The following is a 141,729-nucleotide window of genomic DNA, read 5'->3' on the forward strand; positions in this document are numbered from 1 at the left end:
GTTGTCTAAAGAGTTGAAGAAAAAGTTAGGAGAAGTGGATGCGGCTAAGATTTTGAGAGACGGAAGTCTGCTGATAATTTGTAAAACAGAAGAACAAAAAAACAAAGCGTTAAAAATTGACAATATGTGCAAGAAAATAGTGAATGAAAGAAAGATTTTGGGTGAGAGAAAAATGAAACCGGGATTCCAATCGAAGAAGATCTAGAAAAACTCAGTCGAAGTATTTCTGGAGGGGAAGTGAGTAGAATAAAAAGGTTGCACAAAACAATGAACGGGGAAAGGATTGATAGTTCGTCAGTTCTTTTGGAGTTTCAGGATTCAGTGCTTCCGGAAAGAGTTAAAATAGGATATATGAGTTTGGCAGTGAGGCCATATATTCCTTCCCTTATTCCGCTGTTCTAGATGTCAGAGATATGGACATATAGCAGCGGTGTGCAAAGGAAAACAACCATGTCCCGAGTGTGGAGGTGAGCATAGAATTGAAAACTGTGGAGAGGGTGTACAGGATAATTGCTGTAATTGTGGTGGGCAACACAGGGTAACATACAGTGGATGTGATGTAAAGAAAGAGAGCAGTGGAAACTGAAAAAGTGAAAGCGGTAAACAACATAAGTTACTCAGAGGCAGTGAAGAAGGTTCAAGAGCAAAGGAGAAGTGATGATACTGTTAAATATATCATGAGACATGAGGTTGGTCAAGAAGAGGAAAGCAGCACAGCACTGACAGTGGATACGTTGAGTTTGTTCATTGCTTATGTAATTAATTGTACAGATCAAGTTAAACAAAAAACTGAGAAAATGAAAATAAATGTGAAAGGAGCTGAAAGGTTTTTGGGTATAGATAATATATCTTGGGAAAATATAAAAAAAAGACTGGAAGATGGTGGAAAGACAGGAGGCGCAGGTGATAAGTCGACTTGAATATTGTAGAATGGAATGCAAGAAGTTTGTTAGCTAATGGTCAGGAGTTTAAAGGATTTATAAAAGGGCTTAGAAAGAAACCAGAAATCATATGTATCCAGGAAACCTGGCTTAAGCCAGTATTAGATTTTAGTATTAAAGGGTGTGATGTAGACGCAGAGATAGAGAGATAGAGAGGAGGATATTGGGGGAGGGTGTATAATATTTGTTAAAAATGGAATACAATATAGCGTTATTGAGAAAGGTAATGAGTGGGAATTTATAGTATTAGAAGTTTTGAGTAAAGAAGGAAATGTTAAAGTTATTAATTTTTATAATCCATGTAAAAGATTATGACTAGAGTTAATGGATGAACTTACTGTACATTTAGAAGGAAAAATGATATGCTGTGGAGATTTTAATGCCCATAGCACTTTATGGGATGATTGCAATGATGGGAATGGAGCCGTGTTTGAAGAGACCTAGAATGTTTAAATGATGGAAGGGGTACAATTCATGTCAGAACGGCCACAGAATCAGCTATTGATCTTACACTGGTATCAAATTCACTTGCGGGGGGATGATTATGGGATGTAAATAGAGAAATGACTATAGGAAGTTAATTTACGTACAGAAGAAGGTAATACAGGAGGAGTGGACAGATGGTTTTTAGGTATATTAGTGAGCAAGAAATGAAAAAACCTGATATTAAAGAAAGTGTTGTTAATGTTAATAATTCTATTTGTAATGCGATATTTTTAGCGGCAAGTCAGACAATACCGAAGAAAGGGGGAATAAAAAAGAAGAAGATTGTACCATGGTGGACAAATGAATGTGATAAAGCAATTAAATCTAGAAATAAAGCTTTTAAAATGCTAAAAAAGTTTTATTGAATATAAAAGGAGTCAAGCAAATGTAAGGAGAATCATAAAAAATACAAAGAAGGATTTTTGGAGGAAATTTTGTAACACAGTGGGAAGGGAAACAGAAACTGGTAAAGTATGGGGAAGGATACAAAGAATGAATGGGATAAGAAGAGAATTTGGGAATCCAATATTAAGGGATGGAGAAACAACAGCAATAAGAGATGAGGAGAAAGCAGAAATGCTGGTTAAAAATTTTGTTAAAATTCATAACTCAAACAATATTAGTGAAGAGGGAAAAAGAGGAAGGGAAAGTACATTGGAGGAGTATAAAAACTATTACAGAATGAGGAATACAATAATGACCAATTAAAATGTTATTTACAAAGACCGAATTAAATCGTGCTCTCAGAAAAACCAAGAAATCAGCTCCAGGCATGGATCAGATTTGCTTTATAATGATAAACCAGCTCAGGGAATCATCCAAAGATGTTTTATTAAAAATGTGCAATAAAATATGGGAGGAAGGAAAATTACCACAAAGTTGGAAGGAGGCGGTGATTGTTCCAATAAACAAACCAGGGAAAGATTGCACAAATCCAGAAAATTACAGACCAATAGCTTAGACATCTAATGTCTGTAAAATAATGGAAAAAATGATAAATGAAAGGTTAATGTATTATGTGGAAAATAGATATTTATCCAAATATCAGAGTGCTTTTAGGAGAGGGAGAAAGCTGTATGTTTAGAACATGAAATAAGAAAAGCACAAATAAATAGAGAGAGTTTTCTTTGTTCTAGAGAAAGCATTTGACATGATGTGGAGAGAAGGGCTGTTAATCAAATTAGGGAAGTTAGGTATTAAAGGTCAAATGTATTGATGCATTAAGGATTTTTTATTAGGGAGAGCATGTTTCCTATTCAAAAGTTAGAATAGGAAACAGTTATTCAGAGAAATTTAGGATAGAAAATGGAACTCCTCAAGGAAGTATAGTTAGTCCTTTATTATTTTCGATAATGATAAATGATGTGTTTGAGGATCTGGAAAATGGATTGGGGTTTTCGCTTTTCGCTGATGATGGGGCAATCTGGAAAAGGGGAAGGAACATTGATTTTATTGATAAAAAAGTACAGGAGGCCATTAAGTTGAAGAATGGTCATATAGGTGGGGTTTTACATTTTCAGTAGACAAGACAAAGATCATGTTTTTTACAAGGAAAAAAGTTGGAGGTGAGGTCAATCTAAAATTATGTAATCAAGTACTGGAAAGAGTGAAAAGTTTTACGTTTTTTTAGGGTTGTGGTTTGACGAAAGAGTTACATGGGCGATGCATATCCAGCAAATATTGGACAAATGTAAGAAAGTGTTAAATATAATGAGGTGTTTAGTAGGAAGTGAATGGGGGCTGATAGGAAGGCATTAAAGCCATATATAGTGGGCTGATTAGATCTGTATTTGATTATGGTTGTGTGGTGTATGGATCAGCAGCAGATACATCACTTAGAAAGTTAGACAGTCTTCAGCATCAGGTATTGAGATTATGTACAGGAACTATAAAAACTAATAGAAATACAGCAAACATTATACAAAAATACAAATGATGGGACTTACAGTGAATTTTTTATGGGTACCTGCACTCGAACTCACAACCTTTCGATTGGGAGTCCGACTCTCTAACCATTAGGCCACGACTTCCCCGGAAGTCGTGGCCTAATGGTTAGAGAGTCGGACTCCCAATCGAAAGGTTGTGAGTTTGAGTCCCGGGCCGGCAGGAATTGTGGGTGGGGGGAGTGCATGTACAGTTCTCTCTCCACCTTCAATACCACGACTTAGGTGCCCTTGAGCAAGGCATCGAACCCCCAACTGCTCCCCGGGCGCCGCAGCATAAATGGCTGCCCACTGCTCCGGGTGTGTGCTCACAGTGTGTGTGTGTGTTCACTGCTCTGTGTGTGTGCATTTCGGATGGGTTAAATGCAGAGCACAAATTCTGAGTATGGGTCACCATACTTGGCTGAATGTCACTTCACTTTCACATATTGGTATCCAAGGAAATGAAATGGCAGCAAAGGAAAGCCATTAAAAATAATGAAATTAACTTAAGTGTTAGTATAAGTAAGAATGAAATCAAGAGTATTATTAAGGAAGGTTGAAGGTAAGGTGGCAAAAACAATGGGATATGGAGAAGAAAGGTCGATGGTTTTACAGAATTCAAAGGAAAGTGGAGGAAAAAACAGGAGAGATGAGAAAGTAATATCAAGGATGAGATTTGGACATACAAGATTAAACGGTACACTTTATAAAATGGGTAAACATGATACGGGAAGGTGTACATTTTGTGGGCAAGAAGAAACTGTGGAACATGTTATGATATACTGTCAGAAATACGAGTTTGAAAGAAGGATTTTAATAGAAAAATTAAGAAAAATAAAAATGCGATTTATACTAGGGGATATTTTACAAAATAAATCTGGAAATGAATGTTATAGTTTTATTTTTCAGTATCTTAGAATAAATCATTTGTATGAGAGGATATAAAATGTCATTTTGATCCACACTCCATACCAGTTGGTGGCGGTAATACACCATTTTGTTGCTTGTCAACCGCCAAAAAAACCTGAAGAAGAAGACGCATGTTTAGCGGACGTGATGTTAGCGAGTGGGCGGGGTTTCCGCTCCCACCGGAAGTCAGTCGAGCGAAAATCCATATGTTTATCTTGTGGAGAAATGGAAGAAATACAGTGATTCATTTACTCGGGTATGAAGATATTACTGAGTTTACTTGAATCCAGACTGATAGATTCCTACTTTGCCTGACTGTTAAAAGTAACCACTGGAATGTGAAATATATTTGTTTTGTTATAAATACAAGAAAAGGAAGCCAAACAGTTAACCGTCGATCTGTTAGCATGACTGGAGACTGTATTAAAATATAATGTGTTTCGATGTGGAGGTGATACTGATCGTCCTGTGTTTGTTTACAGTGTGTACTGTCAGGAGGCTACATGCTAAAGCTGATCTGTCAGAAGAGTGTCCTCTAAACCTGACCGTGTGTCTCAGAGAGAGAGAGAGAGAGAGAGAGAGAGAGAGATGTCTCAGACTGAGAAGAGAGCAGGTCTCCTGAGGAGGACATCCTCCTCCAAGAAGCCTCTGAAGGAGAAGGTGGTGCTCATGTACGAGGACATCTTCGCAGTGAGTCATCTTCATCATCAGGGCTCACCGAGGATGTGACCCAAAGCACTGTGACATATTTTTACTATTTAAATAACTGCTTTTTGTTTGAATATATGTTAAAATGTCATTTATTTCTGTGATGTGCAGCTGTATTTTCAGCATCACTACTCCAGTCTTCAGTGTCACATGATCATCAGAAATCATTCTGATGTGATGATAATATGCTCAAGACACATTTCTGATTATTATCAAGCATTAAAACTTGTTTTTTTTTTTCAGGATTCTTTCATCAATAGAGCAGCATTTATAACATCTTTTATAACATCATGAATGTCTGCAAAATGTGAATGTTTTCACTTTTGATTAAAAGAAAAAAAACAAACACATTTCCTTAAATTTTGAAAGTTAATCTATTTTTACACTATTACTATCTTTTGTAATTTTGTGACAACTAAGTACATTTTACCCCATAATTATCATTATTGTAAAATACAATTATATATATATATATATACTTTTGGGTTGTAATTTAATTTCATATTAAACAATTTAAAAATAACATAATTTTAAGCAATGAAAATAATATTTTCAAGAAACATTTATTATTATTATGTTATTTTCTGGTTTCTTTGATGAACAGAAAGCTCAGAAGAACAGCATTCATCTGAAATGGATCTTTTGCAACATTATTTAGAAATGTCTTAATTGTCACTTTTGACCAATTTAAAAGCCTTCTTTCTAAATAAAAGTATGCATTTTTTTTTATAATTCCTGTAGTAGTGATGCTAAAAAAATTCAGCGTTGATATTTCACAAACATTACTGCTTCAGCTGTGTTTTGGATCTAATAAATGCAAGGCTTGCTGTGCAGAAGAGACTTCTTTAAAAACATTAAAGCTTTTAAATGATCAGATCACAGGTATTTCTTTATGGATTAAATGATTACATATTCTTCTAACAATGGCATTTAATTATTCATAATTTACTGATTCTCCCTAATTCCTCTGTATGATTGATAATTAATAGCAGAATGGAACCGTTTTTAAATGTAATGTCGGTGCAGATAAAGACTGTCTTTGCTGTTTCCCATCAGAAGGAGGAGCCCACGAAGAGCAATCCTCGCTTCTGGGACGAGCTGTTCCTGATGAAGGTCAGTGTCACACACACACACACACACTGGAGCTGTCGTCTGATGCCTGGACTGTGATGCTGATCCGTGTGCTCTGAGCAGGTCAATCTGGAGTATCTGGAGGGGAAGCTGGAGTCTCTGGACGGGGACGAAGTGCTCAAAGTCAAAGACAACATCAACAGTTTGTTCCAGCACTGTGTCCAAGCTCTGGCTGAAGAGCACCAGATCAAAGTAGTCAACGCTCTTCAGGTCAAGTCATGATGATCAAGACACGCTCCCAATAATCATCATCATAATCACTTCAGCGCACAAGATTCAATAGAAGAAAACAATCATTTATATTATTCTTAGGTCAAATACAAACATTTTTCTCATTAAAAAAAAAAGATCATTTACATCACTGCAATTTGAAAAGTGATGTACTTTTTTAATGGTTAAGTATTTCTACATGATGGTAGAACTACTAAAACGTACAATTTACATTTTTGAATCATTGTGTCCGTGTAGAAGTCAAAAAAGTCTCTAAAATCTCTAAACTTTTATTTTACAATGAGGTGTAATTTACTCACTGTCATAAAACTACAAAATATCATAATAGTGTAAAAGTAGATTTTAATGATAAAACATTTGAGGCCAGTAAGCTTTTTTTTATTATTGTTTTTTTTTTCTACTTTTATTTTTCAAGGACACATTAATGAATCCAAAGTGACATTTGAAAGACATTCATAATGTTACAAAAGATCAAATAAATGTTGATGAAAGAATCCTGAAAAAAACAAGTTTCAGTGTTTGATAAACAGAAATAATTGAGCAGCTAACCGTCACAATTCACAATAAAGATAATTCAGACTTGATTTCTGAAGATCATGTGACGCTGAAGACTGGAGGAACGATGCTGGAAACACAGATCTGATCACAGATCTAAACACATTAAAGTGTTAAATAGAATCAAATGGGAAAGAGTTATTTAAATAGTACGTCTAATATCTCACAATGTTACTGTTTTTACTGCATTTATGATCAAATAAATGCAGCCTTTGAGGTCAGAAGAGACAACTTCTTTCAAAAACATCTTACAGAGCCCAAACGTTTGCACAGTACTGGAAGTTACATCTTCTTTACACACTATATATATATATATGTGTGTGTGTGTAACTGAAGTAGTGAGGTCAGGTTTGTGTTTGCAGACACACCCTTCATTCAGTTTCTGGTTGGCATTCAGCTGTGAATGAACATGACCGAGACATGACAAGCTCCTCCCGTCTGTTTCTGCAGACTCTCTGTGCGCTGTTTCGAGGAGTTCACCAGAAGAACAAGTCTGCCACGGGCTTCGACATCATCAACATGCTGATGGGCTTCGACAAGGCTGAGCTCCGCATGAAGGTCGGTCGGTTGTCCTGCTAGCACACGATCGGGGTGTTTGACTGAACGCAGGTCTGACTTGTGATGTAATGGTGCACACAGGAGCTGATGGAGAGTCTGGACGCTCTGCTGTGTGGAGACGGATCTGAGAGTCTGAAGAGCTTGTGTCTGAAACTGCTGCTGTGTCTGGTCACTGTGAGACATTTCACTTCCACCTGCTGCTTAGCTTGTAAAAGCCAGCCAAAATCAGTCCATTTGCAATGGAAGTCAAGAACAGATGTTAAAATATGAGCGATTTCAAAAGTATAGCAACAGAACATGAAGGAATAGTTCACACATAAATAAAAATAGCTGAAAATTACTACACATCCTCAGGTCAGGAGATGAGGAAGAGTTTGTTTCTTCATCAGATTTGGAGAAACGTAGCATTGCATCAGTGTCTCACCGATGGATGCTCTGCAGTGAATGGGTGCCGTCAGAATGAGAGTCCACACAGCTGATAAAAACATCACAATAATCCACAGCACTCCAGTCCACCGGTTAACATCTGGAGAAGACAAACGCTGCGTGTTTGTGACAAATAAATACATAATTAAAACTCGTTTTTAGCTTTAAACCGTCACTTCTGGCTAAAAATATGAGTCCTCTGTCCATAATATTGCTTTCTCCAGTGAAAAAGTGTTCTGGTCTGAATCAGGAGAGAAATCTGCACAGATCAAGCAGCAAAACAGAAGTTTTTAACATTTTAATGTGAGAGACAACAGGAGATGGACTTAATATTATGGATTATAGACTCATATTTTAGTTAGAAGCCATGGTTTGAATGTAAAAACAGATTAGTTTCTTACAAACACGCAGCTTTTCTCTTCTTCAGCCAGCTACTGATGGACTGGAGTGCTGTGTATTACCTGTGGATTATTGTGATGTTTCTAACAGCTGAAACCAACTCATTGCAAAACGATTAATCGTGTTAAATCACTGTAAAATAATAATTTGTTTACACACTATATATATATATGTGTGTGTGTGCTGTTTGTATTTATTATGTATGCGTAAATACACACACGCTGTGTGTTTGTTTTCCATGCAGGTGACCGATAATATTAGTCAGAACACCATACTGGAGTATGTGATGATCAACAGTATATTTGAGGCCATTCTACAGGTAAAACTGGGATCGGCTGTACTATTTGTCTTCAGTTTTACCTGCGCATTATAATTTCATTCATTTCATTCGGCTCTTTTTTGTCCAGATTCTGTCTGACGTTTCCAGTCGAGCGCAGCACGGATATGATGCTGTGGTACTTTTAGCTCTGCTGGTCAACTACAGGAAGTACGAGGTACACGCACAGGGATGCTTGTGCTGATATAATGTATTGTTCTAGACATGATTTCTGTGAGATTCATTGTTTCCTCCTTTAACTGTAGTCCGTGAATCCTTATATTGTGAAACTGTCAATAGTGGACGACGAGCCGACCCTGGATGTGAGTAGTTGGAGGAAATCAAGATATTTTTGAGTCCTTGTCATGCGGTGGTCTGATAACATGGATGTTTTCGCAGGGCATGGGAAGGGTCATCCACCACGCACTCGCAGAGTACAACAGGTAACATGCAGTCTCTGTTGATTGTTTTCAACAAACCTGTGTGAAAGATTTAATGTGATCCATCTGGTTTCCACAGACAGTATAAAGAGAAAGAAGAAGAAAACCAGGGAGGCTTTTTCTCCACCCTCACCAGCATGGTATAAAACACTTTTATCATTTATTCGTGTCTAGGGCACTATGAAATTTGGCTATTCGCTATTGTTGTCATTGACATTTTTTTCCCAAATTGCATTAGATTTATTCCGTTTAAATATTTCTGGATTCCTTTTTTTTTCCCAATTTTATTTTTGCTAGATTCCACTTTAATGGTTAAATAAAATTTTGTTAATCAAAAAGCATGTTTAATTAATAGAAAACCCAAAATGTACAATATTAAACAGCAATTTAAATCAAGTTTCACAAAAACTTACATTAAGGCCCTATTTCTTTTCTAAATTTTCTACTTATTTATTTATTTTCTTTTTACCAATAAAATTCTTTTTTTCATACATTTTCTTGATTCCATTTAATGGTTTCATTCTATTAGCAGAGACAATTTATAAGAGACATGCCACTTCCTCAATACAACTATACAAGGAAAACCCATAACGGCAAAGATGGCGGTTGTGTGCACATGTCCCGCCCCTCCCGCTGGAAAGCCAATCATCTTCTTTAAACAGTCAAGCCGGGAAACATTTGAGCCTATCGTCTGGTTCCACTTATGTATGCACACAGTTGAGGAACCCTTGCGCATGTGTAGTAAAAGTATAACCTGTGGGAAAAAGGCGTTTTAAACCTTATTTTGGGGCAAAGTCATAAAAAAATTTCAGCGATTTTTTTATCATATTTTACTGCTGTTTCTATACATGCAGTTTTTATGTCCCGGTGACCAGTGAAATATATATATATATAATTTATTTTTAATGTTTTTTTTATCAGTTGTGGATTTACATATTTTTGCCAAAAGAAATCTGGTAAATAATTATGATAATTATTCCATTTAAAAATAATGTATTAATAATAATTTTATTAGATTACATTAAGTAATGTATTTCTGTCACAGTTTCTTCAAGTTAAACCGAACTTTTATTTTGACGGGTTGCTGTGAAGATCGTTTCTGTTTATATATGATATGATGATAGTGTTACCCAAAAGAAACGGTAAAATGCTCATGAAGTGCCTCTCAGAGCAGTTCTAAAGGTTATATTCATGTGGTCATGTTCTCATATATTGAAAACGCGAGCATTAAACTTCAGTATGTAAACAAAATCGCATATGCGCCATTCACTGATACAGAGACACTCAGAACATGCAGGATTCATGTTTAGGTATTGTTTTTGTGGCTTAATATTAAGAAACACTAGTGCATATAGTGTTTGATTGAAGTTTACTGACCTACTTTTCATGTATTCATCCAATATAGGTGCGAAATTTTGCGTTATGCAGAAAATTAAATTTTAGATTTCGCGATTCTGTTCGCATATTCTGCATCTCAGAAATCACAGGGCCCTACATTGTCTTTCCAAGCGGTTTCACTTTTTTGTTTCTGTGGAACACAAAAGAAGAAATTCAGCAAAATGTTCACGCTGCTCTTTTCCATACAATGGTAGTGATTTTGCAGCTACATATTTATCATAATCATGCTTTGGTCTACAGGTGGGCAGTATGTTTATTGCTGACGCAGATGAGAAGCTGTCAGTACAGTAAGTAAAATTTTAATAAAACATTTAATTGGAGATTGGACTTTTTTTCATATACAGTTCAAAAGAACAACATTTACTTGAAACAGAAATCCTTTTAACATACTAAAAGTTATTACTTCACTTTTTATCAGTTTAATGCAAACCTTTCTGAATAAAAGTAAACCTTTGGAGAGAAAGGTTATATATATATATATTTGAAGTTCAGTTCAGCCCCATGAGTCTCCAGTGTATAATAGCAGTCATGAAATCTTGAAATGTCCATCCTTGTATTATTAAATCAAATGCTCCACATGTCTGATGACTTTATTGTGCTTTAGGACTAATGAAGCCATCCTGCTCGCCCTCTATGAGGCCGTACATCTCAACAGAAACTTCATCACAGTTCTTGCACAGGTCAGCACTGCACTATGACTTATATTACTGACGTAGGCATATATCATTAGGCCTGTCCTATCTATGCTTATATTGATGGTTATGGTTTATCTTTGCATCTGTAACTGTCAATCACAGAGCCATCCGGAGATTGACATTGCAACAACCCCAGCTGTGCCCGTCCCAGCCTCTCCTTTGACCCCGCTGGGCACCACACCGCCCTCTCTGGACAGTGAGTAACTAGTGTTAAAACCTCATTCACTCACCCTCATGTCCTGCTTTCTTCTGCAGAACACTAACGTGGAAATACATGCACCGTATGAGAATCTTAATACTTTCAGTGGCTGTTTAAATGGTCAGTGCAGTACTCAGAAGTGAGGTTTGTTTGAATAATGAAACACTTTGAGATTTTTAAGCAGCTGTTGTTCAGCACATGACCCTTTGAATCGTACTTCCACTCTGTTATATTGTAGAGCTGGCATTTCACTTCCTTAAACTGACTCCACACTTGCCTCTAAAACCTTTGTAACTTTTATGCTGCTTTTTGCATTGCAACCTTTTAAAAACCTGATATCCATTAGCTGTATGAAATATTAAATCCACTCGGATCCGGCAGACTGAAGCTCCCGTGGTGGATGTGGCGTGTTCTCCTGCTTGAATGTGCCAGCAGAGCTCAATCATCTGTAATCAGGTTGACACGCGAAACATTCGCAATATACTTATAGCCTGTCCACAAAATGGACTATAACTGTAATGGTAATTATACAATTCTCATTGTAATATAATAGTAACTATAAAGTTTTAAGAAGCATTTCAATTTAACAAAAACAGCAACATTTTAATAATTGTTCAAATTTAACGATAACTGTAACATTTAAATAATCATTCTAATTTAATGAAAACTGTAACGTCTTAATAATTGTTCTAATTTAACGATAACTTTAACATTTTAATAATCCTTCTAATTTAATGATACATATAACGCTTTAATAATCGTTCTAATTTAACGTTAACTAACATATTTTAATAATCTTTCTAATTTAATGATAACTTTAACATTTTAATAATCGTTCTAATTTAAAGTTAACTGTAACATTTTAATAATCGTACTAATTTAATGATACATATAACGTTTTAATAATTGTTCTAATTTAACGTTAACTAACATATTTTAAAAATCATTCTAATTTAAAGTTAACTGTAACATTTTAATAATTGTTCTAATTTAACGATACCTATAACATTTTGATAATCGTTATAATTTAATGATACCTATAATATTTTGATAATCGTTTTAATTTGATACCTATAATATTTTGATAATCTTTTTTAATTTAATGAAACCTATAACGTTTCAATAATCGTTCTAATTTTATGTTAACTGTAACATTTTAATAATTGTTCTAATTTAACGATACCTATAACATTTTGATAATCGTTATAATTTAATGATACCTATAATATTTTGATAATCGTTTTAATTTGATACCTATAATATTTTGATAATCTTTTTTAATTTAATGAAACCTATAACGTTTCAATAATCGTTCTAATTTAATGTTAACTGTAACATTTTAATAATTGTTCTAATTTAACGATACCTATAACATTTTGATAATCGTTATAATTTAATGATACCTATAATATTTTGATAATCGTTTTAATTTGATACCTATAATATTTTGATAATCTTTTTTAATTTAATGAAACCTATAACGTTTCAATAATCGTTCTAATTTAATGTTAACTGTAACATTTTAATAATTGTTCTAATTTAACGATAACTATAACATTTTAATCATCGTTCTAATTTAATGATACATATAACGTTTTAATAATTGTTCTAATTTAACGTTAACTAACATATTTTAAAAATCATTCTAATTTAGTTAACTGTAACATTTTAATAATTGTTCTAATTTAACGATACCTATAACATTTTGATAATCGTTATAATTTAATGATACCTATAATATTTAGATAATCGTTTTAATTTGATACCTATAATATTTTGATAATCTTTTTTAATTTAATGAAACCTATAACGTTTCAATAATCGTTCTAATTTAATGTTAACTGTAACATTTTAATAATCCTTCTAATTTAATGATACATATAACGCTTTAATAATCGTTCAAATTTAACGTTAACTAACATATTTTAATAATCTTTCTAATTTAATGATAACTTTAACATTTTAATAATCGTTCTAATTTAAAGTTAACTGTAACATTTTAATAATCGTACTAGTTTAATGATACATATAACGTTTTAATAATTGTTCTAATTTAATGTTAACTAACATATTTTAAAAATCATTCTAATTTAGTTAACTGTAACATTTTAATAATTGTTCTAATTTAACGATACCTATAACATTTTGATAATCGTTATAATTTAATGATACCTATAATATTTAGATAATCGTTTTAATTTGATACCTATAATATTTTGATAATCTTTTTTAATTTAATGAAACCTATAACGTTTCAATAATCGTTCTAATTTAATGTTAACTGTAACATTTTAATAATCCTTCTAATTTAATGATACATATAACGCTTTAATAATCGTTCTAATTTAACGTTAACTAACATATTTTAATAATCTTTCTAATTTAATGATAACTTTAACATTTTAATAATCATTCTAATTTAAAGTTAACTGTAACATTTTAATAATCGTACTAATTTAATGATACATATAACGTTTTAATAATTGTTCTAATTTAATGTTAACTAACATATTTTAAAAATCATTCTAATTTAGTTAACTGTAACATTTTAATAATTGTTCTAATTTAACGATACCTATAACATTTTGATAATCGTTATAATTTAATGATACCTATAATATTTTGATAATCGTTTTAATTTGATACCTATAATATTTTGATAATCTTTTTTAATTTAATGATACATATAACGCTTTAATAATCGTTCTAATTTAACGTTAACTAACATATTTTAATAATCTTTCTAATTTAATGATAACTTTAACATTTTAATAATCGTTCTAATTTAAAATTAACTAACATTTTAATAATCGTACTAATTTAATGATACATATAACGTTTTAATAATTGTTCTAATTTAACGTTAACTAACATATTTTAAAAATCATTCTAATTTAAAGTTAACTGTAACATTTTAATAATTGTTCTAATTTAACGATAACTATAACATTTTAATCATCGTTCTAATTTAACGATATCTAAACATTTTTAGTAATCATTTTTTTTATGAATCGTTCTAATTTAACAATAACTAGAGTTTTAACAGTTGTTATAATTTAATAACTGTAATATTTTATTCATCATTCTAATTAAACAATAACTAACATTTTAACAGTTGTTATAATTTAATAATACCTATTATGTTTTAATAATTGTTCTAATTGAACAGTAACTGTAAGGTTTTAACAGTCGCTCTAATTTAACGGTAACAAACATTTTAATGATTGTTCTCATGTAACAATAACTATAACATTTTTAATAATCGTTCTAATTTAACAACTGTACCAAAAAAAAAATTTTTTTTTCCTTTTTTCTGCCTAATATTACTCAGTTTTTGCATAGTGGAAGTGATGGAACTCTGTTGAATCTTTCAGTTAAACAAAAAAAAAAACTTAATGTGACACTGAACTTATATGATGGACATGAATTCAGCTAAATGCTAATATGCTAACACCACATTAAAAGGGGGTCTGTGTTGTCAAGACGCTACATACTCTAAGGTGTGGACTTTCTCAAAATGATGTACTTTTAGTGTGTAGTATAGGTACACATATTGGGTCAGAAGTGATTCACCATGCTAACATTCTCTCTTTGCAGTGATGAATAATCCTGAGCTTCCTCTGGACCCAAACTTGCAGACGAGTAATCTTCTTATAACCTTCCTCAAATATTCCTCCATCGTAATGCAGGACACCAAAGGCAAGCTATCACTGTTTCACTCCTCTGTGCTGTCCAAAACCTAGTGAGCATCCAAAGTCAAACAGAACCTCGACTCGCTATTGTTGTCATTGAAGTTTGTTATTAGCATGTCGCTAAGCTAATAAAACTATACTCTTATAAGCATAAAAACACAAAGGATGCACATTTTAGCCAAAATAGTCCATTTTAAATTAAAATTAATGCTTTGTCCACCATTTTTTTTTCACTTGCTGCAATGCATTATGGGATTGTGTTCTTTGCAAAGGATGCATGCAGTTTTTAATTTTTACAAAATAAGGTAAGGAGGCATTACCTTATCTACATGTTGGAAAAGCGTCTATGCCAAAGTGCCTTAAAATGCTGCCTAAGTAGGGAGCTCACTAGAATTTGGAACGGAGCCATTTATTTATCTTTGTTTTAAGTCAGTTTTTTTGTGCACATCTTTACACTAGTTTTCCTCTGTGTATTTTCAGATGAGCACAGACTCAACAGTGCCAGGCTTTGCCTCATCATTCTGACCTGCATAGCCGAGGTAATGCATTGTGGGTAATTATATATATTTTCGCTGTGAGTTCATTCACTGTTTGACCGTTTGTCCTCTCGCTGTCCGTTTCAAAGGACCAGTACGCTGACGCCTTTCTCCACGATGATAACATGAACTTCAGGGTCAACTTGCACAGAATGGTAAGAGTCTCTGCTGAGGCTTCAGTTGTTTTTAAATGGCAGGATCCAAATAAAGACGATGTTTCTGGCATATAAAGCAGCAAACTGCCTGGCCCCATGTTACAGCCAATCCATTACGAAATGGGACGTCCCAGAGCCTCCCTGCTGATGCAGTAAATCCAGTTATCTAGACACATGAAAGCAGGATCATTTGTGCACTTCTGACTGAAATCAACCTTGGCCAGTCTTAAAGGGACCTTTCATCCATGCAATAAAAGTCCAGTGTGGTTTGAACATGTAGTACTGAGTGAAGTCATTTCTCTTCTGCATTTCAGCCCATGAGGCATCGAAAGAAAGCAGCGGATAAGAGCAACCCCTCCCGGCCTTTAGTTTGTGCGGTTCTGGGTGAGTTTTGCGATCAGATTGAGTGACATCTTCAAAGTTTTGTGAGCGTTTATGTGAGTATTGTTTGTCTTTGCAGATCTGATGGTCGAGTTCATTGTCACTCATATGATGAAGGAGTTTCCTATGGATCTCTATGTGTGAGTTTCCTTTTAATCTGCAGCTGTAAACGCTGCAATGCTTAGATGATGTATATGTGGATGTGGTGAGATTGAATTAAGTCATTTGTTTTAGACGCTGTGTTCAGATCATTCACAAACTGATCTGCTACCAGAAGAAGTGCAGAGTTAGGATGCACTACACGTGGAGAGAGCTCTGGTCAGGTACCATCTTCTCCATCTTTACGCTGTGTGTCTGAGCCGAATGCAGCCGTGCCCTCTGTGTGTTCTGGAGGGGTTCTTTGCTTTTAGTTTGTTTTTGTCTTTTATATCGTAAATATTTAATAAATATAGTAACATATTGTTTTAAACTTGCATATTGTTGCTCTTTTGTTGATTTTGATTGATTCTATTGTCCTCATTTTGTGTCTGTTAAATGAGGGAGTACATTGTTTAAATGTTATTTTTTATTTCTTCACTTTTGATTCATTATTTAAATAGTATATTTTAAAATTGTTCTTGTTTTTCATTTTATAAAAAAAAACATTTTTATCTTTTCGTTTATTGTATTTTGTGTATTTATTTTTCTTAACAAATTTTTTTTATATATACATTTTTTTGTTCTTCTGTTTTTTAATTATTTTTATTTACTTTTGTTTTTGATTTCATTTTTCCCCCATTTCTTTTGTTTATAATTTTTTTTCCTTTGCTTTTGTTTGTTTTTTGTTCTTTTGTTCATTCTTTTTTCCTTGCTTTTTTTATTTGTTCTCGTTTTTGTTTTTTTCTTTGCATTTTTTTTTACATTTAGTTATTTTTATTTACTTTTTCTTTCTTTTGCTGATTTTCTTTTTCTTTTGTTTTCTTATGTTTTCCTTTGCTTTTGTCTTAGATTTTTGTTTTCATTTTTTATTTTGCATGTGCTTTTTGTTTTTGTTTTTATTTGTTAAATTTTTTGCTTTTTCTTTGAAACCTTTTTTTAATTTTTTACTATTTTAAAAAAATTCTTTTTAGTTTTTTATTTCATTTTTCCCCATGTATTATTTTTGGTTTCTTGTTTTTCCTTTCCTTTTGTTTAATTTTTTTCTTTTATTCATTATTTTAGTTTTTTTATTTGTTCTTGTTTTTTTTTATTGTATTTTATTTTTTTTTAAAAATCCGTTTTTTTTATTATTATTTGTATTCACTTTTGTTTTTTCTTTGTTTTTTTTCCCTCAGTTCCCTTTGCTCTTGGTTTTGTTTTTTTTTATTTAAAATTTTTTTTCTTTGCTTTTTTCTTTAAATTGTTTGTTTTTTGTTCTTCTGTTTTGTATTGTTTTTTAATTCACTTATAACTTTCTTAAATAATATAAGATCCTTTATACAGATACTTTCTCTTAATGTATTTTAAACCTCCTGCGTCCCCTGATAATGCATCAGACGGTGCCTGTGTAAGTCTGCTCTAGCAGTTGTGTGGACTCACAGGTCCAGACAGTGATTAGTTCAGTGTGTCTCTCCAGACCGCTTCAGGTGGCTGTATGTACTGATTGTGTTTTCCAGCTCTCATTAACCTTCTGAAGTTCCTGCTGTCTAATGAGACCATCCTTCTGTCCAAGCACAATATCTTCCAGCTGGCTCTTCAGGTAAATCACACTCGCTGCGAGCGGCGTTTGGTCATGTTTTTAACTACAAATTGGGCATTTCTCACCTTCCTTGACTTGTTTTTGTCTGCTTTAGGTGGTGAACCTCTTTAACATGTTCATCACATATGGAGACACGTTTCTGCCCACCCCCAGCAGTTACGACGAGCTCTACTACGAGATCATACGCATGCATCAGGTGTTTGATAACCTCTACTGCATGGGTAAGTCTCCCGAGCCCCGTCCTGCTGTGTGCATGTGTTATTTCCCTCCATCATGACTAAAGCACTGCCCTGATCTCCCTGACGCCGCAGTGCTGCGAGTGTCCACCAACGCTGGCCCGTGGAAGGAGCCTGCTAGTAAAGTCACTCACGCTCTCGTCAACGTCAGGTCAGAGCGCACACTTTCACCTTCATCCTGATCGCTTTCACAGTGAACAGTGAGAGGAGTAAAACCACTCTTTCTTTACAATACAAGTATTCTAAAATAAGATATTTTATATAATATCAATCATAGCGTAATGTTAAATATATAGTTGATTTATATAATGTAATTCAGGTTACATGCAAATTATTTTATAAAGATGTTTTATATATATATATATATATATATATATATATATATATATATATATATATATATGTATGAAATTGTTGATTTAAATGTTAAAAATTGTGGAAGATGATAATAGTTGCTGATTCACTAATGTCTATGACTTTTTGTTTCATAGCTTTGGTTAAAAAAACCGTTTTCCCCTTTTTCTTTACCTTTTATTTATTTATTTTACTCTTTGATTTGATTTTGGTTTGTTCTTACGTTTCTTTTGTTGTTTTTTTTTTTGTTTTTTTCTGCTTCTTTTCTTCTTTTCGAGGTTTTTGTTATTTTATTTATTTAGTTTTGGTTTTGAATTTTGTTTTATATTTTATATTTTCTTATACATACATATATATTTATATATATACAGGTGCTGGTCATATAATTAGAATATCATCAAAACGTTGATTTATTTCACTAATTTCATTCAAAAAGTGAAACTTGTAAATTATATTCATTCATTACAAACAGTCTGATATATTTCAGATGTTTATTTCTTTTAATTTTGATGTTTATAACTGACAACTAAGGAAAATCCCAAATTCAGTATCTCAGAAAATTAGAATATTGTGAAAAGGTTCAATATTGAAGACACCTGGTGCCACACTCTAATCAGTTAATTAACTCAAAACACCTGCAAAGCCTTTAAATGGTCTCTCAGTCTAGTTCTGTAGGCTACACAATCATGGGGAAGACTGCTGACTTGACAGTTGTCCAAAAGACAACCATTGACTCCTTGCACAAGGAGGGCAAGACACAAAATGTCATTGCAAAAGAGGCTGGTTGTTCACAGAGCTCTGTGTCCAAGCACATTAATAGAGAGGCGAAGGGAAGGAAAAGATGTGGTAGAAAAAAGTGTACAAGCAATAGGGATAACTGCACCCTGGAGAGGATTGTGAAACAAAACCCATTAAAAAATGTGGGGGAGATTCACAAAGAGTGGACTGCAGCTGGAGTCATTGCTTCAAGAACCACTACACACAGACGTATGCAAGACATGGGTTTCAGCTGTCGCATTGCTTGTGTCAAGACACTCTTGAACAACAGACAGCATCAGAAGAGTCTCGCTTCAAAAAGGACTGGACTGCTGCTGAGTGGTCCAAAGTTATATGCTCTGATGAAAGTAAATGTAAAGTTTTCACAGTCAGTGATGGTTTGGGGTGCCATGTCGTCTGCTGGTGTTGGTCCACTGTGTTTTCTGAGGTCCAAAGTCAACACAGCCATATACCAGGAAGTTTTAGAGCACTTCATGCTTCCTGCTGCTGACCGACTTTCCAACAGGACTTGGCCCCAGCACACAGTGCCAAAGCTACCAGTACCTGGTTTAAGGACCATGGTATCCCTGTTCTTAACTGGCCAGCAAACTCGCCTGACCTTAACCCCATAGAAAATCTATGGGGTATTGTGAAGAGGAAGATGCGCTATGCCAGACCCAACACTGCAGAAGAGCTGAAGGCCACTGTCAGAGCAACCTGGGCTCTCATAACACCTGAGCATTTTTTTTTTTTGTGTGTCTTTGTTTTGTTTGTTTGTTTTTTGTATGCATGTTAGATTATAAAAAGCATTAAATGTATAAACAAGCACAAATTTATGATAAAATTTGTACTAAATACACAGTCTATTTACACAATGTACTTTCATTTACACACCGGTTATATTTTAAACATGGCTGAGCCCTTGAAAGATCATAATCATAGTTTGAGTGGTTTTAGTTGAAGTCTGTGACTTACACTGGATAGCTTCAGTAAAGCGGCTGTTTTTGTCTTTATTTTGGTTGGTGTGCGAAGGGCACGGTGGTGAATTAATTATTGATTTTAAAGGTCCGAGGTAATGTGCAAGCATTCTCCGGGCTTTCAGAGATGTCACCATGTGTTTGTGCCGCACAAAAGAAGTCGAGCGCTGTTTTTTTTTTTGCAGCATTCATAATGCAGAGCATTACTGCAGAATATTTAGAAGAGCCACACCTTTGAAAATCCTCTCTAACGTTACCTTTTATTCTCACATGGAAACTCACATCTTTAAAATATATCTCATTTTGCCCGTTTCTTTACTTCCAGAGCCATTATTAACCACTTCAACCCTAAGATTGAGTCATACGCCGCCGTGAACCACATCTCACAGCTCTCAGAAGATCAGGTAACGCTTTACACAGCCACGCAACGTTTGATCTCTTAAGTTCAAACAGGCCTTAATGAGATCTTAATGAATTAACTTTTAGCCTCATTGTAATATAGCATTATTTATATGTAATTTTCTTATTTATTAAAACACTGTCATACAAAGGTTTGGGGTCAGTAAGATTTTTACTTTTAAGAAATAAATACTTCTGTCCAGCAAGGATGTACTAAATTGACAATAAAGACATTTACAAAGTTATAAAAGAGTAAGATTTTCATTAAAAAAAAAAAACTTCTTTTGAACTTTTTATTCATTTTAATTCATTCACTCACATGGAAAACTGTTTAAATTCAAATAATGTTTGCTATATTACTGTTTTTACAGTATTTTTAACCAAAAAAAGCAAAAGACTTTACTTTATCTTACTGACCCCAAACATTTTAATGGTAAATGGTATTAAAAAAATGACATTTTTGGAGTAAGATGGCTATAGTTAGCTTATTATGCATCTACATGCATCCATACTTTTTGCATAAACACCTCACAGTCTTATCGCCCAACTTTAACTCCGTTCTGTCATATGAGACAGTTGGTTTTGAATCTGAATTAGCAAAACTCTAGCTGATTGGGACGGTCGCAGGTGTTGCTTAATTATCCTTTGATCTGTAGGGTAATGATGGCGTGTGCTGGAAGTGAGGTCAGTTTTACAGATGGTTACGCCAGCTGTCTCTCACAGCCCCAAACTCTGGTCTGTTTTATCTCGCTTGGCCAGATGCTCCCGCATGACCTCTAACAGACCTCTGTCCAGCCTCTCTGGCTCTCTTAGTTTAGTGTAAATGTCCAGCAGCCCGGCTCATGCCCTGGAGTGTCCCAGTCAAACTACAGACCCATCCGGTTTAAAATTACTGCGCACAATGTCTTTCTGTGATTGCCACAGAGAACTGTTTGGATTTGTCTTACATATTGTTAAAATAAACCATGCGTTACATTGTTACACACTTACAAAGAAAGACAATTGCAATTTGCAAGGGCTCTAGGAGTGTCCTAAGCCTTCCTGAGTTCTTTCAGAATCTACCTTGGGAGCCTCTTTTGAACGATCTACCAAAAGAATCAACCAGAAATTGCTACCAAAATAAATATATATATTCATGTATATTATTTTATTTTATTTTTTTCAAGGTAAAGTGACAAGATTTATTATGATTGTTTCAGAAACGTATTATTTAAAATATATGATTACATTTTATTAGAATGTCTAGTCAAATGTAATAAAAATACATTTAATTAGTGATTTTATTTTTATATAAAAAAAATATTACAATAAAAATAATAAATCATTCATAATAATTAATTCTAATTTAAATGTCCTAGGTAAAATGACAGAAAATATTCTTTTAATATTAATATTTTAGAAGAAATAATTACATTCTACTAAAATTCATCAAAGTTGTAATGTAGTAAAATGGCATTTCGTTTAATAAATTATTATTTTTTAAATATATAGATATTTTTAAACTGTTTCAAACGAAATATCTACCAAAACATTTTGTCTAAGGTAAAATGACACATAATATTATTTAAATATTACTATTTGAAAAAAAATATTTTTTAAGAAAATGTATTAAAATGTAGTAATATACCATACAATTTAATAAAACATAAAAAAATATAATAAAACAATTAATAAAAACATATAATAATCCACCAAAAATGTTAACAAATTATTAGGGTAAAATCACAGAAAACATTATTATTAAAACATGTATCATTAAGTTATAATAAAGTGCTTATTAAAATGTAATAAAATGCCATTAGATTTTTTTTAAATCCAGGAATTTAGAAAAATATTTTTTTTAATACAGGGACAAAATAAATGCAGTTTTTCATAACATTTGTAATGTAAACACAATTTTAATAGTTTGAAAAGTAAACATTTTGAAACTCTAAAATATAAATTATAAATCCACAAGTGTTAATGCAGAGACCAACAGTTTTTTGGTCCATTTCCTGTATTTGACCAACTACAAGTAAGCTAATATTATGTGTTAGATATCGAAAGATGTATGTGAAGTTTGCAAACTACTACTGATCCTGATCAACAGAGAGCTTGCGCCAGCTGTGGTGGTTCACATCTGTATCATCAGTAGTCATGTGATCACTCCACTGGCTTTTTAAATGTGTTCCTGTAGTTCAGTTCAGGACCATTGTTATAAACCGATAATATGCCAGAGTCTTTCACTGTACATGGATTTCTGTCAGTGCATTGTTGTCTTAAACCTGGAAGATTTCTAGTAGTTGTATCTGGGTTTGATGTCATTGTCTGATCTGTAGGTGCTGGAGGTGGTGCGTACAAACTACGACACGCTAACACTGAAGCTGCAGGACGGTCTGGATCAATTCGAGCGCTACTCTGAACAGCCCAGAGAGGCCGGCTTTTTCAAGGAGCTGGTAAGCTTTAGAGTTCGCTCGACAACTTACTTCCTTTGGCTACCTTAACTATGGGTTGAATGGTACAGAAGACGACAAAAAGTTGGACGAAATCGCAGAACGCCACAGAATTTGGTGGATTTCAGAGAAACTTAATCTCCAGAGATGCTCTGGGAGTTACTTCACCATTTGCTTTGGTAAAACTTTCATCAGATGCACACAAAACAGGTCTCCGCTACAACCCAGCGAAATAAAAGTTCAGTTTAACGCAAACCAAAAACGAGGACAGAAATATGCTACTATTGTAGAGTGGAACGTACTTCTCAAATTAATTATAATTATGATAATACAGTTTGTTAAACCATTATTTTTAAAAGGAGTATCTCACAATATCGCACACTTTTTAATCTATGTTTTAATTTCACCTGTAAATCTTTGTTGTACAGCATTTTTGCTAAAAAATTAAGATTTTCAAAATTGTTCACATTTTATTTAGCAAGATTTTTCTATTTTGTTTGTTTTTAATTATTGATTCCATTAACATTGATTTGGATAAATTTGTAAAAAATCATAAAACGCAAAATGCAGAAAAATAAGACTTTCTATAAAATGCAGCTACGAATAATGAATAGTAGTAACAATAATAATAAATAAATCATAGGGCATTTCATTTCATATTATTGTTATAATTGTAATAAATAAGTTGTTAAGGTTCTATGAATTCAATTGATTAAACGTCCTAATTAAAACGTTACTAAACCATTTAAATAACATCCAGAAAATTTGTAAAGAAAAATGCTGTATTCGCTGTTAAATAATTGAATTTATAGAGCCCTATTCATGCAGAGGAACATTTGGTGAGACTATTATTATTGTTATTTTTAATCATCATTATTATTGAATTTATTAATAAATATAGATCTTAATTTTATAACCTTGCACAAATATTTCTTGTATATATTTCAATTACTGGTTTAATAAACAAATCGGTTACATGATGTGCAAATCTATAACACGTATCCAACAGTCTAAATACTGTCTATTAAATTGTAAAGTCGAACATTTCCGTACGAGCCCAGTTCTTCTATTTCTGAGCCCAGTCCCTCTGCCCCGAGGAACTCGCTGCTGCATTAAATTTTAATGTGGAGTGAATTTACGAGCAGCTTCACACGCATCTCTGTCAGGGAGCGAGTTAGTTTTGATGCACAGATGCTTGTGTTTGTGTTTGCAGGTTCGCTCCATCAGTCTGAACGTGAGGAAGAACGTGTCTCTGAGTACCATGAGTCAGGACGTCCTGCTGAAGGAGTTCTCCTCCATATCCTGAGACGACGGGACCTTTGACCTTCATACTGACACATCTGAGGCTTCTCCACGTTACCCCGGACAGACCTGGATTTGATCTTCAGGCTGTATGACTGATGCAGTGTGTGTGTGAGTTTGCTCGCACTCAGAACAGAGTCGTATTGGATAAACAATGCAATCAGCCCAACTTCGCACAATGTGAATTTCGATTCTGACTACCTGGTATTTTTGGTTTTTGATTTGTATTTTTCTTTTCTTTATTGGTGGTCCAGTGCTGTTTCTTTTGATTCTATATACTTTATTGCCTTAGTAACAAAATGATGAAAGTCGATGTGCTTGCGCAGAAAAACCAGCAATTTTCAGTTCTTTTCTACATTCAGTGTGAATGTAAACAAAATATCCTATTTTTGTGAGCCTGGAAAAGGAATGTCTGGGTCAAGAAAGAAAGAAAATTATAATTTGCATTAATAAAATGAAGCCAGCCATTAAGATTTGCATTCTGACATGTTTTCATGACAAACACATTTTCTCCAAATTCTCAGTATTGTAATGCAAAAAAAGACAAGATTCTCATTACCGTAATGCACCAGAAATCTCTTTACCTTGACACTCTAATGATCATTTTTACATTCTTTTTCATTAAAAACTTCAGTTTAACACGTGCTACCATAATGCATATTTACAATTTTTTTAAATATTTTTTATATATTACGGTAATGAGAATTTGTGAAATTTGCTAATTGTCCTCTCATTACAATGTGCTACAATCTCATTCTCATTACTGGGATACAGTAATACTACATTTTCTGTCATTTTTTTCTGTCACGCGTTTACATACCATTATGTATTTTTGAATATGATATACATTTTTATAATGATAATTTGGGTGTAAAATTCTATTCTTAAACAGGTTTCATTTTAATGACATTTCAGCACATTTCCTCAATAATTATTTTCAGAATGTGTAAAAATCTCATACCATAATAGAATAAAAATGATTATCCTGTCCTTTTTTTTATTAAAAACATAATTTCAGTGTAACACATGACGCCATAATGCATGATTAAATCGTACTTTGGAATTTAAATGATATACTTTATTACGGTAATGAGCACTTGAGGAGAGAATTTAATTTTCTTAGATCGATAGGCTTCATTTTTAAGCAAAATATAATTTCTTATTCTTTCAGTCTTTTAAAGTTTCATGTCAGTTTTCATGAGATTCACCCTAGAGTATAAGTACATTCATTTTTAACAAATCTGACAGTCTCTTAATTCTCATGACTCTCAGTATATCCCAGTGTCGCAAGATGTTTCGGTATGGTTTCATGAAAAGATATGAAGTTGAAGTGTAAAAACAGCTGTATGTTGGGTTGTGTAACACTGGGTAAAGAAACAAATGTATTAACTTGACACTCCACTGAAAGCTAGTTCAACAGAATTCAGAACATTACAGAATTGAAAAGTGTTCTACTACTATCTAGTCCAGTTTAAACCAACACGTGGAGGATAACTGAATAAACAAACGCATAGAAATTCTTTGTAAATTCTTCCTGGGTTTGGTCCTAAATGAGTATTTGGCATCCTTTGCCTTAGTATTCTTATTTATGGGTGTTTGTTTCCTTATTAAATCTTATTTTTTACAACATATGTAACTGATGTCTTAGTTTGTGTTACGGACTTCAATGTTAACCGTATAACCCAATGCTCTGGCATATCGGTAGTGAGTCGTCTTCTCAAAAATGAGTTCAACTTTTTATCCTTGACTTTACTTCTAAAAGAAGCAGTTAATAAGTTAAACTCCTTTCCGAGGATTTATTCCCTATGGCTATAAAAGGAAGCTTTTACTTTCTCCTTCAGAAGGGCATATGCTGTATAAAGATAACATTATCTGCTTAAATGTAAGTTGTGGTGACTATAAGGACAAAAGTATTGGAACACTTATTATTTGAAAAAGTAATTCAGATATTTTAGTATAAGTTAAAAGGTAATGTATTACTTTACAAGTTACTTGAAAAAGTAATTTGATTACATAACACACGTTAACTGTAATGTGTTATACTAGTTATACTGTACAGTGGCCACGAATTAACATCAGGTCTTCACATTAATTAATGGCGTGGATTCTATTGAAACATATGGAAGTCAGTTTCGGCCAAGGAATTATAAAACAAACAAATGTTATAAATATTGATGACAAACTCTCCTCTTCATTACTTCATGTATGAGTCTGAAGAGACTGATTTCTTTGGGAGTTTTTGTTTGGACGGATTTCCTGAAAAGCTGCTTATATAGATACGTCTCCATTGTTAAAAGTGCTTTAGAAATAAAGCTGAAATGCTCAAAAACGATGCAGTTTTTTATTTATTTATGTTGTATTCCTTTGGGCTTATAGCGTTTAATGTTTATCACAGCTTTTTCGATATCTTGCCCAACCACATTTACACTCTTCAATCTCTTTATTTTAAGTCTCTGCTTTCATTGAGCCTTCATTTAGTTCGTTCTTTCTTCAACTATAACTTAGACCTATTCAGACAATATTTCTGCGACTAGTTTGCAGAGAGCACATTTTGTATAATGAGCTCTAATTGCTGAACTTAGGCAAACACTCAAAGATATGTTTTTGAAGGATATTTTGTGCTGACTACGGTCTCATTTCCAGCGCACAGACAGCGACCAGACAGATAAATGAAATTGCTGAATAAAAATAAGTAGCCTATATAAAAATACACAATATGCAAAACAGACAATAGCCCTTCGGTTCTCTTCTAAACTATATGGATGTAAGCAGCGCTCAGGAAGAGACCGGTGTCCGCTCTCAGTGACGTCACAGTGACCCTCGTTCTAAAGATTCGAAATTTCACGCATTTAATCTCCCGCGCTCAGACGGTCTTTCTGTAACTGCAGTCTAACGGAAAGGTAAATTTGAGTTATTAAAAGACCTTAAAAATGATCTTTTGGACGAAAAATGACTGAGCAGCTACATCTGTTTAAAGTCGAAGAAGTCAGCAGAGTCAGTTCTGAGAAACGTTTTCTGAAGGATCCAAAGCAAAACCACCCAGCACCATTGCATTGTTTCCTCCAATTCCTATCTTAATATTACTTACTTTATTAATAATCACATAGGCATTTTTTTATTTTATCGTTGTTATTAAATATAAGAACTGATGCAAAACAGCAACAACAATAGAACAAATATAAAAAGAGAAAAACAGTGCATTCCTTTTTTTATTTTACATGTAAAACAAAAGCATTCAAGTAAAAAAAAAAACTAATAATAAAATGTAAACATCACTTCAGTTTGTTCATTACAAATAAATAAATTATTAAAACTACAAAAGCATTTCAGTCAAGGGCAGCAATCTTTTCTTTTATTGTTAGATTAACATTGAGGTGTCATATAATGTTGCCAAAAAGAACATTATGTTGTGTATTTGATGTAATGCAATGTGTTTATGCAGTTTAAGGTTCAAAAAACATTATTTTCCACATAATGTACATTATTGTTTCTCCTCCTGCCTGCCCTGCCTTTCTGAAACATTGTACATTTTTACAAAGCTCATCATTCTGTAAAGCGAGGTATGCTCTAATTGGCCAGTTATCCAGTGCGTTGTGATTGGCCGAATACTTAAAGCGTGTGAAGGAAATGTTACGCCCCTTAACATACTGTGATGCCATCACCCTGCGCAATGAGACAAACCCAATAAAACCCATTACAACCGAAGCATTTGTTTCATCTAGTGGAGACTTTTTTTTTACCCGAGTGTAAACCTCATGCTCTCTCTTGTGAAGTCAACATGGAACTGACTAAAACTGCAATTCATTGACTGGCCACTAGATGCTGGCTCCAAAAGGGAGTCAATCCCATAGACTCCCCATGTTAAAATGGCCAACTTTACAGCAGAAAAAAAAGTGTCTACAGCCTGGTACAAAAAATTATTTTGGTCGCCGCCTACTTTGATCTTCAAAAATGCTCTACAAAGACCTAAGGGGGACGTCACAGACACTATGTCCATGTTTTCATACAGTCTATGGTTTTTACGATTTCCATTGTGATGACCCCGAGCTGGACTCCGCTTCGTCCACGGTGAAAGCCGATCCGGCGATCCACAGTGTGAAGTTGATGTATTTCCTCAGCGACCAGCACGCATGACGAAGTGAATATCGTCCTCTTTTGGAAGACCAAACAAAGTAGTTTCGCTTTTACAACGAAACACACAGCATCTCTACAACATGGCGGCAGCAGCAACAATACTACAATGAGAATAAAAGGTATACCTTCTTTCTTTGTGTGAACATTTGGGCGGTGTTATGCAAATCTTATCACACAGTGACGGAGACGTGTTGTGTTTGAACGAGACGTTTTAGTAGGCCGTGGTTGACTCTTAACTTTTATAAAGAATATCTCTTTGGGTTTGAGACTTTAGTCTTTGCAACTTTACAGATCTTCTTTATGCACCAAGAGCTTGTAACACTCCAAAGAGAAAGGAACATTTTAAATCGCATCATATGACCACTTTAAATCATGAATTAACTGCCAAACCTCGACTGAAATTCATGTCTGATACCTTTAATTTGACTTTTTAAAAACCTTGGCACAATCTAGCGTTACGTCCATGAAAAGTATCTAAAATAACGCTCAGTCTGAGTTCGATCACAGTGTGGCAGGACTTAAAATCGACACCTTTTTTGTTACAAAATGCGGGCTCTACAAAGTGTTGAACATTTTTTTCTGCACATGAAAAGATGGATTGACTTCTGTTTTATTATTCGAGCATCTAAAATGCTCAAATCTAAAAGCAGGTCTGTCAGCTCATGTCCTTTCCTTTGGTCTCCTGTTTTCAGACGGATAAATATAAACCTAATGTTATATCAGCAGATGCTTACAGATTCATACAGTCATCCTAACAGTTATATATACATCCTTACAGTATTGTGTCATTACCACAGCTTTCCGTAGAAGAGAATTCTTTTTTTGGAGAAGTGTGGTTTAAAAATAGTTCAAGACAAAAACTAAATATAAGTCTTTCATCCTTGCACTAGTGGCTCTGGTCTATAAAATATTAAATATGTGCAAAATTTTAAACCACAGGAAATGAATGATTTATTCACATTATTTAGGCATTTGGAAGACTCATTTGAAGAGAAAAGGTATTTTTGGGAGATTGAGCAAGCAATGAGAAAAAAAGGCATCTCCCATAATTGTATAACATTTTGGCAAATTGGTAGATTAAAATGGGGCCAAAGGCCAAAAATGATTTTATGAATGTGTAAAAATACTTTTGATTCGGAATCTGTTTACAAAAAAATAAAAAATAAAACTTTGATTTGGAATATTTAAAAATCTTTTTTTTATTCAGAATGTGTAAAAATGCCTTTGATTTGAAATATTTAGAAATGCTTTTGATTTGGAATGTTTCAAAATGCCTTTGGTTTGAACTGTGTAAAAAATGTCTTTTAGTTGGACTGTGTAAATATGCTCTTGATTCGGAATGTGTAAAAGTGGCTTTTGCTTTGGAATATGTAAAAATGCTTTTAATACGGAATGCCTTTGATTCAGAATTTGTAAAAATGACTTTGTTTTGGAATATGTAAAAATGCCTTTGATTCTGAATGTGTTTGGAATATGTAAATATGCTCTTGATTCAAAACGTGTTAGAAATGCTTTTGATTTGGAATGTTTATATTCAAATTGCAGAAAATGCTTTTGATCGGAATATGTAAAAATGCCTTTAACTTGGAATATGCAGAAAATCTTTTAATTGTATTTTTTTATTTGTATTTGCATTATAATTGTATTTGTAATGCACCAAAATGTATTATTGTAGCATGCCTAAAATGATTTGGAATTTGTTGGAATGAACAGAAATGTTTTTTAATTGGAATACTTAAAATGTTTGGAAAACAAAGTTATTGATTTAGATTTTTTCTTTTCCTTTTTTGTTAAAATCCAAAAAATGTTTTAGAATGTGTTTAAAAAAGCTACTGCTGATGTTTTAATGGGCCTCAAATTGACTTGAAGTTTGTAGTGATTTGGAGCGTGCCAGTGATGATGCCCGAGCGCGCTGTGACTCAGTCTTGGAGACACGAAGTCCTGCTTCACCGAGCAGTTAGTTCATTTATTTTGCAGCAGGGCAGAGCAGATGGCAGCAAGGCGGTGCGGAGACTCTTTTATAATAACAGAGAAGGACTGACTTTGATAGTACAGTCAAAACAGTCCACATGAATAAACCGGATACTGGAGCGAATATACGCCCGACCGAAGGGGAACTTCTAATGGAAATATAATAACATTATTCACTCTCTAAAAAGCCTTGCACTTACATTTGCTGGCAGACAGATCATTCAATATCACTTCTCACTCTCAAGGGATTAAAGGTATTTTTCTCTGACTGTATTTTTCGCGAAGGCAAAATGAGGGTGAAATCTAGAGACGAGAGTTTGAATACTTCTGGGGAATGTGACGGGTCCAATGACTTGCTGACAGGTTAGTGCACTTAAAACAACACACGGATCAATCATTACCGCGACATCGCGCAATTTATTAAAGTGTTACATGTTATTTATTTTTTTTGTAATGCTCTCTAGATAAAGTTAACTGCCCGTAGATTACAGACTACTGTATAATCGCTAAACTTTTGCTGATAGACTCCTAGTTGTTTAGTGTAGGTTTTCACATTTCAAAATTATAGTATACATATTTTACCATGTAACAATTATGTCCTTATTTAGGCTATTAAGCGGCTAACTATCGCTTCTCTAATCATGAAACGTACAATGTAGCTTCTCGAGGTTTAACACCTGCCATAATTTGGATTGATGTAATATCTTCGGAATGGATTGTTTATTCACACATGTCTTCTTTTTTATTTGGTATTGACTGTGACTACTGTACATAAACGGTTTAAATTGGTGTGCTTTCATTGCGCTTAATTTTCACATTTTATTTTTTACGGAAATTAAAAGCTAGGCTACAAGGCGGTGTAGACTACTGGGACATGTTAAACTCTACCTCAATATATTTTAAACAGCATTTTTCTATATAATTATTATGTCTGCAGTTTTTATGACCTCGGTTATTGAGACAATCATACTACAATCAATAATATGACTAATACCGCTAAAACAAATTTCTGACCTTGACGAAAATACCAACACAGCTAGTAGCCTACAAGTTCATATTTCAATTGCTTTGCTATGAAGTCTTCCTTACTAAGACAGCTTACTTGGTAACCTATATATCACGTTATTTAGCCGACTAACATATTTTTTAACTAGCTAATTTTCTGTGCAAGCTGCATAATGCTAAACAAACACACCTAGATTATATTTATATTTTCCATTTCAACCAATTTACTAAATGTATAGCAGTCTACCTGTCAGCCAAGTAATAATTCCCCAACAAGTGAACTAAATAGGTCTGAATAAATCACTTGACTCTTTCACCCGTTTCATGGTAGACATATCTCACATCTTGTCATAACAAGCGCTTTATAGCATTGCTTAAATAATTGATAAAGTTTCATTTTATAGCCAGGCTTCCTCTTTGTCAGTGTCACAGCTGTACCATTGCTTTAGGTCAGACTAGTTTACATTATAAAACATAATGACGTAATGGATGCTAATGAAGACATTACAAAAGGTACCATGGTGGTCCATAATATAGATGGTCACCTGGTTGAGCTGTAGCTCTGTTTCTGAATTATTTTATTTTTTATCATTATCTTTTTTCAGGATCTTAATCATCCCTCTGCCCTTGTTAAGGATTCAGATCAGCTAGCCAGTTTTGTTTTTGCCTCCATCTTGGTTTCGCCCTTCATGCCTGTCTGTCAAAAGCTCTCGGTAGCTCCAAAGAAGAGACTGAAGAACAAAAAAAACAAATGTCTTTCCAACTTTCATCCAATTGACAATCTGAGGGATATTAAAATCGATTACTATTGAAAAACACCTGGTCTGCCTGGATGAATGAGCCTAAATTATTCCTAAATTGTGAGAGAAGCTGAATTTAAAGCAGAAAAAGTGTCATTTTGGTGCCTCTAGTGTCACCAAATGGGACTGCAAAAATAATAAAATTCAGGTCTCTTTCACTATATGCCTGTGTAAACATTTTAACTGATAAATCATGATCAGCCTTCATAACATTTTATACATAGATATTTAGACATATTTTATGCATACTACGTTAAATGGGGAATGTTGTGAAAATGTTTTAACATGTAACCAAGTTTACTGGGATAGTGTGCATATGGTTGCCACAATCCAGAGTGCATAAATAATAATTTGGCAGTTCATTCCATATGTGTTGCTGTATGTTGTACGTGGGGCTGTGTGTGCTGCAGCAGATGTGCACCAGTATTTTCTAAGGGCTGTATGCACCTGTGCGCATGTGCTGTGCATTTAACGTAGTGTTGGTTTTGTTTGTTTTTCCATGCCAGTATAAATAAGCTATGGAGGAACAGGTGTTTGAAATAATTCACCAAAATGAAGTCTTGTGAAGTCGGCTGATGATAGCTATGCAAATAAAGCTCAGTAATAAACACACTTGATGAAACGGATTTAAGGTGTGTTCTGAATATAATTTCTGTCATTTTGGTTTTATCTCTGACTTCTAGTTTGATGTTTTATTTATGACTCATTGGCATTAAAGGGATAGTTCAAAATGAAAATTATGTAGTTAATTACTCTCCCTCAAGTCGCTTCAAAACCGCAAGACCTCTGATCATCTTCAGAACACAAATTAAAATATTTTTGATGAAATCCAAGAGCTCTCTGATCTTCCCATAAACAGCAAGGATATTACCACGATCAGTGCACAGAAACATAGCAAGGACATGGGTAAAACAGTCAAAGTGACCTCAGTGGTTCAACCGTACTTTTCTGAAGCTACAAGAATATTTTTGTACGCAAAGAAAACAAAAATAATGACTTTGTTCAACAATACAATATATGCATAAGAAACAGCATTCGTTGTTTGCGTATGTGATACTCTCCAACATGACACGAGAGTGTGACGTGGAGGAGACGAATTGTTGAATAAAGTCGTTATTTTTGTTCAGTCATGGTTCATTCATTCAAATGATTCATTCAAAATGCTGATCAGGAACGTGACTGGCTTTACAAGCAATTCGTTCAGGAATGCAATTGATTGTGTTTTTCGCTTGGAGATTGTTGGTGAGGTGAAAATTTGATACATAACTTATTGAAATTTAAGATTGTTGTAATAAAGCAATTCCTCACTCACAATCGTGTGCAGTGCAGTGAATTCAACCATTATAAGAGTTTTCTATTATAAAGCTGCTTATTTGGGAAATAACCTGTGAACAAGCGTTGCTTAATTCGTCACATAATCCTTTGCCTGCGAAAATTGCTCTAACATGAACGTGTGTCACAGTGTCTGGTTTGTGTTCCCTGGGTAACCACTAGATGTCCTCGTTCCCCACGGTGTCTGTCACTTCCTGAACCACATTCCCCACGATCTCTGTCTCCTCATTGCACTCAGCTGTCACTGGTCATTAATCATTGCAGTCAGCCAATTCCCCATTAGCATTGTAATTTCCCTGTGTATTTGTACCCTGTCTGTTTTAGTATGTGTCACGGAGTCCTTGTAGTTTTCACACCACTTCTAGCCCTGTTCTTGCCCGATTGTTTTGTGTCTATTTACGTTTGTATTGCTACTTTGGTTTTGACCCCTGCCTGGACTGGATTACGATTTGGATTACCTAATAAAGACTTACTGCATTTGGATCTACCTGTCTTCCGTTCTTGTGTGGATATCGTGACAGAAGGACTCCGTCACACACAGATCCAGCGGTATGTCTTTTGATGTTTCTTCCCCAGCCTCCGAGCGGGAAAGAAAGAGTCGGTTTGAGGGAACCCACTTGGTCGTGTTACGTGGGACCAGGGGAGGTCGCAGAGGAGTGAGTGGTCGAGAGGAGGTTCAGCATCGCTCTTCACCATGGCCTCCCTTCGACCCGGGGCTCGTGTGGGACGGATCGGAGCCGCCGTCTCACCATGGCGGACGGAGAAGGGTGAGGAAGCGCACGTCTGCCGAGCCAGCGCCACTTCCCAGGATGGCCACCAGCCCAGCACCACTACCCATGATGGCCACAGGCCCAGTGACACTGCACAAGATGGCCTCCAGCCCAGCGCCATGAGGGAAGATGAACGCCAGCCCAGCACCACTGCACAAGGTGGCCGCCAACCCAGAGCCACTGCACAAGGTGGCCACCAGCCCAGAGCTACTGCACAGGATGAAAGCCACAGCTGACCCTCCAGAGTCGAGTCAGGTTCCCGTTGACCCTCCAGAGTCGAGTCAGGTTCCCGTTGACCCTCCAGAGTCGCGTCAGGTTCCCGTTGACCCTCCAGAGTCGAGTCAGGTTCCTGTGAACCCTCCAGAGTCAGGGTTAGTCACCGATGACCTTCCAGAGTCAGGGCTTGTCACCGATGACCTTCCAGAGTCAGGGCTAGTCACCGATGACCTTCCAGAGTCAGGGCTAGTCACCGTTGACCCTCCAGAGTCAGGGCTAGTCACCGTTGACCTTCCAGAGTCAGGGTTAGTCACCGTTGACCTTCCAGAGTCCGGGCTAATCACCGTTGATCCTCCAGAGTCAGGGCTAGTCACCGGTGACACTCCGGAGTCAAGCCAAGTCACCAATGATCTTCCTGGGCAAGGTCCAGTCACCATTGAGCTTCATGAACAAATGCAAGTCACCAATGATCTTCATGAACAAAGGCAAGTCACCATTGATCTTCATTAACAAATGCAAGTCACCAATGATCTTCATGAACAAATGCAAGTCACCAATGATCTTAATGAGCGGAGTCAGGCCACCGACGATCTTCATGAGCAGAGTCAAGTCACCAATGATCTTAATGAGCGGAGTCAGGCCACCGACGATCTTCATGAGCAGAGTCAAGTCAGCATTGATCTTCTGGAATCCAGTCCAAACACCATGGGATTACCAGAGTCTCTCCATGTCTCTGTGGAACTACCAGAGCCTCCCCACGTCTCGGCTGAACTACAAGAGTCTCTCCTCGCATCTGCGGAACTTCCAGAGCCTCGTTACGTCTCAGCCGAACTCTCTGAGCGCTCGACTGATCCTGTCGTGGCCACGGAGGCTAGCCTTAACTTGTTCATGTTCTCTGTTTCAGACTTGCCTAACCAGACTTGCTCTCCTGTCAATTCGATCCCACTGTGGTGGTCTTCTGCTCCGCCCTGGGGGGCTTCTGTCTCGACCACACGGATGTGGTGGTATTCTGCGCCGCCCCGGTGGGCTTCTGTCTTGACCACACGGATGTGGTGGTCTTCTGCTCCGCCCTGGTGGGCTTCTGTCTCAACCACACGGATGTGGTGGTCTTCTGCTCCGCCCTGGGGGACTTCTGTCTCGACCACACGGATGTGGTGGTCCTCTGCGCCGCCCGGGTGGGCCTCTGTCTCGACCACATGGACATGGTGGTCTTCTGCTCCACCCTGGAATCCGGCCCGGTCGGCACTGTCCTGGGTCCCTGAACGCCCTGACCCACACTGGTCTCTTGTTGTGTTATGGTTGTTGTTGTTTTTTTCGTTCACTTCCTATCTCTGTTACCCTCTGTGAGCTTGGCCCTCCGTCCCTCCCCCTGATCCTCCGCCGGTCCACCTCCCTCCTGGGCTCCCTGTTTTTGTGTTTGCACTTCTGGTCTCTGTTTCCCCAATTTACATGTTCCTCTAGTCTCTGTTTTCCCCATTTTACCTGGCCCTCCGTCCCTCCCCCTGAGCCTCCACCTGTCCACCTCCCTCCTGGTCTCTTGTTTTGTCTGTCACGTCTTGGAGCGTCTAGTAGCCGCTCCGTAGAGAGGGGGTATTGTCACAGTGTCTGGTTTGTGTTCCCTGGGTAACCACTAGATGTCCTCCTTCCCTACGGTGTCTGTCACTTCCTGAACCACATTCCCCACGATCTCTGTCTCCTCATTGCACTCAGCTGTCACTGGTCATTAATCATTGCACTCAGACAGTTCCCCATTAGCATTGTCATTTCCCTGTGTATTTGTACCCTGTCTGTTTTAGTATGTGTCATGGGGTCCTTGTAGTTATCACGCCACTTCTAGCCCTGTTCTTGCCCGATTGTTTTGTGTCTATTTACGTTTGTATTGCTACTTTGGTTTTGACCCCTGCCTGGACTGGATTACGATTTGGATTACCTAATAAAGACTTACTGCATTTGGATCTACCTGTCTTCCGTTCTTGTGTGGATATCGTGACAACGTGCCTTTAACGTTTTTGGCAATTTGTTCCAACTGTATGGGTTTTCCATACTGATGTCAAATGCCATGTCCGCTATTCAACTCAAAAAGGTCAGAGAAAAGTATATTCTTTCATTTTATGATTGGGGGAAATTCGGTTCTTCCAATTCAGTGATCTGATTAATTTTTTATTCAAAGCCAGAGCAGCAAACTGTGCCAACTGACTGTGCCAGACTGCCATTTTGCAAGCAGTTGTGTGTCTTTGTAGTAGAATTTAAATGATTTACAAAGCACTTTTGCATAGCTAAGCAGTTTCCCAATGTTTTTTGTGTTTGCAGGTAACCCTCCTTCAGGCCAGAGCAGAAAGAACATGAAGCAGCGCTTCCTTAAACTTCTGCCCTGCTGTCATGTGGACTCCACACCAACAGTCAGGCAAAGCAAGTGACCCACTGTTGCCTTCCTTTCCTCATGTTCTTTGTCTGTGTATAAAGTAGACATATCTCTAAAATGCATTCTGTATTGTTTGCAATTTTCTGTATAATACTTTTTTCTTTTCATCTGTCATATAGACAGTATAGAGGAGGATTTTGAGCTTGCCACTGTGTGCTACAGGCCGGATAGTCTGGAAAAAATAATGGAGCAGACCAAATTCTCTAAAACTGAGCTACAAATCCTCTATAGAAGTTTCAAAAGTGTAAGAAACCTTTCCCTTAATGTCTTTATAAATTCCCTACTGGTTTGATGGATTAGACCAGTGGTTTTCAACCTGTGGGCCACGGCCCCCTAGTGGAAGTGGGCCGCCAATTACTATTCAAGATTCAAGGTTTTATTCGTCACATACACAATTATATAGAGCATATATATAACATATATATAACCAGCAGTGAAATGTGAGTCAGGTCCACTCCACGGACAGTGCAATTATTAAAGAATTCAACACAGATGAAAATATACATAAATATAGCTATGTAAGAATGAAATAAAAGTAAACAATAAAAATATAAAAATAAAATATAAAAAAGATGTTTATTGTAGAATTAAATATAGAACGCAAAATAATGTGCATGAATGTAAACTGTAGTCTTAAATATTAAGATGTACAAAAAGCAAATGTGCAAACACGGTGACACTGTCAGTGTGTCTATGTGAGGTAGTGAATAAAGTGAAAAAGATAAAGTGAACATTAAGTGGAGGCATGAGGATGTTAAGGGGCTGGTTAAGAGTTTAGGCAAATGTGCAAACAGGTTGACACTGTCAGTGTGTCAATGTGAGGCAGTGAATGATGAATATCTTACTGATGAAGTTAATATTAAGGGGAGACATGAAGATGTTAAGAGGCTGGTTTTGAGTTTAGGAGCCTGATGGCCTGGGGGAAGAAACTCCTCCTGAGTCTCTCAGTTTTTGCCATCAGGCTACGGAAGCGCTTAACAGCTGGCAGCAAAGTGAAAAGATGGTAACTGGGGTGGATGGAGTCCTTGATGATTTTTTTAACATCTCTACTTTTGCAGCGTTTGAGGTAGATGTCCTTCAGAGAGGGGAAAGCACACAAGAGCTAAGCACACAACTCTCTGCAGGGCTTTGCAGTCTTGACTGGAGCTGTTCCCATACCACACTATTGTCAATACACTATTAAAATAAATAATAATGTTGTTCATATATGTAAAAATGTCTAAGTCATAACTTAATAACATCATTTCATATATATATAATTAAGAAAAAAATATTAAATTGTTTTAAATATTAAATATTAAACTGTAACTATGCTTCCACTATTCGAGCTTGCTGATTGGTTTAAGAATAAACCACCAATTTATCTTAGATATTTTTGCTGCATATGCTACAGAACAACAGCAGTCTCTCCACACGTGAACTAAGAAAGATTACGCATGGTTTGTGGGTTTGTTGACAGACTCTTCACAAAAAAATTTGCTTTCTCTAACACAAATTTGGAAATTAGCTTTTTCCAAATTTTCTCTTTCCATAGTTGAGCAACAATTTTTTCGAAACAATTTTTCATGTTCATTTTTTTTTTTGTACGACCAGTTAGGTCCACACTATAATGTGTTTTCCAACAAATCACACTGTATGAATTTGTACAAAATTTCAATTTTGTCTAATATTACTTTTCTCGTAAAATACATTTTCTCATGAAATCAGGTTTTTCCGTGACATTGCTAGGTTACGCTTACGAAGTTTTCTTCATGTGTGTTGGATGGGCTCTGTCCCTTTTACAGTTATTTTCTCAAATCATGTCATTGTTATTAAATATATTAAATAATGAAATATTATTCATTATATTTTTGTTTATAATTATTTCTATGTGCTTTAGGAATGTCCCTCTGGATTAGTAAATGAAGAGACTTTTAAGTTAATCTACTCTCACTTTTTTCCTCATGGAGGTGAGTGAATTAATTCATGAAGCTAATTAAATCAGTTAATAAGTTCCAACCTTTTAATTAATTGAATTTAAAGAGGCCTTTATAAAGCCCTCTGTATTTTTTTTATTTATTTGTTTTAAGACTCTAGCGCATATGCACATTTCCTGTTTGAGGCTTTTGACAGACACAAAAACGGAGCAGTAAGCTTTGAGGTCAGTTTGCTGTTTATTCATATACTTTATATGAATGAATATAATACATATTCTGATTCGTTGTTATCATCATGTTGCATATTACCACTGTACACTTACTGGTCTCTGATTTCTCATTGGCTTCAGGATTTTGTGGTTGGCCTGTCAATCATCTTGCGTGGTACTGTCACTGATAGACTTTGCTGGGCCTTTAGTTTGTATGATCTTAATAAAGATGGCTGCATTACTAAAGAGGTAAAGTATCACACACTAAACTGCGTATTTAAGGTTTATTCTGGGGCATAAACTGGCCGTTTGTGTGAATCCATTACTGTATTTGTTCAATTGTTCTGTCTGTTTTAGGAGATGAATGATATTATGAAGTCTATTTATGATATGATGGGGAAGTACACGCATCCGTGTATGAAGGACAGCGCATCGAGAGAACATGTGGAAAGTTTCTTCCAGGTATCTTCAGGAAAGCTGAATTTTTTACTGTCTCTGTCTCTTTCATCAGAATATTATTCTGTTTCTGAAGATCATGTGACACTGGAGACTGGAGGAATGATGCTGAAAATACAGATTTGTATCACAGGAATAAATTACATTTGAACATATATTCAAATAGAAAATAATTATTTAAAATTGTACAAATATTTCATAATATTACTGTTTTTATTGTATTTTTGATCAACTAAATGCAGTCCTTGTAAAGCAAATGAAAGACAAAACTAATATTTATTCGAATTATTATTTCTTTTAAAACTTCTAAAGCTTGCCATGTTTCTACTGTAGGTCTCAGATTGTTCATTTATTGATTGTTTATCTGTTTGCACTCAGAAAATGGATCGCAACAATGATGGTGTCATCACAATGGAGGAGTTCCTGGAATCGTGTCAAAAGGTATAAGGACGACATGAAAACTAATTATGATTTCTATGATGATTTTTTAATATGAGTGTGATTACTCTTTCTAAAGACAAACTGGTGTATCCAAAGTCCAAAATTAATACTCTAAAATATAAGTTAAATTGATTAGGAGCAATGTATACATTACCTGCAATGATATTTAAAGGAATAGGTAACCAAAAATGAAAAATTGCTGAAAACTTGTTCACCCCCAGTCCATGCAACATTAGGATGAGTTTGTCTTTTCATCAGATTCGGAGAAATGTAGCATTGCATCACTTGCTCATCAATGGATGTGAATGGGTGCCGTCAGAATGAGAGTCCAAACAGCTGATAAAAACATCACAGTAATCCACAGCACTCCAGTCCATCAGTTAATGTCCTGCGAAGTGAAAAGCTAAATGTTTGAAAGAAAATAATCCATCGCTAAGCTCTTAACTTCAAACTGTCGCTTCCAAGTCCATTTTCATAATAAAGTTTCCTCCAATGAAAAAGTCATACTGTCAGAATCAGGAAAGAAATCTGCACAGATCAAGAACTGTTTACAAGCAAAAAACAGTCCAAACATGCTCTAAACAAACACTGTGATGTTTTTAGCAGCTGTTTAGACTCCCATTCTGACAGCACCCATTCACTGCAGAGGATCTGCATGATTAAATAAGTAAATGTTTAGCAGATTTCCATTTCTGTATTTACTGTTCCTTTAATATCCTCTGTGTTGTTGTTATTTTGTTCAGGATGAGGCCATCATGGAGTCCATGCAGATGTTGGATCACGTAATTTAGCTCTGCACGACGATCTTTGGACATTTTTTGAGAACAGCAACAGTGTTTGATCTGTTGTGGCGTCTGCCTGATGACTCCCTCCATCTTGCACCTACAAGAAAAAGAGTGACAGTTAACACCTGAACAGGTGCAAAGTGAGCATGCCATGTTATTCTACCCTAAAGATGGATTGATGTCTTTGAGGATCAGCTGTTGTATGCCACTGTCTTTGCATTGTTTTTCTTTGTTTAATATAATGTGAAGATATATTTTAAGCCAGTTCAACAAAAAAGTCTCTTAAAACTTCTTTCAGGTTTTTTTTATTTGTTTGTCAATTATACAGTATAAGTGCACTAACACCTTATATCATTATTATGTTTCCCACAGAAAGGAATGTGTAAAATTCCTATAATTACAATCTGCAAGCATTATTCATGTAAGATGTAATTCATTTAGATTATGTTGTAACACAATACTTTAAAATATATGCATATGCACAACCATTTACAATCAATATCACTGATGGGAAAGATTATGGAATTGGCGGAATTTGACGTAACAAACTATGCAAAAGTGGAATAGGTCTTGGTAGATTCGCACTAATGATGTTTTACATTCTCCCTAATAAATACATTTATATATTTATTTATCCATTTCCTTTTTTGTTGATTTCAGTTCATGTAGTATATTTATTTAGTTCTTTTTGTGTGTGTATATATATATATATATATATATATATATATATATATATATCAGTGATAGACTACCATGACATTTTGAGTAGATGGTGCATATTCCTTGTGGATTTTCCATGTGTTTGCTAAGTTGTTCAAGCTTGGTCAAACTTTACAATTTTGTTTTATTTATGTTAACAAATAAATTCAAGATTGCTATGCACAAAAGTGTCAACTGCCTTTCTATAAATCTTCAAAAAAATCTAAATCATAATGCTTTTACTTCACACCTGACTTCAATTCATTATGTAGACTTGAAATCCATTTAGAAAGCAAATGTACGTTGATCATAGTAGATGAATATGTATTTTGCCATTACGTTCCATTCAGTGTTAACACTTAGCAACAATTAAACAAAAATAAATACTGGTATTTAAAGGAAAATAATATTACACATTTAAAGGGTCGCTTTTTCAATATAATCAACCTGGACGTCTTCACGGCTGTTCCCAGATCTGTGTATCTCTGAAATATTTGAATAGACCAATCAGGACTCAGCAAAACAGCATGGCTCCATAGCCCCTCCCCCTTTCCCTCCACTGTCCAATCATGATTAAGCAGCGGTTAACGCCTCAGCAGCGGCGGATTCAAACTGAAGATGAAAGATGGCTGCGGAGAAAGACACCGATGTAAATAAACGAGACAGAAGGTAACGATTATTCATTTTAAAACTAATCTGTTAGTCAAACAAGTGTAGTATAAGAATACAGTCAAATATATTCACTTTTGAGTAACTGCAGAGACGCTGTTGGGTGGAAGCAGTGAGGTAGAAACACCGTGGTAACTTTGAATGGCCATAAACGCGCAGTACCATAGTAATACTTGGTTTTCTTTAGAGAAAAATCATGTAACGTACAATCCTTGTTGAAGTGAATGTGTGAATCTTTCAGAACATGATAAATATCAGAGTTATTATCTGTACTGCAGTGCCATCAAAATAAGAGTGAAACCAATGACAGTTGTATTCAGAAAGCGTCGTTTCAGAATCACGTTTCACATAAAATTGGATTTATATGTTCATTTACTGTTTTTGGCCTTTAAAATAACAAGGAAAATCATTTTTAAACAAACATACCAGGTTATAATAAATGTTGTGTATATATATATCATTTTATTTATCTATTTCTGAATGCATTTATTTATAAATAAATTATACATTATTTAAATCATTTATTTATATTTCAGTGTTCCATGAATAATTTAATTGTAAGATTTATTGATGTAAACTTTTCTGACAAATCCTTGTGGTATTGCGCTGAAAACAAAACATTGAAATCTTGTTATCTGGGAAATGTTTAGGCTATTTTGCATTTAAGTTGAGAGCTGAATATATTAAAAGAGCATGCAAAAACATCATAATTCTTGTAATTAATCTAGTATGTAATTGGTTTGTTCTAGTTTTTTTTTTTCATTTTAAAATGACAATAAATGTGTAAATTTACAGTTCTCATGCCAAGTTAAATGACATTCGTATCATACGGTATAAAAATGTATACTGTTTTACATAAATGTAAAATGTAATGTTAGACTTTTAGACTTGTACTCAATTGATTTACTAACTGCTTGTTTTCTTACTAACATTAGCTTCTCTAATCTTTTTGTATTCTCTTGTATAGTTTTCTTTTTATTTATTATACAATTAACAAAAGCAAAAAAGTCTAGCTGGCTCCGTTCATTTTTTTGAATCTGTTTTCTTTTTCAATTCAGTTCTGTTTATTTCGGTTCTTAAAGGCAACTTTTCACAAAATAAATAAATAAGCCTAATTTCCGAAAGAGGCAGAAGCCTTGCTTATTAAGCCTACCCTTTATATATATTTAACTGATGTACGTCGCTTTTTCACTAGATTCAATAAAATACAAGATTAACAAGAGTTACATAATACATTTCCAAAGATATTCATACATACTTGATTACAAACGTACATGATTACAGAAATACCCATTCCAACTATTACTTCACTATGCTACATAATTCATTTATAATGAGTCATGTAATTGTTTAACACCATGTTTTTATACAATTTTTCTTAAATTTGCAAAGTGAATTACATCATTTACATTCCTTATCACAATTATTCCATAGATTTGACCGATATATATACATCTATTTTTAGCATTAGTTCTTTCCCTAACTTTTTTAAAACATATACATTCCTCTTAGGTCATTCAGATTTGCTCTTATTTTGAACAGCCTCTGATATACATATTTGGAAGTTAATTATTATAAACTTTCTACATTACCTGTGCTGTATATAAATCAACTAAATCAGCTAATTTTAACGCATGTGATTTAATAAACAATTGGTTTGTTCGTTCATAATAAACAATCTGTTTCACTATTCCTATAGCTTTAGTTTTTTTGTAACAAATATTTAAATAATTAATAACTATATATAAATAACTTGTTATAACACTTGTATATCATCGCGCTTTTATTGATTTCGATTTTTTATTGGTTTTGATTTTGAAGTCACTTTGGATAATAGCGTCTACTCAATGATTAAACGTAAATGTAACGTTTCAGTTTGATGTCCATGGATTTTCCACAAATGTTTTTAATTCGATTATTAACTATTTTGTTTTTGAGTCGCACCACATGACATTTTAAACCTGAACTAACCATGGCTTAGTTTATTCAAATTATTGGATATGTTAAGAGACCTATTTATAAAAATGAAATAAAAAAAGCTAAAATCAGTGTGTTGTGATACGTGTGTGTGTCCGCAGGGGCACGGTGTGTAATGTGGTGATCAGTCAGGAGTCAGAAACGTGTGGCAGTGGAGACGGCCGGCAGCCCATCATCTTCAACCCTGACTTCTTCGTGGAGAAGCTGCGTCACGAGCGGCCCGAGGCCTTCACCGAGCTGGTTCTGAGTAACATCACACGGCTCATCGACCTCCCGGGGGCTGAATTCTCTCAGTTACTAGACGAGGAGCCCAAGACGCCCAATGGAACTGCGGCCGGAGGCTTCTTCCGCTCCTTCAACTTCCTCAAACGCAAAGGTTTTTTAAAACCGTATTCACCAGTGATTCTTCTGTGGGAAGATTTCAGACGCTATTGACAAAAACAATTGAATAACCTCCAGTGGGAGAATTACGTCGTCTGTTTTGGGAAGTTAGCCGATTGCTATTCGAGTTAGTTTCCTGCCGTAGGGTTTTGGCATCAACTGGCCGGCTCTAGATTCATTGCGGTCAACAGTAATGGGTGATAGGTGAGCCAAAACAAGTCAGGACCTGATTGGTTTCTTTGTGTGACTAACAGTATTTGGTTCACAGTGAAATGAAGGCACTGATGTACAATGAATTCAGCTGTAAATATAAAATCAGTTCAGTTTAATAAAAATAACAATTTCAGTATATCACTATTTCAAAGAAAGAATCATGAAAGAAAAATATCACCAAAATATGACGCAGCATTGAAAATATCAGAAATGTTTCTCGAGCGGCGTATTATTCTGATTTCTGAAGATCACGTGACACTGAAGACTGGAGTAATGATGCTGAAAATACAGCTGCGCATTTCAGAAATAAATTACATTTGAACAATATTCTCACATAGACAGCAGCTATTTTAAATGTTAATAATATTTCATAACTTTTACTGTATTTAAAAAATACATACAATTAGCCTTGGTAAGCAGTAGAGACATACTTTAAAAAAACATAAAATTAACTTTACACCAGTAGTATAAAAATGATGTGAAATATGCCTTTACATATAAAAATAGGCCTTTTTCTTGAATATCATTTCATAATATACTTTCTATATATTTTTTCTATATACTAGTTTTATGTTGTCTGCTACATTTTACTTGAAAGTATATTTAACTTCGTTATTTTAAAGACATATTTCAAGTTACAATTTACTAAATGTATTTATTGCAATATTTCATGGTGTATTTTATAATTTAATTGTTTATTTAGTTTAATAATTTATTTAAAAAACACATTATTATTGAAAAATGTGTTAATTCTTAACTGGTTTACGTGTATTGTTTTCCAGACAAATGTGTCGTGTTCGGCACGCCTCTCACAGAGGAAGGAATAGCCCAGATATATCAACTCATTGTGTACCTCAGCAAAAGTGAGTTCTTATTTATTCATTTATGTATTTTTATTGACGGTTTTTATATTGGCAGGGTTTTCTCAAATGCAAAACATGCATACGAGTTACAGACGCATTCAAATTCAACAAGACAAATAAACAGATTAAATGGATATTAAATTAAATTCAATTAAATCTAAAAGCGACTTACAGTGCATTCAGGCTATCAATTTTTACCTATCATGTGTTCCCGGGGAATCGAACCCCCAACCTTGCAATGCTCTACCACTTGAGCTACAGGATATGAACGTTATCACAAAAAAAAGAGAAAGAAATAAAAACAGTATAACAATGGAAAATACAATAGAATAGTGCTCTTATATTAAAATGAGTATTAATATGGTAAGTACTATATTCAAATTTTTGTATTTATTTTTAAATTATTTTTTATTTTACAATGAAATGGTTTTGTTACAATTAGTCAATTCTTAGTTTAAAGGTTTAGTTCAACCGAAAATTTCTGTCAGAATGCATCAAAAAAATCTTAATTTGTGTTCTGAAGATGAACGAAGGTCTTCCGGGTTCATTTTTGAATGAACTCTCTCTTTAAGATCCTTATTTAATAATAATAATAATCATAATAATAATTATCTGGACTTATATAATCACAGCACTTTAAGCCAAATTTTGCCGCCCTACAGAACTTGTTTTTATTTTTTCTAAAAAAAAATTAAAACCGCAATAGCAATTAGATTTTTCACCAAATCGTTACCTTCAATTTTTGCTATTATTATTTTCTATATTTTCCCGATTGCATGGATTTCTGTTGCATTGACTGGATTGTTTTGCAAAACTTCACTGGACAGATGTAGCTGCACCTTTACTATGATAATGCACTACATACATTTTTGTTATAATTAATTAGATTTAATGTTATAATTATTATTTATGTAATTTATTAAAAAAGAAATCATGCTTGTTACTGTCATTGTTTTTGAAATAATTATATATTTGCTAAATATTATTCTTAATATCAAATCAAAAATCTAGTTTCCTGACTGCCTGGATTTCTATTGAAATGACTGGATTTTGCCAAACTGAGTGTCTTTTGTAACATCCACTGTAAAAAATATCTAGCATTTGTTGAATGAATAATTAAGTAAAGAGTGAAGAGCTGGTTGCTGTCCTGCAGATCTGCATGTGGAGGGTCTGTTTCGGGTCCCTGGGAACAGCCTGAGACAGCAGACGCTGAGAGAGCAGCTCAACAGCGGCACAGACATCGACTTCTCCTCCGGGGACTTCCATCCCAACGATGTGGCCACGCTCCTCAAGAGCTTCCTGGGGGAGCTGCCCGAGCCCCTGCTGACCCAGCGGCACCTGCACGCTCACCTGAAGATCACAGGTCCGGCAGATCACGCACACCTCACCATTCAGCTTTCATTTAGTCTTAGTTCTGACTAAAATACCATTAGGTTTTAGTCATATTTTAGTCATCTGATTAGTTTTAGTCGACTAAATCTACATTAGTTCATTATTAGTAGTAAGTTTATTTACAGTGTAATGCCTTTATTAAGCATTTCTCTAAAATGACCAAAATCAGGTTCGTCAGATTGTAAGGTTTTATCATGATAGAAACTGCTGTGACACACAACATGCCTTTATGTTAAAATTAAATGAAACCACTTCTCATAATGAAACAAGAATGGTCGTCTTTTTTAATGAAATACAAATAGGCTAATTATGGATTCTTTAAAACATCTTGTCCACCACATTCTTATAAGCAGGCATATTTATTTACATTCATTTAGATGAGTCTTTATTATGGTTACTAAAGTGATTCAGTCAAGAGCAGTTAGTGATTTTCTGTCTGTCTTTAGTTGCTTGATTACCATCATTGCCACAGAAAATGGAAATTAAATTAGGCTGCACTGTCTTTAAAACCGAATACAATATACCGTTAAATTTACTCCTATGTCTTCTCTTATTCCTAGATATCGACATTTTTTTACGTTTTGTGAGACATGCAGCAAGTGTATGTTAGCTTATGTCCCACATGATACATCTTTAGGCTATGATAGAGTTCATATGTACACATCTAATCTTCCCAAATCATCCCTCCCCTTTGTCTGTGAAAAATGTAGTTGACGGAAATGTCAATGGGTGGTGTTGGTGCAGTGGATAAGACACATGCCATTGGTGCGAGAGACCCGGGTTCGAATCCACTGTGAGACACCAATGTGTCCCTGAGCAAGACACTTAACCCCTAATTGCTCCAGAGGTGTGTGACCTCTGACATATATAGCAATTGTAAGTCGCTTTGGATAAAAGCGTCAGCTAAATGAATTAATGTAATGTAAATGTCAATAGATTTGCGTCATAGTTTTTGTCATTCAAAACAATTTTTTATCAAATTTTTGTTGGTGAAAAAAATGCTTTTGACGAAAATGTCAATAGATTTGCATCGTAGTTTTTGTCATTCAAAACTATTTCTTTCATTATCTCATTTTCGTCAGTGAAAAAATTTAGTTGAGGAAAATGTCATTAGATTTGCATCGTAGTTTTTTTCATTCAGACCTATTGTTTTTTGGTTATCAAATTTTCATTGGTGAAAAAATGTAGTTGATAAATGTCATTAGATTTGCATCATAGTTTTTGTCATGTAGCACTATTTTCGTTATCTCGTGTTCGTCGGTGAAAAAATGTACTTGACGAAACTGTCAATAGATTTTCGTCATAGTTTTTGTCATTCAAAACTATTTCTTTCGTTATATTGTTTCGTTAAAATGTAATTGACGAAAATGTCATTAGATTTGCATCATAGTTTTTGTCATGTAGCACTATTTTTTTCGTTATCTTGTTTTCGTCATTGAAAAAATGTAGTTGACGAAAATGTCAATAGATTTGCGTCATAGTTCCCTTTCGAGGGAACTTCGAACTGCGTCCTCTAGGGGTCGCTTTGGGGAACACCTCGTCGTGACCCGTGTCTGAAGCATACTTTGGAAAAAACACCAACGCGTTGGCCGGTGATAGCTTCTGACGTCACTACCGGTGCGACTATACATAAGGGCCCGGAGAGCACGTCATTTATCTTCTTCGTCTTCATTGACTGTTTTGTTTGAAGCGTGCATCTGAGAAACGACCACGGTTTCTTTGTTTATCATGGCATCCACTAGCAAGGCGTTTAAACAGTGCGTACATCCGTGTCGGCGTTGTTTGACACCTGATGGCACACAGTCTTTGCATCTCTTGTTTGGGCGAGGAGCGCTTGCGGGATGTCCTTGAGGGGGCGATCTGCGTGCATTGTGAGCGGTTTCCTATGAAAAAGCTCCGCTCCCGTTTGTCTCTCTTTTCGAAGAAAGAGGGACAGCCATCTGTTTCCCGCGGCTCAGGACCAGCCATTGCCAAGGCACGGAGGAGAATGAGCTCGTGGGGATCACAGGTGGATCTCGTTGAGGAGTTTAGAGAGGGACTTTCCCTTTCACGCTCTTCGGCGGCAGACGAGAGTGAACTTCAGGAGGAAGATGTGTTGTCATTAACCCTTTCTGATACTGAAGTAAGTGCTCTGCTGGGTTGTGCCCAGGAAAAGCAGGAGATGTCTGAGGATGGCGAAGAAACTTAGGCTGAGCCTTCTCAATCCTCCTGCCCTGCTCTCTCTCCGTGCTACCAAACACACTGAAATACACACTGTGGTAAGTTTGCACGCTAGTGCTCTGCGTTCTTTCTAAAAATCCTTTATGGTAAGGGCTTTGCGTGGTTGCTTCGTACCCTTTCTTGAGTTGGTAAAAAGCCCCGTTCATCTTGGGCACCACTCCATTTATATATCCTCAAATACCTATCTAAGCAGGGTATTGCTACCAGGGATCTGTTGAGACAGCTCCTTCAGCAAACTTGTGCGAGAGCAAGCGGTAGCCCCTGTGTGACAGGCAAGACCTTGTATAATACTGGGTTCCTAGCCTTATCCCTTTAAAGGAATCCTTCCTGATTCCAAGCCTTTGGCTCTACCCCGGCTGAGGCCCTAACAAAAAAACTGGCTATACAGCTTAGGCTTTTGGCCGTAAGGGATAATGTCACAGTCAGCCGTCTAAACGTCCCAGGACTCGCCTCAGCATGGCGGCCTGGGTTTACTGTTCCCCAAAGCGACCCCTAGAGGATCCAGTTCGAAGTTCCCTCGAAGGGAACTGTCTCAGGTTACGTATGTAACCATAGTTCCCTGAGTAGGGAACGAGACCCTGCATCCTCTAGCTCCCTGCCATGCTTCGGACGCAAGCTTCAGACGAAGAAGATAAATGACGTGCTCTCCGGGCACTTATTTATAGTTGCACCGGTAGTGACGTCAGAGGCTGTCGCCGGCCAACGCGTTGGTGTTTTTTTCAAAGTATGCTTCAGACACGGGTCACGACGAGGTGTTCCCCAAAGCGACCCCTAGAGGACGCAGTGTCTCGTTCCCTACTCAGGGAACTATGGTTACATACGTAACCTGAGACAGTTTTTGTCATTCAAAACTATTTCTTTCGTTATCTCGTTTTCGTCAGTGAAAAAATGTAATTGACGAAAATGTCATTTATATTTGCATCATAGTTTTTGTCATTTAGCACTTTTTTTCGTTATCTCGTTTCCGTCGGTGAAAAAATTTAGTTGACATGTCAATAAATTTGTCATTCAAAACTATGTATTTTGTATTTTATTTTTGTTATCTAATTTTTGAAAGTTATGACAAATGATTGGTCAACGGTATGAACACTGCTCGTCTCGATGGCTCATAATCGCTGTCCTTCTGTGCAGAGCTGAGCCTGTTTGACGATCAAGGCAACAAGACGAGTCTGCCAGATAAGGAGCGTCAGATCGAGGCGCTGCAGCTGCTGCTGATGTTGCTGCCCACCGCCAACAGAGCCCTGCTGAAGCTGCTGCTGGACCTGCTCTACCACACTGCCAAACAGCAGGACAAGAACAAGATGTCTGCGCACAACCTGGCGCTCATGTTCGCTCCGCACGTCATCTGGCCCAAGAACGTACGACGCTTCTTTCTTTATATATCTTTAGACCTGTTTTCTTTGTGTCTTTCAGATAAGAGGATGGTTTTTACTAATAGGTTTTGTTTTAGGATTTTCGGTTTTAATTGCAATTTTAGTTAAAGTTTTAGTAATTCCGTGCGTCTTTGTTTTGCTTTATATGAATTTTATTTACATTTTAGTTATTTATATCATTAAGCTAAATAGGGTTGCACCAGAAATTAAAATTCTTGGCTGAAACAAACAAAATTAAACAGGGCCAAAGGCCAAATACCAAACTCGATTTTTTTAATTGTATGTTACAATTTTCTTTCCCCATTGTATAAATTAAATAGCTGAAATGTGCTTTTTTTCTGATTTGTATGGAAGCCCGTTTCTACCACTGAGGCATAATTTATGTAATGTGCTGCTGTCTTCAGATGAATGCCAGTGACCTTCAGGAGAACCTGAAGAAACTGAACAGTGGCATGGCGTTTCTCATCAAACACTCACAGAAGATCTTTCGGGTACTTTCCACACCACACCTTCTTCAAATGCAGTGCTTTTTTTTCTCTTTTCTTTTTTTTTTTATATACATTTTCCAATTATTTATTTTGCATTTATTTTCACATAACTGATAGGATGGAAAATAACTTTATAGTAACATATCACTGCGTTCTTTTAGTATTACCGTATTTTCCGGACTATAAGTCGCACTTTTTTTCATAGTTTGGCTGGTCCTGTGACTTATAGTCAGGTGCGACTTATTTATCAAAATTAATTTGACATGAACCAAGAGAAATGAACTAACAGAAAACATTACCGTCTCCAGCCGCGAGAGGGCGCTCTGTGCTGCTCAGTGCTCCTGTAGTCTACCACTGAAAACATAGAGCGCCCTCTCGCTGATGTAGACGGTAATGTTTTCTCTTGTTTCTAAATAAATATCTTATAGTCAAGTGCGACTTATGTTTTTTCCCTCAGCGTGACGTATTTTTGGACTGATGCGACTTATACTCAGGTGCGACTTATAGTCCGAAAAATACGGTGTATATATAAGCATCTTATTAATATTTTGAATTAGCCTTAATTTCTATATTTTCAATTTTCATTTAAATTTAGGTCTATATATATATATATATATATATATATATATATATATATATATATATATATATATATATATATATATATATGAACACACAAAATATTTATAATATATTTAATATAATATTCGAAAATATAAGATATGAAATACCTTTTTTGTTTTTTATTTAATTTCAGTCATTTTAGTAATTCAATTTTTTTTAAAAATCACATAGTTGCCAAGAAAATTTCTCTCTCTCTCCATTAATATTTAGCTTTAATTTATGTTTATTTCAGCTTTAGTTTTAATAATTTTAGTACCTTTTTTTTAATTTCTTTCCAAGAAAACAATTTCAAATTTTATGCTTTTGTAATTTTTCTAATATTTATGTTTAACTTAATTTTATTCCAGCGTTAGGTTTAGTAATTTTAGTACTTCAACTTCAATGTTATTTGCTCATTTATTTCAGTTACTTTCCACATTTCTAATTTTGCTTTTTGTAAAATTATGAGGAAACAAATCTGTTTAACTTTATTTTTATTTCAGCTTTAGTTTAGTTGAGTAATTTTGGTATGTGCTTTTGTCATTTTTAGTTTAGTTTAGTTTTATTTGTATTTAGCTCATTTGAGTATCGGTAGTTTTAGTACTTCAACTTAAACGTATTTCAGTTATTTTCCAAGGAAACATTTCTAATTTCCATTTTCATTTCAGGTTTAATCTTTATTTGTCCATCAAATATTTATATTCTGAATTATTTCCGGTAACAAAAGTGATTTGTAATAGTTTTAGTTTGCAGCACCATCACAAGTCGATCTGTTTTGTCTTTTGTGAAGGCGCCGGCGTATCTGAGGGAACATGCCAGACTTCAGTTTGCAAACACCAGAGTGATTCACTCCAAGGTGAGATTTGGTGCTAGTGCTCAGTTTTCTCTGACTGACTTGTTCTTGAGCGAGCTGATGCTCTTGTGTGTGCTGTCAGGATGATCTGGAGCTGCTGTCGGTCAGCGGTTCTCCGTTCGTGTCGTTGTGTAAGAGGAGCGGAGCGCCGGTGGGCTTGGACCCAGACCAGCACACAGAAGAGGCGCTCCGAGAGCTCTGTCGACATGTCACCGATCACATGCCAAACTCTGCCAAGAAGAAAAAGCTCATCCGTCAGGTGAGAGAGAGAGAGAGAGAGAGAGAGAGAGCACACTGCGTCACACTGCAACAGTTCAGTCAGTGTGAACGGGAAGCAGACCCTTGACCTTGTTTTCCTACATTTTCACCAATAGTTTGTTCATTTAAATGTTTTATTATTATTATTTTATTTTATAATATTAGTATTATTATTAAAAAAAATTATTCGTTGGCTTTAATTTTCCCTATAATTATTTTGTCATTACTGAAAACAAACATTCTAAATTCTTACTCTTAATGACACTACTACGATAAGTATTATTATAATCATAACTTTTTTATTATATTAATTTATATGACATTTTTACAATAAAATTTTTTTTGAACCCAACAAAATAAATTGTGCGTACTATTGTTATTGTTATTAATATGATTAATATGACAACAGACCCCTTTAGTTGGCTTTTTGTTGTTATGTTACCATATATTTTTACAATCATTGGATTGTTTTTAATTAATATATATATATATATATAAGTCGCAGTAGTATTATGACATTACAATAATACACTACATGCTATTTAAGCTGTAATTATTCATAACTTGCTGTTGAGACTATTGCAATATGCATTGTTAACATAATAATATGATACTAAAGGCAGCAGATCTCTTTTAAAAAATTGTATTAGTGTGTGTTTTTGCTTTTAATTTTGTGATTCGATAAAAACAAAAAAAACGTTCTTTCTTTTATTGTGATCTCTGATTTTTGCAGTAAATGTTATGTTTGTTGACTGTTTCAGCTCGGCAAGCAGTCGAGTCCCGGCACTCCTGTGAGCGCGAACACGACTCCGAGCAGTAAAAAACACGCACGCTCGCGCTCCTTCGGAGGACTCATCAAGGTCAGATCTCTCAGTCTCTGCTTTAATCAAACCACATCCACGACTGTGACATTCATAGCCGTTATTAAAGGCATCGCTCAGCTGCGTGCGCTTTCAGTCTGCTGACACACATACACTTTAACAGTTCACCCAGCTCACAACTTCAGGTTCCCAGGACGTTCCCTTGTGGTATGCCAGGAAAGGTTTCTTAACATTAATAGAATGTTCGCGGAAGGTTCTCGGAATGTTCTCCAAACCTAATGTTCAGTTTACTACAAACCATGTCGGATTCAAACTATTTTTAATTAAGGAGAACCATCATAAGGAGTCTTAAATGAGATTGAATAATGCATTAATATGTGAGCTTTCTTTATTATAACTGCCAGGTACCATATAATAACCCAGATATTACGTTTCTTAAGCACCAAAAAACAATGACTTCAACAAAATGTCTGGTTTTAAAAATGTTATTTTTACAGACATTAAAAATGAATAAGTTTGAGGACTGCAGGGAACGTTCTGGGAAGGTTCTCTCTAGGGTATTAAAACCGAAGCGAGTGGGCAGCGTTCTGTGCTTGAACGAGTGCTGGTGTAGACTGAGTGTTTCTGTGCTTGAATGCAGAAGAAGGTTTTGGGGAGTCAGCCCGGTGCAGACAGGAGGGGGCGACACGTGTCTCCTCCGGGGAAGGAGAACATCAGCCGTGATCCAGCCAGCTGAATAACATCAGGTCAGCAGCACTCTCCTCACCACACTGCATGACTTCAGCTGCTCGTGGTCATTTAGCTGCTTTCGTCTACACTCTTCCTTAACTTTTACTTTTCGTCTTTATTTGTCTTGCTTTGCTTTTGTGTGGTGTTTTAATGTACTTTGCTTTGTGTTTGTTTTTTTATTATTTGCTTTTATTGTTTTGTTTGCTTTTATTTCTACAAATTTTTCTTAGGTTTATTTTTTTTTTCATTGTGTGGTTTTGTTTTTGTTTTTATTTTTGCTTGTTTTTATTTGATTTGTTTTGCTGTGCTTTCTTTTTTGTATGGTGTTTTTTGTTAGGATTTCATTTATTTTTGTTTTCTTTGTGTGTGTGTGTGTGTGTGTGTGCGTGCGTTTTTTTGTTTGTAGTTTAAATGTTTTTTTTGCTTTCTTAAAAAAAAAATTATTTTACTTTTATTTTTGCTTTGGTTTTGTGAAGTTTGATTTGTTTTGAAAGTGTGATATTTACTTCTTTTTTTTTTTTTCTCGAAAGCATGAATTGAAGTTAAATATAATTGTAACGTGTTTCTAAATGCAGTTGAAGGAGGCTGAATGCGTGCATCTCTGCTTCTTCTCCTGTGTTTGTCTGTATTGTGGATTCAGCCCCGAAGAGAAGACTTCACTCGTCTAGATGACCAGCGGAGAGAGTTTATTTGAATTATTTATTTCTTTTATATCCTGCGCTGTTTTAACATACTAAATGTTGAGACTAGTTTTCATTTAATGTGAATTTTATTTTAATTTTTTTTATCATCTTGGTATGGTTTTAAACTGTTACATCAGGTTTAATGGGTAAACCACTTGTCAGTGACACTGGCCCATGATAAGATGAACTCATATTGACAGTGTATATATGTATATATATAATTGCATGTGCTGATATCTGTGCATCTCACATTAATCACCCAATTCATGCTGCAATCAGATTTTAAGGGAACGATAGACGACATTTACTCACAAAAGTGTATTACTGTCACTTAGAGATCTCTGAGAATACAAACCGAAGTTTGTTTACATATATATTGTCTTAATAACACTGTGAACATTCAAAATAAGGTATTTTGTGACAAATGTGATTATTTTTTTTATTTTATTTTTTTATAAACTTCATCAGCCGACTAAAGTTACTGTGTCATTTAACCACTAAATCAAATAGGTTCATGTATTTTTGTATGAGAATTGATTTCAGAGTACGATAAATGTTGTGTTTTGGTGTTGAGAAGTGCACAAAGCAGCGGCGCGGTGAGGGTTAATTTTGAAGGGTTTTGGGGCGAGGTGCTTGGGAGGTTTTGGTATGTTACAGGTGAGAGGATGAAGGTGCAGAGGCTGGGATGAAAGTGTTCGACTGGGTGTTAAAGGATGTTGTGTAAGGAATCGCTGTTAATGCAGGCTTGGATTAGAGTGCATGATGTCACTTCCTTTCATTGTCTTCATATGTGTATATATATATATATATATATATAGCTCTTTCAGATGTGTTTGATTCCCTCGACTGATTCATTGATTTTTCCTTTTTTCTCTCTTTTTAACGCCAAATGTAGCCTTTCTAAATCTATATTTTAAGCCTGCAGTGTTGAAAAAGGGGTGGGTGGGTGATTAACTTGTTTAAAAACTGAAAATATTAAATAAAATGTCTTTCACATCAGTAAAAAAGCATGCAAGCTTTCAAGTGTAAAATGGCTTGTTATCGGTGGACCTTGCATTATACAAATTCAGATACATCTTCACAATGATCAGCGATTGCTGAGGTGTTTAAGCTAAGAAGAGCAGCTAAACTCCTGAAGTTCTTCACGTTTAGATGTGGGTGCTATTAACATTATGGCAGTTTTTAATTGGGATGTTTAATATAATTGTATGTTTTTGTACAGATGGTACGCATGGAGATTGGGATGTTGTTAAAAGATGTGATTCTTTCAAATTGGGGAAATCCTTGGTTTAGTTTTTAAATCCAAAGTTTTATATTTTCCTTTTTCATGTTACAGTACCTAGAACTGGATTTTTTTTTAACATCTTTTTGTATTTGATCTGTGAAACAGTTGTTTTTGTACTTGATCTGCTGTACTACAACGAGCGCTTCTGTGTATTTAATTTTTTTATTTTTTTGGTATTAAAACCTTCCCCAGCTGACCTGCTTGTCTCTTGTTGATCTGTGTGTGTGTGTGTGTGTGTGTGTGTGTGTGTGTGTGTGTGTGCTGACTGATGGTTGTGTTGACGGTCAGTAGTTTGCGCGGATGACCACTAGAGGGCATTCTGGTTGTAGACTGGTCATGACTTTTTATATTCCGTTATGAAAATGTAGACTGGTCTTTTATGTATGGGAAAAGTAAGACTGATGACCACTTGGCAACTGCTAGTAAGTTTTGTATAGTATTTGTGTAGTATTTTACTCTTTACTAAACTAGGTTTAGAAAGGGTAATGTTAATTGTATTAAGATGTGGGAAGAGTGAGAGAGAAAACATTTCGCATTTTAGGTCAGGATTGCCGCCTTATCAGCCTATATTGTCTTAAATAGCGTCTTTAATAACATGGGATTTTGACATTTTTCATCTTGGTGTTTGTAAAATATTGCAAGATGTAACTTTTTTGTGTGTGTGTGTGAAAAAATTGCAGTTTTGGACATAAAATAATAATATATATATTGAGTGTTATATATATATATATATATATATATTTTTTTTTTATTATTATTTTATGTCCCAAAAAAAAAAAAAAAAAAAATATATATATATATATATATATATATAAGGTGTGTGTGTGTGTGTTATAATGATATTTATATAGTAAATATAGTTAATTTATAATTCATAGAGGGTAAATATGTTTTAATTAAATATATAATATAAGTATTATATAAATTATATTTTATACACACACACACACACATATAAATATATATATATATATATATATATATATATACAAGTGCATATAAAAAAAACTAGGATATCAGGAAAAAGTTTTCTGTAACTCATTTCAAAAAGTACAACTTTCATATATTCTAGATTCATTGCAGTTTAAGAAAAAGAAAAACATTTCAAATGTTTTTTTTTTTTTTTTTTTTGATAATTAGAGCTTACAGCTCATAAAAAAGGTCATAAATCCAGTCTCCGAAAATATTAGAATATTTACATTTGAGCTTCATTAAAGGAGCTATGTGGAGGTTTTTACTTAAATGTATGAGCCAACCATGATGTAAAAAGAAGAATGACACCTTGACTGTCCACCACGGTTGCCTCTATCAGCCTGTAGGCTCAATTGTGTGTGGAGGAGTTGGGCCCGAATTGGCGCGAAAATTCACAAAATCAGACACCCATGGACACTCCTCGTAAGTAAAAAAAAAAAAAAAAAAAAAGAGCGTGCGCACTGAGAAAGAGCATGAGACTGGCTGCAGTTCCTCTAACGGCCACTGGTGTCAGTAACGGTTAGAAATTTCAGAACCTTCGCAATGCTCCTTTAAATGACCGTCCCTACAGTATAAATTCCAGGTGTCTTTTGAAACCACAATAGTGAGTTCGCAATAGTCCAGAAGACGATCATCAACACCCTCCACAAAGACGGTAAGTCACAGAAGCTCATTACTGAAAGGGCTGGCTGTTTACAGAGTGCTGTATCAAAGCATATTAAATGCAAAGTTGACGAAGATAGAAATTGGGTAGAAAAAGGTGCACAAGCAACATGAATGGATGACCGCAAGTTTGAAAATAGTATCAAGCAAAGCTGATTCAAACACTCGGGAGAGCTTAATTTATTTTATTAATTTAAAAACATAAAATTGGCCAATATTTAATCACTAATTAATACACTTAAATTTGCATTTATTTATTTGTGTCTTTTTGCACAGCCTAGTTTATTTTCATGTTCCATGGTTTGATTGGGTAATTTGCCTTTATGGCATGAACTGAGAAATGTCCATGTTACACCAAATAAATGATTAAACCGGCGTATTTCCTAAGAGTTTACAGTATGTGCTTAGTACAGACTTTCTGTTTACAAAATTATTTTATAAATATTATTTCAAGATTATAAAAAATGCCTACAGTATGTTTTTTGTAAATAAAACAGTCTACAATTTTCCCCTAAACATATACTTCTGCAAAGTCATACTTGCATGCACATAAATGCTCAGTTATTGTGTTTTTACATCCTCCTCTTCCTCCCTCGTCCTCCTCCAGACCCCAGTCAGAGAGTGTTATTACCCAGAGCAGGACCGTGGGCATCTGCAGGACTCCCATTACTGTCACTCTCTGTGTGTGTGTGTGTGTGTTTGTGTGACCGTTAGAAACCGTCGGAGGGTGTAATATTGACTGGGAGGGATCAGAAGCTGTGATTTGTAGATCCTTTGATGTATGATTCCTATATGTGAATGAGAGAGGACGCATGTGGGAGATTGTACGAGTCTGTCTTCTTTTTTTTTCAGAGCCCTCCCTTAAGGGAAAGGAAGAAGAAAGAGAGAGTGAGAGAAAGGAACCCACTGTAGAAGACGAGCACTGCACAAAGACCAGACAAAAAAACAGCCTGGAGAGGAGAAAATAACAAGTGCTGTTATTCCTGAGGCTTTACTTTTACTCTGTGTTTTCCACATTTTGGTTGTTTTAAGAACCGATAACTGTCCTGTAGTTTATGTTTGGGCGTTTGCAGCTGCAGTAGAGGTTTTGGTCAGGACTGGCTGTCTGAACGCTGAGCTGATGCTTCCCAGCTGTGGTTTGAGGATCTGGGGTTTGCTGTGCGCCCTTCTCCTGGCAGGTCAGTCTGGAGCGTGTCCTCCTCACTGCTCCTGCACAGGCACCACTGTGGACTGCCATGGACTCGCCTTCAAAAACATGCCACAAAATATGCCAAAGAACACAGAACGACTGTGAGTATCGTCTGCTGATTGCACATGTGTCACCTTGTCACTTTAAAATATGTGCATGATTGTGCATCTGTGAATGGCATTAGTTGACACCTAATGCCTTTTTTGGCTGTAACATGATATATTTTATGAGCTTGAAACTTACAACTTGAATCTAGTTATATTTTTGATCTACCTTGCTCCAAATGGTGTATTTGGCAACTTCAGGAATGTTTTGAGTTAAAAAAAGTGAAAAACTACAGAAAATTATTTCATCTTGCTGCTTAGTTTTTTTCAAACAACTTTTATTTATTTATTTAATGATGGAAGTATGTGGGGCAAATAATTAAGAAGGGACAATATATCAGTCCCATATTGATTATCAGCAAATATTAGAGATTTTTATAGTTTGGGTGTCAGTTGATATTGGTAATATTTAATTTGACATTAACAAATCTAAACACGAATTTCCATTTTTCATACTGTACTTTATAATTTTGTGATAAAAATATAATTTCATTTAAAACATTTTTTAAATGTAACATATATAATTATATATATATATATAAACTTAAGTTTTTAATTTATTTAGACAAATGTATTTATGTACAGACATACAGATTTAATTCTGGCCATTCATGAGATATAACTGATATCGCTAATGAAAACCTCTAGCATAACAACCAGCTAGCAAAACATTCACTACTAGCATTAGAAAACACTTCAACTAACCTTTAGAAACATGTGTAATTGTTGCATTTAAGGGTTAAGTTAGGTCATCTGCTCACATGGAGTAAGTCATTGGTCTATGGGCAATTCTCAATATTCAAGGATGTTTATGATGCTAATTTTGGCAAATATATATGTATATATAAAACTTGGACTCAATTCGCAAAATTTCTAAATATATAATAATAACTAATAATAATAATACTTAACCTCACACATATTGGCAAGGATGATTTCACTGGCCTGAAGCACCTCCGAATTTTGTGAGCATTATTAATATATCTCTTCACATCAATCGTATGTTTGTTGGACTTTGTAATCTAGAAAGATTCTGACATTTAAATACACATTTATATATGCCACAACAACAGCAATGAAGCAGACAAGAGCACATTTTAGCATGTGAACAACAATTAACAAGCCAACAGTTTTATTGTATTTTAATTACAGTGTGTATGCTATTAGAGGTTGGAATGAGTGGCCGTTCTTCACACTCGCTATTCTCCACTTTGTGTTGAATGCTGGTTAATTTTTAACTTTCAATGTGCATTACTCTATCAATCTATACAGGCAGATCATGGATAACCAGATCGTCACTATTGACAGAGGAGCCTTCAATGATCTGAAGGAGTTAGACAGACTGTGAGTTTAGAGATAGATATTAGTTCTTTCTATATATTATACAGTATTCTGTTTTGAAGTCATTAATCCTATAAAACCTAAAAAATAAGTTTTTTTTGTACAAAATTTAGACAAAATCTAAAAACACAAGTCTCTCTATCTCTGTCTGTATATATAACAATGGGTGACAGGGTTGAAAATATCTTAATTAAGCTAGTTTGGGCAAAATGTTGTCTTGTAGTTTACCATAAATTAAGAAAATATTTGTTAGGTACTTTTCTTAAATAACTTTACAATAACAATTACTATGGTAACAGTGTTGACTAAAAATTACGTAACTAATTAGAAACTGGCACAAAATTATTTCCTTGAAAGCTACAGCATGTTGGGACTGTTAGAAAGTATATAATATTTGACGGATCAGGCTCTCATGGCTCATATTGAATTATATGAGAATTGAGCTAATTCTTGAGGAGAAAAAAAACTTCATTCTGACTGAGCAAAATATGCAATTTGGTGCAAATGCTGATATTTATATGGACAAAAAGAAAGATGAATTTCTGATAGCTTGTTATGTAATTCAACGAAGTCTTGACATAACATTATAGAAATGCATAAAATGCATGTAAATATCTGTCTAAGGTGACTTAGTTTCATATAAAAAATAATACAGTAAGATTTATAGGTTTAATATAATATTTAAAGCATTTAACCCTCAGATTCTGTCTGAATTTACTGCATTTTAATATCTGGGTTCCCAGAGTCCCCAAAGCTGGATGTGTAAAATTTATCATAGTCATTTTGAAATTAACCTTCACTTGCCCTTTTGCATGTTTTAATATGTTCCATAACCTGATAAAAAAAAAATTTCACAAAAGATTTCACAAAAGAATCATGTACGATTTAGCACTGTACCTGGAATCCAATATAGTGACATAGTTTTTCTTTGGGGTCAGTTTGACTTCAAATTAATTGCATTTATGCATGTTTTATATAATTTTCTTATGTCTATGTACTCCCCTCGGGCATCTCATCTGAATGGGCAACAGGGTTGAAAATATCTAAATTAAGCTAGTTTGAGTTGAATTGTTGGCTTGTGTTTTACCACAAATTAAGGAAATATTAGAATTTTAATGACTTTACAATAGCAATCATTTTAGTAACAGGGTTGACAAATACAGGCAAAATTACAATTTGTGTAATTAGCTACAAACTGGCACAAAAATAAAAATGTATTTAAAAGCTATAGCATGTAGGGACAATTAGTAAGTTATCTTCAAACTGGGTTTAATAGTGAGCCATATGTCTTTGTGATTCTTTCAGGCGTCTCAACCGAAACCGTTTCCAGCAGCTCCCAGAGATCCTGTTCCTGAAAAATCCCACTCTCTCCAGACTGTGAGTGACTGTTTACTTATCATAAACATCAGAGGTGCTTGTTGAGATGAAACCACTCATTACCAGGCAAAAACATGACAATAACATTAGCTTCTGGGTAATTTATCCAGCTTCTACCAATTAATTTGGGCTAAAAAAACCTTGCTTAGCGACTTTCTATACAATCACATTTTAATAAATGCCTAGGTTAGTTAACTGTGTATGTATTAAGTGTAATTTTTTTAAATTGAGATTTATACATCATCTGAAAGCTGAATAAATAAGCTTTCCATTGATGTACGTATGGTTTGTTAGGATAGGACTGAGATACAACTATTTCAAAATCTGAAATCTGAGGGTGCAAAAAATCTAAATATTGAGAAAATCACCTTTAAGGTTGTCCAAATGAAGTACTTAGTAATGCATATTACTAATCAGAAAATCAAGTTTTGATTTATTTATGGTAGGAAATGTACAAAATATCTTCATGGAACATGATATTTACTTAAAGAGGTCATATGATGTTGCCAAAAAGAAAATTATTTTGTGTATTTGGTGTAAGTAAAAAAAAAAAAAACATTATTTTCCACATACTGTACATTATTGTTTCTCTGCTATGCCACAGGTTTCTGAAATGCATTGATATTTACAAAGCTCATCATTTCGAAAAGCAAGGTGTGCTCTGATTGGCCAGCTATTCAGTGCATTGTGATTGGCCGAATACCTCAAGAGTGTGACGGAAAAGTTACGCCCCTTTCTATACTGTGATATACTGTGATGCCATGTGTCCCGGAGCGCAGAGATAAAAACATTAAAACCCATTATAAACGAGACATTTCTTGCATCCAATGGGGACATAATTACGGATTTTAATGACAATTGCAGCGGTTTTCAATTCCAGTCCTTACAAACCCAATCTCTGCATATTTTGCATGTCTCTCTTTGTTAACACACCTTATTCAGATAATCAGCTCGTTAGAAGTGAGCTCCGTGCATGAACTGTGTTCCAATTGACATGGTCCCTACATAGTGTTCATTGATCCCTACTCCCTGAGCAGGGGAAATCTGTTGAAGTTTACTTCACTTCGGAACGCATTGCACAGCGTCTTCACACACAGACAAGTGTGATATCATATACCTCTGTAAACAAATACAATTTAAATTCACTCAATGCAGGAATGGAACATACAGTATACACTCACCTAAAGGATTATTAGGAACACCATACTAATACTGTGTTTGACTCCCTTTCGCCTTCAGAACTGCCTTAATTCTACGTGTTATTGATTCAACAAGGTGCTGAAAGCATTCTTTATAAATGTTGGCCCATATTGATGGGATAGCATCTTGCAGTTGATGGAAATTTGTGGGTTGCACATCCAGGGCACGAAGCTCCCGTTCCACCACATCCCAAAGATGCTCTATTGGGTTGAGATCTGGTGACTGTGGGGGCCATTTTAGTTAAGTGAACTCATTGTCATGTTCAAGAAACCAATTTGAAATGATTCGAGCTTTGTGACATGGTGCATTATCCTGCTGTAAGTAGCCATCAGAGGATGGTACATGGTGGTCATAAAGGGATGGACATGGTCAGAAACAATGCTCAGGAAGGCCGTGGCATTTAAACGATGCCCAATTGGCACTAAGGGGCCTAAAGTGTGCCAAGAAAACATCCCCCACACCATTACACCACCACCACCAGCCTGCACAGTGGTAACAAGGTATGATGGATCCATGTTCTCATTATGTTTACTCCAAATTCTGACTCTACCATCTGAACGTCTCAACAGAAAACGAGACTCATCAGACCAGGCAACATTTTTCCAGTTTTCAACTGTCCAATTTTGGTGAGCTCGTGCAAACTGTAGCCTCTTTTTCCTATTTGTAGTGGAGATGAGTGGTACCCGGTGGGGTCTTCTGCTGTTGTAGCCCATCCGCCTCAAGGTTGTGCGTGTTGTGGCTTCACAAATGCTTTGCTGCATACCTTGGTTGGAACGAGTGGTTATTTCAGTCAAAGTTGCTCTTCTATCAGCTTGAATCAGTCGGCCCATTCTCCTCTGACCTCTAGCATCAACAAGGCATTTTCGCCCACAGGACTGCCGCATACTGGATGTTTTTTCCCTTTTCACACCATTCTTTGTAAACCCTAGAAATGGTTGTGCATGAAAATCCCTGTAACAGAGCAGATTGTGAAATACTCAGACTGGCCCGTCTGGCACCAACAACCATACCACGCTCAAAATTGCTTAAATCACCTTTCTTTCCCATTCTGACATTCAGTTTGGAGTTTAGGAGATTGTCTTGACCAGGACCACACCACTAAATGCATTCAAGCAACTGCCATGTGATTGGTTGATTAGATAATTGCATTGAGAAATTTAACAGGTGTTCCTAATAATCCTTTAGGTGAGTGTACGTTCGCTTTAAACTGGAATCATGGCGGAATATCCTGTGATGTCCACTTCGCAGGGGACTTACATTCGAATAGAACAAACATCTGAAGTGATAAGAGAAACATAGAAAATGTGCAGAACAGGGGGCACGAGGATTGGAATTTATTTATACTGTCTTTTTACATGTTCAAACAGCATCTCCACGACATGGCGGTGGCGACAATAGCGAGAATAAAAGTTACGCCTTCTTCCTTTGCGTGAACATTTGGGTGGCGTTATACAAATCTTTCCACATTGTGACACAGACATGTGGGGGCTTGTTAGAATGAGCTGTTTCAGGTAGGCGTGGTTGACTCTTAAATTTTATAATGAATATCTCTTTGGATTTGAGACTTTTTTCTTTGCAACTTTACAGAAATCGCATCATATGACCCCTTTAATATTCTAATGATTTTTGTCATAAAAGGAAAATTGATAATTTTGACCCATACAATGTATTTTTGACTATTGCTACAAATAAACCTGCGCAACTTAAAGGGTTAGTTCACCCAAAATTGAAAATTAGGCTGTGTTTTACTCACCCCCGAGGCATGCTAGGTGTGTATGACTTTCTTCTTTCAGAAGAATCTATTCTGAGTTATATTAAAAATTATCCTGGCTAATCTATGCTCTATCATTGGAGTTGCAGTCAGCGGGTGGTGCAGTGTTTCAGTATAAAAGAAGTTAAATAAAAAGTGCCCATCCATAAAAAGAAACAAAATTGTCTCACACGGCTACGGCGGGTGTACAAAGGCCTCCTGTAGCGAATTGATGCGTTTTTGTAAGAAAAATATCCATATTCAAAACATAATAATCACTTAAATTTCCCCTAGCCTGTATATGGTCCCCAAGTTTCTAGAAATTTTAATCGGTGTAAATCGAGATTTTGCTATCTTTCTCTGCCGTTGAGAAAATGGAAGCTCAAACGGGCTGATCTTGAATATCCTCTTTGTGACGTTGCAAGGAGAAATGTTACCTCCCCTTTCTCTGCTTTGCCCGCCCAAATATTTACATATAATTCAGTCGCAATGTCAGGACAGGCGTTACAAACAGACTTTTATGATATGGATTCGACAGCACCGGCACAAACAGTGAGTAACAGTGTTCATTAATGCCTGATCTGTGATTTCTGATGTGTAGTTAATCATTCAAGTTCACACAGACTTTCTTTCTAAATCGTTTAATACTGTTTATGCATCAGTGAATCAAGCCAGTGACTATACGATCAACTTCACGTTGTTTCTCTTAGTAGCATGAAACAAATCTGTTTTTTAAATTGTGATTTAACTACAGAGAGCGATCGAAGAACGCTCCCCTTTTTTCGGAGCTGTCACACATCGCGAGTATATCTGCACACTTGCCCAAACTGCCGTTACAATGAATGACGCTGTTATGCTGCACAACGGAGCTCTTACTGTATTCATGTGTTTGCTGTTAGTTGTGGTGAAAGCATTTTGTGAGAGAAAACGTGTTGCAATAATGACGAGATCACTGCATTCACGCGATAAACAGACTCTGTCTATTCAATACTCATCACTGCAGCCTTTCATGTGATGGGAAAAGATCAAAAAAATAATTATATAATCAACAAATCCATGATTCGTTAATCTCGACAGCTGTAATAGTAAATATATTATATATATTTGAGAGGGGTTCCACATGTAATACACATTTCAAATGTAAAGATGTCAGCCAATCACAACAGTTGTCGTTTCCTCGGAGTCTCACAGCAGACACGCCCCTTCAAACAGAGCATTCAAGCCAGAGGGCAAATATCAGGATATAAAAATGCTTTTTATTTCTAAATTTTAAATGTAAAAATCATACTAACAATATAAGTACACCTAAGGAAACATTAAAAAGCATTTAAAGAAAAGGAAATAATCCATGTCATGGGACCTTTAAAACTAGCTTGCACTCACTGTTGTAAACGAAAGTAGTTCCGGCCGGATGACATATGAGTACGGCTTTGTGCATGTGCCGCTCAGAAGTGTTGCATGCGGAATCGTAATGGAGAGATCAAAACAAAACAATGGTCACTTATTGGAAATTCAAAGTGAGGATTTGTAAAAAAGATTGTCAGAGGATTTCGATATAAGCCAAGAGGAGATTGGTTTTCCTTTGCTGAAGTAAGGAAGATTTGCTTCCTTTGCTCCTATAAACAAATGTTGTCTTTCACAAGATTCACCAGTGCATGCGCAACTCTGACCCCATACGTCATCAGCCCGGAGCTGCTTCCGTGTACAACTGTTGGCGCAAGTTATATTAAAGTGATTATTACATTTTGAATATGGATATTATTCATACAAATATGCATCAATTCAATACAGGAGGCCTTTATTCACCCCCCGGAGCCTTTTTTTTATGGATTGGTGCTTTTTATTTCATGTCTTTAGGACCGAAGCAATGCAACACCCACTGACTGCAATGATAGAGCTTGAAAGATCAAAGACAATTTTTAATATAACTCTGACTGGATTCATCTGAAAGAAGCCATATACACCTAGGATTCCTCGGGGGTGAGTAAAACACAGCCTAATTTTCTTTTTGGGTGAAGTAACCCTTTAAAATTGTTTTTATGTTCCAGGGTCACATATACTGTTGGTAAACTCTGGCCTGTCAGGGACAATCAAGAAAAAAAAAACATCATTGGGTATATTTATGTGGTTTTCATTTATTATGCTATGCTTATGCACGTATCCCATTGTTAGCTTTGCTAACGTGCTCACAAATGCAACTGGAATCAACCTTTATGAAAAAGAAAAACACTGTAGAATACTTCAAAAATGAAAAAATTTAAATGATGCAATTAACATTACTTTCATGCAAACTGACTATGTTTTTAGACACTTAATTGCATGCTAATTACAGTTTATATACATCTTCATAGGCATTTTTTGGGAAACATGAAAAAAAAAAATACAACAGCGTCTGGCTAATTTGCCTAGCTTCTACCAATGAATTTGCGTCAAAACACCTTTTATGTGCTTGTGTAGTGTCTTCCTGGACATTCATGTGTTTGTAAGAGCTTAGGTTAGTTAGCTGTGGTTAGTCAAAGAGTTTTTATCGTTGATTAAAGATACAGTTAGTGAAGTCTGCACTGTTGGGGGCAGTGGGTCAAAAAGGAAACTATGTAGGAATTTGTGGGAGTATGGAAAGAGGCACAATGGGTGCAAACATATAGTTAAGGACAGCTTGTTATTTGGTTGTTTGTTAATGCCATTTCACATGTTGTCTCATTAAGAAGTTGCCATATGGATGTGATGCATTCAGTCAATCTGCCTGCGAACACCCCCTACCACCCACACATGCCTTTAAGGAAAGATTAAGATTATTATAAATGAAATTCATAAGGTTTTTCCTTTAGAGACACTCATTTTGGTAACCTCAGGAATATTGGTTTATGATAATGAGGGTCATGTGGTTAATGTGTGTTCCTTTCTTGCTCTATGTTTGAATTTTGTGGCGAACAATTGAACAAAGCAAGATCTAGTTCATTAAAAGTAATAGTCTCCTAATACTCAAAAATTCATTAGGCTAGCTTTGTTAATTGGTACCATGGTGGCGTTCTCCATGCACAGTTAATTAACACATTTAATTAAGAGAGAAAATAAGAGAGGTGATTGCTAATTATGATTGGTATGTAGATTTTTCCTCAACTCTGTCACTGTGGGTAGAACATTTTTTCACTTGCTCTAACCGGGTGAGAACTTAGCTAAGAATGTGTACGTTACGAACCAATGACAGAAAAGACTAATTATTCTTCAGCATTCACACTATTCCTATCTTTTCTCTTCAGGAACGTTCAGAAACTGACTTTATTTGACAGGATACTGTAGCGTGAATAGCTTAACTCCAAAAGCAAGACAGCTGCCTTTAAAGATAGCATTTTATGGACTATAAGTTCACTCCTAATACGAAGTCTGTTCTAAATCTTAGGAATTTGTTCTAAGAAATCTCATTTAGGACAAAATCATAAATATCATCATTCTTTGTAAGTAAGAAAATCCCATAAATGTATTGCATTAAGCTCAGTCCAACAAAAATACAGGATAGCGTATGATAATGCGGGAATTCCATTATAAATATAGTTATAGCTCTTTCAGTATATTTATGTATTGATTAAAAGTAGTTGACTATTTTTAGCTATATTTTTGTGTGCTATGTTTATGATTTTATGTCATTAGTGTATCCCATTGTTAGCTTGCAAAACTAACCAAACTCAGTTGGAATCAACTTGTGAATATTTTTACTTTAACATATTATTTAAACGAGTGATTATTATGTAAATAATATACTTAAAAATATATCTAAGTGTGAAATGAATGTAACAAATGAAAATGTATTGTAGTTTTAAATTATGTGCAATAAGTACTTTTTTGACCCAATTATATTGGCTTTAGGTAGATTTTTTTATGTACAGTAATTTCACTATTATATCATGCTTTTATCTTATTATCTAATATGACATTCAAAGCTTTTCTTTCAAGAATTTAATCTTAATGAAAATATACTTTAATGTAAATTCTATTGAAACTTGTGAAATTTGTGTATTTAAATATATTTGTTATTACACATTTTTAATGATGAAGTTGCTATTTAGTAAATGTAAAATACATTAACTTTAAGGGCCCTATTTTAATGATCTGAAACGCAAGTATCAAGCGCAAAGCGCAAGTAACTTTGTGGGCGGGTCTTTGGCGCTGTTGCTATTATGCCGGCGGAATAAATGACTCTTGCGCCCGACGCAAGTTTCAAAGAGGCATGTCTGAAGTAGCTTCATTATTCAGAGGTGTGGTTTGGGCGTAACATGAAATAAACCAATCAGAGCTTCATATATCCTTCCCTTTAAGACGAGACGCGCATATTTCATAGCGGATCGATATTTTAACGGCGGATCTTCCAAGGCGCGCGCCAGGTGCAGGTGCAGAGCTGAGGAGACAGATGTTCTCGTCTGGCCATAAAACACAGGTGACATTGTATGGGGATAGGAGAAACACAACCTAATAAGCTTTGGTTTAACAGGCATATAATAATTTTGTAAATGTGTAATCTAGATTAAAATGCCTATTTTTCAAAGAGTCCTGGCCGAGAATTGACAGCATTTACAGATTGAAACAACAGCAAATCAATGATTCTTCTTCGCGTGACAGAATAATATATTTAAAATGCCAATATGTTATTCCACTCAAATGGAACTGCGTACATAAATGCCATTTTTCCCAATTCGGTTCTTGCAAGTGAAACGAGAGTAAAACAATTATCAGAACAGAGGGAATATTCACAAAACCATTTTTAAGACAACCTAAATAAAAAGGCAACAATCCCAGAATAGTTTTTATAAATATTTCGATAAAAAATAAATTTTCCTTCTAAAATACAAAAATGACCAGGATAAATTATTATACAATTTATAATTAAGAGTTAAAGGCTTACAATCGGATTTAAATCTTAAAGCATCCAGAGAAGAAAGAAGTAGATAGGAATATAATTCATAATGCACGCACACACGCTACACTATGGCCATTGCGCGCTTAAAATAGCATCTGATAACATGCGCATTGCGCCATTGACTTTAGACCAGGTTTTTTTGGTTAGTTGCGCAAACGTTTTATTGAACTGCAAGATAGCATCAGGGACTATTTGCGCCGGATCACGCCTTCTTTTTTGCGCCGACCCGCCCAGGGAGCGCGAGTTCAATCTGTAGTTTGACAACGTGCGTCTGTGGAGGGAAAAGTCCGCTTTGCGCCGGTGCAAAATAGGAATGATACTTGCGTCAGTGTACAAAGTCAATTGCGCTGGGTGCAAGATAGGGCCCTAAATGTAATATTGTAACATTATAATCAAGTACTTTACATGTGCTTTAGTATGTTCGTAAACACATCAAAATAAGCGGACTTAAAAACATGACAAATTATTAAAACATAATTATTTAAAATGTATTTTAAAGTAAAACATTTAATTAGAAATTTTTCTTTAAATGTTATTAGTAACATAGTCATGAAAATGTCTCTCTTCAAGTATACTTAAGTGGCCTGTTATTTCATTAATAATATATATATATATAAGTATTATTATTGTTATTGTTATATATTTAGAAATTTAGCGAATTGAGTCCAAGTTTTATATATATATATATATATATATATATATATATATATATATATATATATATATATTTGCCAAAATTAGCATCATAAACATCCTTGAATATTGAGAATTTTTTTGCCCATAGACCAATGACTTACTCCATGTGAGCAGATGACCTAACTTAACCCTTAAATGCAACAATTACACATGTTTCTAAAGGTTAGTTGAAGTGTTTTCTAATGCTAGTAGTGAATGTTTTGCTAGCTGGTTGTTATGCTAGAGGGGTTTTGTGCTTTACAGCTTGCAAAGATCTGTTACTTAAAAAAATGTCTTAAAGGAGTCATTGCACCGAATGATTGTTGTACATGGTAACAAAATTTTCATTTTACAGTGCAAAGCCAATTTTCATGTGCTTTCAAGAACTTTTCTTTGTAAGCTTTTCTTGAAAAATTATGGGAGTAATTGCACAATTAACCACTTCTTACAGTTCATTGGCCGGTCACACAAAATGTGCTTGAGTTAGACGTTTGTCTAGTTGTAGCGCAAGTGGTGACATGAGGAACTATTTATGACAGTCTATAGAATTATTGAAATGTAATGCACACCTGAGGTGTAAATATCATGCTTCTGTAAGTACCTTAAAGACCCTTAGGATAGCATGCTAATCAGCTAGCATAATGGTAAGCCATTCCCCTGAGTATTCATCTTAAAAAACATAAGCTAATAAAAAAATAGCAAATAAGAAATGTAAAATTCTGTATCTTTGGTTATGTACAATATGTGTAACAATTTAAAAGGCACAGTGATAGACACAAATTAGATTTTTTTCCCCATTCTCTTCACTCTTTCAGTCATTTCCACTCTATTTACTGTTTATTCACTGTCTTTGAGCTTCTGATGAATTCGTTTTGCCTGTGTTAACATTTAATATACCTTAGTAAACAGTGCATCAAACACAAAAAGATGAATGTACAAAAAGAAAGATGACAGCTAACAAAAGGAAACCAGTGTGGCTAGTTACAGTCTCTCAGATCCCATAAATTGTTGCTCTTTTTTTCCACTCAGGTCTTTATTGTCCTCTTCTTCTTCATCTTTTGGTTGTGATATTTAAACAATATTTTTAATAAGAAAATAATTTAGAAAATAATTTTTAGAAAATGTTGGCATTTTACCCAACCAGTTGAACTCAACTGAACACTTACCTAACCCAGAGGAAAGTTTTGCTTCTCTCAGGATGCAATTGATATATACAGTACAAATAGAGAGCAATTTCACTCCTGAATCCAATGAGAAATGTTGAGTTCATACTCATATCTCTGAATTTGGTGCATTAATACGTGAGATTACTGGGGTCTTTTTCTCAGATAATTACCTGAGTGGACCTGTAACCAGTGGCCAGCATTCACAGGTAATAAGCTGTTAAGTAGAAAATAATATGTGGGAATGACTGCTCTCTAGAGCAGAAATAATTGCTTACATTTACATGAGTGTCAAATTAATCTAATTAATTCTAGAATGAATATACAATTAAAGTGTGTCACAGAGTATATATGTGGGTCAAATATGAGCAATTTGGTGCATTTTACTTCATAAATCTGTATTATTCTGTAATAAATAATGGATCTTATATGTGTAAAACAATATTTTTTGTGAGCATTTTCTTAATTTAAATGTGATATCATGATACTTAACTAATATAAAATTGATTACATATTTTAGATGAACATTTTATGAAAGAATTACCCATGGAATGCATTAAATATCATAGAAATTTTATTTTATTTTGACCTACATATGCATTCCATTAATAATGATACAAACTAAGATCAGAGACTTTTTTGGAATGTGAGGTGAAAAAGTCCTCTTTATCCATATTTGCAGTGAAAAAACACAAGAAGCAATTGAACGCACAATTGTCACGGTTGGTAAACCGTGATCTCTGGGTTTTGCACTTTGTGGGTGAAGTCTGTGTGTTATGCGTCTGCACTGATTAGTTTGTGGGCGTCTCCATTAATTGTCATCAGCAGCTGCTGTCACTCATTACCCTCTCTATATAATGGCTTGTCTCACGTCTTGTATTTGTGAGAGCGTTGTTTCATGTTGGTTAACCGTGCTTTGCTTTCTGTTGTGTTCTGCGTTTGGATGTCCGTGTCTTCCCCCGGAACCTCGTCCACTCTTCGCAACCACAACTTAACTTCGGCTCGATTCCCAGCAGTTCCTGTGCCACCCTCTCCTGCTGCCAACTCGCCATCTGGATTCATCACCTCCTTCCTCCATCTCGGACTGTATCTTCTTCCCAGCGTTGTTTTTGTTCCAGTTTGTTTGGTTATTGTCTCTCATTAAAACTTTGTTCATACTCGCACTTGTTTCCAGCTTCTCCTTCACCCGGTCGTCACAGAACGCTCTCACCATCATGGAAGCAGCGAGCACCACTTCCTTGTCTGACTTCATCCTTCACAGCATCAATCGAATGGATCAGCAGCAGGAGAGCATCGCAAACACCGGCGATGCTCTTCCGGCGCCAGAGAATTATTCCGGTGAGCCAAATTTCTGCAAGACTTTCCTTAATAAGTGTTCCATGCACTTTGCTTTACAGCCCCGCACCTTCGTGACCGAGGAGTCGAAGGTTGCATTTACCCTGACTTTACTATCTGGCAAAGCCGCCTTATGGGGGACGGCGATGTGGGAGAACAAACATCCGTGTTGCGCCTCGTTCCACACCCTCTCGGAGGAGATGAAGCGGGTCTTTGATAGATCCGCGGCCGGCAGGGAAGCCACCCACCAGCTCTCAGAACTGCAACAAGGTAGATCTTCGGTCACGGACTATTCCATCCAGTTCCGTACCCTGGCGGCCGCGTGCCAGTGGAACGAGGTGGCACAGTGGGATCGATTCCTGCATGGGCTGGCCGACCGTGTACAGAAGGAGATCTATCTCTTCGAGCTGCCCCCTACACTCAACGGACTAATCGACCTGGCTCTTCGAGTTGATGCCCGGATTAACCGTCTGGGTAGACAGACCAGTCCTACACGCCATCCCATCTCTCCGGAAAGGGGCCGCTCGAGTTGAGAGAACACGGTCGGTCCCGTCGACGACCACGAACCCATGCAGGTGGGTAGAGCTCGGCTTGTCCCGGAGGGAGAGAGAGCGGCGGAGGTCCCAAGGATTGTGTTTATACTGCGGAGGCTCAGGACATCCCATCTATTCCTGCCCGGTAAAAGAGCCAGCCCAGTAGTAAAAATGAGGCTACTATCGGGTGGGATCTCCGCTGGGAAGTCCTCAACTACATAATCGACTCTCCTTCCGGTGAAACTGCGGTGGGAGAATCACATTCATTACTGTCACGCCCTTCTGGACTCTGGAGCCGAAGGTAATTTCATCGACTCACTCCTTGCACGTCACCTGAACATTCCTGTCCTGCCTGTGTCTCTTCCCATCCATGTCACCGCACTCAACGGCCAGGAACTGCCACACGTCACCCGCTATACTGAACCCATCACTCTGTTCACATCAGGCAATCATTGTGAAACCATATCCTTTTTTCTCATGGACTCCCCCATAGCTCCCACTGTTTTAGGTCACCCCTGGTTAATCAAATATAATCCACGAGTGGATTGGGGTTCCAACACTGTCACATTGTGGAGTGAAAGTTGTCATGAGTCTTGTCTGGTTTCTGCTTGTCCTGTTGTGCCTGTTTCTGTCTTTCAGAAGGAGAACATGGTATTATCAAACGTGCCCGCAGAGTACCTGGACCTGAAGGAGGTGCTCAGTAAGTCCCGTGCTGCTTCTCTTCCTCCGCATCGTCCCTACGACTGTGCTATAGACTTAGTGCCAGGTAAGTCTCCGCCAAAAGGCAAACTATACTCTCTTTCTATTCCGGAGAGGGAGGCCATGGAGAAATACATTTCTGATTCCTTGGCATCGAGGTTCATCCGCCCTTCCTCTTCTCCAGCGGGGGCGGGATTCTTTTTTGTGGGTAAAAAGGATGGTTCTCTACGACCTTGTATTGACTACCAAGAGCTGAACAACATTACGATAAAGAACACCTATCCTTTGCCACTTATGTCTTCAGCTTTTGAGAGGTTACAGGGAGCATCCGTATTCACAAAATGGGATTTACGTAATGCTTATCATTTGGTCCGCATCAGGAAGGGGGATGAATTGAAAACCGCCTTTAATAACCCTAGAGGGCACTTTGAATACTTGGTGATGCCGTTCGGGCTCTCCAACTCAGCAGGGATTTTCCAAGCACTCGTTAACCCTCTGAAGTCGATTAACGCGGATACGCGTTTTGAGTCATTTTCTCCTGATAACCCCGAAAATAACTTAAATTACACTTTCAGTTTTAATCATACAGATAAGAGCAATACATCAATCGAATCTGTAAAGGGTCTACTTTTTTTTGGATACAGACATAATAACAACAAACTTTGTGCACTTATAAAATAAAGATAACAAACAAGGTGTGCTGTCTGCAGCCTTTGTCTGCGCTGATCTTTATTTACAAACATGTCATTAAAATGAACTGTAACTCCGTGAATACTCAACGAAGAGACATGAGAGAGATATCTATAGAAAGCTTGACATGTCTACTTTTAAACTAAACAAGTGCCGCTGAAAACAGATATTCTGTGATAAAGTAATCCATATGAAAACAACGCAATGTCTGTTTTTCATGTCTCCCTTCATTATATCTAATGTGACCACGCCCCCGCGCTGAACGCGCTATTCAGATTCAAACTGAAGCGCGCGGCTTGAATACGCCCATAACAGAAGAAAAGCAGCGAGACTGTTCTTCAAGTTTTTATTTTACTGTTTGCTTCGCGATGAGAGGAATAAGACATAATTCACCCCAAAAAGATGTCATGTGGTTGAGGATTTGAGAAATGGATTTCCTCAGAAAAAAAGAATGAAGCACTTTATTCAGCAGAGATCATAAACATGAGTAAGTCTCTTTTTATTTATTTATATACTTGTACTAGTTTTTACATAACGTGTAAACATTTTACTAGTTAGACTTTTTCCAAAGACTTTTTCCAAACTATAATTCCTGACTAAATATAATCAAGTGAAACATTATGAAGTTTCAATAACAATATACAATACTATACCATTCAAAAGCTTGATGTAAATAATATAAATGTAACAAATAAATAACTGTAGGCTAACAAATGTAAAAACAATGCTGTTCTTTCAATTTATTCCCCCTAAAAAATATTCTCAGCTCTTTTCAACATTAATAATAATAATGATAATAATAACAACAATAAATGTTTTTTTTTGTAGAAAATAAGATTGTTAAAAGGATTTCTGAAGGATTGTGTGACTGGAGTATTGATGCCAAAAAATTTGTTTGAAAGTTAGCTTTGATTGTTCCTGATAAACTGTTAAACTGCTCCCCCAAGTGTATATTAAAGTATGTTGTGGGATAATTAAATATATTCTAAATAAACTACAAACATAAAATTATATACATTTATTTTGTTCTCACTTTCTTTTTTGTAACTCCTTCCTCTCAGTGGCACAGATGAACGAGAGGCTCATTATGCAGCTCATTATGCAGCTCATTATGCAGGCCTTTGTCTTCTAAGGTGTAAATCACAATGATATTTATGATAGTTGACGCCTACTCGCATATGACTTTTACCAACAAAAAGTGTCTTAGAAAATGTAAATCAATATATTGTTTTCTGTAAGTGGGTAAACAAGATGATTTTCACATACCGTAATTTAGAAAGAAAAATTCTAGGCTACAAGCTCCAGTTTTCAAAAGTACCGGGAACCAATGTTCTCTATGTGGTTTTTTTGCCTCTTTCAAGTGTTTTAAAATTTTTAGTTTTTCACTAACCACGCATAATATTTTTTTCTCAAAAACACAATCATGTACATACATGCATTTTACATATTATTATAGCCCAGTTTGTGCTGTTTACTGTGAGATTAGACTTTACCCATTCAGATATTTATAAGAAACTGAAAAAAGCACAAAAAACTTCTCCAGGCCCCAAAAATACCCTTAGACTCCAGACGGTTAATGACGTGTTGAGAGATATGGTAGATCAGTTTATATACGTTTACCTGGATGACATACTGATTTTTTCTTTGTCTCTCCAGGAACACATTCAACACGTCAGATGATCGCTCCAGAGATTACTTGAGAATGGGCTTTTTGTCAAGGCGGAGAAATGCGTATTCCATGCACAGTCTGTTCCCTTCCTAGGGTATATCATCTCGTCCGAGGGAATACGTATGGGCCCTGACAAGGTTAAGGCTGTGATAGATTGGCCATCTCCAGATTCCCGTAAGGCCCTACAGCGGTTTCTGGGGTTCGCTGGCGTTTTATTCGCAATTTCAGCCAACTAGCCTCACCTCTGACGGCCTTGACCTCTCCCAGTACTCTGTTCAGGTGGTCGGACGCAGCCGAGACTGCGTTCACTAACCTCAAGAGCCGCTTTGTTTCGGCTCCCATCCTTGTGGCCCCTGACCCCACACGGCAGTTCGTGGTGGAGGTCGACGCATCAGAGGTGGGGGTAGGAGCAGTGCTGTCCCAACGTGCTGCCTCGGACGATAAGGTACATCCATGCACGTTTTTTCTCCCATTGTTTATCTCCTGCTGAACGCAATTATGACATTGGTAACAGAGAATTGTTGGCCGTCAAATTAGCTTCAGAGGACTGGCATCATTGGTTGGAAGGCTCAGGGGTACCCCTTACGAAAAATAACCATGGTTTTATTATAGTAAAACTGTAGTAACCCATGGTTTTTTGGCGTGTTGACTACCATTTGTATAACCACAGATTTACTACAAATACCATGGTTAAACTACGGTTAATATAGCAAAACCATGGTTAATTTGTGGTTACCATGGTTAAACTATAGTAACCATGTTTTTTTTTGTTTTATTTGTAGTAAAACCATGGTTAATTTTCGTAAGGGACTTTTCATTGTTTGGACCGATCATAAGAATTTAGAGTACATTAGAACTGCCAAAAGACTCAATTCCAGGCAGGCTCGGTGGGCACTTTTTTTTGGTCGTTTTGATTTTACTCTATCGTACTGCCCGGGTTCCAAAAATGTCAAACCCCGACTCTTTATCATGTCTTTTTGATCCCTCCGCCCGCCCGGTGACTCCCGAGTGTATTTTACCTGAGAAAGTAGTTGTCTCAGCACTCATATGGGAGGTCGAGTCGAAGGTCAAGACGGCCTTAGAAGGGGTAATGCCTCTGCCGGTTGTCCACCGAATCGTTTATTTGTGCCGGATGTGTTAAGGTCCGAAGTCATTCAGTGGGGTCACTGCTCTAACGTTGCTTGTCATCCAGGGATAAGTCGAACTAATGGGTTAGTTAAACAACGATTCTGGTGGCCACTTATGGCTCGTGATGTCCACGATTTTGTTTTGGCTCGCTCAGTTTGTGCCAGTGGTAAGTCATCTAACCGACCTCCTGATGGGCTGCTTCAACCGCTGTCTGTCCCTTCGAGACCCTGGTCCTCTAATGGCATGATGGTCGTTTTGACCGTAGTGGACCGGTTCTCGAAGGCGGCACATTTCATTCCTTTGCCCAAATTACCGACAGCCAAGGAGAGTCACTGTCCTAGATCACGTCTTTCGGCTTCATGGCCTCCCGGTAGACGTGGTTTCTGACAGGGGATCTCAATTTATATCCAAATTTTGGAAAGAATTTCGTAAGCTGCTAGGAGCGTCGGTTAGCCTGTCTTCAGGTTATCATCCCCAGAGTAACAGGGAGTCTGAGTGAGCCAACCAAGATTTAGAGAGGACGTTGCGATGTTTGGTCTCCAAGAATCCTTCTTCCTGGAGCACACAACTCTCTATGGTGGATTACACTCGCAATTCGTTACCAGTGTCAGCCACGGGCCTTTCTCCGTTTCAGTGCAGCTTAGGTTACCAGCCACCAGTTTTTCCCAGTCTGGAATCTGAAGTCGTGGTCCCCTCTGCTCACGCGTTTGTCCAGAGGTCCTACCGCACCTGGACCAGAGCCCGCGAGACTCTGCTCCGGGCGAGGGAGCGCAAAAAGTGTGGCTTTCTACCATTAACATTCCTCTGCGATCCGTATCTAACAAGTTAGCTCCCAAATTTATTGGCCCGTTTACTATCACCAAGATCATTAGTGCGGTGAAAGTCCACCTCAAACTACCTCCAGCGTACAGGAGGATACATCCCGCCTTTTATGTGTCCAAAATGAAACCCGTGTTTTATGCACGTATTAATCCATCTACTCCGGTTCCCCCACCGCCACGTCTCGTAGATGGGGAACCGACATATTCGGTTAATCGTATTCTGGACTCGAGACGGAGGGGACGAGGATTCCAGTACCTGGTGGACAGGGAGGGTTACAGTCCGGAGGAGAGAAGTTGGGTACCTGCTAGGGACATATTGGATCACTCCCTTATTGATGAATACAATCAGCAGGTAGGCCCTTCTGGAAACTCCAGGAGGCGTTCTTAGGGGGGGGGGGGTGATTTACTGTCACGGTTGGTAAACCGTGATCTCTGGGTTTTGCACTTTGTGGGTGAAGTCTGTGTGTTACGCGTCTGCACTGATTAGTTTGTGGGCGTCTCCGTTAATTGTCATCAGCAGCAGCTGTCACTCATTACCCTCTCTATATAATGGCTTGTCTCACGTCTTGTGTTTGTGAGAGCGTTTTTTCATGTTGGTTAACCGTGCTTTGCTTTCTGTTGTGTTCTGCGTTTGGATGTCTGTGTCTTCCCCCGGAACCTCGTCCACTCTTCAAAACCACGTCAAGCATCACAACTTACCTTCGGCTCGATTCCCCGCAGTTCCTGTGCCACCCTCTCCTGCTGCCAACTCACCACCGCCATCTGAATTCATCACCTCCTTCCTCCAACTTGGACTGTATCTTCTTTCCCAGCCTTGTTTGTGTTCCAGTTTGTTTGGTTATTGTCTCTCATTAAAACTTTGTTCATACTCGCACTTGTTTCAGCTTCTCCTTCACCCAGTCGTCACAGAAATCCATTTTAGACCCACATTCACATTTCAGAGTTAAACATCTGGAGGTTTTGTGTTCATTTATACACTTAGTAACAGAAAAACTGACTCCTTAGTATTTGTTAAAAAATATTCAGCATTTTCTTTTCTTACTCCATTTCACAATTGATTAGATTTCTTATTATGTGTCTGATTCATTGTACTGGCTCAGTGTCCGGACTTCTACTGGAAATAGTGCCTTATCAAATGCCACTAATGATACAGCTAATGCTCAGTGTCTGCTGTTAGCTTTTAGCTTTTTACTGCATTTAAACTCCTTAAACTAAGAAAATGAGCTTTAATTTGCTGAACTCTTTGGTCATCCTGAAGGAACATAAAAGGCCTTTATCAAACGGCGACTGTATCTTGAACCAATTGTGGGGAACTTAACAACAGTTTGCAATTGCTGCAAAAATCACTTGCATTAGGAAAAGGTCACCGATTGCTTCCACATGGAGAGAAAACAGATTAAATGACATTTAGGAATCCAGATGTTCTTTTATTAAATGTCAATTTCCTGCTGAACAGCACTGAGCATGTCTAGATATGAAATATAGATGCATTTCAAAACTATGAAAGTGGGATTGTGTGACGCTTATTTAATCACCAATTTGGAAATATTATTCATGCAGGGACATTTTTTTAATGGTTAAAGGTCATAGTAGAACAGTTTTGACATCTCAAGAATGTCTCAAATTGTGTTCAGATTTGCCGAGATTGACTAGAAATAAGATAGAAATATGAGGAGTTTGTTTCTTCATCAGATTTGGAGGAATGTAGCATTGCATCACTTGCTCATTAGTGGATCATCTGCAGTGAATAAGTGCTGTCAGAAACAGCCAAAACAGCTGATAAAAACATCACAATAATCCACAAGTAATCCACACCACTCCAGACCATCAGTTTATGGCAAAAATTGCATGATTGTAAGAAACAAATCCATCATTAAGATGTTTTAACCATTGCTTCCAGCTAAAACAGGAGTCCTCTATCTATAATATTGCTTCCTCCAGTGAAAACGTCTTCTAGTATGAATTACGTGTGAAATAGTGCCAGAGTAAGCATCGTTTTCAAGTGAAAACAGTCCAAAACTGTTCCAAACAAGTGTGTTGTATTTTGATTTGACTGACGACAGGGTTCCACTGGAGGAAGCATTATTATGGATTTTGGTGAAGTGACGGTTTGAAATGAAAAACATCCCAATGATGGACCTGTTTCCACAAACAAGCAAGCCGATTTTCACTTCACAAGACATTAACTGATGGACTGGAGTGATGGGGATTATTTTGATGTTTTTATCAGCTGTTTGGACTCTCATTCTGATGGCACCCATTCACTGCAGAGGATCAAATGATGCAATGCTACATTTCTCCAAATTTGATGAAGAAACAAACTCATCGAAATCTTGGATGGACTCTATGGGTCTTCCAAATTAAAATAGCAATAAAAGTTGCATCTTGTCTTGGTGATTATTTGTATTTATTTATTTTATTATTATTATTATTATTTTTATGTTTTCTAAACTAAACTTGTATTTCAGTTCTATTTTGCATGAATAATAATTTATTCAACTCAAGTAGACCTTTTACAAACTCTTTTAATTAGGGACTTAAGTGAAAATGCTATCCAAATGATACAAAGAAGAGCATTTAGAGGAGCCACAGACATCAAGAACTTGTGAGTTAAAATTCACATAACTTTATTTATCTATAAATGTTTAAGTTCCCCAATAACATGATTTAAATGTAACCTTTAAATGATCAAAATGTCTTGTGTGCCACAGTGTTTTGTGTTGATCTCAGACAGCTGGATAAGAACCACATCAGCTGCATTGAGGATGGAGCGTTTCAGGCCATGGGAGTCTTGGAGGTCCTTTATGTATTGACTTTATGTGCTACAGATAAAGAAAATTTGTGTGTGTGTTTTTTTTATTATAAAAATGTTGGTTTGCACATATTTCAGATTATATAGAGATTATATATTCTTGATAATTCTCCTCCATAGGACACTAAACAACAACAATATCATCACCATCCTCATTTCCATCTTTAACCACATGCCCAAGTTATGTACCTTGTGAGTCCAGAGCTCTTTTCCCGCATTCCTCCTCACACAGAAGTATGAGACTTGACAATAGTCATACTTGCAAAGTCCGTTTTCATCAGTTTTCTGCTTTTGTTTTCATAGCCGGCTGCACTATTAACAGTCTGCGGTGTGACTGTCATTTGTCATGGCTGTCTCAGTGGCTCAGACAGAGAGCGACGCTGGGACTTTACACTCTTTAAACTTACACCAACCTACACGGCCTCCACCTGGACGACCTTCAGAAGAAATTCACATGCTGCGGTAAACCTGGTCTCTGGGGATATGGGCTGTAGTTTTGGATGTTTTATTTTATTTTTGGGTTAATTTTTACTACCATTTTTTAGATAAAAAATTTAATTATACATTTATGTAAAAAAAAAAAAAAAATATATATATATATATATATACAGTTTTTCAACTTTTTACCTTTTGATAAATAGTATGAAGGTCACATTTTTTGTTTCTTAAACTTTTATGTTTAAGGGGTTTATTTAAAATAAATAAATACACTAAAATCCTACTAAGGTCACGTTAACAGTGCCTTGAAAACGTTTTATCTTAACTGGAATTTATCATTTATTTTTTGCTATTTTCTGAATAACTTTTAAGAATTTATTTTGTTACAGCCCCAAACATAGACTATGAAAATACATCCTAAATATATGATAATATTTTTATTATTATAATCTCAAGGCAGTGTAAAACAATCATAAACCATTTCAACACTTTTTGCGTGAAAGTCATATGTAATTTTGCTATCAGTGTTGCTGTGTTTAAAATATGTATTTTCAAATGTCAGTGTACTTGTTTACTATGGAGGCTAGAGAATATTATTATTATGGTGTATTATTTGTAATTAAGCTGTAATTAAAAAAAAATACTGAAGTTATTATGTAATTTGCGTGTTTTGGATAAATACAATGTTTGCTGTGAAATTAGTCTCAGAAGAATTCTGCCATTTTATTAAACGACAAAAACCTCATTTCCACAACATGATTTGAAATGTGAAGGATTTTTTCATTTTTTTTTTTAAATTTAGAAACACAGAAAAAACACTGTTCCAAAGTCCCTAAAATTAAAGGAACATTCAAACCGGTGTCAAGCAAACATAAAACCAATCAGCTGCATGCTTAAAACTAATATCTCTAATGTTTCCTTCTTTTCCTGAGGTGTTTTTTATTCCGGTCCTCAGCCCTGTAGTCTTGCGTCTGGTTCCTGTCCGCTGATGTGCACATGGACGAACAATATCGTGGACTGCAGAGGAAAAGGTCTGACGGCGATTCCAGCTAACATGCCTGAAAGCATGACTGAGATGTGAGTTTGTTATTTACTTATTTAAGATTAGCTCAACTTTAACATTGTTTTTGACCCCTTGTGAAAAATATGTACTTTTTACATTTACCCTCGACTCTTCACCTTCGCATCTGGTGGATTTGACCCTTTCTTGACCACATTGGTGCGATCAACCGTCATTTGACATTGACTAGTGCTAAAGGTTGTGTCCTTCACAGCGTAGTAGCCATGATAATAAGGGAACTAGTAGAGCTAACCATCCATCCTTGACATTTAGTTGACTGCCTCTCTGGTTTTCTGTCTTTCAGTCGATTGGAGCAGAACGGTATCAAGTCTATTCCTCTTGTAGCATTCGCCTCCTACAAGAGACTGCGCAGAATGTGAGTGATTACAGTTATATAAACTACAATTTGAACTATGTCATGAATTCATTAGTCCATATACATTTATGAGAGTCACTATACATGCAGTTTTTGCACAACATGTAATTGTTAATTAAGGAATGATTGGAATAAATTCATTCAGGATCTGCTGCGTTTGCTTTTCTTTCTATTTATCAGCATTATATTTTACATGTTTCTTAATTCTTTCTTTTACTCCACAGAGATCTGAGTAATAATCAAATATTCACTCACTGTAAGTGTGCGTTTATAATTAATTCAGTCTTAATATGTCTGTTTTACAGAATTACATGCCAGAAAATAAAAGGAGGGAGAAGACACAACCTTTAAACATCATAAACATATTTCCAATGTGTGTTTTTGATAGAGCAAATCAGAAAACTGAGTTATATGAAATGACCGAGACATAAACTCATAAAAATGCTGCAGAGGGTCTCATAAAGCCTACAGACATCATACGATAAAATCGTTCTGCAACAGAAATGTTGATGTAGACATTACTGCTAATGCTCCTTCAAACAACACCAACTTACAATAAATGATTTCCAACAGAGTTTGGAGAAAACACTCATTTTTCCACAGCAGGAAATTATATTTTCAATTATTTATTTTTTATTCAGGAGCCGAAAACGAGTAGCATGAAAAAATAAATGCATGTATTAATATTAAAAATCACAATAAACAATTACTTTGCACATGAATACAAAATTAAACATATAATCACAAAGAATAATTTTGTTTTATCACTTGTTAAATAAATGACATTATTGTTTTGAGAATTACATATCCATTTATTCAAATCTGTAAGCAACACGCCTTCATGTGGTGTAAATTTTCTCGCATATATAATCATTTAATCTGCATATTAATGCGTGTATATTTCCAACATGTTCATACAGTATGTGCGCGGTTATTAGATGTGTTGAATTATGCATCATGTAGCTTGAAGAGTTCTTCGTAAACATCTGTTCTGGGAGAATCTTAGCAGGGCTCTTTTGTGAAAGTGTGCAGTTTGTGTAAATATATGATAGCCTGCAGCGCTAGTCGTCTCTAGCATACATGTCTTAAATGATTTGACTGCATGAAGATAAGTGCGATTCAGCTCAGAAGGAACAGATTGTCTTTTTTTTTTATAAAACGGGTGATAAAATCTCATAGACTTGCATTTAGCAAGTTTGATTCATTACTGCTAACTGGCTCTTTTGAACTTTTGATTCACCATTTCAGTCGCTAAATACTTTATACAGTAGTCATTAATTCAAGAATCAGACTTCGATACATTAATTTATATATTTCAGAAAGTACATATATCTGATTCTTGGATGAACTTGAGTCTAATCTTTTCAATGAATCAGTACCGATTGTTCACAGACTCATTCAGATTCATTCACAAACTGGTTCTTGGTTCAGTGAACCGTTGAGTTGTTAATCCGACTCATTACAAATCTGACATGTACAGAAAAAGATCTGTAATTTGTATATTAATTAATAAATAAATCATTCATTTCAATCTGTCAGTCAGTTGAACCAGTTCACAAACTCAGTTTGAACCATTCATTCCCAAATGTTGTTGTTTGTTTTTTTTTGGGGGTCAAAGAATTGGTGAGTTGATTAATGTGCAAAAGATTTGGTTCTGTGAGTCACTGAAGTGTTGACTTGAGAAAAACTTGGACAGATTCAATCTCATTTGCGAATGAAACATTCAGACTGGTTTTGTGAACTGATTCACAAAAAAATTAATGAATGAGATGCTAATTACATTGAAGGAGAAATTAATGTAGAATTCAACAAAGACGTCATTAGTATTAATATTAATTCATTCATTTAGTAATGACTGATTCAATAACTAATTGTTCTATTGAGTCATATCTTTTCAGTCTGGACAATTCATTCCCAAAAACATTTTTGTTTTAAGGAATCTGAGTTGTTAAATGGATCCATTGCAAGTTGGACATGTCCAAAATGTTTTGGTTCTATTAGTAGCTGATTTGTGAAATGCTTAAATCCTACTGATTTTGTGAAACCTCCAGACTTTGTTCAAATGAAACAGTTTTTTAGCACCATTGTATCTCATAATTGTGTTTTGTTTTACAGGATTCTTTACGGAAATAAGATTGCAGATCTGCCTCAAGGTGTTTTCGACGGATTGAGTGCATTAGAGTTACTGTAAGTACAGAAAAGCCTGTCAATGTAAAATTACCACCCACATATGAATAATGTCACAATGGCATTGCTTAATGGTCTGGGATTAAAGTAGCAGACTGAAACCGCATCATACAGACAGTCTTTGCAATGTCTGAGCTGTCTGTCTTTCTCTCTTTCAGACTATTAAATGCCACTAAAATCCACTGCGCGTCAATGTCTTCAATGACCTTGAGAACCTATTTCTATTGTCCCTGTATGACAATAAGATCCAGACTCTAGCCAAAGGCACATTTACTCTGCTGAAATCCATCCAGACTCTGTAAGAGACGTTATAGAACAAACAGTTGATATGGGCACTTACTGTAATCAAGACATTTTATTGTTGACTTTCTTTCAGTCATTTAGCTCAAAACCCATTCGTCTGTGATTGTGGTTTGAAGTGGCTGGTGGACTTTTTGCGCTCCAACCCGATTGAGACCAGCGGTGCACGATGCTCCAGTCCTCATCGATTTGCCAACAAGCGCATCAGTCAGATCAAGAGCAAGAAGTTTCGCTGTTCAGGTAGAATACATATATATTTATTTGAAAGTACACACATAACATTTAACTGGAAGTTTGTTTGAAATTACAATTACAATTACAGACAGTAATTATTCCTCCGAGCAAGGAGAATCTGGAACAATCTCTGTGCGTAAGGGTCAAGGCCAAGTGGATCAAGTGGAAAACTGTTTTGTGGTCAGACGGATCAAAATTTGAAATTCTTTTTGGAAAACTGGGACGCCATGTCATCCGGACTAAAGAGGACAAGGACAACCCAAGTTGTTATCAGCGCTCAGTTCAGAAGCCTGCATCTCTGATGGTATGGGGTTGCATGAGTGTGTGTGGCATGGGCAGCTTGCACATCTGGAAAGGCACCATCAATGATGAAAGGTATATCCAAATTCTAGAACAACATATGCTCCCATCCAGACGTCGTCTCTCTCAGGGAAGACCTTGCATTTTCCAACATGACAATGTCAGACCACATACTGCATCAATTACAACATCATGGCTCCATAGAAGAAGGATCCGGGTACTGAAATGGCCAGCCTGCAGTCCAGATCTTTCACCCATAGAAAACATTTGGTGCATCATAAAGAGGAAGATGTGACAAAGAAGACCTAAGACAGTTGAGCAACTAGAAGCCTGTATTAGACAAGAATGGGACAACAATCCTATTCCTAAACTTGAGCGGCTTGTCTCCTCAGTCCCCAGACGTTTGCAGACTGTTATAAAAAGAAAAGAGGATGCCACACAGTGGTAAACATGGCCTTGTCTCAACTTTTCTGAGATGTGTTGATGCAATGAAATTTAAAAGTATTATTGAACAAATCAATTGAACAATGGTGTAATGATTTGTTCATAAACACAGTCACTTGTTTAGCTTCTGAATGAATTGGTATTTCTGGACTAATTGGTTGAATTAATAATGAAATTACTCACTAATATAGGCAGTTACTTGTTTCTTTCCCGAATTTATCAGTGTTATTGAACTAATCAGTTGAAAGAATAATTTAGTGGCTCACTCATATAGATAATTTCTAATTTAGTTCCTGAGTGAATAAGTTTTATTGAACAGATTGGTTGATTGAATAATTTAATGATTCACCCATAAAACAGTGACTTGTTTTTTGACTAAATCAGTTGAATGAATGACATTTACTCACTTATAGTCAGGTACATGCTGCCACCAACTGGCATAAATGAGTAACCTGCATAAAGAGTGACTAAACATCATTCATCCAATGAGATTGAAGGAAATAGCTGTATAAATTCCAGTATATTCAAGAAAACATTTGGTTTCAGTCTTTATTTGTCTAGTTTTAGGTCTCAAATTGAGATCTTTGCTGGCTTCATGTATATCTACACTTCCATAGCAGCTGTATTTTCTGTTTTCTTGCATGTGTTGCCATTCCCGCCAAGGAACAGTACCACATCCCAGGTAAGTTGTTTATGTCTGTTAAGTATCTCATTGAACCTGGTTTTGTATATGACTAGAAATAATATATGTGATGCAAATGGAATAACTTTCTGTTGAATAACAGTGGTTCTCTGAAAGCATCTTTATATTTATTCTAGGACACACGTTTGAATAAGGACTGTAACAGCAAGCCTGTATGTCAACCCAAATGCCGCTCTGAAGCTACTGTGGTGGATTGTTCAAATTTATGGATGACCAAGTTTCCAGACCACCTTCCGCTTACTATAACTGAACTGTAAGAGAGAAAAATTACAATTTAATACAGAAAAATTACAATATGGCTCTGTTCCAAAATATAGCGAGCTGCCTGTGTAGGGAGTATGTAGGCATCATGACTGTGCACTCAATATGAAGAATGTTTCTGAAAGTAGACTGCATAATTTTACTGCCTTCTTTCAGCTATTTCCCTTATGTGAAAAGTGAAAACCACGTTTTGCGAAAATCAATCCATGCAAAATCCATTCAAAATGGTGGATGCAGCAAGCAAAATGTTGACATAATTCTTTTAAAAAAAAATTATTTTTTATAAAAATATTTTGTGCTGCTTAATAGTATTATAATAGCACATTGTTAGCTTAGCAACATGCTAACTATATGTTTATTTAATTGTCTTTATTTCAGGTGGCTCAATAACAATGACTTGTCCATCCTGGAGGCAACAGGACTCTTTCGGTAAGGAACAGTGTCAAAATACATTGTATTACTGTTGAACTAAACTGAACATTATATCAGTTTTTGGAGTGTTCCTCTCACAGAAATCTTAGCAACAATAAAATCACTGAGATTGATGATGGAGCTTTTGATGGCGCATCGTCTGTGGTGGAACTTCACCTCACTGCCAACCACCTGGTGTCTATACGCAGAGGAATGTTCCGGGGAATTAACAGATTACGCATGCTGCAAGTGTCCTTTTCACTATCATTTCTGCCACAGCATTTCTGAGAAGCATGCTTGTAGTATAACTAGTTGTGGTTATATAATTAAAACAGCTTAAAGCAATTTTAAGGATGAAATAGTAGTGTAATAGTAGTATGACTGATTGACTGATTGGATGACTGATTGGTTGGATGGATGACTGACCAATTGGTTGTTTGATAGATTGGTTGGTTGATTGATTGCTAGTATGAGTGACTGATTTGCTGAATGGTTGATTAACAGATTGGTTGGTTGACTGATTGATTAATTCTAATTCAAGTTTATTTGTATAGTGCTTTTCATGATACAAATCATTGCAAAATGGCTTTACAGAAAATTTAAGCTTCTATTTTAAAGTTTCTACTTTATGTTTAGTAGAATCTTATCAGTGGTGACTATATCAAGTTGATGTCCATATGGCAGAAATGTACAGTAAAATCCAGGCAGTTAGTTAATTACATGTAATCAAACATACAATGAACACTATTAACTGCAGTGGTTATATGGCGATCAAATTTACAGCAAAATTTAGTAGTTTTGTATGTTGTTTTGGGGTTGGCATCATCTGATGTCTTCTGAGGGGACTGGCATCATCTCTTCTCAGGTGTTCAGTCATCTCAGATCTTTGTAAGGGTTGGTCATCCAATCTTTTACATTTTAACACACGCTGTTAGCTTAGATAATTTAAAAGTTTCATTTGGTCTAGTTCAAATATATAGTCGAGTATCATCAGCTTAACAATGTAAACTAATCCTGTATTTTATAATAATATTACCAAGGGGAAACCTGTATATTGAAAATAACAGAGGGCCTAGGACAGATCCTTGTGGCAGATCCTTGGGATGCAACCAAGAGATAGTGACAAGTTGATAATATTGAGAAGTGGTTCTTCTTCTACAGGTAACAGGTAACTCTTTCGGTTATTTAGCGGGTACAGGATCTAAAAAACATGTTGTTGGTTTAGATGCAATGATAAGTTTATTTAGCTGTTCTTGTCCTATAGTTATAAAGCACAGTTTTTCTTTTGGTGTGATGAATGAAACTGAATTTCAATACACTGTAGAATCTAGGAAAGAGGAAATATTTAGTTCGGTGATGTCTGATTATTCGTTAACCTATCCACTGTGCAAAATAAAAACCTTAGATTGTTTTGGTTATTTTAAGATAGTTTGCAGATATGCTCAGCCCTGGCAGCTTTTAGAGCCTGTCTATAGCTGGACATACTGTTTTTCCATGCAATTCTATAAACTTTCACGTTAGTTTTTCTCCATTTGCACTGAAGATTACGAGTTTCTTTCTTGAGAGAATGGGTATCACTGTTGTACCATGTCGCAGTATGTTTTTCTGTAACCTTTTTCAATTCTAATGCATTAGAGAAGATAGTGCCTATATTGCTAGTCATTTCGTCTAGTTCTTGTGTATTTATGTGTACACAGAACCGTTGAGATAAATCAGGCAGGTTATTTGTGAATCTATCTTTGGTAGTTGGAGCAATAGTTCTACCAAGACGATAATGCAGAGCCATATAGTTAATTTCAGTAATACGCAGCATGAACGATACAAGGTAGTTGTCAGTTACATCATCACTTTGAGGTACTATATCTGTATCAGTAAGATCTATTCCATGTGATATAATTAAATCTAGCATATGATTAAACGATGAGTGTTTGACTCCAAAAGAGTTTATTAACCCTGTAAATGTCCTAACGAATCATTTGTATTATCAACGTGAATGTTGAAGTCTCCAACAATTAGCGCTTTAAGAGATGTGAGAGCTTGACAGTCAGCAACACTGAACCGAGCTCTCCTTTGCGAAGTTCTCCTCAAAGTTCCTCCTGCACCTGAACGAACAGATACAAATCGCAGTTTAAACAAACAGAATAGAATGTGAAAGAAACCAATTCAACACCGCGGTGTTCTGGTTAGGTGAGGGACAATATAATTCAATGTAAGTGAGTATAGCAAAATAAAGCGATCTGTGACATATTATACCAAAAAAATCTTCATACAGTGGACTACTAGTGAAATTGATAAAAATAAATAAATGGAACCAAAAATTATTCAGACACTTTGACCTCACCATGTTTGGCTTACGTGTTTTTTTCCTGAATTACGAATGCAACATTCACAGACTGAACAAAATTAAGCATTGCTTGGTAATTGGTCAACAAAGTGTTTCCTGATAGTTGTTTAAATATTGTCATACTAACAGATGTCTGTAGTTTTAGTTGATTGTAATTCATGACACACCTTTCTATCAAAGTTGTCGAAAATAATCAAGACTAATTTGTTCTGACAGTTTAACTTTTCTAAACTATAGCAAATAAACTGTGATAATGTGAGAAATGTTGAAGGTGTCTGAATACATTTTTGGTTTGACTATATATATATATATATATATATATATATACACAGTACAGACCAAAAGTTTGAGCACACCTTCTCATTCAGTTTTCTTTATTTTCATGACTATGAAAATTGTAGAGTCACACTAAATAATTATCTAATTGTATTAGAATATTCACTGTAAACTATATTTACAAGTAATACTTAGATTTATTTGATTTATTTTGTATTTATTTTTACAGCTACTGTATAATGTAAAAATAAATGGCTTACGATGCAAAACATTATGGATTGGTTTGTAGTTTTCAGCACATTTTTATTTATATTTTTCCAGGACTTGCATTAAATAATAATGTTAAACTACCGTATATTAAATAATTATAATATAAGTATATAAATAATCTCACTTAGGAAGGCCGTTTCCATCATGGGATGATAAAATAAAAAGTTTTCTTACTGGTTAATTATGGCTTTTTTTTTTTGCTTACATTGTGCAAAACTGCTTTTGTTTCTGCCACAGAATTAAAAAGAAAAGTTAATTGTGACTTTTTATCTCACACTTCAGACTTTTATCTTGCAAATAAATAAAAAAATCAGAACTGTTGGATATAATTGCGATTTCTTTCTAGTTTAGTTTTATGACAATCTAAAATATTTTATTTTAATTTAATTGTGTAAATTAACCAATCATAATTGTGTTTAGATCTTGTAGATCTCAGAATTGTGAAAAAAAGATCAGAATTGTGAAATAAAAAGGTTGCAATTATCTTTTTTATTTTTATTGGCGTAAATCTGCTATCTGTTAATTGTTATTGAATTGTGTATGGGATAATTATTCATTTATTGAAATGCCATGGTTTCTGTGACTGTATGTCTAATGGTATCTCAGGGCTGGTTGAAGACGACATGAGTTGTGTGCCTAAGCTAACGTGGTAGATAAAGATAACGTGGTGCGCTGCAGCAACAAGCACCTGTTGGCTTTACCCAGTGGCGTCCCACGCAATGTCACTGAACTGTGAGTTACTTGCGCGGCAGGATCAGGCTTTATTCTAATGCAGGGGCTCCTGTCTGGCTGTGTTTGGGTGTTGCTCTCTCTCTCTGTCTGTCTCCATAGATACCTGGATGGGAATCTGTTTGTTGCGGTGCCTAAAGAGCTCTCAGCATTAAAACAGCTGCGGCTGTTGTGAGTGTCAGATCCAACAATCCGAAAGCTATGGAAACATACACACATACTATAATATTACTATATACAATAATTGTTGTTAATACATGGTAACAATAAAATCTAATATTATTATTATACATTTTTCTGTCATATGCACATTAAGTATTATTAATACATAAAATACATAAAAGTATTATTATATTATTTTTATAAGTAATATATATATATATTTTCACTTGATGATAGTACAATGATGACAAATGAATTATAAATAATAATAATAATAATTTAAAGAAATAAAGCTATAAAATATTGTGGCGCAGATTATTATTATGATTATTATATAATGAAAGTCAAAGTCAAAGTCTCCTTTATTTATATAGTGCTTTAAACAAAATACATTGCATCAAAGCAACTGAACAACATTCATTAGGAAAACAGTGTCAATAATGCAAAATGATAGTTAAAGGCAGTTCATCATTGAATTCAGTGATGTCATCTCTGTTCAGTTAAATAGTGTCTGTGCAATCATTTGCAATCAAGTCAACGATATCGCTGTAGATGAAGTGTCCCCAACTAAGCAAGCCAGAGGCGACAGCGGCAAGGAACCGAAACTCCATCGGTGACAGAATGGAGAAAAAAACTTTGGGAGAAACCAGGCTCAGTTGGTGGGCCAGTTCTCCTCTGACCAGACGAAACCAGTAGTTCAATTCCAGGCTGCAGCAAAGTCAGATTGTGCAGAAGAATCATCTGTTTCCTGTGGTCTTGTCCTGGTGCTCCTCTGAGACAAGGTCTTTACAGGGGATCTGTATCTGGGGCTCTAGTTGTCCTGGTCTCCGCTGTCTTTCAGGGATGTAGAGGTCCTTTCTAGGTGCTGATCCACCATCTGGTCTGGATATGTACTGGATCCAGGTGACTGCAGTGACCCTCTGATCTGGACACAAACTGGATCTGGTGGCTACGGTGACCTCGGAATAAGAGAGAAACAGACAAATATTAGCGTAGATGCCATTCTTCTAATGATGTAGCAAGTACATTGGGTGTTATGGGAAGTGTTCCCGGTTCTGGTTTGCCTAATTAATGCAGCCTAAAAATCCTTTAACGGATTTGGATAATAAAAGCATATTAGTATGTTATGTGTATGCCAGGTTAAAGAGATGGGTCTTTAATCTAGATTTAAACTGCAAGAGTGTGTCTGCCTCCCGAACAATGTCAGGTAGGTTATTCCAGAGTTTAGGCGCCAAATAGGAAAAGGATCTGCCGCCCGCAGTTGATTTTGATATTCTAGGTATTATCAAATTGCCTGAGTTTTGAGAACGTAGCAGACGTAGAGGATTATAATGTAAAAGGAGCTCATTCAAATACTGAGGTGCTAAACCATTCAGCGCTTTATAAGTAATAAGCAATATTTTAAAATCTATAAGATGTTTGACAGGGAGCCAGTGCAGTGTTGACAGGACCGGCTAATATGGTCATACTTCCTGGTTCTAGTAAGAACTCTTGCTGCTGCATTTTAGACTAGCTGTAGTTTGTTTACTAAGCGTGCAGAACAACCACCCAATAAAGCATTACAATAATCTAACCTTGAGGTCATAAATGCATGGAATAACATTTCTGCATTTGACATTGAGAGCATAGGCCGTAATTTAGATATATTTTTGAGATGGAAAAATGCAGTTTTACAAATGCTAGAAACGTGGCTTTCTAAGTAAAGATTGCGATCAAATAGCACACCTAGGTTCCTAACTGATGACGAAGAATTGACAGAGCAGCCATCAAGTCTTAGACAGTGTTCTAGGTTATTACATGCAGAGTTTTTAGGTCCTATAATTAACACCTCTGTTTTTTCAGAATTTAGCAGTAAGAAATTACTCGTCATCCAGTTTTTTATATCGACTATGCATTCCATTAGTTTTTCAAATTGGTGTGTTTCACCGGGCCACGAAGGAACATAGAGCTGAGTATCATCAGCATAACAGTGAAAGCTAACACCATGTTTCCTGATGATATCTCCCAAGGGTAACATACAAAGCATGAAGAGTAGCGGCCCTAGTACTGAGCCTTGAGGTACTCCATACTGCACTTGTGATCGATAGGATACATCTTCATTCACTGCTATGAACTGATGGTGGTCATATAAGCAGAGGTGGGTAGTAATGAGTTACATTTACTTCGTTACATTTATTGAGTAATTTTTGGGGTAACGAATACTTTTCAGAGTATATTTAAAGATGGGTACTTTATACTCTTACTTGAGTAAATTTTTGGGGAAAAATCTGTACTTTTACTTCGTTACTGTGTGTTACGCTCCTCTCGTTACTTTATCTTAATGCAATAAATGTTATAATGCTTCAGTTTATTCCAAACGCGCCGTCTACTTTTCTCTGGACAATGAGCGATGCCCATTCGCGAATGATTCATTCTTTTGAGTCAATTCTGTTCAAAGGCTTGATCAAACCAATTGGCAAACGAGTGAATTGGTTCATGAATCAGTTTGAATGAGTCGTTCAGTTCCCTGCCGCACGCGCTGAGCATCTGAAGTGGTTCACTCGGAGTTGTAACGTTTAAGAACAGAAAGAGCGTTGAAAACGTGGCTGGAACTGCACTGAATTGAAATCTGCAAAGGCTATTATTTGCTAGCGATGGAGATCCTTATTAGACGAACACCGCGTGTGCTGTCTACTGTTTAACAGGTAATAACTTGGGCTACATTCGATTACAGTACACGATACCACTGTGACATTAGTTTGTTGTACGTGTGTGGCTTATAACAGAGGGGAGTCAAGTTGAATGCAGCTTCCAAAAGACAAAAAATAGCCGATTAAGATTTTATTAATTTTAAGACAATCACACCTGTGCAAGTACGTTCAGCGAGTCATATTATCAGCTGCTAAATTCAGATCTGTGATTGCTTGCTGGCGCTTAGCCAGAGATAGATGCGTTTATACAGCGCTGCGCATTATAACCAATCACACATGATTCTTTTGAGCTTATTAAAGCATTGGCCAATCAGAGGCGTTCAGATGAGTCATCGCTAAAATGCCGGTGCTTCCTTCACTCGCTCACTGACTGAATACCTCTTTCTGGCGAATTCTCTCGTCAGAAACAACAAAGTGCAGATGTGTGTACGAATCTTTAATTAAGATATTGATTTCACAGTGTTAACAGTTTCAGTGATTTTAATGGGAGTTTCTGAGAGTGATTGAAATCTAGACTGTCAGTGAAAATTATCTTTAATAATGTAAATGTTATTTGCTCTCTTTCTGAACAATGAAAGATTAGTAGCAATATTTATATCACATTAACTTTCAATGTTAAATTCACATTTAATATAAAGTCAGTCGTATTAAAAATATGTTATGGCATGACACCTAAATCTGTTACTTAAGTAAACAGACAGGGTTTTATAATAAATTACATAAATTGGAGTAAAGGCTGATGAAATATATACATTTATACACGCACACATACATTACATACATTTTATCTATATATCTAAATAAAAATAGGCTCAGTACAGTATATATGACCCAAAGTAACTAGTAATCTAACTACTGTAGATTTTTTATCCGATACTCTTTTACTCTTACTCAAGTAACTATTCAAGACTAGTACTTTTACTTTTACTTGAGTAAATATTTCTAGAAGTACTTTTACTTTTACTTGAGTACAGTTTTTGGGTACTCTACCCACCTCTGCATATAAGTACGATTTAAACCATGCTAATGCACTTCCACTGATGCCAACAAAGTGTTCAAGTCTATGCAAAAGAATGTTGTGGTCAATTGTGTCAAACGCAGCACTAAGATCCAATAGAACTAATAGAGAGATACACCCACGATCAGATGATAAGAGCAGGTCATTTGTAACTCTAAGGAGAGCAGTCTCAGTACTATGATACGGTCTAAATCCTGACTGGAAATCCTCACATATACCATTTTTCTCTAAGAAGGAATATAATTGTGAGGATACCACCTTTTCTAGTATCTTGGACAGAAAAGGGAGATTCGAGATCAGTCTATAATTAACTAGTTATTTGGGGTCAAGTTAACAGCCAGTTAATAACAGCCAGTTTGAAGGTTTTGGGGACATATCCTAATGACAATGAGGAATTAATAATAGTCAGAAGATGATCTATGACTTCTGGAAGCACCTCTTTTAGGAGCTTAGATGGTATATAGGGTCTAACATACATGTTGTTGTTTTTTATGATTTAACAAGTTTATACAATTCTTCCTCTCCTATGGTAGAGAATGAGTGGAACTGTTCCTCAGGGGGTCTATAGTGCACTGTGTGATGCGATACTGTAGCTGACGACTGAATGGTTACAATTTTATCTCTAATAGTATCGATTTTAGAAGTAAAGTAGTTCATAAAGTCATTACTGCTGTGATGTTGGGAAATGTCAACACTCGTTGAGGTTTTATTTTTCGTTAATTTAGCCACTGTATTGAATAAATACTCTGGGTTATGTTTGTTTTCTTCTAAAAGAGAAGAAAAGTAATCGGATCTGGCAGTTTTTAATGCTTTGCTGTAGGATAGGTTACTTTCCCGCCAAGCAATATGAAATACCTCTAGTTTTGTTTTCCTCCAGCTGCGCTCCATTTTTCGGGCTGCTCTCTTTAGGGTGCGAGTGTGCACATGTTACATCATCAAGTTGTACTGAGGTTTTGGATATGCTAAGGAATTTGGATACATCAGGAAGATAACTTAAAAAGCAGTCTTTTGTGGTAGAAGTGATGGTTCTACCATACTTGTAACAAGAAGTAGAATTTACAATTTTGGCTATATGAAGTTTGCACAAAACTAAATAATGATCTGAGATATCATCACTTGGCTGCATAATTTCAACACTATCAACATCAATTCCATGTGACAGTATTAAATCTAGAGTATGATTTCGACAATGAGTAGGTCCTGAAACGTGTTGTCTAACCCCAATAGAGTTCAGAATGTCTATAAATGCTGATCCCAATGCATCTTTTTCATTATCAACATGGATATTAAAATCACCAACTATTAAAATTTTATCTGCAGCCAGAACTAACTCGGATGTAAAATCACCAAACTCTTTAATAAAGTCAGTATGGTGCCCTGGTGGCCTGTATACAGTAGCCAGTACAAACATAACAGGGGATTTATCATTAACATTTGTTTCTCTGGATAATGTTATATGAATTACTTCAAACGAGTTATACTTGTAGCCTGCCCTCTGAGAAATCCTGAAAACGTTGTTATAAATTGAGGCAACACCTCCCCCTTTGCCTTTTAGACGCTGCTCATGTTTATAACAGTAATCTTGGGGGGTGGACTCATTTAAATTAATGTAATCATCAGGTTTTAGCCAGGTTTCTGTCAAACAGAGTACATCTATATTATGATCAGTGATCATATTATTTACAAAAAGTGTTTTTGTATAAAGGGATCTGATATTCAGTAAGCCAAGCTTTATCATTTGTTTATCTGTATTGCATCTGTTTTTTATTTGTTAAATCTCAATTAAATTGTTATTCTTAACTTGGTTTGGACGTTTTTTGTATTTTCTAGTTCTGGGAACAGACACAGTCTCTATAGTGTGATATCTAGTTGAAAAAGTCTCTATGTGCTGAGAATTAACTGACCTCTGTGACGGGAGGCAGTTAGCAGATGGTCGGTTTAGCCAGTCTGTCTGCTTCCTGACCTGGGCCCCAGTTAGTCAAGTATAAACTCTAAGACTATTTGCCATATTTCTAGAGAGATGAGTGGCGCCACCCCAGGAGGGATGAAGACTATCTCTTTTCAATAGGTCAGGTCTGCCCCAAAAGCTCGTCCAATTGTCTATGAAACCTATGTTATTCTGTGGGCACCACTTAGACATCCAGCCATTGAGTGATGACAACCTGCTATGCATCTCCTCACCACGGTAAGCAGGGAGGGGACCAGAGCATATTACAGTGTCTGACATCGTGCTTGCAAGTTCACACACCTCTTTAATGTTATTTTTAGTGATCTCCGACTGGCGAAGTCGAACATCATTAGTGCCGGCATGAATAAATATCTTTCTGTATTTACGTTTAGCATTAGCCAGCATGTTTAAATTTGCCAAGATGTCTGGTGCTCTGGCTCCTGGTAAACATTTGACTATGGTGGCTGGTGTCTCTATATTCATGTTCCGTACAATAGAATCACCAATAACTAGAGCACTTTCATCAGGTTTCTCAGTGGGTGCATCACTGAGTGGGGAGAACCTGTTTAATGTTTTGATCGGAACAGAAGAGCGGTGTTTTGACACAAGACTATGCTGCTTCACCGTCACCCAGTTGCCCTGCTGCAGGGGCTCTGTTGCCGGATCCGAACAATGTACAGGAATCCCTGAGCTAGATGCATCCAAAGCCGTATCTAGAGCCATAACATTCTTACTGTCCTTAATTAAAATTAAAACGCTAATGACAAGCTAACGAGTGCTAACGCAATGCAGGTGAACTGCATTCACGGATATAAAACAAAAGACAAGATTGATCAATAATATCAGAAATAGGGTGTGAATTAAGTTCTATTTTATCACTTTAAAAAACAGACAGTGATGGTTAGATAAAGATTCTAGAAAAAAAACAGCTACACGGAGCTACGATCAGCTACAGCTACATTTAACATGTTCTATTGTTGCTTTATTTTAGAGATTTGAGCAACAATAAAATCAGTTCCCTGTCCAACTCCTTTTGCCAACATGACACAACTCACCACATTGTAAGCATCTCTCTCTCTCTCTCTGTCTCTCTCTCACACACACACACACACACACACATACATAGAGTTCCACTGATGGCTGCTGGCTGTGAGTGTGTGTTTATGGTGTGTTGTGGTGTTTCGCAGGATCTTGAGTTATAACGCGCTGCACTGTATTCCTCCTCTGCTGTTTGGAGGCCTGTCCTCTCTTCACCTGCTGTGAGTTTGTACTGGATCTGCTCTCACTGTCTCACAGCAAGTCTCAGTGGTATTGTTGTGATTGTGACAAAGATCCAGATGCTATGTTCTGAGCTGCTCTCAGCCTACACGTTTCCTTCTCACTCTTGTCCATTTATTGCAGCTCTCTCCATGGCAACAATATTTGTGAACTCCAGCGGGGAGTCTTCAGAGACGCAGCGTCTCTCTCACACCTGTGAGTCTCGCCTGTCTCACATTCACACCTGCACACACAGCACCACGCAGTATATGATAACATGACCAGGGCTTGTTTCACCCCAGAATCAAGAGAAAACACGGAAAATAAAATCATAGTTTCATCTAGATAAATGAAATGAAAAATACTAAACTAAATACATTTCACTACGATGGTTAAAAAAAACAAACACATTTTTTTTCTCTCACAAAAACAGAAAAAAATGTTTGTTTCTCATTTAAATTATTTTTATAATGATTTTAGTAATATGAAATTAGTTTCACTGCAATACAATGATTTTTGGTAGGCTACTGTATTACAGTTACGAGAAACAAATGAACATTGCATTTGGGAAATATTTATATATTATCTCATTAATAATATACTGGGCTAATATTATAGTAATATTGTATATATATATTAGAACTGTCAATCAGTTAAAAAAAACGAATTAACCGCACATTTCTTCATTAAAAAATTAATCACTAATAGTCCCACCTAACATTGAAGTTTTCAATCTTCAAACAACATTATATTTTAATATTTGTTTAATGCAATCTTTTTAATGACTGAAGTCAAATATTTAACTGCATTGCCATTAACAAGCTAATTTTTACAGCACTTTTGCTGTTTAAAGTTTTAGCTGATGAGAGTAAAAAAAATAAAAAATTATGGGGAAAAAAAGTACTGCAGATTTTAAGTTATTATTATTTTTAATAGCAGTAGTATTATCCAAAATAATCCAAAACCGTCTGCTCTCCCTCAGGTCCTGTGGATCCATCCGTGTCGGAGAAATGCAGCCCGTGCTCGTCAAACCCCTGCCAGAATCAGGGATACAAGGTCCTGAGCACGAACAGGATACCGCTTCAATACCTGATCATTTAACTGCAGCACACTTAAAGAAACAGTTCACCCTAGAATTAATATTTGCTGAAGATGTCCTCACACTCAGGTCATCCAAGATGTGCATGAGTTCAGTTCTTCATCAGATTTGGAGAAACGTAGCATTGCATCACTTGCTCATCAATGGATGCTCTGCAGTGAATGGGTGGCGTCAGAATGAGAGTCCGAACAGCTGATAAATACATCACAATAATCCACAAGAGGGCTTCAAACCGTCACTTCTGGCTAAAACTTGAGTCCTCTATCCATAATATTGTTTTCTCCAGTGGAAAAGTGTTCTGGTCTGAATCAGGAGAGAAATCTGCACAGATCAAGCACTGTTTACAAGCACAATCAGTCCAGCACCAATATTTAGTAGTTTCTAGCTCATTCTCATTGTGAATGGGTGCCGTTGAAGAAACAAACTTGGATGAACCTATTTTTCTTAAAGTTTAAAGTGTATTAACAGCAAAAACATTTCATTTTTTTTGTATACTTTTTTACAGCAGTAGCGAAATCAACTGTGAAGTCTAACTTCCATGTTGATAGAAAACAACGCTACTTGGACAAATCTACAAAATAAGACATACAGAGATATAAAAAATCTAATTAAGTTATTTTAGTATTATTTATTTCTATGTCATTTATTCATAATTTTTGTGTTTATTTTATTCTAGCTTAATTTGAATGGGCTTCAGTGATTTTTATAAATTTTTTATTTTATGTTACTGGTTTTTGTCTGTAACTTTTTCATCGTAGTCATTTTAGCGCTTTAACTTGAGTAATATAAAGACAACATTTCAAATTTGTATGTATGTTTTTTTTTTTTTTTTAAGTTTTAATTTTGCCATCAGTTATTTATTTGTTTATTTAGGTGTATGCCATCAGTTATTATCATTTTCCACCATAAAGACTCTGAGCCTCAGGAAAATGAGCATATCAAGAAAAGTTGCAACTTCTTTTTTAGACTTTTTTAAATATCTCAAATAGCACATTTCTATAAAACATAAGCACCAAAAATTTGCACTTGCCCAATCCGAACCCCTTCCTTGTGTTCAGACAGTAGATCTCCTGCAGTATGGAATTACATTTGTTTCAATAATAAGGAACGAAACGTAATGGCATATTTTTGAGAGTTTCTGAAAAAGTTACGTTCAGTTTTATAAAGTTTCGTTCATTGTTATTGAAACAAATGTAATTCCATATTGCAGGGATGGATGCACAGCTTCTGTCTGTTAAACTCTCTGTCTTGGTTTAAAGTCTCTCTGCTGGTGTTTCTAGGGGAGAAACTGTGAGCTTTCTGTGAGTGCTTGTGAAGGCCATCTGTGTGTGAATGGAGGAAGCTGCTACAGCGACGAGGCTAGAGGAGGCTTCAGGTGCACACACACACACACCTCACAGAGGTCTAAGACGAGACTCGACAGCGGTGTCTGACCCTGTGTGCGTCTCCAGCTGCTGGTGTCCCGTGGGATTCGCGGGGTGAGACTGGCACCATCTGTGTGGACGGAGTGGGGAACTACAGCTGCGTGTGTCCACAGCCCTTCTCAGGTCAGTGTTGGAGCGGTGCGGTTGGCTGATGCTGAGCTATGACTGTTGATGTGTGTTACAGGCCAGAAGTGTGAGGAGCACTAGGAGGATCTGTGTTATCCCCGGTCCACCTGCATACCCACCGTCACGCGACCCAAGTGAGCACAAGACACTGATCAGAAGATGCTTGTTATTAAAAATGACTTCATATTATACGATTTCAATCAAAGTAACAGTATATCATGCACTGCCATTTAAAGGTTTTGGGCCACAAAGTCTGCATTTATTTGATCAGAAATACAGTACTATTGTGAAATAACTGTTTTCTGTTCAAATATAGTTTAATACAGCAATAAGCTCCAAGAAGCTGTGGTTTACAGTGAATTTATAACCGCTAAGGGACGCTGTTAGGCAGAGGTGGAAAGTAACGAATTACATTTACTCGCGTTACTGTAATTGAGTAGCTTTTTTGTGTACTAATACTTTTTAAAGTAATTTTTTAAATCTGAAATTTTACTTTTACTTAAGTATATTTTGTTTGAAGTATTGTACTTCGCTACATTTTAAAACAGATTAATTACTGAGTAAAAAAAAATAAAAATAAAAAAAATAAATCGCTCCCTGGAAACTACGTCAGTAAATAATGGGCAGGAGGGCAAACTGGCGCTACAATCACGAGAAAGATGCAGACGGACAAAACAGGCGTTAGTGGTGCAGACACCGCTGAAAACGAAACCCCGTCATATTCTGAAGTTGAACTCAAAGGAAATGAAGTGAACTCCTGGTCATATGTATGCTCTATTATGCAGTGTAAGCTGTACTTGCCTAGGAAGACCAAACTAGCAGCTTATAAAATCTCGACAAGACATCAACCCTTCGCAAGAATGTAGAGGTAAGCTAAATAATTGCATCGTTGCATTGGTGGTTAAAATCATGGGCGTCAGTTTGGTTTGAAATGTGGTGGGGACAGAGACGCATTCAGAAGTGCATTTTCAAAAGTGCTGGGTACAATGATGCATTTTTTTTTCTCTTTCGCGCAGGTCATGTTTTGAAAGACGTCCTTTATCTTATTAATGTAAATAAATAAGAATGTATACAAAAATGTGATGATGTCCGACTCGTTTTATGAAGAGGAAAGCCGTACAAAGCATTAGACATATGATATATGACCCACTAATCTGCTTCATATCATCATATAAGTACCATGTTGACAATATGACATGGCCATGACGTGGTTTAATGTACCTAAACAATGATTACCAAATTTCTCTTTCATGTTGCTTTGTTATAACCACTGAAAACGGGGAAAAAAATCTAACCCAAAATCGGGCCTCGCTCTACATTATCCCGCTTATTACATGGCTACCCACCAAATAAATCAATAATTTGACACAAAATATTGATTTAAAAAAGAGTTTATTTATTTAAACACGATTGTATTGCTTCCGCTAAAGAAAATAGTTCCGTCTCTACGATTAGAATCCTGCCGCGTCCATAGCAACGCTCTGTTTTTCATGGCAACGGTGTTATTATCAAGAAATAACAGACTTCATTCTACAGTGGAATTCAACCAAGCCATGTAATAATTTGATTTAATTCCCAGTACAATTTACCATATCTACACACAACACAACTTAAGCACTACAAATTTTATCAAGATTGAAAAAGCAAAAATACGTGTAGCACATGAACATTATTGACTATCACACCATGATCTGACTGCTCTCAATTCACAACAACATGCATCCATCCAATCTACATCAGGCATTTTGACTAAAACTTGATCCATTCCTCATCATCATCATCATCATCACAACTATTCCAGAATTCAGCAATAGATTCAAGCAATAATTAAACAAGATACTGACTACTCAACAATCATATCCCCCAATACTTGCTGTATGAACACAAACCGTAACTAGCTAATTAAGTTGGTGGCTAAGGAAGTCTAACGTAACATTAATTGCAAGAGAAGAATTAAAACAGCCGATCCCTTGTGTGCAAATGCACAAGACCTAGCCATAATACCAGCAAATCTTAATAAACATAAGTTATCGCGTCTTACCTTTGTGTCAATGGTCTGCAGACCCATGCTGTGTGTACAACAACATCCATTTGTTCTACAGGTTATCACTTTGATATGTTATAGTCCATGGCACTATAGACGGTGGGCCGAGGGGAGATTTCGTGTTTTCAAACGATCTGTGTTGAGGGATAACCCAGTTTTTTATATGTAACCGCTACGCTTTTTAACAAAGCAAATAAAAATTGTTGCCACTCACACACTTTGTCCATTACTGTAATATCGGTAACTTTTTTCAGGTTATTTTCCCGGCGAAAAGAGCAAGCAGCTACGTGCGGGGTCCGACCTGCATGACGTATTTGTGCCTTCATCCAATAGCGTGCGTGGAAAGTGTCGGTGCTGGTGACGCGTTTGTGAACACACTGGCGAGCTTCGCGCCCAGGATTTAAGATTGTACTATTAAGACATTTACCTCAGAATGTAGAGGTAACGTTATCCATTTGTACTGTTTTTATTTTATGTAACCACCTTTTGTCATACGATGTCCTGTTATTTCTTTGTAATATTTAATACACCCTTCTGATTTAACACATTTGACAATGTTTTTGCTTGGAAGCACAACGTCATGAAAGAACGAGACAGACAATACTCTTTTTCCCGCCATGTTTACTTGGATGAAATGGCAAAACATGAAGTGCTGTATGCATATATTTGAGGGAAGTGGTGGACCCACCATTCCCTTCGCAGACATAAGTTGGGAGAAATTTATTAAATCAGTGTTTCTGTGGAAAGACCTTGAGGGCAGATAAGGTATCATTGCAAAAGAGGCAGTAGAAGGCATAGAAGTTACGAAGTCAGGAACCTACAAACCAGTTAGTAAAACCAGCCAACACTGGCTCTCGCAGGGAGTGCTACAGCCATTTCACAAATATCACGAAGATAAAACGAAACAAAGGAGAAGAGAAGGCAGTATTAGTTAAAGAAACTGCAAAAGAAGATTGGTGTTATATTGTATAGACAGGCGGTGCAGTATTAGACATACAGTACAGGTCAAAAGTTTGGAAACATTACTATTTTTAATGTTTTTGAAAAAAGTTTCTTCTGCTCATCAAGCCTGCTTTTATTTGATCAAAAATACAGAAAAAAGTAATATTGTGATATATTATTACATGCAAAGCTGAATTTTTTAAATCATTATCACATGATCCTTTAGAAATCATTCTAATATGATGATTCATTATCAAAGTTGGAAACAGTTCTGCTGCTTAATATTTTTTCATAACATGTGATACTTTAAGATACTTTGATGAATAAAAAGTATTCAACAATATACAACACTGGTCAGTAATTTTTTCTTTCTTTTTTTAAATAAAATCAATACTTTTATTCAGCAAGGATGTGTAAATTGATAATAATGAAGATTTATATTATTTAAAATTTTTTTATTTTAAATAAATGTCAAATGTGGAACATCTGTCTGTCTATAGTATTGAACCCTTTTGTGTGTTGTTTATTTCACCCATGTAATTGATTTGGTTTGTGTGTGTATTTTGATTATTTAATGCTGTGTCACGGGTTGCTTATGTGTGGGTCTAAATACTTCCGAACAGTTATGATTGACAGACCCAACCCTCTTGCTGTGACATTGGTGGCATTTGACAGCCTGCCCGGACTAATGGAGTAATTAAGGACAGGTGCGGCAGTTGGTATAAGAGAAGGCAAGCGAGAAACAAGGAAGGGGGGGCAGAGTGAAGGGGTACGGAGGAACGCACGCATACCGCGAGCTGAACGTACGGGAAAGGAACACAGATCGCTGCGATTGATTTCAGGAAGTCACAGCCAGACGAATAGTGGGCACGGATCTGAGTACAACGCATACTGGAGATAAGTGAAAGGAAAGTGCTCAGCTTACCGGTGTCTTGAGTGCGTGTGATCCATGTCTGTGTGTGTTACGATTTGAGGATTTTGTATATTTTTCTACAGCGGATCAGAAGAGGGACGCAGAGGTTCATGCGGTGGATTCAACGCCTGATCTGAGCTAAGTAAAGGAAAGTTGTCCTGCCTATCAACTTATGTGTGTGTGCGAGAGCTGTACTATAAATTTGCGTGAGACTAAGGGCTACGTTTATTCCTCCTCAGTGCTGCCGCCGTTTGCATTGGAATCACGGAGCTGCGTAAAGGGACAGACTATTTAGACTACGGTACCTCATCTGAATCAGCACTCTCTTCCGCGGTCCGCTCATCTGGCGGATTTCCATATAAGGCCCATAGACCTTGAATGTGGTTTGGGATTTGACTACAGACTGACGAACTCTTTTTTTTATTCATTTCATTTTTATGCTTTGATTTTATATATTGATGTAGGATGGAATTTGGAGTATAGATTTAAGCTGATGAATTGTGGTGAATTGTGTTGCAGCATTAACTGACCAGTGAGTTGTTTTTTTACCTTTTTTTTCTATTGCCTATTTTATTATTGTGAGTAAATTGTTATATAAATAAACTGTATAAATTCAAGAAGTGGTTGTTGTCCGTTTCCTATCAGTGGAGAAACTAAACGCTGGTATAAACTAAGAACTTCACATTTTAGTGTGACATTATTTGGCGTAGTCGGCAGGGTACCAGCTCCACTGATAGGTAATGGACTCGACTCCAGGTAATAGCGGTAACTTGTCAGTAGGTGGTAGCAATAATCCAGCCATTATGGCTCAGTTTGTTATGCCATGGTTTATGGGGGCTGCATGGATTCCGAAATTTGATGGCAATAGAGCTAAATTTGGAGAATGGAGGGTTCAGGTGGAGGCCATGTTGAGGGCCCAAGGATTGAGTGAACAACAGCAAGCAGACTTTTTGCTGGGGGCTCTGGAAGGCGATGCCAAGCGTGAGCTGCATCTTGTGCAACCTTCAAGTAAGAACACAGGAGCAAAAGTATTGCAACAGTTACAGACACTGTATGCTAAACCAACCACTAAGGCGCAGTTGAGAGCAAGTTTTTTTAATTGTAGACAGCGTGCAGAAGAAACTGTGAGTGCTTATATACTAAGGCTGAGAGAATTCTTTTCCAGATGGCAGGAGCGAGATGCAGGTGGTACTGAGGATGGAGAGGACCTATTGTTGGACCAACTGATGGTGGGCCTAGGCGCAGGGCCCATTAAACAGGAGTTAAGCCGCCAGCTCCGGCGAGATGAACGCCTGACTTTCAGTACAGCTTGCAAAGAAGCGCGGGCTCTGGAACAGGAGTTACAGGAGGGGGAGGAGGTTGCCATCTCCCAGAGGGTCACAGCCCCACCACCAAGAAACGACAGATCCCACCTAGAACAACTGAAAAGTCAGTTAAGAGAAGAACTGCAGCAGGACCTAATAGGGGAGATGCGAGAGCAGATGATGGCCCTTTCGGCCAGTTTAATGGAAGAGGTCAGGGTGCAACTAGCAACGAGAGAAGCACCGCCAGCCCCCAGCACTCGACCCACGAGCAGTTCTGCGGCCCCAACAAAGGTGCCCCAGGTGAGGCAACGACAAACGCCCATGTCGGCTTACCAGTGGGACGCAGAGGGCCGGCCCATTTGCTTAGGCTGTGGCGAAGCTGGACATGTGCAACGCTGGTGCCCGCATAGACCGTCCAGGCGGCGGGATTTTTAATTTCCCCTACAGCTGAGGGCCAAGTAGTGGGGGCTGTTGGCCAGGATGAGGGGCCCATGTCGCAAAAGAAATCCGCTTTGATCGGTGAGTGTCTTGATGTTGTTATAAAGATGAATGAAATGTCGGTGCCATTTGTGCTGGATACGGGGTCACAGGTTACCCTTTTGAGCCAAAGTTTGTTTAACAAATACTTGGGAAGTACCTGTTTGACCAATATTGAGGAGACTCCCTGGTTGACCCTACGTGCAGCCAATGGTTTGAAGATTCCATATATTGGCTATGCTCTGGTCGATTGCAGAGTAGGAAGTATCTATGTGCCTGCAAAGGGGGTAATAATTGTGAACGATGAATGCTTGGGGCCAGATAAGGGCATACTTGGTATGAATATTATTAATTCTGTCTGGTCTGCTCTCACTCAAGGGAACCACCCAGGGTTGGCTGCTTTTAAGACGACCATACCGCTGGTCCAAGGCCAGGCTTGGGTTCGAGCGTTTACAGAGTGCCATTGCATTTCCACTAGAGGGTCACTCCCCCCTACCAAGGCATGGCCAAATTACTACGCCAGCAACCAGTGGTCATTCCACCCCAGACAGAGATGCTTGTGTGGACACAGGTATCTGAAGGTGCCCCCAAACAGGCATGTAATGTAATCATAGAACCCCTCCCTGATAGTGACTCAGAGTGGTGTGTGGGCCGCACACTGGCAGTGCTACATGGTGGGAGAGTTCCATTGCGGCTGTGCAACCCTAACCCATACCCTGTGGAGGTCCCCCAGCGACAGCCATTGGCTCAAGTGACTGAAGTGGCTATGACTGATATCCAAGGGGAACAAGAGCTTGTCCTCAACAGCGTGGCAGCGGATGTGGTGGAGGTAGAGGTGAGACACATTGGGACGGTGGGGGGTACGGACGCAACTGAACCACATCCAGCACTGGCTCTACAGGGAGACGGCCTGACTCCAGACCAGCAGAGGGATATGACAAACCTGTTGCATAAGTGGTCAAAAGCATTTGCCAACCATAATGAAGACTTTGGCTGTACTGGAGTGGTGAAACACCAAATACCCACGGGCTCAGCACCCCCCAGTCGCGAGCGGTACCGTCCCATTCCCCCAAGTTTGTATACCGAACTGAGATCTTTGTTACAGAATATGCTGACAAGTGGCGTGGTAAGAGAGAGCGCAAGCCCTTGGGCAGCCCCAATAGTGCTTGTGAAGAAAAAAGATGGAAATTGGAGATTCTGTGTGGACTACAGAAAACTTAATGCTCTCACCCATAAAGACGCCTATCCGCTGCCCCGTATTGAGGAGGCTTTGACTGGACTTAAATCTGCCAGGTGGTATTCTACATTAGATCTTGCAAGTGGATATTGGCAAGTGGAAATGCATCCCATAGATAGAGAGAAGACCGCATTCACAACTCCTTTTGGGCTGTATGAATTCAATCGGATGCCATTTGGATTATGTAATGCTCCTGCTACATTCCAAAGACTAATGCAACGCTGCTTAGGCAACTTAGTCAATGATTCATTACTGATATATTTGGATGATGTAGTGGTATTTTCCTCAGATTTTAGTAGTCACCTGCAACACCTCGAAGAGGTCTTTCAGTGCCTCCACAACCACGGGCTGAAACTCCAGCCTGCAAAATGCCACTTGTTTCAGCGCAGAGTGACATATCTGGGGCACGTTATCAGTGAGCAGGGGGTGGCAACCGATCCAGAAAAGACCGCTGCGGTAAGGGATTGGCCAATTCCCCAGACCGTGAAACAGGTAAAATCCTTCCTTGGATTTGCAGGGTATTATCGACGGTTTATACCTGCCTTCTCCACAATAGCCACTCCATTGAATGCACTGACACGTGGCACGGCGGCACAGAGTAAGACTGCCACGATTACATGGGCACCTGAATGCCAGCAGGCCTTTGATTTACTTAAGGAAGCGTTACTTACCACACCCATATTGGCTTATGCAGACTTTTCCCAACCATTTAGGCTATATACTGATGCCAGCTTAGAGGGTCTGGGGGCAGTATTGGCTCAAGTACAAGAGGGAAAAGAGAGAGTGATTGCTTATGCTAGCCGTAGTCTCCAGCCAACGGAAAGAAATGATCAGAACTATAGTTCTTTTAAGTTAGAATTGTTAGCCCTGAAATGGGCTGTAACCGAGAAATTCAAAGATTATCTGTATGGAGCTGAATTTACTGTGTTCACAGATAATAACCCATTGGTTCATCTTAACACTGCCCGTCTTGGTGCTGTGGAACAGCGGTGGGTGGCCCAGCTGGCAAACTTCAAGTACGTCGTCAAGTACAGGCCAGGTACCCAAAATAAAAATGCAGATGCTCTCTCCAGGTTACCAGAACCGCAAGATCCAAGGCCATCTCTTGCCAGGAGGGTGATAGTAGGAGAACCATCTTGGGCGGACCTGCAGGCCAAGGACCCAGAGCTAGTGCAGATACGGCAGAGGAAGGAACAGGGACTTCCACCCCGGGAGGTTAGTAGCCCTTTGTCCTCGCATGCAAAACAACTACGACGAGAATGGGATCGGATTGTGCTGCGAGACGGCATTTTGGGACGACTGTACCAGCAAGCAGGGTCTGGAGAAGAGATCTTCCAGGCGGTAGTCCCCAAGCAAGAAGCTAGGAAGGTCTGGGAGACTTACCATGGGGAGATGGGACACCCAAGTAGTGAAAGGACCCTTACTATCCTGCGGCAGCGCTGCTATTGGCCAAGGATGACTGAGGATGTAAAGCAGTGGACGACTACCTGCCCTCAATGTGTCTGTGCCAAGGCTGGGCCAGAGGTGAGGGTTCCTCTTGTATCCATTCTAACTAGTTACCCATTTGAGGTGGTTGGGGTAGACTATCTGTCCCTGGGGCGGCCTGAGGACAGGTACCCCTACATCCTAGTTGTAACTGACCTGTTCTCCAAGTATGCCCTTGCAGTGCCCACGAGAGACCAGTCTGCCAACACAACAGCTCAAGCCTTATACAACAACCTAATCCAGACCTTTGGCTGTCCTGAACGGATCCTGACAGACCGGGGGGCATCATTCGAGTCATCACTGATGAAGGAACTTTGCCAACTTTACGGTTGCCAGAAGAGCCGCACCACAGCCTATCACCCCCAAGGGAATGGAGCTTGTGAAAGGTTCAATCAGACCCTGTTGGGGCTGTTAAACTCCCTGGATGAAACCAGCCAAGCCCAGTGGCCAAACCGGCTTCCCGCTCTTGTCCAGGCATATAACAACACCATTCACAGCACCACCGGAATGACCCCTCACTACGTTGTGTTTGGGAGGCATGCCAGATTGCCTGTCGACTGGGTAACTGGCCTGAAACCTGAAACCGAGTCCCATACCCTGTCGGGGTGGGTAAAGAGGCACCAGGAAGCTTTGAACCATGCCTATCAGACAGTAACCAGGCATACTCAACAACGACAGGACCGAGACCAGGCCAGATACAACAGAAGAGTCAAGCTGGCATCCCTGCTCCCAGGGGAACGAGTGCTTGTCCGCAACTTCCGCAGGAGGGCCAAAGGAAAGTTGAACCTGAGGTGGGCACCAGAACCGTATGTGGTGGTCAAGCAGCTCCGGGAAAACCACCCAGTCTATGTACTTCGACCAGAGGGTAAGGAAGCACCCACCCGCACAGTACATAGGAATAACCTCCAACCATGCCCCTTGGATATGTTGCAGCCTAGTCAGGAACCAGAGGAATCACAACCTCCAGCATGCCGCCCGATAGAATCAATGCCCCCTCCAACCTGGTGGCTTCCTGGCCTAGTGGTGACGTATAATCATCAGCCACCTATTGAAGAGCGAGATCTAGCTTTGGCCCCACCTGACCCTCCAGCAGATTCCATAGGACAGCATGATGAGGCTAGCTTGCCTACTGTACGTCGCTCCGAGCGCCTCAATTTGGGAATGCCCCCAGCCCGCTATCGCAGTAAGTAAGGGGTCGGGACGACCTCTATTAAAGAGGGGGGGAAATGTCAAATGTGGAACATCTGTCTGTCTATAGTATTGAACCCTTTTGTGTGTTGTTTATTTCACCCATGTAATTGATTTGGTTTGTGTGTGTATTTTGATTATTTAATGCTGTGTCACGGGTTGCTTATGTGTGGGTCTAAATACTTCCGAACAGTTATGATTGACAGACCCAACCCTCTTGCTGTGACATTGGTGGCATTTGACAGCCTGCCCGGACTAATGGAGTAATTAAGGACAGGTGCGGCAGTTGGTATAAGAGAAGGCAAGCGAGAAACAAGGAAGGGGGGGCAGAGTGAAGGGGTACGGAGGAACGCACGCATACCGCGAGCTGAACGTACGGGAAAGGAACACAGATCGCTGCGATTGATTTCAGGAAGTCACAGCCAGACGAACAGTGGGCACGGATCTGAGTACAACGCATACTGGAGATAAGTGAAAGGAAAGTGCTCAGCTTACCGGTGTCTTGAGTGCGTGTGATCCATGTCTGTGTGTGTTACGATTTGAGGATTTTGTATATTTTTCTACAGCGGATCAGAAGAGGGACGCAGAGGTTCATGCGGTGGATTCAACGCCTGATCTGAGCTAAGTAAAGGAAAGTTGTCCTGCCTATCAACTTATGTGTGTGTGCGAGAGCTGTACTATAAATTTGCGTGAGACTAAGGGCTACGTTTATTCCTCCTCAGTGCTGCCGCCGTTTGCATTGGAATCACGGAGCTGCGTAAAGGGACAGACTATTTAGACTACGGTACCTCATCTGAATCAGCACTCTCTTCCGTGGTCCGCTCATCTGGCGGATTTCCATATAAGGCCCATAGACCTTGAATGTGGTTTGGGATTTGACTACAGACTGACGAACTCTTTTTTTTATTCATTTCATTTTTATGCTTTGATTTTATATATTGATGTAGGATGGAATTTGGAGTATAGATTTAAGCTGATGAATTGTGGTGAATTGTGTTGCAGCATTAACTGACCAGTGAGTTGTTTTTTTACCTTTTTTTTCTATTGCCTATTTTATTATTGTGAGTAAATTGTTATATAAATAAACTGTATAAATTCAAGAAGTGGTTGTTGTCTGTTTCCTATCAGTGGAGAAACTAAACGCTGGTATAAACTAAGAACTTCACATTTTAGTGTGACATAAATGCAGTTCTTTTTAACCTTTTATTGATCAAATATATGAGACAGCAGAACTGTTTCCAACACTCATAATAAATCAGAATATTAGAATGATTTCTAAATGATCATGTGATCGACTGATGTTACATGTGACACTGAAGGCTGGAGGAATGATGCTGAAAATTCAGCTTTACATCACAAGAATAAATTATTTTTGAAAGTATATTCAAATTAAAAAACTATTATTTTTAGTTGTATTAATATTTCACAATATTACTGTTTTTTCTGTATTTTTGATCAAATAAATGCAGGCTTGATGAGCGGAAGAGACTTCTTTTTAAAACATTAAAAATAGTAATGTTTCCAAACTTTTGACCTGTACTGTACAGTGCAGTATGGACAGTAGTATACAGTTTAGTATGGTTAACAGTAATACAAATTAAAAATATATATAAGAGCAGAATAGATATACAGTATGAACAACATATACAGATGTGTGCAGTAACAATATAAGATTAGTACAAAAAACTAGATGAAATTTATAGGCAAACTTTTAACTTGGCTTGAAAAAGCCTAGCCCAAAAGTTAAGGCAATACATTTCGATAGATAGGTAGAAAGAAAGAAAAATTAGGTGGAAAGAAAGAAAACAAAAAAGAATAGATAAAAGAAAAAACACATCCGGCGGGCAGGCTATCAGGCTGCAGTACACAGAAGGAGTCTTGAGTGCATGCCTGACATTCCTCCTCCTGTAAATCATGGCTGGAAGATGGTAAGAGATTTCTACGGAGTGGACTGGATGACTTTTCCGCCAGCTTCAGAGGCCATACTGGAACTTGTGCACTGCTTGTGTAAAAAACGAATTGTGTTAAGGGTAGACGCACATGTAAACTGCATAAGCTGCCATGTACAAACCTCTGTCAGTGTGTAAACTGACAATAAGTCACTTGAAGATTACTAGGGCACATGTGTGTACACATGTGGGGAGTGGTGTGTTTGCTACTCCTGCAGAAGTAAATTTGCATGACATGTTTATGTACATTATAACTCTGCTCTGTTTGATAGCCTATGTTCTTTGATAGTTATACTCATCTTATTTCTTTTACATGCAGTTTATGTTTTGATAGTTATAATCTTTTTTCTATTACATACAGTTCTAACTAACTTGCTCGTCTATGATACATTCGCCAGAAATTCTGGCCAATCCCAGCAAAGACTAGGTAGCCTCGTTCCCGCTCGTTCACTGTCCATTCCAAACTGTCAACTCATTTGAAAAACATTCTTTAAAAAAAAGAAGCGCGATAGTCATATAAAGAAAATAATGTTACAGTTGTTGCAGTTTTAATGAACAGAAAAGCGTGTAGCCAGTGCAGCAGCAGAACGGCTAAATTGAACCCGAGGTTTTCAAAAAAAAAAAAAAAAAGTGGTGGGTACAAAATGACTCATGACGAAATCAACGCCTATGGTTAAAATGAAGCTTTGACATTTTAGCAAGAGGTTTTGCACAAATTAGCCAAAAATACCGTGGTGAGGAGTGTGCTATTTTTGTTTTAATGATGTGCGCGCGCATTTATAGTGCGTTCTTTCACTGTGTGATTCAGTCTCCTAAAGTGCATTTAGAATTATCACAAAATTGAAGATATAGGGGCAGAAAATTCACATATTTATATAATTTCATATATTAAATCAGAATCACACAAAGAATGCCATCTTTTCCTCCAAAAATCATCATGAATATATACATACATACATATATATAACAGTTCAGTAAACAAGTTAATTAAGAGACTTGCGTTTTAGACACCATATTGCCTTTTTTTAGCTCTATTTCTACAACAGAAAATAATTCCAAACACAGCCACCAAAGCACAGTTTTGCGTCTCTGAGCAACGTGACAGTGTTTCGTTCCTGAATGAATCAAACGTTTAAATGATTCGGTTCAATCGCAATGACTCACTTATTAACAGTGACTTGCTGACACATACTGGCCATTTTAATTTCACATTTAAAGTAGGCTATCTTTTGATTTTTTTAAATAATTAATTTCTTATCATTTCAAATGAGTATTCAACATTTTATGTCTTGTATATCAAAACATTATTCATGCATTTGTAACTGCAGGTTAAATGCATTCTTGTCCTGCCTTAAACAGTGTAATACATCTAAATGCCACTTCCAATGAATCTTCTGCATTTCCTCTGCATTAAAAGATGAGTTTGTTGATACTGATTTGCCTGGTAACAGCCCAAATGTTTTGTTATTCTAAATAACTGATTCCTTTAATTAAAAACAACTAGTTTGAGATTAATAGACCTATCCCAGGGGTGTCAAACTCAGTTCGTAGCCCTGCAGGGTTTAGTTCTAACCCTGCTCCAGCACACATATCATGTAGTTTTCAAATAAACCTTAATGATTAGATTAGCTGGATCAGGTGTGTTTAATTAGGGTTAAATCTAAACTGTGCAGGACTGTGGCCCTCCAGGAACTGAGTTTGACACCCTTGGCCTGTCCCATTTTGACTCCCTCCCACTGTTAAAATGTAAATAAGTAATTTTTACTCTGAGTAAATTTTAAATGAGCTACTTTTTACTTTTACTTGAGTAGATTTTTAGACTGGTACTTTTACTTGTACTTAAGTAAAATTTCATTAATGTAATGGTACTTTTACTTGAGTAGAATATTTTTGTACTCTTTCCACCTCTGCTGTTAGGCATGATGCAAAGCAGAGTGCGTAAAACCCCCTTAGCTGTTATTAAATTCACTGTAAACTACGGCTTCACGGGGCTTATTGCTTTTATAAAACGGTAATTCCATATATGTAGTAAGGTTTCAATAAGTAAAACAGAGCAAATAAATTGTAATGATACCAATAAAAACAGTATTCTTCCACCAATCAATCTAGTTCCTCTGAATAAGTTTTAGTTCCAAAAAAAGTGGTTGCCGAGCAACACACAGAAGTAAACAAATTGTGTGTTTATAGAGTAATTTACAACGGCTTTGAACGCGGCTCAACCAATCAGAATCAAGGAACGGAACTATTCATTTTTATAAACTGTGTTTAGTGTCACATGATTCTTCAGAAATCATACGGATGTGTTGATTCGCTTTCCAAGAAATATGTATTATTACTGATATTATCAGTTTTTAATTTTTGTGGATTCTTTGACAAATAGAAATTTTAAGTAAAACTAAATTTATTTGAAATAGACATCTTTAATAATATTACAAAAGTCTGTACTGTCCCTTTTAAACAATTGATTGCATCCTTGCTGAGAAAAAAAAATTGTATTTATATATTAATAGAAAAAGAAATATTACTGACGCCAAACATTTGAACCGTATTGCGTACATATAAAATAATAATAGAATATAAAAGGTATATAAAGGTATATTATTTATGCGAAATAAAAATGTTGTTGTATAATATTTTTCTTTTATATAAACCAACATAAAATGTTATACATTTTAAACAATAAAAATGTTGTATATTTATATACACATAATATTCATATTAATATGAAAACAGTTATTTGTGTACATTTTAATGGTAGTGTATGTTTAAATATTTTATATAAAATATAAGTGAAATATAAAAGATATGTATATATCATAAAGTTGTTGTATAATATTTTATATAAAGTATTTTTCTTTCATATTAATCATTATTAAATTAAATTAAATTAAATGTATGCATTTAGCAGATGCTTTTATCCAAAGCGACTTACAGTTCATTCAGGCTATCAATTTTTTATCTATCATGTGTTCCCGGAGAATCGAACCCCCAAGCTTGCGCTGAGCATTAAAACAGTAATGTAAATCTAACTCATGTGATAACAAACAAAATAGATTAAAAAGTAATAATATTTTGACCTTTTTATGACAAGCAATGTTAGTATAATGGTTGTAAAATGTCAGGTGGTGCGACCCTCCAAAACTGAATGATTATTTGTAACAAAAAAAAAAGGAGAGTAAAATGAACAGAATTGTATCAACTTTTAAAGTGTTTCTGATAAAGAAATCATCTGACTTGTTCTTTGACCTGATGGATTTTGCTCCGCAGGAATGCCATTTCTTTTCATCATCCTGTTTATGGCAGATATTTGCTGCCGTGTGTGAATAGGCCTTTCAGCTGAAAAGCAGCCTTTAAGGTCATTGAAATAATGAAGTCAATGAGTTTTCTGAGCGTGTGTGTTTGTGTTCGGGTGCATCTGCAGTGTGGATTGTAATGACTGTGAGGGTCATTACTGTCAGAACGGAGCGCGCTGTGTGGATCATGAGGCGGGATACACGTGCATCTGTCCTCGGAGCTACAGGTGAGTCAAAACCACATCACAGTCAGTTCATCGTCAAGCTCATTTCATAGGAAAGACTAATATTAAATGTATCAAGCTTGAAGCATACTAATGTGGTATTCTATATATAATTTAAAATATTTAATATGAAGTAAATGTTTTTTATAGATAACAGAAATGTTTTATATTTGACATAAAATAGATACAGTGAACAAAATATTTTTTCTCTTGTTTCAAATGTTCAGTAGGCATTACCACATGCTTATTTAGAAGAATTTTTTAAGAAATATAATATTTCATTATAGATTTAGGTTAAAAATGTTTCTAGATTTTCACGTTACTCCAAGTTTCTTTTTCTCTGAAAAACAAAATATAAAGTAGTCCTGCCTATTAATATCTGTCAGTGACATGTCACTTAATTTATTATTTTAATTCATTAAAAAATACATTAAAATCCAGTTAATACATAAAATAATTTAAATACACCTCTTTAATGATGATGTTTTTAATTTCTGAATTATAATTTACAATTTTGATATTTTGTGGTGCTTCATCAGTTTGTTATAATCTTTTAATATTATTTATATTTTGTTAAAGATAGATAGATAGATAGATAGATAGATAGATAGATAGATAGATAGATAGATAGATAGATAGATAACAACAATAATTTTACCTTTTTATTAAGTAAGATTAGTTAAGCTTTTAAAATGTAACGTGGTGCAACTCCCCCCAAAAATTATGAATTAATAATTTACGATATTTATAAAATAACATTGAAAAAATAAATATTTAAAAGCTGTTTAAGAAATAAAGTATTACATTTGATTAATTGTGTCGAAGGTTTAACTAAAATATGTTATTCCTTTTTATGTATTGGTTACACTACATTGCATTTTTAGAGTATATAAATGTAAACTCATATTATCAATCATATGAAAGTGTTTCAAGACCATATGAAAGCAACATTAATACAAGGAACATTTAGCTTCATATGCTCATCTGTGTGGTGACTGTGCAGTGTTTTATGACGGCGTGTTGTTTGGTGTCAGCGGTCGTCTGTGTGTGTGAGGTGTCTCTCTGGGCTCCTGAGGTCTGTGAGCAGCTGCTCTGTGAGAACAGCGCCCCCTGTGTGGAGACAGACCGTACTGCGACCGTACTACGACGTCAAGAACCGGCCGCTGAACAACATCACGCTACAGGTGCAAACATATACAAATAAATAAATAAATATATCATTATATCATCACTGTGTTATATACAGAGCTGGGTAGATTACTTATGAATTGTAATCAGTTACTGATTACAGATTACATGACAAAATTTGTAGTCAGTAATATAATCTCTTAGACTACACATTTTTGGTAATGTAATCTGATTACTTTTGGATTACATTTAGATTATATTTGTGCTAACCCTTATTTGATAGCACATATATTGAATTAGCCTAATCTTGTACTATTTTGACATTATAAAGAAAAATATATTCCACAAAATATATTTTATTCACCAACAAGAGGCACAATTGCTTCTTTTTCAAGTGCAATGTGTAGACAGTTAATACTTACAAAATACTAACACTAATGTGCCTTGCTGTTAGTGTTTGCTTAGTAAAACTGAATAAAACTAATTCATTACTTATAATTAAGTAAATTTAGAAAACAGCTACACTACAAAAACCAATATTGAAAAACATGAAATTCACAGCAATATCACTGCCAGGTAAAATATTTAATCTAATAAAACACCAGAAGTGCATATGAATGTATCAATGAAAAACAATTGCAAACATGAATTTTGAAAAAGAATGGAATTGTGAACAACTTATTACCATTGTGTAAATAATATGTAATCATGTAATCCATAAAAAAGTAACTGTAGTCTGATTACAAGTATTTTAAAAAGTAGTTTACTCTAATTACAAGTACTTGAGTTTTGGAATCTGATTACGTAATCCAGATTACATGTAATCCGTTACTACCCAGCTCTGGTTTTATATATATATATATATATATATATATATGTGTGTGACCCTGGACCACAAAACCAGTCTTAAGTGTACATTTTTCGAAATTGAGATTTATACATAAATAAATAAATCATCTTCCCATTGATGTGTGGTTTGTTAGGATCGGACAATATTTGTCTGAGATAAAATTATTTGAAAATCTGGAATATGAGGATGCAAAAAAAAAATCTAAATATTGAGAAAATTGCCTTTGAATTTGTCCAAATGAATTTCTTAGCAATGCATTTACTAATCAAAATGTAATTTTTGATATAATTATGGTAGGAAATGTACAAAATATCTTCATGGAACATGATCTTTACTAAATATCTTAATGATTTTTGTTATAAAAGAAAAATCGATAATTTTAACCCATACAATATTTTCTGGGTTATTGCTAAAAGTTTCCCCCTAGAGACTAAAGACTGGTTTTGTGCTCCAGGGTCACATATTAAAAAAGATATTTACTGTAGCCTATCTAGAAATTTTCTTCCCCCACATGTTGCAGCATATATGTGAACTATTACTCACATTAAACCACATAAACATGTGTATTATTTTTGTTATGAGTGCTGTTTAATTTATGATAATGCGAGAGAGACAGTGACCTTCACCATATGCCCAAAATATAAAGCAAAAACAGCTACATAATTAAAAAGTTTCGGTTCAAGCATATGCTTCGGATTCATTTTCTCTGACCTTGGCACATGAAACATCTGCTGAAAGAGTAAATGTAAATGTAATTTTAACAGCCATATGTCAGAGTAAGTGTCATATTTTTATGTTTCTGCTATTGTTAGATTCAAGGATGCAAAAAAAACAACAACATACTGTGAAAAATACAAGACATATGAAACACTCTCATTTACAACTGCATTGCGGTAGATTTTTAAAATATAAATAGAAGAAGATTTTATGAAACATTTATTTTGTGTACACACACACACACACTAAAATAAAAATACAAATCTTACATTTAAGATAAATATATAAATAATATTTTTTCTATTTTATATATTATGCTTTTATAGTGTATGCCATGTGGAAATGCCAGCTGAATAAACAGCTATTTAAATTATTAAATTTTATGATGAATACATATTTTTTATATATTTTATATAAAATGTAAAACATTTTAATTTATCTGTAAAAATGTATTCAAAAATAAATGTATGCTATATAACCATGTGGTAATGCCTACTGAATATTTTACATAAAATATGTAATTTATTATTTATATATTTTATGTAAAATATACAACAATTTCAATGTATCCATATTCTAAAACATTTGTGATATTATTTATTTGCTATTACTATATTAAAAAACCATGTGATAAAGCCAGTTGAATGCTTTCATAAAATAAAAAAATCATAATTGTTAAAATCATAATTTAATAATGTTTATAGAAAAATATACAGTAGCTAATATACCGTAATTTCATACATAAAAAATAAATTTTACACAAGAGATGAAATATGAAAATATATGAATACATCTAGTGTGAGACTAAATGAGGATCATCCTATTGAAGCATCGAATCTTCGACTATTCGAGGTCACCCCTACTTTCTAGTAATTTAATTTCATAATATAAAAACAGTATTATCCAGTTAAATATTCCATTAATACGACATAAATCACTGCTGTAGCACCAACTCTTATTTAGGCAGTTTATAAACATAAGGCCAGATTTACTAACAGCTTGTGCCGATGCAAACGTCTTTAAGCATTAAAAAACTACTGTCAGGATCTAATAAAGATGCACTGAGAAACAGTCATTTTTGCAGCTGACCTTTTTTGCATATGCATTTGTAGGAGTTTAATTTTCAGATGCAAAATTCATAGCAAGAGAGTATTGAAATGATTCATGCAACATGTTTTATTAATTTACGTAAATGTACTGCTGTATGTGACATCATTTATTAGCGTGTATTAACTCATTTAGTGCCTGTGGTTTTAGTAGATTTAAGGTGATTTTTTGCCATTGTTCTATCATGCTAATCTGGCCCCTGGTCCAAACAGATTGTCCTCTCTCTTGCTGTAAAGTGTGTTCACGGCACCTGTGTCCCGGTGGACCTGCAGTCGTACCGCTGCGAGACGGTTTCCACGGGCCCCTATAAACAATGCTCATGTACACAACAAACGATTATCATAAACCGTAATCTGGGTAGTAACTGATAACATGTAATCTGGATTATGTAATCAGATTCCAAAGATTCCAGATTACATTTTAAAAATACTTGTAATAAGACTACAGTTATACAGTTTATTGATTACATGATTACATATTATTCCTCTTTATCATCTTTTAAGCCTACCTCTTAAATACATTCAGAAAGTCTTCCAGTTTTGTTGATACTCACACAAAGATTAGTCAGGTGGATATTTTTACACAGAAAAGTTAAAGGCCACAGCATTTGACCACTAAATTGACAAAAATCATTATTAAAAACAGTTTTATGAAATCTTTTCTCAACATTGCAACCACCGATGAACAGATTAATTTTTTATTTGAATTATCACTCAGTAGGTTATTTAACCTTGTATTACTGTCTTCGGAGGGCTTTTGTCTTTCAAACACATTAAAGTGCACATTCACAGTATTTCTTATTTACATGTCGTGCAGGGATTCCCAACATTTTTATTTGTCTGTTTGAATTAATATATTTATTTGAAGTCCCCCCTGAGAAATTAAGGTTAATAAATTCATAATTAAGTAACAGATTTGCAAATTCATGCTTAGTTCTTTGACATTGGTTATGATCACACTACATGCAGGTAAACAAATTATATTTTTTTAGTAAGTGTTTTATTTTGATTGTGGTTATTTTTAAATTATTTATTTAAATTTCAAATTTTAATGATTTAATTGATTAGTAGGTGTTCATTAAAATTATGAACCTCATGCAGTTCTTCATGAACCCCAGTTTAGGAGATAGAGATCAACCGATATTGTTTTTTCTCTGGCCGATACCGATATTTAGAAATCAGGGTGGCCGATATATGATGCCGATATTTTTGGTCGATATGTTTGGGTGATTTTCTTTTTTCCACCCTTCTTCTCATAAAAGAGAGTTTGAGTAAATGTTTATTGCAGGGTACAATAGTAATAGTAGGAATAGCCTAATTCATAGTAATAATACATTTAAGCACCTTCTCGAAACAGTTCTGAAGCATGCTTTTTGTTTATGTTTCCCACAGACTTGCAAATGCAAATTAATTCTCCGCCAGCAGGAGGTGATGCTGGAGCGGAGATATAGCAGTTTTCCCAGTAATCACTGTAATCAAACAATAAGCAATGTGCTCACAAACACTACTTTTTTTAGGCATTACAGAAAAGACAAAATGAAAATGACATCAACGCTTTTCACATCCATATAAAAACACCCATGCTGCATTTTAATTTTGAAACATGTAGTGCTTAGTTTATTCAACCAAGTATAAGCCTTTTGGAAAATCAGTTTGTGGTGGACAGTTATGATATTGTGATGAGCTTCCACAAATAACTCTTTTAACAATACAGATTGTGTCAAAGCACTTTACGGTATTAAATAGAAAAATAGTGTGTTAATAATGCAAAATGACAATAGTAAATACTTTTCAGTTAAAGGCAGTTCATCATTGAATTCAGTGATGTCATCTCTGTTCAGTTTAAATAGTGTCTGTGCATTTATTTGCAATCAAGTCAACGATATCGCTGTAGATGAAGTGTCCCCAACTAAGCAAGCCAGAGGCGACAGCGGCAAGGAACCGAAACTCCATCGGTGACAGAATGGAGAAAAAAACCTTGGGAGAAACCAGGCTCAGTTGGGGGGCCAGTTCTTCTCTGACCAGACGAAACCAGTAGTTCAATTCCAGACTGTAGCAAAGTCAGATTGTGCAGAAGAATCATCTGTTTCCTGTGGTCTTGTCCTGGTGCTCCTCTGAGACAAGGTCTTTACAGGGGATCTGTATCTGGGGCTCTAGTTGTCCTGGTCTCCACTGTCTTTCAGGGATGTAGAGGTCCTTTCTAGGTGCTGATCCAGCATCTGGTCTGGATACGTACTGGATCCGGGTGACTGCAGTGACCCTCTGATCTGGATACAGACTGGATCTGGTGGCCACGGTGACCTCGGAATAAGAGAGAAACAGACAAATATTAGCGTAGATGCCATTCTTCTAATGATGTAACAAGTACATAGGGTGTTATGGGAAGTGTTCCCGGTTCCGGTTTACCTAATTAATGCAGCCTAAAAATCCTTTAACGGATTTGGGTGTTAGAAGCATATTAGTATGTTATGTGTAAGCCAGGTTAAAGAGATGGGTCTTTAATCTAGATGTAAACTGCAAGAGAGTCTGCCTCCCGAACAATGTTAGGTAGGTTATTCTGGAGTTTAGGCGCCAAATAGGTAAAGGATTTGCAGTCCGCAGTTGATTTTGATATTTAAGGTATTGTTAAATAGTTCTGAGTTTTAAGAACGCAGCAGATGTGGAGGATTATAATGTAACAAAAGCTCATTCAAATACTGAGATGCTAAACCATTCAGGGCTTTATAAGTAATAAGCAATATTTTAAAATCTATACAATGTTTGATAGGGAGCCAGTGCAGTGTGGACAGAACAGGGCTAATATGGTCATACTTCCTGACTAGTTATGGTCAAACTAGCTGGAGTTTGTTTATTAAGTGTGCAGAACAATAAAACCAATAAAGCATTACAATAATCTAACCTTGAGGCCATAAATGCATGGATTAACATTTTTTGCATTTAACATTGAGAGCATAGGTCGTAATTAGGTTTTACAAATGCTAGAAACGTGGCTTTCTAAGGAAAGATTGCTATCAAATAGCACACTTAGGTTCCTAACTGATGACGAAGAATTGACAGAGCAGCCATCAAGTCTTAGACAGTGTTCTAGGTTATTACATCCAGAGTTTTTAGGTCTTATAATTAACACCTCTGTTTTTTCATAGTTTAGCAGTAAGAAATTACTCGTCATCCAGTTTTTTATATCGACTATGCTATCCATTAGTTTTCAAATTGGTGTGTTTCGCCGGGCCGCAAAGGAACTTAGAGCTGAGTATCATCAGCATAACAGTGAAAGCTAACACCATGTTTCCTGATGATACCTCCCAAGGGTAACATATAAAGCGTGAAGAGTAGCGGCCCTAGTACTGAGCCTTGAGGTACTCCATACTGCACTTGTGATCGATATATACCTCTTCATTCACTGCTACGAACTGATGGCGGTCCTATACAGCAAGTACGATTTAAACCATGCTAATGCACTTCCATTAATGCCAGTGTTTAAGTGTTCAAGTCTATGCAAAAGAATGTTGTGGTCAATTGTGTCAAACGCAGCACTAAGATCCAATAAAACTAATAGAGAGATACACCCACGATCAGATGATAAGAGCAGGTCATTTGTAACTCTAAGAAGAGCAGTCTCAGTACTATGATACGGTCTAAATCCTGACTGGAAATCCTCACATATACCATGTTTTTCTAAGAAGGAATATAATTGTGTGGATACCACCTTTTCTAGTATCTTTGACAGAAAAGGGAGATTCGAGATTGGTCTATAATTAACTAGTTCTTTGGGGTTGTGGTTTAGTTGTGTTTTTTTGATGAGAGGCTTAATAACAGCCCGTTTGAAGGTTTTGGGGACATATCCTAATGACAATGAGGAATTAATAATAGTCAGAAGAGGATCTATGACTTCTGGAAGCACCTCTTTTAGGAGCTTAGATGGTATAGGGTCTAACATACATGTTGTTGGTTTAGATGATTTAACAAGTTTATACAATTCTTCCTCTCCTATAGTAGAGAATGAGTGGAACTGTTCCTCAGGGGGTCTATAGTGCACTGTCTGATGCGATACTGTAGCTGACGACTGAATGGTTACAATTTTATCCCTAATAGTATCGATCTTAGAAGTAAAGTCATTACTGCTGTGCTGTATTCAGAATTACTGAAAAAAATTAACTTTCCATGACATTCAAATTTATTTGAGATGCACCTGTAATATATTTTACATTCAGTCATTTAGCAGACGCTTAAAAGCAATCAAAATCAACAAAAGAGCAATGATGCGTGAGTGTTATGACAAGTCTCAGCTTAAAACAGTACACGTACAGTAGCAAGTTTTTTTCTTATCTTTGTGCATTTTTATATCAATATGGTACAAGATTATCTTATCAATATGATAAGTTAGGTCACAAGTAATCTAAAAGTCCTCTGATTTGATTCCCTTAAAAGGTGTAATGTAATGGATTACATTACTAACTACAATTTTTGTTGTGTAATTTGGAATCAGTTACAGACTACAGTTTTCTAGTAATCTATAGCCAGCTCTGTCTGACTGTGTGCTTTGTCTCCAGTGGCTCTGTGTTGGGGCGAGTCGGTGCAGGACTTCCACCGTGTGTGGCGCAGTGAGGACTCGGCCTTCTGCTGTGGCGGCACCGGGGTACGGCGCAGACACTACAGCTTCGAGTGTGACGACGGCAGTTCATTCACGCAGGACATCGAGAAGACGGTTGAGAATGCGGATATAGAAAGTGTGTGTAGTCGTCAGAGATCACAGAAGACATTAAAAGAGAAAATAGTGTGCATTTGTATCTGTGGACCGTAACATCTGTGAGGTAGCTTGAAGAAAAGATATTTAAGAAAAGATAACCCTTTGCATGTGAATTATGGGTATTTTGTGCTGTCAGGCGAGGAATTATTAATGTCAAAAGTAAAAATCTAACAAGCAGATCTTAGATTTAGGAGTACAGTTTAACAGACAGCATGTTATAAAAAATTTATAGTATTTAATATAATTGTAAAATATTTAATTTTAATTGTAATATACATATGGTTTTTAATTTCCATATAGTATTTTTGTATGTTGAACACTTCTTCTACACACAGTTGTTTTACAAAGTAGTTTAGGCAGCTTTTTTGTTCCAATTAATGCCGTCTCATAAGTGTTTTTTGAGTTTGCAAGTGTTTCTATTTATTTCATTAAAGGTTTTTGGCTCTTTAAAAGGCTGGGTTTGCCCTAGAGTGAGCAAGACACTTAACCCCTAGTTGCTCCAGAGGCGTGCGACCTCTGACATATATAGCAATTGTTGGATAAAAGTTGGACTTTGGATAAAAGCGTCAGCTAAAAGAATAAATGTAAATGTAAATGTAAATATCCGCTGGCCAAATACAAAAACAAAACTAAAATGAAATCATCTTTGAGAGCAAGGGGGCCTCCTGGTGTTTCGGGGGCCCTACGCAGCTTGCGTATTTTGCTTATAGGGAGGATCGGCTCTGCCACCGTATAGCTTATACTTCTACCTCATACCATTTCTATTACAATAGTTTTGTTAGTGAACAACGTTTTCTGGGGCAACACAAAAGTTGTGTAAGTAAACACAAAGTTTCCAAGGGGAAACGAAAACATTGACATATAACTGAAATAACTGATCTAGTCTATATATTTTATACAAACACGTTTAATATTTTATATACTGTATTTGTAGCCATTCCCAACAGGTTGCAATGTCATAAAGACAAAAAAAAAGAAGCATAATAGATAAGTTTGAGGTACTGTATTATGACATAATATATTATTGTGAATAAAACATTAGTAATTTAAATGACCACATATCTAGGCTACTATATGTGTGTGTGTGTATGTATGTGTATTTATATTAATGTATTAGGCTATTTAATAATTATACCATGGTCTGTCTGAATACCGGATTCTGATTGGCTGGCAGGTATGCATTAAACTCTTTAATGCACAGTTAGTTCCAAGTCAGTTTAATCACCTTATTTTTTCCCGTAAGAGCGATCACGGACATTTGTAAATTTAATGGGTCTGGATTCCGGCGTCATCTGCATCCAGATATTTTTATCTGTACAAAAAAGCTAGTTTTGCTGCTTGATATTGCGAACTGATGTATCTTACCATGTTATTTTAACATGTTACTTAAATGTATTATCCTAGTTATGAACACACTAGTTCAAACATTTTACCGTATACTGCATGTCGTTATTCTCCTCGTTATTTCTCTATAACGGCTAATGAACCAGAAGTCTCATAATAGAAAACGGCTTACTTCCGCTGTGAAAAATAAGGTGGATATTAATGCATGCTTTAACTGATGCACACATACCCACACACATCACTCGTGCACACACACACACACACACACACACAGAGTTGGAGATTGCAGACAAAGTTATCAAGTTGTTTTATTAATAAAATAGCCTATATATATTAGATCACTACATTAGCCTCAGCTAATGAAGCAACACCCCTTATGAAAATTAACCATGGTTTTGCTACAGATAAAACCAAAAAACAGTTAAACCATGGTCACCAAAAATGAACCATGGTTTTGCTGCGCTAACCATAATTTAACCATGGTATTTGTAATAAAACTGTGGTTATACAAATGGTAATCAATACGCCAAAAAAAAAAAACTTCATTAGTAATATGCAACACACTACAATAAAACCATGGTCATAAATAACTTTAACTTGTGAAAGCAGGCAAATGACCATGGTAAAAGCGGGACGATGCATGGCTAGCTACGCGTTAAAAGATTTTAAAGCACTCTGCTTCGTGTCGGAAGACTCTTGGCCTCCACGTCGTGCATTAAGCAGTTTCATGCACAGCCTAGCCATTCATTATCCCTAACATAGAACCTATAAACAGGGTAAGAAATGTTGTGATTATTAATAGGAAAATAAACATAATTTTTTGGATATAGTATTGTGTGTTTAATTTTTCCGTAATCATATAGTTTCACACTAGCTGTCACATTTCACGCACTTTTTTTGAAAGCTACTATATGAGACTATACTCTATTTAAACGCGCTAAGGTTTTACAATATGCCATTTAATTAGTCAAATGTTTAATAATTACACCTAATCCTATAAATGTTTTTTTTTTTGACATTCTAAAGAAGTTTAACTTGTATAGACCTTCGGTGGGTTAGGCACCATATTGAATTTTACAGACAAAAACAAGTCTGTGTGTGTTGCTGTCCTTACAATGGTGCGCATTGTGTAAATATTCCAGATAATGTAACTTTCACAATGGTTTCATTCAGGTTTTTGTCTACTCAAAGTTTTTTTGGAAACCCGTTTTGTCAGCTGTACAATCTGTACATTGTTAAAATACAGCACAGCATTGAACGTACTGGACTTCAGTCCCAGCTCGCCAACTCGTTTTCATTCCTGTGAAAAATTAAATATGCTACCCTGACTATTGTCTATAGCAGGCTCAGCACACAATGGCTGTCTAAAATCACAGTCTCTGAGTCTATACTTCTATTTAAATAAGTCCTTAAAAGGGATATTTATATAGGCCTACTTCAATTAAAAACACACTAATATTTACTATCATTAAATAAAACCAATAAAAAGTATGTTCTGTATAGTATAAATGCAATCCAGACCTCGTTGTCATTGTCAAGTGACCTACCAGTGTCAGTTGCGTTGCTCCTCTTCCATTCACCAATCCTCTCCATGGCCTCATGGGAGGTAAAGTGTCCATCAGATGCACACTTGAAGCATCTCTCTTTTCAGAATAATTTTAGCTTGTTATTTTATGAATACTGTGAATTTAGACACTACTTTGTTCACATACTGTTTTTCACGTATACAGTATGTGGGTGATTCTATAATTGTCTTTTTTTTTTTTTTCAAATGATTATATTTAATTATGTATTACTCATTGTTATGAATTACAAGATGTTACAGTCCATAACAATATAATAATTTAATGAAAAAGCTGAAAATCATGATTTCATGTTGTACGAATTAGTCGTTTTTTCCATCATGTGTCACTGTGTAATCAAAATATGTTATTGTACTTTTCTTTTGGTAATATTTCAGTCATTTTACTTATAAAAGCCCTAATGCGTCATTTACCTTACTGTACAACATAATTTTTTTTCAGTTCTGTTACTGTACCATATGTTTGCATAATTTATCTCCTACAACTATGTACAGGAAATTGTCTTTTCCCCTCACTGCTAAGATCTGAAACATTTCAAAGTCTATGTGTTCTCTCTAAGAAAATATTGAAATTTTTAAAAGATCTTACACAGAGTTATTTTGTGAAAACAAAATTTAAATATTTTTTTCATTGATCACACTATATTATTTAAAAGTCTTTTAATCATGATTATCTTAGCTTTTAAGTTAACAAGTGGAGTTTTTGGCAAAATATTAATAAAATCGTCAACTCTGTTACCGTCAAACTCTGTTACCGTCAAACTCTGTTACCAAGGTAGGGTAACAATACTGACAATGCGGTAACAAAATTGTGAGTCCACTGGACAGTTCTGTCAATTCTGTTACTTAAAGGGTCAACTCTGTTTATGAACTATTATAAAAAACAATAAAATAGTTGTTTTCATAAAAATCGCATAAACATTATTGATTTATTTGCACCATAATAATATAGCAAAAAAAAAAAAATATATATATATATATATATTTTTTTTTTTACTGTCTATTTTATATAATATATTTTCAGATGAAAAATATTTGCTCCAAGTGGACAGTTCTGTGAAGACATACTTTTTAAGGTGTTCATATGCCAAATATTATTTCAGTTTTTCGAATGAAACAAGAAGGATGTTTCCCGTTATGATTTATTGTTAATTCTACACATTGCCTAATTTGAGTTGACAAACAATACCATGAATACATCTGTTTTTTTATTTTTATTATTCTGTTTGGCAAGGAGTGAAAAAAAAAAAGGTTTGGCAAGCACTGAATTGTTAAAATTAAATATGTTTCAATAAGATACTGGGGAAAAAAATGTTAGTGAAAAGTTTTTATTTTATTGACTTTCTAAATTGCCAAATGTATCTCCAATTATAGAATCGCCCATGTGTGAAATTAGTTGAGATTTTGGATCCAGCCAAACTGTGGCTGGCGTTGATTGGGTCATAAATATGTGAAGTTTGCAACCTCACATACTGCTTTGCTTAAAAAGGCAGATTTTGTCAGGTAAGCATTATCCATGTTGTGTTCAAGTCATGTCAGAAAGATTGTGTTTATAAAATATACACGTGAACTTTAACACAATGTAGTAATAATGGGTGGGAAACTTGAAAATGGTTGCAGCTCCTCGTAGTTTGTACAAATTTATAAATAAAAAATAAAATAGTAAATAATTAAGTAAAAATACAACTAAATTGAATATACAGAACATGATGGCGTTGCATACGATAGAAAATAATGAAGTGTACAACACCTTCATGAACGGAATTAAAAAGTTAAAAATATAACTCATGCACACTCTTTAAATTACATTTTGTAGAAGTTGAGATAAAAAATGGTTTTCACACTCAACCTTTATACTATTAGGGGTTTAGGACTTAAAATCACAAGCTTTTACTCTAGCAATAATATAATAGTGATGTTGGCCTAAGCAACCACCACTAACCAAACAAACCTTCAAAACAGTATAAACAATTAAAACACCCTTTTCAGCCACAACAAGAAGCTTGAATCGCTGTCGGTGCACCATATAAACTCAGCACCTCTGCTGCTCATGCATAAACAGGCTATTTTTAACCTTAACAACTCACAATGCTTCAAATTAGCCGTGGTAACCTTTGTACCAAAGTTGTCTAATCCTAGCTGTCTAATGATTACAGACATGTTGCTCTAAAATCTGTTGCTATAAAGACATTAGAGCATAGTTTAATAGCCTGGACTTTATATATATTACTGGAGGCAGCAAACAAATGTGCATATAAGATATTTAAAGGAACATCTTTATTCTGTGAAACTGAGTTTTACAGTCTAAGTCAAATGGCTCCAGTGTTGTCTCCAAAATATCTTCTTTTGTGTTGAGGGTAAGTAGATGATGGCAAAAATTAATCATTGATACCATCTAAGAACCATTTTTAATTCCCTAAAAAACCTTTTCTTAAAAAGAGTATTAAAATAAATAAATAAAAATCTTAGTATGAAGAACATTTAAAAACATTTAAATTTCCCCTACAAACAATCTTTTGTTCAATGGAAAGTTTCCGTGATTGTTAATGGTTCTTCATGAAACCATCAATGGCAAAAAAAAAGAACCTTTATATTTAGAAGTGTTGTTTGCAATAATCCCTTCCAACCCTATCTGTGCAAAAGTTAATCAGTTTTTAAACTCATGCTTATGGAAGCATGTCATTCACATATTAGATATATAATTTTAAATATATAATTTATGTATGTTCTTTAACAAAAACATCAACTATTATACAATAGCAGTTGTCAGTGTTTAGCAATGTATTGGATGTAAACTGTCAGCTAAATAAGACAGAAATAGATTAAATTCTTGTACAGTACATGCCTGTGAGAGTGTAATGTTCTTTATGACCAAAGACATTAATTCTCTTTGAATTGTCCTCAGTTTCTTAATTGAATCCATTTTCTGCAGTTGTTATTCAGTAATGGGGCCACTTGCTGAGTGCTTGCAACTGTGCACAGTAGGAAAGGCTCTATGAATATGGACCTGACCTTTCCTCTCGCTTGACATATGTCAGTTTGAAACAATGGAGGCCCTTAGTGCATAAGTGTAGTGTTGTTGGTATTGTTAAAATATGGACCAATCAAAAATGGGTGATGTCAAATGATTTTGCTAATGTAATGCATTTAAGGTCAGCATGCACAGTACACAACAAGACGGCGATTAATCTCAGATGGTGCAGCCATTTAACATCTTGGTGTTGCTGACTGGTTATTACCTAAATGGCACATTAACATAATTGGTTTCCTAAAAGAAAAGAAAGTGGCCAAAATTAGAAGGTCATTATTAGGCATATACCCTCTGTCCCTGGCACAAAGAGCCACAGGCACATGCAAGTAATTTTGGAAAATAATGTGTGTGCGTGTGCATATAATCATTCAAAATACTGATTAGGAGAAAAATGCAGTGATCTGGATATATTTTTGGCACAAAGTAAAATAAATGTTTTGAACTGCAGTGATATTTCAGTAGTTCAACTCTCTTATGTAGGAAAAAAAAATGATCATTTGTTTCCGTAACAGAGTTGAACTATTGAGGCTGATGTGTCTCTCTACAGTAGTTAAACTCTGTTATGAGTGGAAAATAGAGTGATCTTTTTTTTTTTGCCACAAAGTACAACAGTAAACATGGCGGAGTGAAATGATGTTTCAGTAGTTAAACTCTTATGCAGAAACAAAAAACAGCCAAAAGTTGTTTCTATAACAGAGTTGAATTATTGAGCTTGACATGAGCTTGTGAGTCTCTCTACAGCAGTTCAACTGTTATGGTAAAAAAGTCACTGATCAGGATTTTTTGGCACAACGTGCAGCAGTAAATGTGGTAGGTGTAATTATGTTTAAGTAGTTCAACTTTGTTATGTGGGAACAAAATAACAGTGATCAGTTGTTTCCAAAACAGATTTGAATTAATGAGCTTAACATGTTAGTGTTAGTTAAAAGTTTTAACTATCAGTGCCTTGTCAGTCTCTCTACAGTTGTTCAACTCTGTTACAGGGAGAGAAAATATAGTGATCAGTATTTGGGGGGGAGGGGGGGCACCATTTACCACAATAAATGTGGTGTGGTGCAATGATGTTTCAATAGTTCAACTCTGTTACGCAGGAAAAAAAGTGCTCACTTGTTCCTAAAACAGAATTGAACTACTGTATTGAGCTCTCTACCATAGTTCAACTCTGTTATGCCTGAAAAAAAACTTTTTTATCGAGCTTGAACACTGATTTTCTACTCTTTAACATTAAACCCTGGAAAATTTTGAATGCTACAGGCTGGTGCAAAACATGTTTAAAGATAAATGTAATGGCTTATTTTTTATACTAATAACAATTAGTAACAGGGTTGAAATAATGTAACATTCATTAATCATTCACTAAATTAGAAAATGTCTAAGACTTTAAGGGCTAAGAAAATTAATAAGCAAACCTCAAATGCCATGACAAAAAAATGAATATTCTACCCGAGAAAATAGTAGAAACATGCAACAACACCATTAAGCAGTCTCAACACTTCATTTTCACAACAAAAATTTATTAGAAGAATAGTGGTTTTCATAAGAAGGTTCTAGCATCCAGTGAATACTAAGTTGCACAATGTTACAATTAAAATGTGTTGAAAAATTGAATTTTTTTCCTAATGGGTAAAATATAACCAGTAAAATTCCACACATGCACAAAGACGGATCTAATCAGCATTTTGCTTAACGGCCAATGCAAATAAAAAGAGAGTCTTTTTTTTTTTTTTATTAGACCACAGAAAATCTAATCAGTTTTTTCCTTTTCCAATTTTTTTTTTTTTTTTTTATTTTTTTTTACAAATCACATACATTATTCATTAGCCCAGCTCAAAAATAAGAATTTGCATTAAAAGAAAAAAAAAAAAAAACGAACCCAAAACAAATAGTGCAATCAAAAAAAAAATGTATATATAATAATTGTGATCCTCATAAGTGCTCTAACACAGACATCGATAATGGTCTAGAATAGAAGTCAAACACACAGTACAAAAAAGAACAAATTAATATACATACATAAATCTACAGTACAAGAAAATATTAAACTATACAATGTTTTTGTCAAAGAGTAAACAGTATATATTGAAATGAGGTCTATTCCAGTTTTGAAGCGCCTGTATTCCAACAGTTGCAGTGACTCTAAGGAACCAGTGTGTTACAGGTCAAGATGCCATATTGTAAAAAGCACTCGTTTCGATCTAGATGGTCTGAGGTATATCGAAAACAAAGATACGGAAAAAGCAGCACCTTATCCCACACTGGCAAACCTACGTGTTTTAAAAACCCATTCTGTCTCGTATTAAAAGTGTTAACATGTAAGTATTTCATTTTTTGCCTTAAATCAAGCCTGAACTTTTGAATCCAAGCCTGTGTGGAAAACAATAAACTCACTGCCTGTTATCAGGCATCGCAAACTAAAACCCACAACGACAAGAACAACAGGAATGTTTCGAGAACTGCAAATCTGAGGAAAAATAACAACGAAACTCAACACCAAGACTAAATGCCGCCTTTGTTTCACACAACCTCTAAGGTTGCTTTAATATGCACGATTCCTGACTTTCTAATAATAATTATAGATGAAAATCAGCCAGTTAGTTTATAAATCCTTTAAGTATCTGAGCTTTTTTGACAATACGAGTAGGCACCTAAAAGCTCAAGAACAAAAAAGCAAGCGCAAATTAAAACCAGACAAATCAGAACCCAATGTAAAGCCATTCACATATCGAGAGGCAGTTTCTTCAGGCAGCTGAAATACTTACATGATACAAGCAGAGAGCAAAACTACCAATCACTAACTGCAAATGTGAAAGATCAGGCCTTGCGCTGTAGAGGTACGTCTGTATAGGAGTGCTGAGACTGGTCGACCACTATCATGGAGGGCTCTGATGTGATGTTTGTCGCTATAGTGTTGTTCTATTGTCTTCAGGCATTTGAGGCACAGTGTGTGCAGAAGAAATTGTAATGAAAAGCACTGTCTGGCTGAGTGTTGCTCTTCACCTGAAGTTTCAGCTTGACATTCATTTTGTATATTGTACTTAAATCTGGATACAAAGAATACAAAAACTTAAAAGGACAGAGGAAAAGAAATGAAGCGACAACAGGTTAAAAATGACTCGTTACGAGCGACCAATTTCTTTTGCTCAATTTTTCAAAAAATATGTACTTTTTTTCGTATTTTAACAGCTAGGCGGCAGAATCTAGAGAAAGTACCTGAATAGATTGAATCAGTGTCGTTTGTCCCTGAGGGAATTGTAGTTGTGGCTTAATAAGAGGATTTAAGGTAAATAGAGAAATGGTTTAAGGATCGGTTTTTCTTCTTTTTTTTCACAGATGATCAAGAAAACCACTACTCAGAGGCTTGTCTTATCAGAAATCGCAAGATTTGGTGTATAAGAAATGGTTTATCCACAAAATGCATGAGCAAAAAACAAAAAATTCAAAACCTCAAGCAGTTCCACACACTCACACACAACCAGCTCACAGACACGGAGACGTTTCACTCCACACAATAAATTATAATAGTAATAAACATCATTACCGTTAAGAAAAAGCAGTTGCAGCAAAGCACACCAAGGGCGCGTTTCTTCATCGTAATGAATAAGGATGATTTTAGGACATCGTCCAATAGAGATCCAGTGTTCACAAATAATTTAACCATCTTCTGAACTTATTTCATGTACATTTAGCAAGCAAAAATAACAAGCAATACCGCAAAACCTGGCTGATAACCTTTTTCACAGGGAAAATTCATTTACATCATCGACTGATGTCGCAATGACTATTTTATAATCATTGAAAATGCTGTTATTAAAACAAAATGTTACAAAAAAATTAAATCACGGAATGGGCACGAGACTATATAGACATCCACCTTAAAACGTTTGCGCTTCCTCTTAATATATATTTTTGTTTGTACAGTATTGTGGAAAAAACAGCTGTCTGCACCACTGCAGCGTTAGATGCCTTACAATAACTTAATTTATACTTTGTTTAGCTCACTTCAAGACTAACTATCATTCCAGTATGTGGACGATAAAAGAAATGAGTGAGCAAATGAAAACGAACTATACAAATGCGGTACACAGGAGTCTAAATATACTACACTGAAATGTTTGTTCCCTGAATCAAATGAGGACGAGATAAACATCTCGTTCCAGAAGATAAGTATATAACTATACAGAACATTATATACAATGCACGGTGACTGTTGAGTGTATATATATTTAAGAACACATTAATATAATAACCTATAGCTTTTCCTAAAGTACATATGAGATACATAAAAAGTTAGTTTGTGTGTTAAGAGTAATTATTTATTCTTTTTCCCCCTACATTCAGTTTAGCTGATAATGAGAACGATGATGAAATTACGCTCGACAAATGCATAAACTATGGCTTATGCTTAACAAACTATCTCTAAAAAAGACAAAGCCCTCCTTTTCACTTTAAAATCTGGTTTTGAGTCACAACTTAATTTACGGTAATAGACTGAAATCTGCAATTAGAAACATGGTACTTGGTCTGTAATATTACTGCATCACTTTGAAATGGACTGTAAAAATAAGCATCTACTACTGAGGCAATGTCTTCCCTTCCTTAAACGGCATTCACACTGTCTTCGATAAAAACTTTGGAGGTCACAAAGTTGCTGTACTGTTGGTTGCCAGAAGACGTCCCTACTCAACCACAGTATCCAAATGAATCGAGTGACGAATCACAGTCTAGGCTCCCATTGGTTGTCACCTCATTACTACACATTTGCATAAAACTGACTAGCTTAACTTTGCCACATCATCAACACTCAAGTCGCCTCAAAATCGCCAACTCTCACTGGAATCGAGTGACTTGCAAAGTGCTGTCAGTGTGAACGCCGCTTAACTTTGTCAAGCACACAGGTGAACGATGAATTAAATAATGGTTCATTTGTTCCCAGGACGAAAAAAAACAAACATGAAAGGAAAGTAATGAAACCTCCACAACATATAACGGGCAGTGAAACTATAGAAGTAGAGACATGAGAGATGGGGAGGCAGTGAACAAGGCTATCTACACGTGGAGGCTGTCAAGATTTACATGGATTTATTATCTGAGGTATTCTGTGTTGTAAGGTTTTTTTTCATTAACTTGAAACATCACACATTGTACAGACATCAGAAACAAAATAAATAGTCTTTGTGGCCTCGTAGGTCTCGAGGGGCCGAATTAAAAGTCTAAGGTTAGAGAGTCCATTTTTTTTGTTTCCCCAGGTAATTCGTACTTTACAATCCTCGCCGTTTATAAAGCACTGAACTAAGGTTATTTGGCTAAATCTTTTTAAATGCAAAAGGAGGTCTGATAAGGACATCGCGTTGAGTTGTCCGGCTGTTGGGCGACCTGCTTTCTTGGGCCTGCGACAGCAAACTCACTTTTCTCAAGTCAAGGGGACTTAAATCACGAGCATTGCCTTGCTAGACTCATTTTCCCACTTATAGTTAAATACTGCAAAATAAAATCACCAAAACCATTTTTTAACCCAGTTTACCGGTAGGATTCTGGATTATGAGCAGTAAAAAAATGGAACCTAAAGGCAAGCGTTTTTAATCAAAGTAATCACAATATCAATAGTATTAAGAAATATAGAAAAGGTATCAATCTTTAGCTGAGCCTAATCATTCCACTCTCATGCATTAACCTGAGGGGGTACAGGAGAAGGGATCCGATCATCATACTACACTGAATGCCAAACCTATACAACGTTAAGACTCTTCTCTGAAAATCTTACGAAACTTTAGAAAGTACTTGGAATTATGAACACAGCCAAACAGTTAGCAAAAGGCATTTTTGCTCCATAAAGCTTCGACTCCCTACAAGGAAAATCCCACAAAATAAGGTGTAAGCACAGCATTCCATCAAGAGATAAGATGCACACCTTTGACATATGCAAATGCGACCAATCGCATTTCTGGCAAACAAAGATACTGCCCACAGACAGCATTTGGCTTGATTTTCAAGGACACAAACTCATATGGTATGGCGTGACTATACTAGATCCTTGAGGAAATACACATTACGACGCGTTTCCAACTTTTGAGGTGATCGTTCAACCTGATTCTTCCCAAGCACTGGTCTTAGAAGCAGTCGATATGCATAAATTGGGACCTCTGGGTCCAAAAAAATCATTACCCTTTATCAAAAACAAGTTTTATTAGATACACATATGTGCATGCGGAATATATAACTGCTTTCCGACAGAACGGGACCATGACCTTTGGAATGATGAGCCAGTGTTATCCGTGCATCTAAAATGCTACATACAGTACAGCACGTAAGCCGATCAAACCGCCAACATGTTTACACAACCTGATCGACAAAAGCCTGTAGGGACAGTCAGTCCCTCAAGATACAAGTCATTTTTGCTTTACTACCAAAGGGCTCCTATGTCAAAACCATCTGTAAATTGAGGTAGCAAAACTAATAATCCTAATCCCGCAGAATTTTAATTGACTGCAGGGTTGAAACAGTCATGGACGAAGTTAATGGTCAAGAGCAGATTCAGGCATGAAATTCCATGCAATGCCAACATAGAAGAAGGACAAATTGCAAAATTCCAAAAAAAGGAAACATCATCACTACCAACACATCTAAAATTCTCTCCATTTGGGTCTTGGAAAATAAGAAAGAAAAACAAAACAAAAAAAAAAGAGGTCTACATTTCAATGGTAGAAATCGCATGTAAAAAATACTGAAAATGCACAATGTTGGTATAAAATAACAGAGGAGGATGTGGGTTTTGCTTAAATGAAAGACTAATTAGAATAGGCACACCTTTACTTGAATGATCGTGCAAGATTGTCATGGAAACACAATGGCAGCCCTTTCACGGCCAAAAGTCCTCAATTTCTTTAGAAGAACGTTGACCATTTGATCAAACTCATTTTCGCCTTTCTGCTTTCATTTGTGTATTCACTGCCCTGTTTGACCTCTCACTGAGCTAGCAGAATGACTAAGTCATCATTGCCATCCATATTAATGTCTCGTTCCAGAGACAGGAGAGGCAGCGTTCTGTTTTCACTTTTCATGGCTCTGTTCCATATAATTCACAGTTTCACTGAAGTCTTTGCAGGAACATCTCATTGTAATGATGAAGTGTGTAATTTTATTGACGTTAAAGATCTTAATTGTCCTTGTTTTATGTAGACTGGAAAATAACTTGTTGGTTGATTCCCCCTGAAAAGCGTACACACTGGCTCATTTTAAAAACACTGATCAGTGGTGCGTTTTCCGACAGCATGGTTAGCCCACTATGGTCACATGTTTTGTCGTTACCAACATATTTCAACAATTTGGTGTTCCCCTGAAATTATAGTTTAGATGAACATTTATAAACAGCATTGCAAGCATGGTTGGAACTATAGCTCTCGATCTGTGGTTAGATGCATTGTTTCTTGTTAGTAACACGTACTGACCTAAATAAATTTTGCTCATGGGTGCAAAAAGCAAGCTAACATGCAGTACTATATATATTTTCCATCCATAACCTTTTTTCGAACACGAAAGTCTTGTTTTCTTCATAACGGAATTTTTTTAAAAATATTTAGTTATATTTAAAAAGTTTCAATTAAATTAACTCTGTCGATCTTTTTACCCCTATATGATCACGGATTTCTTTGGAGACCGGAACAGGAGGGCATCCAAACGTAAGTTAAAATTCATCATGGTGGCGCTCATCGTTTACTCAGGAAAAATGTGGATGTTTTCATTTAAATTTATACATTGTAGTGTGTCCTCAGTAATTGCCTTTTTTGAAGAGTGTGCATGTGCATATGATGGAGATGCGACTATCTTCGGGAAACAGTCATGACTAGCTAGTTAGTTTCTACAATGATGCATCACACCTCTATTTGTTTGAGCATCCTGACAACCATCCCAGCATAGGCTTAACCAATAGAGTGTTTTGGGGGTTTGGTTATCTGTTATGAACGCGTTTAAAAACAACCACTAATTTTGAAATTCAACTCGTGGCCCCAAAATTACACACACACACACACACACACACACACACACACACACACACACACACACACACACACACACACACACACACACATACATACATACATGTATATATTTATTTTTATTTAATTGTATTAAAGCAATATACATTACATTTATTCAATTTAATTTAAGAAAAATAACAGATTGTAAGTTGCCTTGGTTAACAATTTTCAATTGCTGTTACCAATTACCTGTAGGTATCATCGGCTCATCATTTTTATTAATTAGTAAACAACAATTAATCATGTAATTATGATTGAATGTAATTATCGAACTATCGGTGACGACTGAACACTGCAAAACTGACACCCCGGATGATACCATAATTTCAAGGAAATGCATAAAGTATCATGGTGAACGCAAATATCTGAGTTTATCTATTCTGAGCAAAACTATCCGTGCATATTCCATCAGTTTTCTCTGAGACATGTTTCTCTAGACGTTTACATTCATTACATGTCTTTTACCATGGCGTGAGCTGCAAGTTGTACCATGACAACAGCTATTTTTAGCTATACTGCTGCAAATAATCGAAATCTGAACCTAATAAAACATTCGACACAATATCATGCCATCAAATGAAAATGATGGCTCCTAAAACTACAAAACATTTTCACAAACATAGAAAACAATTATGGTGCAAGTAATTTGAGTGCACAGATTGACAGTACGATGGATATCTATAATTAAATTGGACTACCATGTTTGCCGATTTGTATCTCCCAATTTTGCAGATGTATTCTGTTGAAGAAAGGTGTGCCTATTCATTTTTATCTCACAAAAAACAATGTGGAAAAAAGTTGAGAGAACTAGAAAGAACTGCAACATGTCAAGATAATTTGGGCTTGTGGTTTGAAAAATAAATAAATAAATATATATAAAAAAACCTTTTTCACGTCATAACCTAGTTAGGCTACACTTTAGTAAAAAGTGTATAAAGCCAAAGCCAAAGCCTAAAACTATATAACCATCCAAATGATGTAGACCTGATGGTGTTTTGTGTGCATGTGAGTCACTGTGTATGGAGTGTGTATTAATTGTGGCGTACAAATGTGTGCCCTATTGATTTGAACTTTTGTGTGCTAATGTCAATAGAGTTGCATTTAAAAAAAAAACCCGTGGTTCAGTTTAGCAAAGCACACCGGAGAAAAACAAAAATGCGACTAGCATTATTTATAAACTGCTTCCTTGAAAATTAATAGTTGCCTTTTTTTGGAAATGTGTGTAAATGTCAAGTACAGGTCCTGATTTCTACAACTAAATGTAGAATCAGCTGCTCTGGAGATATCTCACCTGAGGTAATGCTGTTATGTGGATATGCAGTGGAGGTCAAAAATTAAAAACATTAAAGAAAACAGACTGAGCGTCTTTTCAGAGAAGAAATCAGTCTGAGCCACTTGAGACAAAACAAATGGCACTTCATATGGTACAGAAACTGAGGTTGTAGCTGACAGTGTAATTTTCCATCATTTCTTAGTGTAGCGTTTCAATTTCAAACAGAAAAAAAGAGAAATAAAAAGATAAACTAAAATAAATATAATATATATTATTTGTATATGTGTAGATTTTTTCTTCCATATAAAGGTATCTCTTGAATATTTTTGGAATGCAGTTTAAAAACAAGTTTACAGAAAGCACAAAAACAACAGAAGGTTAACATTTCCACCTGTCCCATATTCTCCTCTTTAAACCTCCATTTGTGTTTTTCACGAAAACATCCATGACGGTTAAATCGCATTTAAGAGTACAGGAATAAGGTATTGTGGCTTACCTACAGTAACCTTTGATATTTGCCTTGACGATCAACTAAACTTAAAGGATGGGACCCGTTATTGGCAAGATGCGAATGTAAAGCGAAATCTTTGATTGTATTCAAAAAGTTCGATTTTCTGTACCTGAATGAAAAGGGCATAAATATTGGTCAGTCAGACACATGAAATGCCTCGCTTGCAATCCCTCTCATAGAAGACAAAAAAAAGAGGGTGAAATAGGAAAATAAAAATAATTTCCCAGAGTTTCAACTGCTCCTTTTCCACGTGCCCCTGAATGGTATTTAAGGATGTGGCACAAAAAGGTGCGTTTATTCCCGAGGATGAGGTATATTGTGCAAAGACTGTAGTTAATATAACATGTCTACGCACGTTTTGTACAGGTAGTTATGTCTTCATTGTTATCCGACTGACAAATATTGCGAACCTTTCTGCTGAACCTATCCTGAGATACGAAAGTACTAAAGGCTACAGGTGTACGTTTCAGAGAAACGCAAAAAAACTAACAAAAATAAAAACTATTGAAACATGAGCAGCAAGAGAAACACTTAAACAGTCTGTTCAAACAACTAGTTTAAGATATTATTCGTAAATGGTTTTACATTCATTTGAGTAAAGACAGTATAATTTCTTCAAGAGGAGGATGTTTTTGGACAGGAGGAGCCGTTAACCAAGTAATACATTAATCATTAAAATTAAATTAAATAAATATGTTGAAATGGCATGCACCATAGTGAATCAGACAGCTGATGATAAATACAGGTTGCAGAATGTACAGTAGTGATGTTTTTTTTTTAAGTGCTGCAAAACATCTTCCAGGCGAAGCCATCAGTGCAATATTTTTTAAGTGCCAATTGTAGGGGCAAATTTTCTATTATAATAGAATCTGTTTGCACTACTAGTACTAACAATTAGTACTAATTTGCTACTAGTTGCACTTCAAACTAATATTTTTGTCTTGTTATCCAGTAAAAATTTAAATTATTGGAGAATCCAACTAAATTTATACTTAAAACAAGAAAAATAAATTTTCCAAATAAGAAGAAATAAGGGTAAG

General features: G+C 36.1%; 4 protein-coding genes and 1 pseudogene across 6 annotated transcripts; 4 read left to right on the forward strand and 1 right to left on the reverse strand.

Moving 5' to 3' along the window:
- Positions 1-4,446: 4,446 nt before the first annotated feature.
- On the forward strand, positions 4,447-25,883 carry LOC132160143 (armadillo-like helical domain-containing protein 3). 2 transcript variants are annotated; one of them, XM_059569873.1, is made up of 26 exons: positions 4,447-4,517; positions 4,751-4,951; positions 6,026-6,082; positions 6,164-6,310; positions 7,337-7,444; positions 7,526-7,618; positions 8,514-8,588; positions 8,677-8,763; positions 8,852-8,908; positions 8,985-9,028; positions 9,105-9,165; positions 10,664-10,710; positions 11,028-11,103; positions 11,221-11,314; positions 14,915-15,016; positions 15,490-15,548; positions 15,635-15,700; positions 16,015-16,084; positions 16,161-16,221; positions 16,316-16,404; positions 17,716-17,798; positions 17,893-18,019; positions 18,110-18,185; positions 20,447-20,525; positions 22,839-22,955; positions 24,166-25,883. In XM_059569873.1, the coding sequence occupies exons 2-26, from the start codon at positions 4,850-4,852 to the stop codon at positions 24,256-24,258; spliced, it is 2,070 nt and encodes a 689-aa protein (XP_059425856.1). In that variant the 5' UTR covers positions 4,447-4,517; positions 4,751-4,849; the 3' UTR covers positions 24,259-25,883. The 2 variants fall into 2 exon arrangements, with proteins under 2 accessions (XP_059425856.1, XP_059425857.1); XM_059569874.1 differs by having other exon boundaries at positions 6,029-6,082.
- A 4,461-nt stretch (positions 25,884-30,344) lies between these two features.
- kcnip2 (Kv channel interacting protein 2) lies at positions 30,345-41,076 on the forward strand. Its single transcript, XM_059568764.1, has 9 exons — positions 30,345-30,722; positions 36,793-36,895; positions 37,028-37,148; positions 38,784-38,853; positions 38,974-39,044; positions 39,171-39,278; positions 39,387-39,491; positions 39,864-39,926; positions 40,670-41,076. The coding sequence occupies exons 1-9, from the start codon at positions 30,650-30,652 to the stop codon at positions 40,715-40,717; spliced, it is 762 nt and encodes a 253-aa protein (XP_059424747.1). The 5' UTR covers positions 30,345-30,649; the 3' UTR covers positions 40,718-41,076.
- Positions 41,077-41,984: 908 nt separating this feature from the next.
- arhgap19 (Rho GTPase activating protein 19) lies at positions 41,985-55,594 on the forward strand. 2 transcript variants are annotated; one of them, XM_059569875.1, is made up of 11 exons: positions 41,985-42,079; positions 44,158-44,432; positions 45,433-45,513; positions 46,667-46,876; positions 50,257-50,483; positions 50,903-50,989; positions 52,380-52,445; positions 52,525-52,701; positions 53,462-53,560; positions 54,162-54,267; positions 54,826-55,594. In XM_059569875.1, exons 1-10 carry the CDS (start codon positions 42,036-42,038, stop codon positions 54,255-54,257), a joined length of 1,362 nt encoding a protein of 453 aa, XP_059425858.1. In that variant the 5' UTR covers positions 41,985-42,035; the 3' UTR covers positions 54,258-54,267; positions 54,826-55,594. The 2 variants fall into 2 exon arrangements, with proteins under 2 accessions (XP_059425858.1, XP_059425859.1); XM_059569876.1 differs by having other exon boundaries at positions 54,891-55,594.
- A 3,014-nt stretch (positions 55,595-58,608) lies between these two features.
- Positions 58,609-101,389, forward strand: LOC132160244 (slit homolog 1 protein-like; annotated as a pseudogene).
- LOC132159271 (uncharacterized) lies at positions 97,466-98,205 on the reverse strand (the record flags this gene model as incomplete). Its single annotated transcript, XM_059568804.1, has 2 exons — positions 98,176-98,205; positions 97,466-98,041 (listed from the first exon to the last, which is right to left on the reverse strand). Coding segments are annotated over exons 1-2 (606 nt in total), but the record flags the coding sequence as incomplete, so codon positions are not given.
- Positions 101,390-141,729: the final 40,340 nt, after the last annotated feature.

The sequence above is a fragment of the Carassius carassius genome, chromosome 16 (assembly GCF_963082965.1).
Source record: "Carassius carassius chromosome 16, fCarCar2.1, whole genome shotgun sequence".
In the NCBI taxonomy this organism is placed as follows: domain Eukaryota; kingdom Metazoa; phylum Chordata; class Actinopteri; order Cypriniformes; family Cyprinidae; genus Carassius; species Carassius carassius.

What these genes read in the sequence shown, in the direction of transcription:
- LOC132160143 (XM_059569873.1), top strand. Translation starts at nt 4,850, where the DNA reads ATGTCTCAGACTGAGAAGAGAGCAGGTCTCCTGAGGAGGACATCCTCC. An exon ending in TGTACGAGGACATCTTCGCA is followed by an intron (nt 4,952 to 6,025) that starts GTGAGTCATCTT and finishes GTTTCCCATCAG; the next exon opens with AAGGAGGAGCCCACGAAGAG. An exon ending in TCTTCCAGCTGGCTCTTCAG is followed by an intron (nt 17,799 to 17,892) that starts GTAAATCACACT and finishes TGTCTGCTTTAG; the next exon opens with GTGGTGAACCTCTTTAACAT.
- kcnip2 (XM_059568764.1), top strand. Translation starts at nt 30,650, where the DNA reads ATGAGGGTGAAATCTAGAGACGAGAGTTTGAATACTTCTGGGGAATGT. An exon ending in TCACTTTTTTCCTCATGGAG is followed by an intron (nt 38,854 to 38,973) that starts GTGAGTGAATTA and finishes ATTTGTTTTAAG; the next exon opens with ACTCTAGCGCATATGCACAT. An exon ending in TCCTGGAATCGTGTCAAAAG is followed by an intron (nt 39,927 to 40,669) that starts GTATAAGGACGA and finishes TATTTTGTTCAG; the next exon opens with GATGAGGCCATCATGGAGTC.
- arhgap19 (XM_059569875.1), top strand. Translation starts at nt 42,036, where the DNA reads ATGGCTGCGGAGAAAGACACCGATGTAAATAAACGAGACAGAAG. An exon ending in CAACTTCCTCAAACGCAAAG is followed by an intron (nt 44,433 to 45,432) that starts GTTTTTTAAAAC and finishes ATTGTTTTCCAG; the next exon opens with ACAAATGTGTCGTGTTCGGC. An exon ending in CGCTCACCTGAAGATCACAG is followed by an intron (nt 46,877 to 50,256) that starts GTCCGGCAGATC and finishes CCTTCTGTGCAG; the next exon opens with AGCTGAGCCTGTTTGACGAT.